This window comes from Pelobates fuscus, chromosome 4 (assembly GCF_036172605.1).
Source record: "Pelobates fuscus isolate aPelFus1 chromosome 4, aPelFus1.pri, whole genome shotgun sequence".
Classification (NCBI taxonomy): Eukaryota; Metazoa; Chordata; class Amphibia; order Anura; family Pelobatidae; genus Pelobates; species Pelobates fuscus.
In genome coordinates, this window is record NC_086320.1 from 352,037,203 (window position 1) to 352,178,792 (window position 141,590).

The window sequence follows — 141,590 nt, forward strand, 5'->3', positions numbered from 1 at the left end:
AGCCTGTAGGAAGTGAGCACGGGAACCATGTCTGGATTACCCTTTTAACTATGTGAGATCCAAGTTCGTGCAACAAAAACAAAGAATATGAGAACTATGAGAATGGACAAAAGCTTAGAGGAAGAAACTATAGCTTCCCAGTTGCGAGGGAATTATTTGTTTCATTGGTATTCTAAACAGATTAAATACTTAGGCATTCGGGTACCTGCTGACCTTACTTTGTTGTACCAATTGAACTTTGCCCCCTTATTGAATCGGCTGCAGGTGGATCTTAATGCACGGTCTATACTACATATATTGTCTTTGGGAGGTGCAGTGCAGTTTAGATGACTCTACCACGTGCATTATACTTGTTTCAAACAATACCTATAAAGATTCTGAGGGCCTGCTTTGCTGCACTGACACCTGCTATAATTGCATTTCTCTGGAAAGCCTAGAAACCTTGGGTTAAAATTTCTTAGCTGTTTTTTCCTAAAGTGTGTGGAGCTAGGATTACCTAGCCTACTTAGTTACTACCAAGCTGCTCACTTGACAAGAATAATTAAATGGCATGTATCCGAGGATACGGTCGGTGATGGAGCTTGAGGGGTCAGGCAGGACAAACCCGAATATGGTATGGCTCGATAGGCAGGGTTCGTTGCACTCTGTTCGCGCATCCATTGAGGCTTTAACCATGTCACCATGTTAATGAGTATAATGAAATAAAGTAATAAAACCCACCAACATTGTATAAATGATCTAAACTGCCTTTACAAAAATTGTGCAGGAAAAAAGATAACATCTTTCTTTTTGTTGCGCAAGAGATGGCCTTACATTTGACTCTAGAATACTTTGGTATACAAAGGAGTTCATGGTCTACTCAATGATTGAAATTTTCCCAAGTCCTGTGGCTGCAAAACAAACCCAAACCATCAAAACTTGACAGTTGGTATGAGGTGTTTGTGCTGGTATAGACAAAGAAAACAGGTTGCATCTTGCTGGTAGAAGTGTGAATAACAGAACTTTTATAAGTGGATATAAAACAAATGTATGATCAAAACCCACACAAATCAGATAAATAACAGTGCAAATCACAAAAAGAATAATATATGGTATGGTATGGCTTCACTTTACCTACAACCCAAGAGAAGCTGAGAGTAAAGGTGGTGGTGTAGGATTTCTGCTTTCACCCCACTGCGCCTTTAATACCCTGCCCACCCCCCTTCCCTTTCTTTCACAAGCTTTGAAATTCACTCAATTCGTCTGTTCAAACCCATGTCTGCTAACATAGCTGTTACCTATTGCCCCCCTGGTTCCCCTAGTCTGTTCCTTGACCATTTCTCTGTTTGGCTTCCCTACTTTCTCTTAAGTAATATCCCTCCCTAAGTCTTGGGGGTTTCAACATTCCCATCAACCTAGCTTCCAAACTCCTTTTATTACCTCCTCCCTTGGCCTGAAAAAGGGACCTGCATTCTCTTGACCTCCAGCAACTCTCAACTGATCTCCATTCCAAACTCTCCTTTATCCCCACTTTCATCCTGTCCCTCTTTGGCTATCTCCTCATATAATGCTACCCTTACCTCCGCCCTGGATGCTGCAGCCCCGCTCCAAAGATGCACCTCAAGGAAGATGCGCCTCCAACCTTGTTTGTAGCATCATACAAATATATTCGGGGCCAGTACAAACCATTATCTGAAAATCTCTTCACAAACAGGACTATACATAGGACACAATGTCACACATTAAGGCTGGAAGAAAGAAGATTTCATCTAAGGCAAAGAAAAGTGTTTTTTTTTACAGTAAGAACTATAATTCTCTGCATGAAGAAGTGGTTTTAGCAGAGTGCATACAGATGTTTAAACAGCAATTGGATGAATACGTCCAAAAACAAAACATACAGGGATATCATTTCTAATTAGTGGGGTAATAGCTGCTTGACCCAAGGAGATATCTGACTGCCATTTTGGGGTCAAGAAGGAAGTTTTTCCTCTTTGTTGCAAAATTGAAAGCACTTCAGACTGGGATTTTTGCCTTCTTTTGAATCAAAAGCAAAAAAAATGTGAGGAAGGCCGAACTTGATAGGCACAAGTCTCTTTTCATCTATGTAATTATGTAACTATGTCACATTTATTGTTACATTTCCTGCCTTTCATAATATTATATAGAGCTGCAGAATTAGTTGGTGCTATATAAATACCAATAACAATAATAATGATGGATTTGGCTAAATCTGATATTTCACACGCCTTAAACTTTGCTTTAAATTACCCAATTTTAATTTGGTTAATTTTAGCCCCCACAGAAAATAAATAAAGGGCAAAGGAAATATACATTACTATAAAAAATTCAGATATGATGATAAGTTGCGTTTCTTTCCATAAATATACTATTGGCCTATATATAGAAAAACAAACAACTGAGAAAGACGGGGAGAGAAGAGAAATAATAAATATTACCATCTCTCCTTTTCAACACTACACAACCTCATCCTCATTTCTTACACTAGCTCCCCTTTCCTTAAAACTTTTATTTTTCTTTTCACATCACCTTTTGCTATAGTGATTGAATTTGTTGTTAAATATAGAAAAATATTTTGAATAAAAATGTGAATTATTCACAGATTCCAAAAGAATTCAATACATTTGATGATTAAGAGTAAAAGTTGAACAATTAATAAAAATAAAATTGGTTTATTGGAAAATAAAGACATGGAGACACCATTGACTGGTTTCTCAGATGCTGTTGTCTCGTGTGCTTGTATTGTGCAGACAATGTTTAATTGAGGGAGTAACACCAAATCTAACATAAAGTAACATAGATATCAGATTAATTACAAAATACTGCTAGTTAGTAAAGCATTAAACTAAATCAACAGTGTTAAATATGTAGCCTATATATAAGGCCCTAAGTAGCTGACTATGACATAGAAGCGTCAATGATGTCATGATGAATGTGGCATACATAGCAGGGTTAATGATGTCATGATGAATGTGGCATACATAGCAGAGTTAATGACATCACAGCAGGGTCAATGACATCACAGCAGGGTTAATGATGCATTAATGAATGTTAGAGACACCTGGGCTCATTTCTTCTCAGCTGCCAAGCAAGGAGAAAGCTTTGAGTAGTTTGAGATACATTGCTTTGTCATATAGCATCTAAAATGGGACGTAAAGTCTACAAAAAGAATGGAAGAAAAGGCAAAAAGAGATCTATGCCTGAAAATAATGAATGTTTAAGGAAAAGACAAATAATTAGCAGTTCAGCAACTTCGCGGGAGAATCCAATGGAGACATCAAGACAACATCAGGTAGCAGACAAAAAAAGTCCACTGATGCCACCCATTGACTTCCTATGCAGACTGCAATTGTTCTGTCAAACTGTTGTTGGAAGAATAAAAACAGGATTTAACTATATTGGTGAAATAGGAAGAAGGGGCAAGAAGAGACCTATCTCTGAACGTTATGAATGTCCTAAAAAAAGAATAAAAAGGAGCTCTCCATCTAAAGAGCAACAAAGGGGAATGCTCCCCAAAAAAGCGAAGAGATCTTTCGATGAGGTCGACAGCACCGAGAACGCTCATCCATGTTCAAAGAGAAAAATGACCAAAGTTAACTGCTCCAAACACTCGAGGGTGACAGCCCCTACATCTCTGGTCAGGTTTTCCTTTCATTGTGAACTTGGAAGAGGAAGCTTTGGACAGGTATATATGGCATTCCTGAATTAGGTTCTATTATCAAGCATAATTATTTATTATAGAAATGGGAAATACAAATAGGGGTTTCATGGATAGTTGCGTATGTAAGATTTATAGTGGTTTCCAGATATGTATTTGCATTTACTATTCTATGTAGCTCATTCAAACATGTTTATTTTATAAAAACACCCTTATAAAGCAGGCTTAATCTAGTATACTGCTAACACTCTGCTTGCCATGACTCACCTCTTATTTATGTCTTTTCCAGGTCCTACTGGCCACAGATGTCATCAGCAAACAAAAGATGGCTGTAAAAATGGTAAAAAAGAGATGCCTCTTAAAACAAGATAAGGAGGCTATTCATGTTGAGCGTCGGGTGCTGGAGGTCGCTAGTGGGAGTCCATTCCTTACCCATGCGTTTTCCACATTCCAAACCAAGGTACTAGAGTGACTTATCATCCAAATTATCCTCTTTGTTGCTAGTTAATAAAGCTAGGCATGCTATAATATTACTAGTCAATCTGTAAACATTACATAATTTGAATGTAGAACTAACCACATGTGCAATCAACTATTTCTTTTTTAATATTTTATATATTTTTATATGTATTTTGTACAAACAGAACAGCATCTGCACACACAATAGCACAATAGCACAATAGTGCAAAAATGACACTTGGCTCAACCTGACTTTATTTTACATGTCATATAAAGTACTAACCTGACCAGATTAGACTTGCACATCCTTAGAGAGAAGTCCCTATCTTAATGATATCAATGAAGACTATTAAAATCAAACTTCCCAGCACATTTAAATATGATAACTTAATAATACAAAAAATCAAAAAAATATATATTGATGAGTCTATTCATATTTGGATTATAACTCTATCACATACGTGTATTCTTTAATACAATAGCTAAGCAGCATTGCCGATTATTATTTTGTAACCGACTGAGGCTTTATTAAGTTTAACATATCATTCTGCATTAAATACATTTTACAATGAAAGTAAATAATCACTCTTTCAATCTCCACACATAGCTAGAAGAATATCCTATCTCCATCAGTGTGCTAAACTGTCTAATCTAATCCTTACCAATCCTTGCCTGTTATCATTTCACAATTATCTCTCCTTGCTACCTGAAAGGGCTGCATTAATTGACACAAGGAATATGTGCATTAAAGGGCTTCGATACTGCCCCATTGATCACAGCTTTTTACTAAGTATTCCTAATCACATTTCTAACCCAATCACCTAGGAAAATAACATGACAGTAAAAATCAACTGTGCCCATATTGTAAACTGTACTTTTTTCCTCAAACAGGACTATCTTATATACGTCTTGGAGTATTTAAGTGGAGGAAATCTATGGAATTTAATATCTGAATATAGTCCACTTATAAGGAGCGCCACAAGGTAAGATGTTAAAACTGGAATATATAATTGGTATGAGAGGTAGAATGAGAGATCAAGACCTCATGTTCAAAAATATATTTATTCCTGGCTAATCATGGCAGCATCACTTATGGGTAGCTCCTCCCTTAGCAGTCACAGGACAGGAATTAATTAGATTAATTAATTAATTAGACTGATAGGTATAAAGAGTCCCTCCTCCCCTTACACCACAGTCTTTTTTCCTGTCCTTAGCAAGTTCTACAGGACTTTTTACTTTTTATTTTATGGCCACCTTCCTGCGTTTGTCGTGGGTTCGTTCCAAATGAAGTTCAGCCTCTCTTCATTTGAAGGACCCAGTAAACAGCCTGCATGAGCAGGACTAACTGGGTCAGGTTCAGAGTAAGTACTGAACTGCTGCGTGGGATGTATATCTAGTGTTTGAGGGAGACACTGTTCTAAGCTTCCTGGGGTTGGTTATCCTTAAAAATTTCCCCTTGTTCTGGAAGTGCCCCTAGTAATTGGGGTTGAAATCCCCCCTTACCTTGCTGGCAGTGCTTTGGGGATCCATACTGCTGTCTGCCTAATGAAGGGTGCTGTTGTGTTCTATTGGGAGTTGTGTTTTCTTGCCTGCACGCCCTGGGTTGCCCCTGAGGGCTTTCTGGGAGTTGCTGTCCTTGTGGGGGCTGTGTTCAGCTCTTCCTCGGCCAGCGTTGCTGTTTTGCCGAGGTGTGCGTTCCAGCCGCGGAATTGCCGAACCCGGAAGTGCCTCGCGCCGGCCGCGAGGCTTGGAACGCATGGCGTGCGTTCCAGCGCTCTGCGCATGCGCGGACCGGGCGCAGAGGTATTTAAACAGGGGAATACTGACACTTGCCTGTCAGCTGTTCGGAACTTCTGATTTTCGGTCTGTATTTCGCCAGTTCTCCTTCTTGCTGTCTTTTGGCTGCCTGGAGTGTGTTTTCTGCCGTTATGAGGTAGGATTGCCAGTTTCCATGGTTATTGCTGGGGGCTTTGGGTTTGCTTTCCAGTTTGCACTTTTGGACTTATTAGGAATGTGTTTCTGATTTGCCTTTGTTCCTTTTATAGTATGGATTCTCCCTCTGCCTCTGCTAGATCCCTCTCTAGAAAACATAGGTGAGCCATTTATTTTGTTCAGGGGGGGGTTGTTAAAAGAGTGCCATGCTGAGCCTGTAATATATGTTATATATGGCTTTATTTCAGCCCCAGCAAACAGTTGGATTCTCCAGCGAGAAAATCCAGAGAAAAGACCAACAGATGCATCAATTGTTCATCACCTGCTCCACCTGGAAGGAACCTCTGCAGGGAATGCTTGTCGGAAGCGGCTAATGTCCCCAGTAAGACTTCACCGCAGGACGACCTTAAGCTTTGGATTTCCCGTGCAATTGCTGAGGGCTTTAAGTCTACCACGGGATGTGGCGGCCCTCCTAAGAGACGCAGAGCGGAACCTCAGTCTTCCAGCTCTGAGGAGGATCCGGACCTGTGGGAGGTCTCTGATGAGGGGGAGGAGGAGGCTGACTATGCCTCCAGGTCTCTGGACTCTAAGTCTGTGGATCGGCTTATTACCCTCCTCAGAGACACTCTTAGCCTCACGGAAGAGAAGTCTGAATTGAGAGAGGCTGACAGGTTCTTTGAGGATTTGAAACCTAATAGACCAACGTTCCCAGTGCATTCCTCTATAAAGGACATGATCCTTCAGGAGTGGAATAAGCCGGAGAGGAAGTCCACCTTGAAAAACAAGTTCGCAAGGACTTATCCTTATTCTACCATGGACTGCTGCCTTTGGAATTCGGTTCCCAAGGTTGATGCCGCAGTGATCCATATGGCTAAAAAGACCACGCTTCCTATAGACTCCATGGCATACTTAAGAGAACCTATGGAAAAGCGTATGGATGGTGACCTAATTAAAGCCTATCTGGCGCTAGGCTCTGCCCTTCATCCGGCAGTGGCGCTGACCACTCTCTCCAGGGCCTTACGAGTTTGGCTCGCTAATTTGGAGGAAGATATTGATCAAGGTGTCCGTAGAGAACATCTCCTGGGAAGTCTCAAGGATTTGTGCCTTGCTACTGAATTTTGCTCTGAAGCCTCCCTGGACATCACTCGCATGATTGCCAAAGGTATGGCCCTATCGGTGGCCTCCAGAAGGGCTTTATGGCTTCATTCCTGGGGGGCGGACTATGCCTCCAAAGCGTCCTTGTGTGGTCTACCGTTCCAAGGGGACCTCCTGTTTGGTAAGATCCTGGAGGATGCCATTCAGAAAGCGGCTGATGGGAAAAAAGCGTTTCTTCCACAAGTCAGCAGAAAGGGTTTTTCCTCCTCCTGGAAAACCAGGCGATTTAAGGATCGGTCCTTTCGGGACAGTAGAAGCTACAAGCCCGGAAGGGAGTATTCCAGGAACTCTTCGTGGAAGTCCTTCTCTCACTCCTCTTCCAATAAGGCTTCCAGAGGTAGAGGTGCCAGGACCTCCGGGAAGACCTTCTGAAGGTCCTCGGGCCCATCCGGGTACGGTGGGTGGAAGACTGCAGTTCTTTTACCCGGTGTGGGCCGCAAATGTCACAGACGAGTGGGTCACCTCAATCATAAAAGAAGGCTACAGGATAGAATTTTCCTCTCGTCCACGTGCTGCCCATTTCAGAAAATCAAAAGTGTCAGAAGGTGTCAAACGAAGGGCCATGAGGACTTGCATTTCCACTCTGTTGGGACAGAAGGTGTTGGAGGAAGTCCCTTCTCACGAAAGATTCCAGGGGATGTATTCCACTGTGTTTTTGGCCCCAAAGCCCCAGGGAAAGTGGCGTCTCATCCTGAACCTAAAAGGAGTGAACGCCTTTCTAGACGTAAGGACATTCAAAATGGAATCCTTACAGACTATCCTAAAGTGCGTAAAAGCAGGAGATTGGATGACCTCCATAGACTTAAAAGACGCCTACTACCAAATCCCTGTAAACAGCAATCACATGCAGTTCCTTCGGTTCTGGGCTTTAGGAAGACATTTCCAATTCCGAGGGCTTCCGTTTGGTCTCAGCTTAGCGCCAAGGACTTTCTCGAAGGTCCTTGTCTCTCTGATTGCCGTCATAAGGATGAGAGGTATCGAGATATTCCATTACCTGGACGACAAACTCATCGTAGGGCCTTCACAAGGAATAGTGGAGCTTCATACATTAATGGCAATGAACATCCTGCAAGATCACGGGTGGCTTCTCAACATAGAAAAAAGCTCCCTGATTCCATCTCAGACCATCGTGTTCCTCGGAGCGGTGATAAATACAATTTCTGCTCATGTGTTTTTGTCTCCAGAGAGGGTCATGAAGTTACAAGACAAAGTCAAGAAGCTCCAGGTTCTAGAAAAGGCCTCGGCAAGGGAAGTCATGAGTCTCCTGGGTTCTTTGACGTCTACGATAGGTTTGGTGAAGTGGGCCCAATGGAAGTTTCGCCCTGTACAGAGTTGTTTTCTTCTCCAGTTCGACAGAGAAAAAACGGATTGGGATCAGGAAATTTCTCTGCCCCTGCCAGTAAGAAGAGAGTTGGACTGGTGGAGGAACGGGAAGAACCTAGCAAAGGGTTTTCCCTTGGAAGAACCTCCGTGGACCGTTATTACGACGGATGCCAGTTCTTCTGGTTGGGGTGCCCACCTCGATTCCTCATGGACTCAAGGGTGGTGGACTCGAGAAGAAAGTCGGCTTCACTCGAACCTAAGAGAACTGCGAGCTGTTTCCAAGGCCATTCAGGTGTTCCTTCCAAAGATCAGGAATTCCTGGGTGTTGATCAAGACGGACAACCAGCGGTGGCCTCTTATGTAAACAACCAGGGAGGCACAAGGAGCAAGCGGCTCTTAAAAGAGCTAGCTCCTCTAATGGTGATGGCCATGACCTATCTCCAGGGACTGAAGGCTATCTATCTCCCAGGCTCGGAGAACGTAGCGGCGGATTTTCTCAGCAGATCAGAAATTCTCCCGGGAGAATGGAAACTTCACCAGTCAGTTTTTGCTTGGATCACCCGTCGGTGGGGCATGCCCCAGATCGACCTGATGGCCTCGTTCAGGAATCGCCAGGTGGAGAATTACTACTCCCTCCACCCAGAGAGTCAGGCACTGGGCCAGGATGCTCTATCTCTTCCTTGGTCGTTCGATCTGGGGTATGCGTTCCCTCCCCTACCCATGATACCCAGGTTCCTGAGAAAAGTTTGGGCAGAAGGGAAAACGGTTATTGCCGTAATCCCGATTTGGCCTCGAAGGCCGTGGTTTCCCCTACTGTCAACGCTGAGCCAGGAACAGCCTCGGCCCCTGCCTATATTGAAGGATCTGCTAACGCAGGGTCCAATATCCCATCCTCATCCGGAACGCCTCAAATTGGGGGTGTGGGTCTTGAAAAAGAAAGACTTCAACAATTAGGCCTTTCAGAAGCAGTGGTCAATACTCTCTTACACTCAAGGAAGGCTTCTACGTCTTCATGCTACCATAGAATCTGGGATGTGTTTCAGGAATGGGCTTCGGCCAAGCGAGTTGACTTCATACGCCCTCGCAACACTGAAATCTTGGAGTTCCTGCAAGAAGGTCTGGATAAGGGTCTTAGCATCAGCACTCTTAAAGTTCAGTCTTCGGCCCTGTCAGCTTTGTGCAACACCTCTTGGTCATCAGACCCATTGATCTCCAGGTTCTTCAAGGCAGCTTTCAAGTTGAGACCACCTTCGAGATCCACTACCCCTCCTTGGGACCTTCCGCTTGTTCTCGACTACCTGACTGAGGATCTATTCGTTCCTCTTGAGAATTTGGATGCTGTCCTCCTAACTTACAAAACATTGTTCTTAGTAGCAATTACTTCCGCTAGGAGAATTTCAGAGATCAAGGCCTTCTCCACCCTGCCTTCTTGTCTCCAGTTCTACCACAATAGGGTGTGCCTGAAACCTAATCCTGCATTTCTGCCTAAAGTGGTCTCTCGTTTCCATCTATCTCAAGAGGTGGTCCTGCCATCCTTCTACCCCAATCCTTCTTCACCAGAGGAGATCAAGTGGCGACGTTTGGATGTCATGAACTGCCTGTCTATGTACCTTGAACGTTCTGCTCCTTACAGGAAAACTCACCAGCTTTTCGTTTTGCCTTCAGGGGCCAGGAGAGGTGAGGCAGCTTCTCTATCTACATTGAAGCGTTGGATTGCTCTTGTAATCAGAAAGGCTTATCTCAATAAAGATCGCTCTCCTCCGCTGAAGATAAAGGCTCATTCAACCAGAGCATTGTCAACTTCATGGGCTAATTGGGCAGAGGTTCCATACGATGACATTTGCAAGGCAGCCACCTGGTCTTCCCCGATGACGTTCATGAAACACTACAAACTTGATGTGGATGCTCCTTCCACCTCATTTGGGAAGAGTGTCTTGTCTACGGTTTCTTTGTCCCGTGGATATTAAATTCAGTCATAGCATAATAATTTGTTCTGTGTGTTTTTATCATAATTTTATTCCCACCCTAATTTTGTGAGCTTGGGTATTACCCATAAGTGATGCTGCCATGATTAGCCAGGAATAGAGAAAATTTATGCCAAACTTACCGTAATTTTCTTTTCCTGGCTATTTCTCATGGCAGCATCAGGGTTCCCGCCCATTTTTTATTTTCAGCTTTATAATTGGACTGTGGTGTAAGGGGAGGAGGGACTCTTTATACCTATCAGTCTAATTAATTAATTAATCTAATTAATTCCTGTCCTGTGACTGCTAAGGGAGGAGCTACCCATAAGTGATGCTGCCATGAGAAATAGCCAGGAAAAGAAAATTACGGTAAGTTTGGCATAAATTTTCTCTATTTGTCACCATTTTCTCCCAATTTCTCATTCTTTAGGTTCATAGCTGCAGAAATAGTTTGTGGGCTGAAGTTTCTCCACAGCAAAGGCATCCTCCACCGGTAAACACTTAAATTCCTTTCCTTAATTCACGTTTTCTGAACACTCTTATTGCTGATGCTTGTTTTCTGTCCCTATTGTTTATTTATGACCTATAAATCCAACTTTATCCTCTCCATGGACAAAGATGGACCTCTTATTAAAAGTGGAGTTCTCATACAACGTAGATGTCCAGCACTCAGTTTCTCACAATCTGTCTCCATTTTTAGCATATCTATATTAGTAATCAGTGCGCCATTAGAGTGGTATAGCTGGAACCCCATATATAGAGCTTGTCTGCATGGCCTGCACCGCTGGTATGTCCAGAGGCCCTCAGGAGATGAATATAAGCAATATGCATTGTATCTCTCTATTCACTCTGTTGTAGAACAGCATTTGGGGAACACTACAACAGATGCCAGGATAGGTACCTATTGGCAGGGGCCTCATCATTACTGTTTCAGCATGCATTACCGTGAATTAGAGAAATAGGAATATCACTGTGACAGTAGTCACCATCACTAGTGGACGAAGATGGACACTTTGTGTAGATCCCCAGATTACTCTTATGTTTATCATGTGCCCATTATAGGTGCAGGGTGTGCACGATGTAAATTGTTAATTATTGAATTTTTTGAGCGCTCTCCTGTTCTGCTGATTCTCTCAACCAGTTAGGTGGATTTGGCTGGGAAGCCTGTACATCGCCATCTGTTGGTTGTAAGTATCCTAAAACTGCGATATGCTGAATAGCAAGGCTTGTTCATTTGCATATTCTGGTAGATTTGTATATTATGAATTCTGTAGGCAGAGGAGATATTTCTTGTTAGTTATTGCCTTCCATAGCCTCTTAAAAATATGTTTATGTGTTGTGAGTTCCTGTATGTTTTTTCCATGTGATTTGTTATTTGTATTACATTGAGTTTGTCACAGCAAATATAATGTTATGCACATATGGGCTAGCCCAGAGTAAAAATTAAGCTGTGAGTTAGTTCCTTTTAGAACTGTGTGACCTGGTTGGTTTACTCAGGGATCTCAGTAACAGAGTTTTCGGACCTGTTGGCTGGGTGCTTGGTCCCTGAATCCCTGGACAAGTTAAAAAGAACTAGGCCAAAGAGCCACAAGTGCCTTTGCAATGGCAGTAGCTGGTCATAGTACAAGCAGAGTTGTAGATACCTGCCGAGGAAAAGAGACGAATGGCAAAGGCAGAGACGATGATATCTGCCTGGAAGGAAAAAGCTGCAGCCTGATCGGGTGAAAGAGTTCCTGAGAGAGCCCAGTCAAGCTTTGGCGGCTGGGTCTGAAGTGTTCCAGAGTCCCCTATGGCAGTGAGGAAGTGGACTTGGCTGAGGCATTCGGTTGGACTATGGGAGGTCTGTCACAATTTTCACCACATATCCCTGCTCCTCTGTCAGACAAAGCCCTGCATGCCTATGGTTTTCGTTTGAATGAGCATTTTCAGTCCTCGTTTTTAACATCTTGCTGTGGTACATCTACGGGATATGTTGGGTAGAATGGGGAAAGACATAGCTTTCATTTAATTTCTCTATTTTTAATTTATATTATTAATATTATTAAAAACTGTCTACACTGATGTTAAGTCTTCTGTATTGAAATCAAACTATAATGAACATCATATGATTCTCTTTGCAGGGATATCAAGCCGGAAAACATTATGTTAGACGGAGAGGGCCATGTAAAAATTGCTGACTTTGGGTTAGCATGGACAAATGTGTTTGGTGAGAGCACAAAGAGTAGCGTAGGTGGAACCATGGGATATGTTGCGCCAGAGGTGAGATACAAACAGTAGAGTTAATGTCTATTTGTCATTACTCTCGTAGTCTCTGATACTATCATGTTTCTTTATGGACAGTATGACACTTTAATTTCTCCTACTGTTTTCTTGGCAGGCATTCTTAGGCAGGAATCTTAGCGCCTCTGTTGACTGGTTTGCTTTTGGTGCGGTTCTGTATGAAATGTTAACAGGCAATTCACCATTTGATGATGGAGTCACAGATGAACGTAAAATTGTAAGATCAGTGGTATATGGCACGCCAAAATATCCAGAATGGCTTACTGCAGAGGAAAAGGATATCTTACAAAAGGTGGGTATGAGCGGGCATTATACAGTTAAATGTTTATTCATCCAATTAACAGTGTTTTCATAAAAGTTGTTTTTTTAATGAAAAAGTAACTTTTTGTGGCATGTTCCCCCCCTCAAAAAAAAAAAAAAAAAAACGATAAGAAAAGGAAAAGAAAAAGGGAAGCAAAATAAACTTACCTGTGATCCGGCACTGAGTTCGATTTCTACCTGCAGCCCAATCCTACTACCTGCATGGGGAGGGATATCCATGAGGACAGGCAAAGGGAGAACTTGGGGAGGGGAGAACATGGGTGGTCTGGAGCGGGGGTCATGCTTTATTGATTGACTATTATTCTGGGCTGGTAAATGATGCTGCCAATGGTGGAGTTACAAGTCTGGTAGCAAAGGACTTTAACTCTGTATGTGCAGCATTTCAAACTGAAACACTGCACATACAGGCTTCAAGGTGATATCATAAGATGAACAAAATATAGTAACAAAGAGAAAGAAACAATAGAAGGTATAGGAGTTGATGTTATCTGAGGGCCTTTCCAGGTAAGATTACTAGAGCCTTTGCCCTTTGTACATGAAGATATATTAGAAAATATATCTGGTACAGAAGTGGTAAATAAACAGGATTTATTCTTTACAAATTCCATGTAAGAAATTATTTGTATCTATATCAAGGACATATGTACTATATAAAAATATGATAAAAATATGCAATTTCTGGAAGTACAGAGGTTGTTGGCAAACTAACACCATATTGGGCACCACCGTAGAATGTCCAAGGACAGGGGCAGCAAGTAAATAATAAAAACCATAATGTCATCTGAAACAAAAACTGAAGAGTGCCCTACTCAAATGCACTTACAATCTAGAATACTATGACCCAACTCTTGTTATGTACACCAGTCATGCTGTTAGTACATGTTCTCTTATTACTCTATTAGAACAACATTTGAACTTTGTTTTATTAATGTCAGTGTTGCACAACAAGACACTACTGCAGCCCGGTGTCTGATATCATACGCTCAACTGTGGTTTAGCATGATAGTATGCAGCCTGATAAATAAACAGACCAGTACTTTATATATCTGTTGGAGGGTATAGAGTACATTGTGTGGAGCTCATTTTAGAACACCAAATACCCATAGGCTAAGGCTGTTTTGGCTTATAAGTATCATCTACACCACATCCAACCAAACATCACTATATACAAATTATAACCGGATTCATATATATGAGCATTGAACTTTTTAAAAAATATAAAGCTTTCTTAACCGTTACTTTTTAGTTGTTCAATATATAACTTTGTTTGTATGTATATGTACATACCAAAAGAGTTGTGGTGGGGAAAAAAGTGTGGATGTACTTCACTAGTAATGCCAAGCCTCCATAGCAAGCCGGTAACCAACCTCGTGCTGATGAGTTGCATTAACAATGAAACAGCTGTCCATGAGTGGTTCACTGGCTTTGCTCCTCTTCCTGAGTTGTGTTTCGAAGCTGTTGTATACAGCAGACACATACTCCAAGGAATCCATGTATGAAGTATTAAAAAATATATCTGGTACGAATTAATAGGCTTGATTCTTTACAATTTATATATATTTATAATTTGTATCTATATTAATGTCATATGAACTATAAAATGATAAAAATAAGCAATTTATATATCTGTTGGAGGGTATATAGAGTAAAAAGTGTGGAGCTCATATTAGAACTCCAAGTAACCCTAGGCTCTGCAGGGACACACAAACACAGTGGAGTAAAATACATTATAGCTAATCCACAGAAACGTGAAATCATTATGAATTATTTCAGTGATGAATAACGCACCTTGCTGCCTTCTGTTTTCAACTGTATTTTTAGCAAATTATATTTTTCAGTTTATTTCCCCCAAAAATATAAATCTTATATTTACTAAACACTTGCTATTATTTCTTTTTTTTAGCTCTTGTGTAAAGATCCGTATTTCAGACTTGGAGTGGCCTCTAAAATTGAGTCACATCCTTTCTTAAGCTCAATTGACTGGAATGAAGTTCAGGCCCGGAGAGCCACCCCCCCACCTGAACTACAAGACGTGAGTATATACATAGCTACGATATATCAGAATGGTAGAAAGGGCCAACAAATTCAGGATACCTTCCTAAACAGCATAACGTGGGACAGGATCGTTTAATAGACTATCAGGGATATTTACTAAAGTGAGAACGTAAGGTGAATTTAAAGTGAGTATAACATTTAGGCCAGAGTAACTGAATGGAACCCATTGCTGATTTAGAAAATTATTTCCAGTCCGGCTACTTTGACTTTAACTTTGTAGTTCAATCCACCTTAAATTCTCACGTCAGAGAATAACCCCGTAAGTCTTACAGGTCACTAAAGAGAGAATTTAAAGTGAATTCATAGTGAAGTTCAAATTTCAGGTCAAAAGTCAGCTGTGATTCCAATTCAGCTACTTTGTCTTTAAATGTGAAATGTACTTTGAATTCTAGCTGTATTGAATAACCATGCAAGTTGACATATATACGACCTCACACATAAACACACACATCCCATACAGGCACACGTTCCAAGAAACACAGACATACGTTGGTGAAGTAAGAGCAGGAATGATCAGCATCCGATCGCTCCCATGTGTCTAATTGCATAAAATCAGGTATTCACATAGTGAAACAGAGCTGCACCTATAGAATCCACCCTTGTCTATGTGCTTATTGTTTTGTACAGTACCTTCTAAACTTGTTTTTTACATTTTTTGGTTTTCAGTTTTGCTTGGATCTTCAGACGAACGGCGCAAAGAAATTCAGTGAACATATAAAATCACCGGGAGACTCTGCATCACAACCCATGCTTTCTGGAGACCAGTGGCTTCTCAGTGACTTTTCTTTTCAGACGTCTTTGCCACTCACCACTCCTACCCCTAGAAAATCTCCATGTAAAAGAAAGAGAGAGTGCATCGTTCCTGATAGCTGTACTAAGCCTCCCTGCAAAAGAAAAAGAGATTGCGTTGTTCCTGATAGCTGTACTAAGCCTCCCTGCAAAAGAAAGAGAGAGTGCATCATTCCTGATAGCTGTACTAAGCCTCCCTGCAAAAGAAAGAGAGAGTGCATTGTTCCTAATAGCTGTACTAAGCCTCCCTGCAAAAGAAAGAGAGAGTGCATCGTTCCTGATAGCTGTACTAAGCCTCCCTGCAAAAGAAACAGAGAGTGCATCGTTCCTGATAGCTGTACTAAGTCTCCATGTAAAAGAAAAAGAGAGTGCATCGTTCCTGATAGCTGTACTAATCCTCCCTGCAAAAGAAACAGAGAGTGCATTGTTCCTGATAGCTGTACTAAGTCTCAATGTAAAAGAAAGAGAGAGGGTGTTGTTCCTGATAGCTATATTAAGTTTCCCTACAAAAGAAAAATAAATTGTTGAGATATAAAAGATAGAATAATTATTTTATTTATTAATAAACGAGAAAACATTAACAAAAGTGTGTTTTGTTGTGATCATTGGTTTGAAATGCTATTACAATCTGTTGTACTCTTAATAAACCTTCACACATCGTGTCTGTCTGGCCATTTACCTGGGGACACTTTACATCTGTCCACTCACCCTAGGAATTTTCCCATTCAGTCAGTCTGCCTATTCCCTCTGAGTCTCCAAGGATTTGCTAATTCAGTCTGAGAATAAATCCATTCAAGGAATGCTGAGATTTCAACATCCCGTCTTTGCTGTCAGGATCGGGACAGGGATCCAACACGCAAAGTACAAACAGGTACAGGGTACGTATACCGGTCCTTAGAATGGCCGGGCTAACGTACAGAGAGTATAGAGAATGGTCAGAGACAAGCCGAGGTCGAGGGAACGAGAAGACAGGTAAGCGAGGAACAAGCCGGGTCAAGGATAACGGAGGTAAACAGAGTAAGGAAACAAGCCGGGTCGAAACCAAAAGGATAACTGAGAAACACCAGAGCACTGTGTGACTAGACAGGCTAGAACCACGACAGGGCAATGAGCAACAGGGCGAAGTATGTTTAAATACCCTGGCTAGAGAGGATAGACACGCCTCCGACGAAACCTGATTAGTCTGTCTCGGACTGAGTGACAGGTCGTTCCGGATTGGCGTGATGACGTCGGCCTCCGGGCACCATGCTACAAAAGGAAGAGACTCCCTCGCGGCCGGCGTTTGTGTGACCGGGTCGACCGCGAGGAACAGAGGAGACATGGCGTCCGGACGGATGAACGTCTAAGTCTCTACCTCTCTCGGAGGTAGAGACTTCAGGTACCCTGACAGTACCCCCCCCCTCAGATACGCCCACCGGGCGGAAAGAACCGGGACGAGATGGAAAGCGAGAGTGATACGCCCTGCGGAGACGAGGAGCATGAACATCCTCCTGAGGTACCCAACTCCTCTCCTCAGGACCGTATCCCTTCCAATCGACCAGATATTGTACTTTCCCCCGGGAGATACGAGAATCAATAATAGAGTTAACCTCATACTCCTCCTGACCCTCCACCTGAACAGGACAAGGAGGGGCTGTTGTGGAGGAGAACCTGTTACAAATGAGAGGTTTCAGCAACGACACATGAAACGAGTTAGGGATGCGTAAGGTATCAGGAAGAGCTAGACGATACGCAACTGGATTGATACGAGACAACACCCTGTAAGGTCCAATATAACGGGGAGTGAACTTCATGGAGGGCACCTTTAAACGGATGTTCCTCGTGCTCAACCATACCCTATCACCCGGAACAAAGAGCGGAGCCGCCCTTCTACGTTTATCAGCATGTTTCTTAACCAGCATAGAATTGTGCGTAAGGATTTGCCGAGTTTGATCCCACAACTTCCTCAAATTAGCAACATGAACATCAACCGACGGCACCCCCTGGGAAGGAGAAGCCGAAGGAAGAATAGACGGGTGAAAGCCATAATTCATGAAGAAGGGGCTTGAATGAGTAGAATCGCAAACGAGATTGTTGTGTGCAAACTCTGCCCAAGGAATCAAACCGACCCAATCATCCTGGTGTTCGGAAACAAAACATCGCAAATATTGTTCAATTTTCTGGTTGGTACGTTCAGCAGCTCCATTAGACTGAGGGTGATAGGCAGAAGAAAAGTTCAATTTGATACCAAGTTGCGAACAGAAGGACCTCCAAAAACGGGAAATAAATTGGGAACCTCTGTCAGACACAATTTGAGAGGGTATCCCATGTAGGCGAAAAATCTCCCTAGCGAATATCTCGGCCAATTCGGGAGAAGATGGAAGTTTAGGCAGAGGAATGAAGTGTGCCATCTTAGTGAATCTGTCAACCACGGTGAGGATAACAGTCTGTTTTTTAGAGATAGGTAGATCGACAATAAAGTCCATGGCCAAGCAGGACCACGGCTTCTCTGGAACTTCTAAGGGGTGCAGGAATCCACAAGGAAGCGTATGAGGTTGTTTGGTCTTAGTACAAACCTCACATGCAGCGATGAAATCTTTAGTATCCCTACGTAAAGCAGGCCACCAGAAATCCTTAGAGATCAACGCAAAAGTCTTGCGAATACCAGGATGTCCCGCCATCTTGCTGTTATGGAAACACTGCAACAGTTCCAGTTGAAGAGCAGGAGGAACGAAATGTCGACCCACAGGAGTCTGTCTAGGTGCTAAATGTTGTAGCTTAATGATCTCGGCCAGTAACGGAGAATGAATCCTGAGATTCGTATTAGCAACAATATTGCATTTCGGAACTATAGAGGAAAGGACCGGCTCAGGTACAGTAGAAGGTTCATACTGGCGAGATAAGGCATCGGCTTTAGAATTTTTTGAACCAGGTCTATAAGTCAGCACATAGTTGAAGTGAGTCAGGAATAAGGACCAACGAGCCTGCCTAGAGGACAGGCGCTTAGCCTCCCCAATGTAGGACAAGTTCTTGTGGTCCGTCAGGATAGTAATAGGGTGTAAGGTTCCCTCTAATAAATGTCTCCATTCCTTTAAGGCTTTAATGACTGCTAAGAGTTCTCTGTCGCCGATGTCATATCTGCTCTCAGGGCCCGAAAGTTTCTTAGAAAAAAAACCACATGGGTGCAATGGTTTATCTACCCCCAATCTTTGTGACAGAACCGCCCCTACTCCTGTCTCAGAGGCATCGACCTCGAGCAGGAACGGTAAGGTCGTATCCGGATGGACTAGTATTGGAGCAGAAGCAAAAAGTTCTTTGAGACTCTTGAAAGCAGCTAGAGCATCAGTAGACCATGTCTTAGTATCCGCCCCTTGTTTGGTCATATTGGTGATGGGCGCAATAATAGACGAGTAGCCCTTAATGAAGCGTCTATAATAATTAGAGAAGCCAATAAATCTCTGAATAGCTTTGAGTCCCTGAGGCAATGGCCAATCTAAAATAGACTGGAGTTTGTCAGGATCCATCTTAAAGCCCTCCCCAGAAATCACGTATCCAAGAAAGTCTATCTGGGTCTGGTCAAAACTGCATTTCTCAAGTTTACAGTACAAACCATGTTGTAAAAGTTTGTGTAATACCTGTCTGACTTGTCGATGGTGGGTCTCAATCTCTTTAGAGTGTATGAGTATGTCATCCAGGTAGACAATAACACAATCATGTTGAAATTCCCTAAGAACTTCGTTAATCAAATCTTGGAAAACTGCAGGTGCGTTACAGAGACCAAAAGGCATGACCGTATACTCATAATGACCATAGCGGGTATTAAACGCTGTCTTCCACTCATGGCCTTGCTGAATTCTCACCAAGTTGTACGCCCCTCTGAGGTCCAACTTGGTGAAAATCTTAGAGCCCTTTAACCGATCAAAGAGTTCTGTAATCAAGGGGATAGGATAGGCATTCCTGATGGTTATTTTATTCAACCCTCGATAATCGATACAAGGTCTGAGTGACCCATCCTTCTTCTTAACAAAAAAGAACCCAGCCCCGGCAGGAGATGAGGATCTCCTGATAAATCCCTTGTCTAAATTCTCCTGAATATACTCCTCTAAAACAGCATTCTCTTTAGTGGACAGAGGGTATACATTGCCCCTAGGAGGCATGGTACCAGGTAATAGGTTAATTTTACAATCAAAGGACCTGTGTGGAGGTAGAGTATCAGCGTTCTTTTTATCGAATACTGCCTTTAAGTCCATGTACAAAGGAGGTATCTGTCTCTCTTTAGGCTGGGTAGTAGTGTCAGGTGTGTAAATTACAGCCAAAGGGGATACCTTCTGTAAACACCTCTCCTGACAACCCTGACCCCACGAGAGTATCTCCCCTAACTCCCAATCGATAGTAGGGTTATGTCTCTTTAACCATGGATACCCCAGGACTATGGGAACGGAAGGGGACGAAATAAGCATAAGAGATATACTCTCCTCGTGTAAGATACCAACAGACAGGCTCATGGATATAGTCTCACGAGTAATAACAGGCTCGAGTAGTGGTCTACCATCAATGGCCTCAACGGCCAAGGGGGTCTCTCTTAACTGGGAAGGAATAGTGTGCTTAGTGGCAAAGGCTTGATCGATAAAATTCTCAGCAGCGCCGGAATCTATCAATGCCACGGTCTTAAGTACTTCCTTCTTCCATGTTAAAGAAACTGGTAGTAAAAGCCTGTGATTTTTGTAATTATGCGTAGAGGACAAAATAGAAACACCCAAGGCCTGTCCTCTAGAGAAACTTAGGTGCGGGCGTTTCCCGAGCGAACAGGACAATTCAGGCGTAAATGACCTCTGACTCCACAATACATACACAATCCCTCCCTTCTCCTGTACAGTCTCTCCTCTTCTGAGAGATGAGTATTGCCTATCTGCATAGGTTCAGGAATTAGTGAGGTATTGGACTCAGGACTTAGAAATGCGGGTGCTAATTTAAAGGCAGGTCTTAGGTTCCTCTCCCGAGTGTTCTGTCTTTCTCTTATACGTTCATCAATACGAGAAATGAACGAAATTAAGTCCTCTAAATTCTCTGGTAGCTCCCTAGTAGCAATTTCGTCAAGGATAACATCTGATAACCCGTTCAAGAATACATCCATATAAGCCTGTTCATTCCACTTAACTTCTGACGCCAGAGACCTGAACTCTAGTGCATAATCCACTAATGTTCGGTTCTCCTGTCTCAGGCGCAACAGTAATCTGGCTGCATTGACCTTTCTACCAGGGGGGTCAAAAGTTCTTCTAAAAGCAGCTACAAAGGCAGTATAATTGTATACCAACGGGTTATCGTTCTCCCATAATGGGTTAGCCCATCTCAGAGCTTTCTCAATGAGTAAGGTGATAATAAACCCAACCTTTGCCCTATCGGTAGGATAGGAGCGAGGTTGCAATTCAAAGTGAATGCTGATCTGGTTTAAAAAACCAAGACACTTCTCAGGTGACCCACCATAACGTACAGGTGGAGTAACACGGGGAGAGGCACCTACAGTAGCTACCTCTAGGCCTGAACCTACAGAGGAAATAGGAGTAGGACGCGTCTCTTCTGGAGGATTATTAGCACGAGACAACAATGCCTGTAGTGCTAAGGCCATTTGGTCCATTCTGTGTTCCATGGCGTCAAACCTGGAATCAGAGGAACCAACCTGACTGTTTGTACCTGCAGGATCCATTGGCCCTGTCGTAATGTCAGGATCGGGACAGGGATCCAACACGCAAAGTACAAACAGGTACAGGGTACGTATACCGGTCCTTAGAATGGCCGGGCTAACGTACAGAGAGTATAGAGAATGGTCAGAGACAAGCCGAGGTCGAGGGAACGAGAAGACAGGTAAGCGAGGAACAAGCCGGGTCAAGGATAACGGAGGTAAACAGAGTAAGGAAACAAGCCGGGTCGAAACCAAAAGGATAACTGAGAAACACCAGAGCACTGTGTGACTAGACAGGCTAGAACCACGACAGGGCAATGAGCAACAGGGCAAAGTATGTTTAAATACCCTGGCTAGAGAGGATAGACACGCCTCCGACGAAACCTGATTAGTCTGTCTCGGACTGAGTGACAGGTCGTTCCGGATTGGCGTGATGACGTCGGCCTCCGGGCACCATGCTACAAAAGGAAGAGACTCCCTCGCGGCCGGCGTTTGTGTGACCGGGTCGACCGCGAGGAACAGAGGAGACATGGCGTCCGGACGGATGAACGTCTAAGTCTCTACCTCTCTCGGAGGTAGAGACTTCAGGTACCCTGACATTTGCCCCCACATATCTCTGTAATTTGCGCTTTCATCTCTCAAGGCCTAAGAACCTGTGCAACTCTCCTGGAGCCAAGCAAATCTGTCTGTCCAGTCTTTTTTAGTAGCCACAGAAGATGCCAGGCGCCGCACAAACGTTAAGGTGCGCGGAATTCCCGAGGACATTCCTAACGGAGAGCTCCTGCACCTTATGAGAAGGTTGGTGGAATCCCTCTTACAGCCCAAGCAAGCGAAAACCATAACCTTTGAGGGTTTTTTTCGCATACCGAAGCCGAGAGGAGCCCCAGCATTAGCGTCTAGGGACGTAGTGGTTCGCTTCCACTCCCTCAGAGACAAAATGCTGCTACTTACGTCACTGAAAGGCGCCTCACCCTATGTCTTAGAAAACTTGACACTCTCGTTTTATGCAGACCTCACCGGGGACACCATGATGTGGAGAAAGTCCTTGCAACCCCTCACAAGCCAACTTAGAGCCCTGGACATTAACTACCGTTGGAGATCACCGCGAATACTCCAAATACAAAGGGGTGCATTACTTACCAGGTGCAAACCCTGCAACAAGCAGTTGACCTACTGGACACCCTAGGACTCCCAAGAGACTCTCTCACACCACCCGCAGCGAGGGGGGGCTCCGCGACGCAGCACCCGCGGAACCTGACTCGGACCAAGCAGGCAACTTCAATCAAGACAAGAGACATTTCAGCAGCCCCCACATGCAGCATGGAACCAGCCTAATGGGCATCAGACTGTTGCCACCACACAATTTTACACCTTCAAAGGCAGCCGACTCAATGGTGTTTAGCGCCATACTACCTGGCTAAATACCTATGTTCATTTTTATGTTGTTTCCGTTTGGGCATTAGGATCCCACAATACTTTAATGTACGTTTTGTTTTTTACTTAATCCTCCTGACAGGTGGAATTAGCCCGCGTACAATCCGGCCCCTAACCCCCGCCTCTGTACCACTACAGCACCCAAGGGAATCACCAGAGGCGTACCACTTCACCAGTGCTAGGTGCCCACTCACGCACGGAATTGCATAGCCTAGACTAGAATACCGGATAGGGCACGAGCATCCTTTTCTAACATATAGTCTCTTACGCGCGACCGCTCTTTAAGCGGCCATACATATTACCAACCCTCACGACGCCCACTCAATTATAATGGGTCTATTGGCCTCATAGTGAGGGCTCCCGAACACACATCAGAGCATTGACGTAGATGAGCCCCATCATAGGGGATACTCCCCTCACACATATGGGTCAGGCCCACACACGCTGGAACAATCCTGCGAGATATCCCCGGTTACTATCCACATAGACACTCAGGCACACTAGCCAGACATCTCTCCTAGGCTATTTAACTTTTGCTACTAAGGGCTGGAGCTTAGCTGCTTGTCAAAACTGCAATAACTAAAATGTGCGATCACTCATACTAACGTGTACGTATTGTCATTTGTATATGCTGTTGTGGCAAATTGTTGAAAATTTGTACCCACCCGCACAATAAAAATAAAGAATTAAAAAAAAAAAAAAGAAAGAGAGAGAGAGAGAGTGCATCGTTCCTGATTGCTATACTATGCCTCCATTTAAAAGAAACAGAGTGCATTGTTCCTGATAGCTATATTAAGTCTCCATGTAAAAGAAAAAGAGAGTGCATCGTTCCTGATAGCTATACTAAGTCTCCCTGCAAAATAAACAGAGAGTGCATTGTTCCTGATAGCTGTACTAAGCCTCCCTGCAAAAGAAACAGAGAGTGCATCGTTCCTGATAGCTGTACTAAGTCTGCATGTAAAAGAAAAAGAGAGTGCATCGTTCCTGAAAGCTGTACTAAGTCTCCATGTAAAAGAAAAAGAGAGTGCATCGTTCCTGATAACTGTACTAAGTCTCCCTGCAAAAGAAACAGAGAGTGCATCGTTCCTGATAGCTGTACTAAGTCTCAATGTAAAAGAAAGAGAGAGGGCGTTGTTCCTGATAGCTATATTAAGTTTCCCTGCAAAAGAAAAATAAATTGTTGAGATACAAAAGATAGAATAATTACTTTATTTATTAATAAACGAGAAAACATTAACAAAAGTGTGTTTTGTTGTGATCATTGGTTTGAAATGCTATTACAATCTGTTGTACTCTTAATAAACCTTCACGCATCTTGTCTGTCTGGCCATTTACCTGGGGACACTTTACATCTGTCCACTCACCCTAGGAATCTTCCCATTCAGTCAGTCTGCCTATTCCCTCTGAGTCTCCAAGGATTTGCTAATTCAGTCTGAGAATAAATCCATTCAAGGAATGCTGAGATTTCAACATCCCGTCTTTGCCCCCACATATCTCTGTAATTTGCGCTTTCATCTCTCAAGGCCTAAGAACCTGTGTAACTCTCCTGGAGCCAAGCATTTCTGTCTGTCCAGTCTTTTTTAGTAGCCACAGAAGATGCCAGGCGCCGCACAAACGTTAAGGTGCGCGGAATTCCCGAGGACATTCCTAACGGAGAGCTCCTGCACCTTATGAGAAGGTTGGTGGAATCCCTCTTACAGCCCAAGCAAGCGAAAACCATAACCTTTGAAGGTTTTTTTCGCATACAGAAGCCGAGAGGAGCCCCAGCATTAGCGTCTAGGGACGTAGTGGTTCGCTTCCACTCCCTCAGAGACAAAATGCTGCTACTTACGTCACTGAAAGGCGCCTCACCCTATGTCTTAGAAAACTTGACACTCTCGTTTTATGCAGACCTCACCGGGGACACCATGATGTGGAGAAAGTCCTTGCAACCCCTCACAAGCCAACTTAGAGCCCTGGACATTAACTACCGTTGGAGATCACCGCGAATACTCCAAATAATAAAGGGGTGCATTACTTACCAGGTGCAAACCCTGCAACAAGCAGTTGACCTACTGGACACCCTAGGACTCCCAAGAGACTCTCTCACACCACCCGCAGCGAGGGGGGGCTCCGCGACGCAGCACCCGCGGAACCTGACTCGGACCAAGCAGGCAACTGCAATCAAGACAAGAGACATTTCAGCAGCCCCCACATGCAGCATGGAACCAGCCTAATGGGCATCAGACTGTTGCCACCACACAAGTTTACACCTTCAAAGGCAGCCGACTCAATGGTGTTTAGCGCCATACTACCTGGCTAAATACCTATGTTCATTTTTATGTTGTTTCCGTTTGGGCATTAGGATCCCACAATACTTTAATGTACGTTTTGTTTTTTACTTAATCCTCCTGACAGGTGGAATTAGCCCGCGGACAATCCGGCCCCTAACCCCCGCCTCTGTACCACTACAGCACCCAAGGGAATCACCAGAGGCGTACCACTTCACCAGTGCTAGGTGCCCACTCACGCACGGAATTGCATAGCCTAGACTAGAATACCGGATAGGGCACGAGCATCCTTTTCTAACATATAGTCTCTTACGCGCGACCGCTCTTTAAGCGGCCATACATATTACCAACCCTCACGACGCCCACTCAATTATAATGGGTATATTGGCCTCATAGCGAGGGCTCCCGAACACACATCAGAGCATTGACGTAGATGAGCCCCATCATAGGGGATACTCCCCTCACACATATGGGTCAGGCCCACACACGCTGGAACAATCCTGCGAGATATCCCCGGTTACTATCCACATAGACACTCAGGCACACCAGCCAGACATCTCTCCTAGGCTATTTAACTTTTGCTACTAAGGGCTGGAGCTTAGCTGCTTGTCAAAACTGCAATAACTAAAATGTGCGATCACTCATACTAACGTGTACGTATTGTCATTTGTATATGCTGTTGTGGCAAATTGTTGAAATTTTGTACCCACCCGCACAATAAAAATAAAGAATTAAAAAAGAAAAAAAAAAAAGAAAGAGAGAGAGAGAGAGAGAGTGCATCGTTCCTGATTGCTATACTATGCCTCCATTTAAAAGAAACAGAGTGCATTGTTCCTGATGGCTATATTAAGTCTCCATGTAAAAGAAAAAGAGAGTGCATCGTTCCTGATAGCTATACTAAGTCTCCCTGCAAAATAAACAGAGAGTGCATTGTTCCTGATAGCTGTACTAAGCCTCCCTGCAAAAGAAACAAAGAGTGCATCGTTCCTGATAGCTGTACTAAGTCTGCATGTAAAAGAAAAAGAGAGTGCATCGTTCCTGAAAGCTGTACTAAGTCTCCATGTAAAAGAAAAAGAGAGTGCATCGTTCCTGATAACTGTACTAAGTCTCCCTGCAAAAGAAACAGAGAGTGCATCGTTCCTGATAGCTGTACTAAGTCTCAATGTAAAAGAAAGAGAGAGGGCGTTGTTCCTGATAGCTATATTAAGTTTCCCTGCAAAAGAAAAATAAATTGTTGAGATATAAAAGATAGAATAATTACTTTATTTATTAATAAACGAGAAAACATTAACAAAAGTGTGTTTTGTTGTGATCATTGGTTTGAAATGCTATTACAATCTGTTGTACTCTTAATAAACCTTCACGCATCGTGTCTGTCTGGCCATTTACCTGGGGACACTTTACATCTGTCCACTCACCCTAGGAATCTTCCCATTCAGTCAGTCTGCCTATTCCCTCTGAGTCTCCAAGGATTTGCTAATTCAGTCTGAGAATAAATCCATTCAAGGAATGCTGAGATTTCAACATCCCGTCTTTGCCCCCACATATCTCTGTAATTTGCGCTTTCATCTCTCAAGGCCTAAGAACCTGTGCAACTCTCCTGGAGCCAAGCAAATCTGTCTGTCCAGTATTTTTTAGTAGCCACAGAAGATGCCAGGCGCCGCACAAACGTTAAGGTGCGCGGAATTCCCGAGGACATTCCTAACGGAGAGCTCCTGCACCTTATGAGAAGGTTGGTGGAATCCCTCTTACAGCCCAAGCAAGCGAAAACCATAACCTTTGAGGTTTTTTTTCGCATACCGAAGCCGAGAGGAGCCCCAGCATTAGCGTCTAGGGACGTAGTGGTTCGCTTCCACTCCCTCAGAGACAAAATGCTGCTACTTACGTCACTGAAAGGCGCCTCACCCTATGTCTTAGAAAACTTGACACTCTCGTTTTATGCAGACCTCACCGGGGACACCATGATGTGGAGAAAGTCCTTGCAACCCCTCACAAGCCAACTTAGAGCCCTGGACATTAACTACCGTTGGAGATCACCGCGAATACTCCAAATACAAAGGGGTGCATTACTTACCAGGTGCAAACCCTGCAACAAGCAGTTGACCTACTGGACACCCTAGGACTCCCAAGAGACTCTCTCACACCACCCGCAGCGAGGGGGGGCTCCGCGACGCAGCACCCGCGGAACCTGACTCGGACCAAGCAGGCAACTGCAATCAAGACAAGAGACATTTCAGCAGCCCCCACATGCAGCATGGAACCAGCCTAATGGGCATCAGACTGTTGCCACCACACAAGTTTACACCTTCAAAGGCAGCCGACTCAATGGTGTTTAGCGCCATACTACCTGGCTAAATACCTATGTTCATTTTTATGTTGTTTCCGTTTGGGCATTAGGATCCCACAATACTTTAATGTACGTTTTGTTTTTTACTTAATCCTCCTGACAGGTGGAATTAGCCCGCGGACAATCCGGCCCCTAACCCCCGCCTCTGTACCACTACAGCACCCAAGGGAATCACCAGAGGTGTACCACTTCACCAGTGCTAGGTGCCCACTCACGCACGGAATTGCATAGCCTAGACTAGAATACCGGATAGGGCACGAGCATCCTTTTCTAACATATAGTCTCTTACGCGCGACCGCTCTTTAAGCGGCCATACATATTACCAACCCTCACGACGCCCACTCAATTATAATGGGTATATTGGCCTCATAGCGAGGGCTCCCGAACACACATCAGAGCATTGACGTAGATGAGCCCCATCATAGGGGATACTCCCCTCACACATATGGGTCAGGCCCACACACGCTGGAACAATCTTACGAGATATCCCCGGTTACTATCCACATAGACACTCAGGCACACCAGCCAGACATCTCTCCTAGGCTATTTAACTTTTGCTACTAAGGGCTGGAGCTTAGCTGCTTGTCAAAACTGCAATAACTAAAATGTGCGATCACTCATACTAACGTGTACGTATTGTCATTTGTATATGCTGTTGTGGCAAATTGTTGAAATTTTGTACCCACCCGCACAATAAAAATAAAGAATAAAAAAAAAAAAAAAGAAAGAGAGAGAGAGAGAGTGCATCATTCCTGATTGCTATACTATGCCTCCATTTAAAAGAAACAGAGTGCATTGTTCCTGATAGCTATATTAAGTCTCCATGTAAAAGAAAAAGAGAGTGCATCGTTCCTGATAGCTATACTAAGTCTCCCTGCAAAATAAACAGAGAGTGCATTGTTCCTGATAGCTGTACTAAGCCTCCCTGCAAAAGAAACAGAGAGTGCATCGTTCCTGATAGCTGTACTAAGTCTGCATGTAAAAGAAAAAGAGAGTGCATCGTTCCTGAAAGCTGTACTAAGTCTCCCTGCAAAAGAAACAGAGAGTGCATCGTTCCTGATAGCTGTACTAAGTCTCAATGTAAAAGAAAGAGAGAGGGCGTTGTTCCTGATAGCTATATTAAGTTTCCCTGCAAAAGAAAAATAAATTGTTGAGATATAAAAGATAGAATAATTACTTTATTTATTAATAAACGAGAAAACATTAACAAAAGTGTGTTTTGTTGTGATCATTGGTTTGAAATGCTATTACAATCTGTTGTACTCTTAATAAACCTTCACGCATCGTGTCTGTCTGGCCATTTACCTGGGGACACTTTACATCTGTCCACTCACCCTAGGAATCTTCCCATTCAGTCAGTCTGCCTATTCCCTCTGAGTCTCCAAGGATTTGCTAATTCAGTCTGAGAATAAATCCATTCAAGGAATGCTGAGATTTCAACATCCCGTCTTTGCCCCCACATATCTCTGTAATTTGCGCTTTCATCTCTCAAGGCCTAAGAACCTGTGCAACTCTCCTGGAGCCAAGCAAATCTGTCTGTCCAGTCTTTTTTAGTAGCCACAGAAGATGCCAGGCGCCGCACAAACGTTAAGGTGCGCGGAATTCCTGAGGACATTCCTAACGGAGAGCTCCTGCACCTTATGAGAAGGTTGGTGGAATCCCTCTTACAGCCCAAGCAAGCGAAAACCATAACCTTTGAGGTTTTTTTTCGCATACCGAAGCCGAGAGGAGCCCCAGCATTAGCGTCTAGGGACGTAGTGGTTCGCTTCCACTCCCTCAGAGACAAAATGCTGCTACTTACGTCACTGAAAGGCGCCTCACCCTATGTCTTAGAAAACTTGACACTCTCGTTTTATGCAGACCTCACCGGGGACACCATGATGTGGAGAAAGTCCTTGCAACCCCTCACAAGCCAACTTAGAGCCCTGGACATTAACTACCGTTGGAGATCACCGCGAATACTCCAAATACAAAGGGGTGCATTACTTACCAGGTGCAAACCCTGCAACAAGCAGTTGACCTACTGGACACCCTAGGACTCCCAAGAGACTCTCTCACACCACCCGCAGCGAGGGGGGGCTCCGCGACGCAGCACCCGCGGAACCTGACTCGGACCAAGCAGGCAACTGCAATCAAGACAAGAGACATTTCAGCAGCCCCCACATGCAGCATGGAACCAGCCTAATGGGCATCAGACTGTTGCCACCACACAAGTTTACACCTTCAAAGGCAGCCGACTCAATGGTGTTTAGCGCCATACTACCTGGCTAAATACCTATGTTCATTTTTATGTTGTTTCCGTTTGGGCATTAGGATCCCACAATACTTTAATGTACGTTTTGTTTTTTACTTAATCCTCCTGACAGGTGGAATTAGCCCGCGGACAATCCGGCCCCTAACCCCCGCCTCTGTACCACTACAGCACCCAAGGGAATCACCAGAGGCGTACCACTTCACCAGTGCTAGGTGCCCACTCACGCACGGAATTGCATAGCCTAGACTAGAATACCGGATAGGGCACGAGCATCCTTTTCTAACATATAGTCTCTTACGCGCGACCGCTCTTTAAGCGGCCATACATATTACCAACCCTCACGACGCCCACTCAATTATAATGGGTATATTGGCCTCATAGCGAGGGCTCCCGAACACACATCAGAGCATTGACGTAGATGAGCCCCATCATAGGGGATACTCCCCTCACACATATGGGTCAGGCCCACACACGCTGGAACAATCCTGCGAGATATCCCCGGTTACTATCCACATAGACACTCAGGCACACCAGCCAGACATCTCTCCTAGGCTATTTAACTTTTGCTACTAAGGGCTGGAGCTTAGCTGCTTGTCAAAACTGCAATAACTAAAATGTGCGATCACTCATACTAACGTGTACGTATTGTCATTTGTATATGCTGTTGTGGCAAATTGTTGAAATTTTGTACCCACCCGCACAATAAAAATAAAGAATTAAAAAAGAAAAAAAAAAAAAGAAAGAGAGAGAGAGAGAGAGAGTGCATCGTTCCTGATTGCTATACTATGCCTCCATTTAAAAGAAACAGAGTGCATTGTTCCTGATGGCTATATTAAGTCTCCATGTAAAAGAAAAAGAGAGTGCATCGTTCCTGATAGCTATACTAAGTCTCCCTGCAAAATAAACAGAGAGTGCATTGTTCCTGATAGCTGTACTAAGCCTCCCTGCAAAAGAAACAGAGAGTGCATCGTTCCTGATAGCTGTACTAAGTCTGCATGTAAAAGAAAAAGAGAGTGCATCGTTCCTGAAAGCTGTACTAAGTCTCCATGTAAAAGAAAAAGAGAGTGCATCGTTCCTGATAACTGTACTAAGTCTCCCTGCAAAAGAAACAGAGAGTGCATCGTTCCTGATAGCTGTACTAAGTCTCAATGTAAAAGAAAGAGAGAGGGCGTTGTTCCTGATAGCTATATTAAGTTTCCCTGCAAAAGAAAAATAAATTGTTGAGATATAAAAGATAGAATAATTACTTTATTTATTAATAAACGAGAAAACATTAACAAAAGTGTGTTTTGTTGTGATCATTGGTTTGAAATGCTATTACAATCTGTTGTACTCTTAATAAACCTTCACGCATCGTGTCTGTCTGGCCATTTACCTGGGGACACTTTACATCTGTCCACTCACCCTAGGAATCTTCCCATTCAGTCAGTCTGCCTATTCCCTCTGAGTCTCCAAGGATTTGCTAATTCAGTCTGAGAATAAATCCATTCAAGGAATGCTGAGATTTCAACATCCCGTCTTTGCCCCCACATATCTCTGTAATTTGCGCTTTCATCTCTCAAGGCCTAAGAACCTGTGCAACTCTCCTGGAGCCAAGCAAATCTGTCTGTCCAGTATTTTTTAGTAGCCACAGAAGATGCCAGGCGCCGCACAAACGTTAAGGTGCGCGGAATTCCCGAGGACATTCCTAACGGAGAGCTCCTGCACCTTATGAGAAGGTTGGTGGAATCCCTCTTACAGCCCAAGCAAGCGAAAACCATAACCTTTGAGGTTTTTTTTCGCATTCCGAAGCCGAGAGGAGCCCCAGCATTAGCGTCTAGGGACGTAGTGGTTCGCTTCCACTCCCTCAGAGACAAAATGCTGCTACTTACGTCACTGAAAGGCGCCTCACCCTATGTCTTAGAAAACTTGACACTCTCGTTTTATGCAGACCTCACCGGGGACACCATGATGTGGAGAAAGTCCTTGCAACCCCTCACAAGCCAACTTAGAGCCCTGGACATTAACTACCGTTGGAGATCACCGCGAATACTCCAAATACAAAGGGGTGCATTACTTACCAGGTGCAAACCCTGCAACAAGCAGTTGACCTACTGGACACCCTAGGACTCCCAAGAGACTCTCTCACACCACCCGCAGCGAGGGGGGGCTCCGCGACGCAGCACCCGCGGAACCTGACTCGGACCAAGCAGGCAACTGCAATCAAGACAAGAGACATTTCAGCAGCCCCCACATGCAGCATGGAACCAGCCTAATGGGCATCAGACTGTTGCCACCACACAAGTTTACACCTTCAAAGGCAGCCGACTCAATGGTGTTTAGCGCCATACTACCTGGCTAAATACCTATGTTCATTTTTATGTTGTTTCCGTTTGGGCATTAGGATCCCACAATACTTTAATGTACGTTTTGTTTTTTACTTAATCCTCCTGACAGGTGGAATTAGCCCGCGGACAATCCGGCCCCTAACCCCCGCCTCTGTACCACTACAGCACCCAAGGGAATCACCAGAGGCGTACCACTTCACCAGTGCTAGGTGCCCACTCACGCACGGAATTGCATAGCCTAGACTAGAATACCGGATAGGGCACGAGCATCCTTTTCTAACATATAGTCTCTTACGCGCGACCGCTCTTTAAGCGGCCATACATATTACCAACCCTCACGACGCCCACTCAATTATAATGGGTATATTGGCCTCATAGCGAGGGCTCCCGAACACACATCAGAGCATTGACGTAGATGAGCCCCATCATAGGGGATACTCCCCTCACACATATGGGTCAGGCCCACACACGCTGGAACAATCCTGCGAGATATCCCCGGTTACTATCCACATAGACACTCAGGCACACCAGCCAGACATCTCTCCTAGGCTATTTAACTTTTGCTACTAAGGGCTGGAGCTTAGCTGCTTGTCAAAACTGCAATAACTAAAATGTGCGATCACTCATACTAACGTGTACGTATTGTCATTTGTATATGCTGTTGTGGCAAATTGTTGAAATTTTGTACCCACCCGCACAATAAAAATAAAGAATTAAAAAAAAAAAAAAAGAAAGAGAGAGAGAGAGAGTGCATCATTCCTGATTGCTATACTATGCCTCCATTTAAAAGAAACAGAGTGCATTGTTCCTGATAGCTATATTAAGTCTCCATGTAAAAGAAAAAGAGAGTGCATCGTTCCTGATAGCTATACTAAGTCTCCCTGCAAAATAAACAGAGAGTGCATTGTTCCTGATAGCTGTACTAAGCCTCCCTGCAAAAGAAACAGAGAGTGCATCGTTCCTGATAGCTGTACTAAGTCTGCATGTAAAAGAAAAAGAGAGTGCATCGTTCCTGAAAGCTGTACTAAGTCTCCCTGCAAAAGAAACAGAGAGTGCATCGTTCCTGATAGCTGTACTAAGTCTCAATGTAAAAGAAAGAGAGAGGGCGTTGTTCCTGATAGCTATATTAAGTTTCCCTGCAAAAGAAAAATAAATTGTTGAGATATAAAAGATAGAATAATTACTTTATTTATTAATAAACGAGAAAACATTAACAAAAGTGTGTTTTGTTGTGATCATTGGTTTGAAATGCTATTACAATCTGTTGTACTCTTAATAAACCTTCACGCATCGTGTCTGTCTGGCCATTTACCTGGGGACACTTTACATCTGTCCACTCACCCTAGGAATCTTCCCATTCAGTCAGTCTGCCTATTCCCTCTGAGTCTCCAAGGATTTGCTAATTCAGTCTGAGAATAAATCCATTCAAGGAATGCTGAGATTTCAACATCCCGTCTTTGCCCCCACATATCTCTGTAATTTGCGCTTTCATCTCTCAAGGCCTAAGAACCTGTGCAACTCTCCTGGAGCCAAGCAAATCTGTCTGTCCAGTCTTTTTTAGTAGCCACAGAAGATGCCAGGCGCCGCACAAACGTTAAGGTGCGCGGAATTCCTGAGGACATTCCTAACGGAGAGATCCTGCACCTTATGAGAAGGTTGGTGGAATCCCTCTTACAGCCCAAGCAAGCGAAAACCATAACCTTTGAGGTTTTTTTTCGCATACCGAAGCCGAGAGGAGCCCCAGCATTAGCGTCTAGGGACGTAGTGGTTCGCTTCCACTCCCTCAGAGACAAAATGCTGCTACTTACGTCACTGAAAGGCGCCTCACCCTATGTCTTAGAAAACTTGACACTCTCGTTTTATGCAGACCTCACCGGGGACACCATGATGTGGAGAAAGTCCTTGCAACCCCTCACAAGCCAACTTAGAGCCCTGGACATTAACTACCGTTGGAGATCACCGCAAATACTCCAAATACAAAGGGGTGCATTACTTACCAGGTGCAAACCCTGCAACAAGCAGTTGACCTACTGGACACCCTAGGACTCCCAAGAGACTCTCTCACACCACCCGCAGCGAGGGGGGGCTCCGCGACGCAGCACCCGCGGAACCTGACTCGGACCAAGCAGGCAACTGCAATCAAGACAAGAGACATTTCAGCAGCCCCCACATGCAGCATGGAACCAGCCTAATGGGCATCAGACTGTTGCCACCACACAAGTTTACACCTTCAAAGGCAGCCGACTCAATGGTGTTTAGCGCCATACTACCTGGCTAAATACCTATGTTCATTTTTATGTTGTTTCCGTTTGGGCATTAGGATCCCACAATACTTTAATGTACGTTTTGTTTTTTACTTAATCCTCCTGACAGGTGGAATTAGCCCGCGGACAATCCGGCCCCTAACCCCCGCCTCTGTACCACTACAGCACCCAAGGGAATCACCAGAGGCGTACCACTTCACCAGTGCTAGGTGCCCACTCACGCACGGAATTGCATAGCCTAGACTAGAATACCGGATAGGGCACGAGCATCCTTTTCTAACATATAGTCTCTTACGCGCGACCGCTCTTTAAGCGGCCATACATATTACCAACCCTCACGACGCCCACTCAATTATAATGGGTATATTGGCCTCATAGCGAGGGCTCCCGAACACACATCAGAGCATTGACGTAGATGAGCCCCATCATAGGGGATTCTCCCCTCACACATATGGGTCAGGCCCACACACGCTGGAACAATCCTGCGAGATATCACCGGTTACTATCCACATAGACACTCAGGCACACCAGCCAGACATCTCTCCTAGGCTATTTAACTTTTGCTACTAAGGGCTGGAGCTTAGCTGCTTGTCAAAACTGCAATAACTAAAATGTGCGATCACTCATACTAACGTGTACGTATTGTCATTTGTATATGCTGTTGTGGCAAATTGTTGAAATTTTGTACCCACCCGCACAATAAAAATAAAGAATTAAAAAAAAAAAAAAGAAAGAGAGAGAGAGAGAGTGCATCGTTCCTGATTGCTATACTATGCCTCCATTTAAAAGAAACAGAGTGCATTGTTCCTGATAGCTATATTAAGTCTCCATGTAAAAGAAAAAGAGAGTGCATCGTTCCTGATAGCTATACTAAGTCTCCCTGCAAAATAAACAGAGAGTGCATTGTTCCTGATAGCTGTACTAAGCCTCCCTGCAAAAGAAACAGAGAGTGCATCGATCCTGATAGCTGTACTAAGCCTCCCTGCAAAAGAAACAGAGAGTGCATCGTTCCTGATAGCTGTACTAAGTCTGCATGTAAAAGAAAAAGAGAGTGCATCGTTCCTGAAAGCTGTACTAAGTCTCCATGTAAAAGAAAAAGAGAGTGCATCGTTCCTGATAACTGTACTAAGTCTCCCTGCAAAAGAAACAGAGAGTGCATCGTTCCTGATAGCTGTACTAAGTCTCAATGTAAAAGAAAGAGAGAGGGCGTTGTTCCTGATAGCTATATTAAGTTTCCCTGCAAAAGAAAAATAAATTGTTGAGATATAAAAGATAGAATAATTACTTTATTTATTAATAAACGAGAAAACATTAACAAAAGTGTGTTTTGTTGTGATCATTGGTTTGAAATGCTATTACAATCTGTTGTACTCTTAATAAACCTTCACGCATCGTGTCTGTCTGGCCATTTACCTGGGGACACTTTACATCTGTCCACTCACCCTAGGAATCTTCCCATTCAGTCAGTCTGCCTATTCCCTCTGAGTCTCCAAGGATTTGCTAATTCAGTCTGAGAATAAATCCATTCAAGGAATGCTGAGATTTCAACATCCCGTCTTTGCCCCCACATATCTCTGTAATTTGCGCTTTCATCTCTCAAGGCCTAAGAACCTGTGCAACTCTCCTGGAGCCAAGCAAATCTGTCTGTCCAGTCTTTTTTAGTAGCCACAGAAGATGCCAGGCGCCGCACAAACGTTAAGGTGCGCGGAATTCCCGAGGACATTCCTAACGAAAAGCTCCGGCACCTTATGAGAAGGTTGGTGGAATCCCTCTTACAGCCCAAGCAAGCGAAAACCATAACCGTTGAGGTTTTTTTTCGCATACCGAAGCCGAGAGGAGCCCCAGCATTAGCGTCTAGGGACGTAGTGGTTCGCTTCCACTCCCTCAGAGACAAAATGCTGCTACTTACGTCACTGAAAGGCGCCTCACCCTATCTCTTTGTAAACTTGACACTCTAGTTTTATGCAGACCTCACCGGGGACACCATGATGTGGAGAAAGTCCTTGCAACCCCTCACAAGCCAACTTAGAGCCCTGGACATTAACTACCGTTGGAGATCACCGCGAATACTCCAAATACAAAGGGGTGCATTACTTACCAGGTGCAAACCCTGCAACAAGCAGTTGACCTACTGGACACCCTAGGACTCCCAAGAGACTCTCTCACACCACCCGCAGCGAGGGGGGGCTCCGCGACGCAGCACCCGCGGAACCTGACTCGGACCAAGCAGGCAACTGCAATCAAGACAAGAGACATTTCAGCAGCCCCCACATGCAGCATGGAACCAGCCTAATGGGCATCAGACTGTTGCCACCACACAAGTTTACACCTTCAAAGGCAGCCGACTCAATGGTGTTTAGCGCCATACTACCTGGCTAAATACCTATGTTCATTTTTATGTTGTTTCCGTTTGGGCATTAGGATCCCACAATACTTTAATGTACGTTTTATTTTTTACTTAATCCTCCTGACAGGTGGAATTAGCCCGCGGACAATCCACTACAGCACCCAAGGGAATCACCAGAGGCGTACCACTTCACCAGTGCTAGGTGCCCACTCACGCACGGAATTGCATAGTCTAGACTAGAATACCGGATAGGGCACAAGCATACTTTTCTAACATATAGTCTCTAACGCGCGACCATGCGCGCGACCGCTCTTTAAGCGGCCATACATATTACCAACCCTCACGATGCCCACTCAATTATAATGGGTCTATTGGCCTCATAGCGAGGGCTCCCGAACACACATCAGAGCAATGACGTAGATGAGCCCCATCATAGGGGATACTCCCCTCACACATATGGGTCAGGCCCACACACGCTGGAACAATCCTGCAAGATATCCACGGTTACTATCCACATAGACACTCAGGCACACCAGCCAGGCATCTCTCCTAGGCTATTTAACTTTTGCTACTAAGGGCTGGAGCTTAGCTGCTTGTCAAAACTGTAATAACTAAAATGTGCGATCACTCATACTAACGTGTACGTATTGTCATTTGTATATGCTGTTGTGGCAAATTGTTGAAATTTTGTACCCACCCGCACAATAAAAATAAAGAATTAAAAAAAAAAAAAAAGAGAGAGAGAGAGAGAGTGCATTGTTCCTGATTGCTATACTATGCCTCCATGTAAAAGAAACAGAGTGCATTGTTCCTGATAGCTATACTAAGTCTCCCTGCAAAAGAAACAGAGAGTGCATTGTTCCTGATAGCTGTACTAAGCCTCCCTGCAAAATAAACAGAGAGTGCATCGTTCCTGATAGCTGTACTAAAGAGAGTGCATTGTTCCTGATAGCTGTACTAAGCCTCCCTGCAAAAGAAACAGAGAGTGCATCGTTCCTGATAGCTGTACTAATTCTCAATGTAAAAGAAAGAGAGAGGGCGTTGTTCCTGATAGCTATATTAAGTTTCCCTACAAAAGAAAAATAAATTGTTGAGATATAAAAGATAGAATAATTATTTTATTTATTAATAAACGAGAAAACATTAACAAAAGTGTGTTTTGTTGTGATCATTGGTTTTGAAATTTATTACAATCTGTTGTACTCTTAATAAACCTTCACACATCGTGTCTGTCTGGCCATTTACCTGGGGACACTGTACATCTGTCCACTCACCCTAGGAATCTTCCCATTCAGTCAGTCTGCCTATTCCCTCTGAGTCTCCAAGGATTTGCTAATTCAGTCTGAGAATAAATCCATTCAAGGAATGCGGAGATTTCAACATCCCGTCTTTGCCCCCACATATCTCTGTAATTTGCCCTTTCATCTCTCAAGGCCTAAGAACCTGTGCAACTCTCCTGGAGCCAAGCAAATCTGTCTGTCCAGTCTTTTTAAGTAGCCACTTAGTCACAAACACTGGCCACAGTTAGCATTCATATTTGTTTGTGTGTTAAAAATGCAAAAAACAATTATGAACGCTAACTTTAGCCAGTGTTTGTGACTAAGTGGCTGCTAAAAAAAGGCTGTACATACCCCATTTACAATACCTTGGGTAATCTTCTTTTGCAAATGGTATGCCATCATGGGGGTAATTCTCATTCCTGGGCTACCATAAGCTCTCAAAGGCAACATAACCAATATCTGCAAATTTCAATGAAAAAAAACCAAAAGTAAAATCAAGCCTTATATTTGACCCTGTAACTTTCAAAAACACTATAAAACCTCTACATGTGGGATACTGTTATACTCGGGAGACTTTGCTGAACACAAATATTAGTGTTTCAGAACAGTAAAACCTATCACAGCAATAATATCATCAGTGAAAGTGCCGTTTGTGTGTGAAAAATGAAAAAAACTTCACTTTCACTGACAATATCATCGTTGTGATTTGTTTTACTGTTTTGAAACACTAATATTTGTGCTCAGCGAAGTCTCCCGAGAAAAACAGCACCCCCCATGCACAGGTTTTAGGGTGTCATAGAAAGTTACAGGGTTAAACACAGTGCTAGCAAATTCAATTCTCTGGACTTTTGCAATCAATAAAATGACATAATTATGTAAAAATATTACATAAATATGCACATATAATTTAAATATATATACATATTTATATATTTGAAGTCCACGTGTATATTTATGAAATTATTTATGTGATTATGTATATGGACATATGTATATTTCGTATTATTTTTATTTAGTTATATATACATATATATCATTTCATTTTAAGTATATTTTGATATAATAATATATATTAATATTAAAATACTGTTAGAATAAAATTACACACACATATATATATATATATATATATATATATATATATATATCAATTTTTTTAAATTAGAAATAATTTTTACATTTTTTTATTTACTTATTTATATTTTATAATAATATATATACATGTATTGTATCTATATATATATGTATATATCTTATATAATGATTTTTTTTTACACAGATTGCTTTTTTATTTTATTTGACACATGTCAGTCCCCTTCAGCACAGACAGACCCCTGCAGGCAGATACACAGGCACCTATTGCGGCTGCGGGATCCTAATTTGCCGTGGGGAGACTGTCTGGGCAGACAGGCAGACCTCCCCGGACCGGGAGAAACACAGATCACCGCCGGGGGAACAGCAGTGATCAGGTAAGTACCTAATACCGTTATGACGGTTCAGGACTGTAGAATATTGCATATTCTGTATATTCCTATTCAAATACATATTAAGGTGTGGCTGTATAATGGGTTAAACAGAACAGATGGTGTTTCCTATTCTGTACCATGAGGTCTCTGGAATTTGCTGTATAAGAGATTTGGGGTGGTCTTTATATGGAGAATTTCCTTATATGGCTATTCTAAACTACATGTTATGACGTAATTTGGGCTATAAAGGGCAGAGGACAAAGGACCACGCTCTCTTGCCTTTCCTGCTACGATCCGATGTCCTGAATTGCTGATACAAAGACGACTCTGTAACTCCATTAAGACATACCATCTGTTAAGTATATTATGATTTGCTATTGAAGTAGAATAAATACTTATTTTTATATAAAGAACGTCAGATTGCGTATTAATACTTTTCAATAATATAGACATATATTATTGTGGCGAGCATTTGGCCCAAGACTATATATATATATATATATATATATATATATATATATATATATATATATATATATATATAAAAGACTTACTAAACTAAATAAACACACAGGCAGTTATTACAAGGACCGTCACCGGTCCTCAAGGGAATGTTTCCGATGACGGTCCTGAACCGCCATCAGTCCCTAAGGGGTTAAAGAGACACTCCTGTAGCGGAGCTCCTATATTCTGACCGAGTACCTTTACCAAGTCAGCTTCCTCACTGCCACCAGGGGATTCTGGAGCACTTTAGACCCAGTCTTCAAAGCTTAACTGGGGACCAGCCAAGAGGTCAGAAAACACTGTTACTGGAATTCTTGAAGAAACCAAAGAGAACACACAGTCCCCAATGGAACTAACACACACTACTTTATTTAGCCTTAGTGACTTGTCCTAAAAAATGTGGTGAAATATATAAATATAAACAAAAATGTATACCTTAAAGAGCAAGAAACATAATAATGCCTCAAATATAGAACACATTTACAACTTTCCAAACTATGAAAAAAAACAGCGATATACAGGTGCAACTGTATTTTTAATTTCCTAATTTTCATATTGTAATTATACAAATCAATGCATTTTCCAGTTTCACCATCAGAAAGCAAGGGAAAGTCATCACAAGTCTGAAAATAAAAAATCCCTTTACAACAACAGTGGCAAACCCAAAGCAGGGGAGAAAGCAGCTCGAAACCCCCCTGTACATGCCTTCCTATCACGAACGTGTGATAACCCAACATGCAGTATGTAAACCCACAGAAAACCCAAACACGTATTACCGAACCTTAGAATGGTCGGGTTTAACGTAGGTAAGAAAGAGCTGTCAAAGAATAGCCAGAAGTCAGGATACCAGAAATCAGGAAGTCAAAATACAAGCAGAGTCAGGGAACCAGAAAACAGGAAAGTCAAAAGCCAAACTGAATCAGTACACAGAAAATACAATATAAACACACAGAGAACTAAATAGCACTAAGGGGAACTCAAGGAACCACAATAGGGCAAGGAACAAAGCAAAAGGCGCCCCTTTTATAACAGAGCATCTTTTGCTTTAAGACCACGCCCCCAATACGTTCTGGGCCGGTATTATTGACACAGGGTTGTATGTGCCGCGTCATGAAAATGGGCGTGATTCCAGCGTGGGACATGCCGAACACCACGAGTGGAGCCAGCATCGGATCCTAAACCACGTGGGCGCGAAGGAATAAGGCCCATTCCAGGCCAAGGCCACAGTCAGTGGAAAGGATGGTAACCTGCAGTCCTCCCCAAGTGCAAAGGTAATGGAAATTACAACTCCAGACCCATAAAGCACGTCAGCTTGTTGAAGTGCTTTATGTGCGAATAGTATGTCCTCTTTTTTTCATTTTACAAAAAGTGCATTTTTCAATGAGAACTGCAGAAAACCAGTTCTGTTACTTCCTGGTTTGGTTAGCTCATTGGAGCTAAATTCAAGAGGCAGGCAATTGCACAGATCCCCTGCCTTGGAAAGACTTTACATTGTGCTGCATTGGAAGTATGTGATTGGACAGCCACAGAAAGTCTGGGCGGGTTTAGAAAGCAAAGGTTTGCAAATGCTGCAGACAAGAGATCTGTAGTTCTCGCAAGCTGATTTTAGAAATATTACAAATGAAAAAAAAATGCAAAATTAAATGTATGCAATGTATGTTTCATTGGGGGTATAACTACTAACGCGGAACCTCCTCGATAGCAGGAACTATTTCAACCGTAGGACTTTCTTTGTGGGACAACGTGAAACAAAAGTTGTGGAATCCTTGTTGGGTAGCTTTCATCTGTTCAGAGTTACTCACTTCCTGCTGCAGAGAACCAGCATCGCATTGTTGAAGGTTCTGCACTGCCATGTTCCCACTGCCGGTGGCCATCTTTGGTAGGTTCTTTCAGATTAGGCTATAGGCACTCTAGTAAACTCAGGTAATCTCTTAAACCACTCCATGTGGGGACCAGAATTACCCCCACAGATCCAAAGGGGTGGATGAATAGGGCACTAAAATGTCGTCACAGGAGCTCAGTTTGCACCAGGATGTGAGATCGGCCGCCTCTCTCGTTCACGCCACGCACTGTGCATCACTGTATACAGTGAATAGCTTCGTCAATCAGTTGTCAACTATTAGGTAGAACCACTCCAATCTCTGTAAGAGTGCTAAACAAAGCGGAAAATAGCAATACAGATAGGTTGGCAAGGAGCTCTTTTACAACATGTCTGTTCAGCATTTATTATTTAAAATGTATTATTTAAACATACTCCATGTTTAATGGCCAGTAAATGATTAGAAGCAGGAGCAATTATTTTCCTAAAACCAAACATATAATTAATCATAATGTAAATCACACACATGCTGGGTGTCCTCATTCCTCGTCCAAACTGACAATTATGTAAGAGTTATTCACTAAGCTCTGCAATGTCCCTGCATAATTTTTTTCCAAATTAGCAATTTGAACCTAGATTTTGCCAATTCAGAATCCAATCAACAACTTGTTGCGTGCGTATGTTTTACACACACATGCAATATATCACCATAGGCTTGATATGGTAAAATAGGTTTATTTAACCTACATACATATATTTATTGAGTGTGCCCTCACCACAAATTTCCTATTTTGTCTTGATAGCTACCAGACACTCAGCATCTCAGGGCTATCTGAGGCTTGTCTAGTATTTCAACATATACATCTAGTGGCTACCAGGAACCCTAGTGATAAATATCCCTATAAATCTCCCCTTATAAATAGCACAGACTACCCACATAGATCACTATCCGTCAAAAACTATATTTAAAGAAGCTCTGTAGCGTTTGGATATCTGCCCCTGCAAACTTTTGTTTTAAATCACTTTTTAGCCCTCAGCACGTCAGTCACGACATGGCCGCCCCACCTCATTTGCTGAGAGCATCCATCTTGACAATATCAGACAATCCAATGATTCCCCATTGGGCACATGTGAGTGGGTGGAGCTCAAGGCCCATCCAGCTGTGATAGGGCCACACTACTGACTAGCCTGTCAGTCTTGTAGCTGGCTCCTCCCTCTCCTGCTGACTGAGCTAAGAGTAAGCTGCAGAGCAGCCAATCAGAGCGCTTGTAGGAATGAGGCTTGTATGGGCATGCTGCTGGAAACTGCAGGGGGGGAGAGACATACAGCTGTCACATGGTACGTTAGAGAAATAATTACTACTACATATTCTTTACATTATAAGGCTCGCTCACCTGCTGTTATCTACACTGTCATCATGATGAGCCTGAATCTGGCTGAGATTAATGAGAGTTGCAAGCCAAATGAGATGCACCGGATGAAGAGTTACCTTAAATTAAAATATGATGGGAATGACAAGTTATGTAAATATATGGAATTAAGAGTGTAGGACTACAGAGCCCCCAGTAATGTACAGCGTGTACTGGGATATTACAGAGCCCCCAGTAATGTACAGCGTGTACTGGGATATTACAGAGCTCCCAGTAATGTGCAGTGTGTACTGGGATATTACAGAGCCCCCAGTAATGTGCAGTGTGTACTGGGATATTACAGAGCCCCCAGTAATGTGCCTCGTGTACTGGGATATTACAGAGCCCCCAGTAATGTGCAGTGTGTACTGGGATATTACAGAGCCCCCCAGTAATGTGCAATGTGTACTGGGATATTACAGAGCCCCCAGTAATGTGCAGTGTGTACTGGCATATTACAGAGCCCCCAGTAATGTGCAGTGTGTACTGGGATATTACAGAGCCCCCAGTAATGTGCAGTGTGTACTGGGATATTACAGAGCCCCCAGTAATGTGCAGTGTGTACTGGGATATTACAGAGCCCCCAGTAATGTGCAGTGTGTACTGGGATATTACAGAGCCCCCAGTAATGTGCAGTGTGTACTGGGATATTACAGAGCCCCCAGTAATGTGCAGTGTGTACTGGGATATTACAGAGCCCCCAGTAATGTGCAGTGTGTATTGGGATATTAGAGAGCCCCCAGTAATGTGCAGTGTGTGCTGGGATAATACAGAGCCCCAGTAATGTGCCTCGTGTACTGGGATATTACAGAGCCCCCAGTAATGTGCAGTGTGTACTGGGATATTACACAGCCCCCAGTAATGTGCAGTGTGTACTGGGATATTACAGAGCCCCCAGTAATGTGCAGTGTGTACTGGGATATTACACAGCCCCCAGTAATGTGCAGTGTGTACTGGGATATTACACAGCCCCCAGTAATGTGCAGTGTGTACTGGGATATTACACAGCCCCCAGTAATGTGCAGCGTGTACTGGGATATTACAGAGCCCCCCAGTAATGTGCAATGTGTACTGGGATATTACAGAGCCCCCAGTAATGTGCCTCGTGTACTGGGATATTACAGAGCCCCCAGTAATGTGCTGTGTGTACCGAGATATTACAGAGCCCCCAGTAATGTGCAGTGTGTACTGGGATATTACAGAGCCCCCCAGTAATGTGCAGTGTGTATTGGCATATTACAGAGCCCTCAGTAATGTGCAGTGTGTACTGGGATATTACAGAGCCCTCAGTAATGTGCAGCGTGTACTGGGATATTACAGAGCCCCCAGTAATGTGCAGTGTGTGCTGGGATATTACAGAGCCCCAAAGTAATGTGCAGTGTGTACTGGGATATTACAGAGCCCCCAGTAATGTGCAGCGTGTTACTCCATCATATAGCTACAATAGACACATTCAGGCTCTTCCTAAAAGGGAGATACAGAAAATGTTTATCAGTGTGCAGTGCATGCTGACAATAGACATAAATAAGCACATACCGTATTTATCGGCGTATAACACGCACTTTTTTCCCCTGAAAATAGGGGAAAAATCGTGGGTGCGTGTTTCCCTGCAGAAAAGTGCAAATAACTCTGTATGTGCAGTGTTTAACCCCTAAACCAAACTTCTGGAATAAAAGGGAATCATGACATGTCACACATGTCATGTGTCCTTAAAGGACCACTCTAGGCACCCAGACCACTTCAGCTTAATGAAGTGGTCTGGGTGCCAGGTCCAGCTAGGGTTAACTAATTGTTTTATAAACATAGCAGTTTCAGAGAAACTGCTATGTTTATCAATTAGTTAAGCCTTCCCCCTAATCCTCTAGTGGCTGTCTCACTGACAGCCGCTAGAGGCGCTTGCGTGATTCTCACTGTGAAAATCACAGTGAGAGCACGCAAGCGTCCATAGGAAAGCATTATGAATGCTTTCCTATGTGACCGGCTGAATGCGCGCGCAGCTCTTGCCGCGCGTGCGCATTCAGCCGTCGGGGAGGAACAGAGGCGGAGAGAAGGAGGAGAGCTCCCCGCCCAGCGCTGGAAAAAGGTAAGTTTTTACCCCTTTCCCCTTTCCAGAGCCGGGCGGGAGTGGATCCCTGAGGGTGAGGGCACCCTCAGGGCACTCTAGTGCCAGGAAAACGAGTATGCTTTCCTGGCACTAGAGTGGTCCTTTAAGGCGTTAAGGACACATGACATGTGTGACATGTCATGATTCCCTTTTATTCCAGAAGTTTGGTCCTTAAGGGGTTAAAGCAGAAATACTGCTCATCCAGATTCCTAAAAAGCAGAGGCATTCATTGATGTTGGAATAACCCTTTTTTGGGCTGAACTGCAGCCTTTGTCAAACCCACTGTTATATGTATGAAAAACAAACAAAAAAACTTTTAGATGTTTTAAGTGAACAACTTGAAATTTTTCTTTTCTGTCCAAGTGTATATAGCAAGTAATTCATTCTTAGTAAAAAATAAACTTTTACATTTATAAAATAAACAATTTGTTGTAAAATAAATGACAAATTGCAATATGTCAGGTGATATTTATCAACATGTTAATGGCTGCCAATGAGCTTTTAATTATGTTGAATCGTTCTCTTACCATCGCTAATTTTCTCTGCACCAATCACAAAACCAGTATAAAAAAGAAATAATTACGTTATTAGTAACTGGGAGTTAGATATACGTTGGGAAATGTTACATTCTTATTGTGATGTAATTCCAGTAAAATACAAGTTTAGCAGGCTAAGATTGCCACAAGGCATATGTATGTATATGTGTTTGTAGTATCAGTTGGTTAATTACACGTAGCTAAGATACTGTCATCACTGTACTGACCAGGTGCAGGAATGTAAGAACTGGAATTACGCGTCCCTCTCCTTTGTATCAGATGAGCCACGTGGTTAGACCGGATGGATGAGTTTAGACTCTATTCATTAAATAGGTTAAGGGTATGTGTGGGTGTAGTTAATTGTGGGAGGAGCTACAGTGCTATATAAGGAATGTACTCTATGTATTCAGTACTCAGACTTTGCTGTATTTTGGTGACGCTAGTCCCTCTGAGTCCCGATCGGTGATCCAATAAAGAATCTCTTCCTTCCTGAAGAAACCTGTGTCCATCTCTCTGTGCTTGGCTTCCGTCAGTTTCTCCGGTATCATTTGGTGCATTGGCCGGGAAGCTCATCGTTCAACGGTAGCTGAGAGGCAGAGGCGTGAGACGGTCTATCTTTGCCCACGTTCTCTACGGCTGCACCCCTGAACTTCTGCGTGGACCTCCCTTCGTCTCGGCGCCACTGGTCTGTTGTCCAGGAGATCATCGGCCTCTACGTGAGAAGTGCTGGGGTGTCCCCGTCGATGAGTGTGAACTCAGGTTCAGGAACGAGGAGGTAAGATAACTGCTGTTTTAGACGGCAGGACCCGCTAGGGGTATACCGATTGTGCGGTAGGCCCAAAGGGGTTTTTGAATCTGTATCTGCCCCCTCTGTCGGAGGGAAGGAGCGAAGGCGCACCGCTCGATCGAACGCTCTTTAGTCAGACCGTTTGATTTGGTTAGTCAGGCGGGGTCCTGGTGTAAGATAGCCCTAGCCGGACACCGGTGTCTTGTCTAGACTAGCGTTCTAGGGTGTATATTACGTTCGCTAGGTCGGAGGGACCGGGAGACTAAGCGGCGCCTGTGTAAATTCGGTTCGCTAGTTCTCATCCTATCTGGGCTAAGTGGGAAGGCGTGTAAATTTGGAACCCACTAGACTTTTGATAGTACGACTAAGAGGCGCCTGTGTAAATTCGGATCTCTAGCTCGTTGTATAGTGCGACTAAGAGGCGCCTGTGTAAATTCGGATCTCTAGCTCGCTATGTATATGTGGTGATTGGGCAGTGTGGCTAACCAAAACGGGTGTATATAGTTTTAGGTAGTCCATTCAAGGTACTGGCCAATAGTTTAGTTGGGAATTGTAAATGTGTTAACGATTGTTTTAGTAAAGTGTATATCTTGTTAGATAGCGCGAGCTCAGCCGTCTAGCGAGAGTGTTAATAGTGTGTTGCTGTATTATAGTGCACGGTACCATAACCCTGTATATTTACTGACATTATATAATAAGTACTAATCATTGTCGTCCATTGCATGTTTAACACCATAACCACTAATAATTGTATTGTGACCTTAACTTGTGCTTTGACCTATGCTAACCGTACTGTAACCGCTATTTGTAAAAGACGATGTTACTGGGGTGTGTTATAGACGGGTAATTCGTATATAGAGAATTATAGCGTGGGTGACTGTGTAGTTACGCCAAAGGGCATAATATTGATTATATAGTGACTGGTGTAGCAGCTGTGTGTGTACGGGAATTCCCTGAGTGTTTATTGTTATTGTGTACGTTTCACTTGGTAACCGTACCACGTGGTGCTGTTGCCAGAGGAAACGGGTGTGACTGTTGAATAGTACGCGTGTATAGTAATCGTTGTCGACGACGTTCCACTGTTAAATATGGGTGCGTCGCAGTCAACGATTACGGATCCCTTAGGATGTATGGTTAAGAATTTTAAAAAGGGATTCAAAGTTTGTGATTTTGGGGTTAAGATGTCCCCTGTACGTTTGGTCACTTTGTGCACTAGGGAGTGGCCTACTTTGGTTGCGGCATGGCCGCCACGTGGCAGTTTGGATCCAACTCTGGTACAGCGCTTACACGTGGCTGTATCAGGTAGGCCTGAACTTTACGGCCAGTTTCCTTATATTGATTGTTGGAGACAGGCCGTAAATGACTCGCCAAAATGGCTCCGGACATGCCACGAGGAACAGTGTCGCCTCATGGTAGCTAGGACTTGTTCGTCCACTAGGGCTGGTGTTAGGCCCATTTTGGACACGCCCCCTGAGTCCGAGATCCCTTTGCCGCCCCCTTACTTTCCGGTAAGAGGAAGTGACGCAAATACAGGAAGTCCTGTAACCCTTCCCTCATTACCCTCATCCACTTCCGCTTCCTCCTCCAGTACAGGATCCACCCCCCCTCGTACTAAATCTCCCCTTCCGGAACCAGAACCCACCCCCATTAGAAACGAATATCCTGATTTGGCGCCACTTCAGACTTCCGGTCAAGCTTCATCTAGCTCGGCCCGAAGTGTTCTATTTACCACCTTTTCCCAAAACCAACCTCCCACATCCCCATACCCTATATCTCCCCGACCGGAACCCATGACTGACGCTTCCCTACGTAGCCCCATCCAAACCCGACAGTTGACTGGTGCCCAACAATTAAAGCACTATCAGATGCCTCTTCGCTTAAATCCCGGGTCAGCTTATATCGATGCCGCAGGTCAAATGGCACACGCTGACCCTGTCTTCGTATATGTCCCTTTCACCACTACCGACCTTTTAAACTGGAAGACCCATAATTCCTCGTATACTGAGAAACCACAAGCCATGACTGATCTGTTCACCTCAATAGTACAGACACATAATCCGACATGGGCTGATTGCCAGCAGTTATTAATGACTTTATTTAACAATGAGGAAAGGACAAGAATAAATCAAGCAGCCATTAAAGCATTAGAGGATAGAGCCCGTGCTTTGAACCAAGCTAATCCAGCAGCATGGGCCGCAACACATTATCCCAACACTGATCCCGATTGGAACGTAAATGGTGCTGATATGGTTCAACTCAGAGCCTATAGAGACGCTATAATTGCTGGCATGAAAGCCGGAGGAAAGAAAGCCATTAACATGTCGAAGACAGTTGAGGTGATCCAGAAAAGCGATGAAGCGCCCAGTGTCTTTTATGACCGATTATTGGAGGCGTACCGCTTGTACACCCCCTTTAATCCGGAAGACGCAGACAATTCCCGAATGGTTAACTCCGCCTTTGTCAGCCAAGCTTACGGAGATATTAAGCGCAAGCTACAAAAGTTAGAAGGGTTTGCAGGTATGTCAATCTCCCAACTAATGGAGGTAGCTAATAAGGTCTATATGAATAGGGAAACAGAAAGCAAGAAAGAGGAGGAGCGCAAGATGCGTAAAAAGGCTGATATGCTAGCGGTAGCGATCGCAGGCGTAGATAAACGGGGCCCAGATAGAGGCAATAATAGATGGAGTAGGGAGCCTTTGAGTAGGGATCAGTGTGCGTATTGCAAGGAAGAAGGGCATTGGAGGAACGAATGTCCGCAAAGAGAGCAGTACGAGAGAGACCAACCCAGGGCAGGCTACGGAAACTTTAGAGGCAGAGCGAGAGGTAGAGGAGGTCCCGGAGGGAGTAATGGTTATAGAGGGAGTAATGGGAACAGAGGAAGTGTTAGGGAAGACAGGTATATTCCAGCAGCGCAAAGGTCTCGCGATAGAGAAGGTAGGGACTTTGTAGGATTGGCTGACACGGTCATGGAGGACTATTGATACCGACCGGGCTCCATCCCCCTTGGTCGAGCGGAGCCTATGGTCGATGTATCAATAGGGGGGAAAAGGAGTGCGTTCATGATCGACACTGGTGCTGAACATTCAGTGGTGACTAATCTAGTTGCTCCTCCATCTGGAAGGACTATTACTGTGATAGGAGCAACTGGAAGAAGTGCTGAAAGACCGGTTCTTAAAAGTCGACTCTGTACATTGGGAGGCCACGTAGTAAAACACCAATTCCTTTATATGCCTGAATGTCCAGTCCAATTGCTGGGACGTGATATGCTATCCAAATTACAAGCGCAGATTACGTTCCTACCAGATGGAACAACATCTTTAAAGTTTAATGGACCTTCAGGTATTATGACTTTATCCGTACCAAAGGAAGAAGAGTGGCGACTTTATACAGTGTTGACTAGCCAAAACCCTAGGAGTGATGAGACATTGTTTAACATACCAGGAGTTTGGGCAGAGAACAACCCACCAGGACTGGCCCGCAATATTCCACCAATAAAAATTGAACTGAAACATGGGGTTTATCCAGTGAGCCTAAGACAATATCACATTCCGCAGAAGGCTAAGAAGAACATCCAATCCTATCTGGATAAGTTCATACGGTATGGTATCCTAAAATTCTGTACTTCCCCCTGGAACACCCCATTGCTGCCTGTTCAAAAGCCCGGCACAGATGAGTATCGACCTGTGCAGGACTTAAGAGCAGTCAATGATGCGGTTGTTAGCATACATCCAGTTGTACCCAATCCATATAACCTGCTTGCTTTAATTCCGGGCGGGGCTACTTACTTCACAGTTTTAGACCTCAAAGATGCCTTCTTTTGCCTCCGAATTGCCGCAGAAAGTCAATGTATTTTCGCTTTCCAATGGGAGAACGCTGTAACGGGCTCAAAACGCCAAATGACTTGGACAAGACTGCCCCAAGGGTTTAAAAATTCACCTACCCTATTTGGTTCAGCCCTAAGTCAAGATCTATTGGATTTCGAGTCCATCCCAGGAGAGTGTGTATTGTTACAATATGTAGATGACTTGTTGATAGCAGCAGTTACAAAAGAAATCTGTCAGCAAGCAACGCACGATCTACTACACATTCTCTGGAAGGCAGGATACAAGGTGTCTAGAAAGAAGGCTCAGTTGTGTTTGCCAACTGTCAAGTATCTAGGATTCCATATCTCTGAAGGTCAAAGAATTATGGGGCCAGAGAGAAAAGAAGCTGTCTGCCAAATACCAATACCCAAGAATAGAAGACAAGTGCGAGAATTCTTGGGGGCAGCAGGCTTCTGTAGGATATGGATTCCCAGTTATGCGATACTAGCAAAACCTCTGTACGCAGCTATCAAAGGTACAGAGCACGACCCCTTCTTATGGACCCAAGAACAGCAAACGGCATTTGAAGATGTGAAGAAGGCTTTGATGAGTGCCCCAGCATTAGGTCTACCTGATCACACACGACCATTCTACTTATATGTACACGAGCAAAGAAGAATGGCTGTGGGAGTATTGACACAGTACTTGGGATCATGGCAAAGACCTGTTGCCTACATGTCTAAGCAACTGGATGCAGTGGCCAGCGGACTTCCACCTTGTCTAAGAGCCGTAGCTGCAGCCGCCCTGCTAGTAGCTGAAGCCGATAAACTCACTCTGGGTCAAGAACTTTATGTACGAGTCCCACATGCAGTACAGACGTTGTTGGATTACAAAGGAAATCATTGGTTTAGTAACAGCCGTATGACCAAGTATCAAGCAATGTTGTGTGAAAACCCAAGAGTGCATTTAGAGACTGTAAACACCTTAAATCCAGCTACCCTTTTGCCACAACCTACTGAAAGTCAACATGATTGTCTGGAAGTAATGGATGAAGTATTCTCAAGTAGACCAGATCTTCGTGATTTTCCCATCCAGAACCCCGATGTTCAATATTACACCGACGGCAGTAGTTATGTGAAAGAAGGGATCCGCTATGCAGGATATGCAGTGACAACAATAGACAAGGTGATAGAAGCTCGGCCACTGGCGAAAGGAACATCAGCACAAAAGGCAGAATTAATAGCACTAACACGAGCGTTACAATTGGCTGAAGGTTTAAGAGTAAATATCTATACGGACTCTAAGTATGCGTTTTTAACCACTCATGCCCACGGAGCTTTGTATAAAGAAAGAGGACTACTGAATTCAGAAGGCAAAGAAATCAAGTACGCAGCTGAAATCCTACAACTATTGGAAGCAGTGTGGGAGCCGAAAGAAGTCGGTATCATACATTGTCGAGCGCATCTGAGAGGAGATGGTGATGTAACCAAGGGAAATCGGATGGCAGATAGTGCAGCTAAGCGTGCTGCTGAATCAGGAAGACAGGAGTATGTGGGGCATATAGCTGCTCTTATACCAACTCCACTGTCCCAATGGACTCCAGTTTATACAGCTCAAGAAGAGGAGTGGTTAAAGACTGAACCGGGAAAGTATCTGGAGAACAAGTGGTATCAGCTAGAAGATGGAAGAATAGTTACACCAGCATCGCTAGCGGTAGAAATTGTCCAAAATTATCACAACGGGACACATTCTGGGAGAGACAGTACTGAAGAATCTCTTAGAAAACATTTCTACATACCAAGATTGTCCAACTTGACTCAGGCCATTGTACGCAGATGTGTAACGTGTGCTAAGAATAATGCAAGACAAGGACCAGTAAAGCCACCAGGAGTTCAGTTTATGGGGGGACTCCCCATGTCCGATCTACAAATAGACTTTACAGTGATGCTTAAATCGGGTGGACATCGTTACCTGCTGGTAATTGTGTGCACCTATTCAGGCTGGGTAGAAGCATGTCCTACTCGTACAGAGAAAGCAGGAGAAGTTGTGAGATTCCTGCTACGAGAAATAATACCCCGATATGGACTACCCTGTTCTATAGGATCGGACAATGGTCCAGCTTTTGTTCACCAGTGCCTACAACAACTGACTCATATGCTTGGTATAAAGTGGAGGCTTCATACTGCATATAGACCCCAGAGTTCTGGTAAGGTAGAGAGAATGAATAGAACTATAAAGAACCAGTTGGCTAAAATGTGTCAGGAAACCCAACTTAAGTGGAACGTTCTCTTACCCATAGCTTTATTGCGAATCCGCAGTACCCCTACCAGAAGGATGGGCCTCTCTCCTTTTGAAATCATGTATGGGCGACCACCTCCCGTACTTGGTAACTTAAGGGGGGACTTGAGTCAGTTGGGAGAAGGAATTACCCGGCAGCAGGTTGTAGAGTTGGGTAAGACTATGGAGGAGGTACAGAAATGGGTACAAGATAGATTACCTGTGAATATTTATCCCCCTGTTCATAGTTATCATCCAGGAGATCAAGTGTGGATTAAAGAGTGGAATAATGTACCGTTAGGGCCCAAGTGGAGAGGTCCTTATGTTGTTCTTTTGTCTACCCCTACAGCAATAAAAGTAGCAGAAGTGACTCCGTGGATACATCACTCCAGGGTTAAACCAGCAGCAGTCGATTCTTGGCAAGTTACAGCAGATCCAGAGAATCCCTGCAAGATCCGGTTAAAACGCACTACTCAGTCGGAGTAACGAGGAATTATTGTGGATTACAAATTTTATTGTTACAGGTGTGAGTGAGAAGGCCATAATAAAGCCTGTCCGCTTACCATCACATAGTGTATAAGCCAGGAAAGTCTCGAAGGGACACCTGTGAAGATGAGCAGAACTCCATTCCCTGCAGCCCCTCACATCCTGGAAGCTGAGGCGCCATCGCACGGACGAAGACTGAGGATGACGGCGAAAGATGTGCTTTTGATAGTGTTTATTTATATGTGTTTTTATATTCAGGAAGGTAGAGGTACCGACACTCCTAGCTGTGAGGTATGCATTAAGACTACGAGAACAGGTAACCATATATCCCAAACCCTAATTTGGCATTCACAATACGAGTGTAAAGGAGATGTATCGAGATGTAGATACTTAAATATAGACTATAGTGTGTGCCATTTAGGAGTAGGAGAACCTAAGTGCTTCAGTCCGGAGTATCAACCTCGTACAATTTGGTTGACTCTCAGGAATGGAGATCCTCAGGGGACCCTAATTAATAAAACGGTGTTAGAATCCGTACATTCTTCGGGTGTTCTGCTATTTGATGCGTGTAAAGCGATATCGAGTGGTAGAAAGCCGTGGAATGTATGTGGGGATCTTAGATGGGAGAGGACGTATGGGTCTAACGATAAATATATTTGTCCCAGTAGCAAAAATAAATATGTAAGTCCTAGATGCCCAAATAGAGATTATAACTTTTGCCCATATTGGTCTTGTGTGGGGTGGGCAACTTGGGGACAGACAGTAGACAAAGACATGATAGTGACTAAGTTGCCGACTAGCCCTTATTGTAAGTCTATGGAATGCAACCCAGTCCATATACTCATTAATAACCCCAACAAGTTCTTAGATAAGTATGGAAATTTATTTGGGTTTCAAATATACGGGACGGGTTTAGATCCTGGGACATTATTGTTTATAGGAATAGAGACTGATACGGTATCCTCCCAGACTCATCAAGTATACCATTCCTTTTACGAAGAGATGAGTATAGATAATAAGATCCCCCATAATGCTAAAAACCTGTTCATCGATTTAGCTGAAAGTATTGCCGGTAGTCTTAATGTTACCAACTGCTATGTGTGTGGAGGTACTAACATGGGAGACCAATGGCCTTGGGAAGCAAAGGAGGTAATGTCCGGTTCTGAGGCAGTTGACCAATTAATATCTACACAAGCCGATTATCATATGAGTGTTAGAGGTAAATCTGAGTGGAGATTAAAGACCTCCATCATAGGTTATGTTTGCATAGCAAGGAAAGGAATAATGTATAATACTTCTGTAGGAGAATTAACTTGTCTAGGGCAAAAAGCTTATGATGATGATACAAAGAATACAACTTGGTGGTCGGCTTCAAATGTCTCAGAACCATCTAACCCGTTTGCTAGATATGCCAATTTAAAGGATGTGTGGTTTGATCTATCCATCACATCTACTTGGAGAGCCCCAGCAAATTTGTACTGGATCTGTGGTAAGAAAGCCTATTCGGAGCTGCCACAGGACTGGGAAGGGGCATGTGTGTTGGGTATGCTCAAACCATCCTTCTTCTTGTTACCGATTGAAACAGGTGAGACTTTAGGTGTTAAAGTGTATGATGTGAATCATAGGAAGAAAAGGGGACCCATAGAGATAGGCGCCTGGGAAGATGATGAATGGCCTCCCCAGCGTATTATAGATTACTATGGGCCAGCCACGTGGGCTGAGGATGGTACCTTTGGTTATAGAACCCCTATTTATATGCTCAACCGTATTATAAGATTACAGGCGGTGGTTGAGATTATCACAAATGAGACATCACAAGCGCTCAATCTTCTAGCGAAGCATAACACCAGGATGAGGACAGCAGTCTACCAAAATAGATTAGCCTTGGATTACCTTTTGGCAGTAGAGGGAGGTGTATGTGGGAAGTTTAACCTAAGTAATTGCTGTCTTCAAATAGATGACGAAGGGCAAGCAATAGCTGAGCTTACTAGCCATATGGTTAAACTAGCGCATGTGCCTACTCAGGTATGGAAAGGGTACAATCCAAGTAGTTGGTTTGGTAGCTGGTATGAGTGGTTTGGAGGGCTTAAGGCAGTGGTAGGTGGAGTCCTACTGATTTTACTGTTGTGTCTACTCCTACCGTGTCTTATACCCTTAGTAGTTAGGTCTGTGCAAAGCCTGATAGGAAGTATAGCAGAGAGGAAGGCTGCTGCACAGATAATGGCGATATATAAGTATAAGGCTCTAGATCAGGGAGAACCAATGCAAGAAGATGAATGTTGAAGATTCACATCATAAGATAAGTCTGGTCTGGTTCATGGTAACCTGAGGTATATGCAAACCAAGGTTAAGTGATGCCTCAAGTAATTGTGAAATATCAGAGGCATCAAAGGGGGGAATGTGATGTAATTCCAGTAAAATACAAGTTTAGCAGGCTAAGATTGCCACAAGGCATATGTATGTATATGTGTTTGTAGTATCAGTTGGTTAATTACACGTAGCTAAGATACTGTCATCACTGTACTGACCAGGTGCAGGAATGTAAGAACTGGAATTACGCGTCCCTCTCCTTTGTATCAGATGAGCCACGTGGTTAGACCGGATGGATGAGTTTAGACTCTATTCATTAAATAGGTTAAGGGTATGTGTGGGTGTAGTTAATTGTGGGAGGAGCTACAGTGCTATATAAGGAATGTACTCTATGTATTCAGTACTCAGACTTTGCTGTATTTTGGTGACGCTAGTCCCTCTGAGTCCCGATCGGTGATCCAATAAAGAATCTCTTCCTTCCTGAAGAAACCTGTGTCCATCTCTCTGTGCTTGGCTTCCGTCAGTTTCTCCGGTATCATTATGACCTAGTGAGAGGAAGGATAATAAAATATAGTAAACCAAAAAAAAATCATAAAAGGTTAATTAAAAAAAAAACATTAACAATTTATATAACAGTATTTACTGTCCTTTTATTGTAAGTTCTGGTTTAGTTTCTTGTTAAAAATTACAAAGCGTATGGAATATGGAAATTGTGAATAAGTTGAACACCATCCATCACAGCTCCTGGGATATACATAATAACACAGCTGTCTGTTTTTTGTTTGTTTGTTTTATTAAGTAGTTTACATCTTATGCAGAGTTAATTCTCCTTTACATTGTGAATCTTAACATTTTTTTTTTTAAAACCATTTCCATTTACCATACAGATAACAGACTAAAAGAACTGAATAAAGAACATAGTCCGAGTAAATCCCTGTAAAACAAGCCCTTTACTGGCCTAAACTTTACTTAAAATGATCATTAATGATTTTGCGCAATCACATGATACGATTAAAATGTTTACTTTTACCCTATTTTGATAGGACATTATTAAAAAGTCAACATTTTAAAAGTGAGTCAAATCTCAGATGCTCCTTAAAACATGTTGATTCCCAGGGCCTAGCTATCAAAATATTTCCTCAAATATATACAAGATCATTTAATATTGCTAACTTTACATTTTAGGTAACAAGGCAATTGCGTAAATATGCAAAAAAGTGACCTTCTTATTCAATACTATGCTATGTTATAGTTAAAGGTATTACACAAAAAGGTATGAAACTATGGGCAATCAGGATCTGAATAGAACCGATTTTGTAAGTCACTATTCATATTATTGTACATTTTCCTCTGATAGTTCTCAGAAAAATGTATACAGTTTGCATTCTTTATGGTGCCAGGACTTGTTTGATGACTAGATTTCTTTGCCATTTTTCTGTCACAGCATTTATCGTCAACATTCCCAAAGAAAGTTAAAAAAAACTGGCAGAAAAATCAAGCCGTGGAGCATTCCAAACCCAATAACAAGAAATATGATCTTAAAAAATGTTCTAAAGGGGGGCGTGGCCTGACTCCGCATGGAAGCAGTCGCATAATCTGAGTGCTCCGCCATTCCGTGGACTAACACAGCGTGTAACACAGCATTACACCACCAACAACACGACTGAAAAGCCGAGGAGAGCTCAGGGGAAGTCATGTCGACTAAATCAACGAAAAAAATGAAGCAGAGAACCCTCCACTCGCACCTCACAACGGGTCGCAGTGACAGCCAAGATGGCGCCGACGACCGCAGCCCCACAGCTATAGACTGCGAACCGGGTGAGAGTCAAGACCCAACGGACCCCCCCTGTACCCAACCGGCCACGGATGCCTCCGTGAGCCACATGCTGCAGTCCCTGCAGTCCAATCTCCGCTCCGATTTCTCTAAAATGGCGGCGGACGTCAGGGCAGACATCCAGGCCCTAGGGGACAGGACGGCGCATTTAGAGGAGGCGACAGAAGGGCTAAGGGAAGCCCACAACGACTTAGCAGAAGCACACACTGCACTGCAGCAAAAGGTACAATACTTAGAAGGGAAAATAGCAGACAATGAGGACAGAGACAGAAGAAACAACATAAGACTGAGGGGGGTGCCTGAAGAAGTAGGCCCACAAGACCTGCCTAAATTTGTACAGGACATGTTTAAGGCACTCATCCCAGAGTTAGAGGCCTCAGACCTCCGGCTAGACCGCACGCACAGACTGCCTAAGCCTAAACACCTGCCTTCCTCCACACCAAGGGACGTAATCACCAGAGTCCACTACTTTACAGTGAAAGACCAACTCATGCAGGCCTCCAGGAAGCACCCTCCGCTGCCTCAACAGTTTGCAGACATCAAGTTGTTCATTGATCTATCAGCAGCGACTATGTTCAAGAGAAGAGCATTTGCACCAATAACCCTTGCTTTACGATCGGCTAACATCCCTTACAAATGGGGATTCCCTACGAAATTGCTACTTAAAAGGAATGGAACCGACAAGATAATCTCCACGCCACGTGACGGCGCGAGACTACTCAAAGAATGGGACATTCCTGTACCACCACCACCGGGCATCTCCAGATCCCCGACGACATCGCCACCCCGAAAGCAGACAAAAGGCCACAACTCGCTCCCTTGGCACAACATGAACATTCCAGAAATATACCAGCGACAAGACGACAACTTGGGGCGCACCGTTCCTGCCCATCGTTGATAAACCACAGATATGTATAGGTTAACAGAGGCTACACACGCAAATACCCCCTGTGCACCCTCATACCTGTCTTCACTTTCATGGTGTCGTACAGCCGAGAGTCCACACGAGGCGGCTGATCATATATGATTGTTACAACTATTAGTTATATATTGTTATAATATTGAATATTTCGCTTTCTTTAAGAATTGAGATTTCTGATACAGAGTGTTACCAGTGGAGCACACCCACTAATTTGAGTTATCTTTATTTTAGCTTTTCCCCACGTGTGCACACCCCATTAGTAACGCAACGACAGCGCCCACGGTACCCCACAAGGCTTAAGTACTAAGCCACTTTATTACCCGTCAGCAGATTTCTGCACTAGCCACCTGGCTATCGGGCTTGTATATAGTTCACGTTTTTCTGTCATATAGTGCTACCTAACCCTCCCCCCCCCCCCCCCCACCAGTGTCGCCCACACACTCCGACGACGCTGTCAAAAAGCTCAGGTAGACAACGAGCCTAGAGTTACCACTGGTGACATGTCCCTCAAGGTACTTTCTCTTAATGTAAAAGGGCTAAATACACCCAATAAGAGGAGATTGGCACTGCTAGAGGCCAAAAATCAGAAGGCGCATGTCGCTTTCTTTCAAGAAACCCACTTTAAATGGGGATCTCGCCCCAGATTCAATTCACCCTGGTTTCCTATAGACCATCACTCCTGCTATTCCACAAAAAAGAGGGGAGTGTCCATTTTAATTAGCAAACAAACCACTTTTGAACTGATCCGAAAAATCACTGATAAAAAAGGTAGATACCTGATAATACAATGCCATCTCAACAACAACCCCTTCACCTTAATGAACATATATGGGCCTAACGATAACCAAGAGGAGTTTATGTCAAGAATGTTTGCATTATTGAATCTGTATAAATTTGGGGAGGTAATACTTGGAGGCGACACCAATTTTCTTCTAGATAGCTTTAGAGACTCATCAGCCTCGAAAACAGTGGCAACGACCACCTCCAAGAGGCGGCTCACACAGTCACGTAACATTCAAGAAGCAACACATGACTTTGTAGACCCTTGGCGAATCACACACCCCACTGAAACAGATTACACCTGCTACACTGCGGTACATAACAGCTACTCCAGGATAGACAGGTTCTTAATAAAGACCACCTCCCTCACAAAAATACTGGACACAGAAATTGGAGACATCAAGTGGTCAGACCACGCTCCTATCACATTAACACTCAAAGAGAGATTCCCTAATAGCGGCCAAACATCTTGGAGGCTAGACAACAAATTGCTAACACAGCCACACATAGTCAAACAAATAACAACAGACCTCAAGAACTATTTTACAGACAACGATCAACAGGACATTAACTCAGACTACGTCTGGCTAGCTCATAAAGCGGTCATTAGAGGAAGCTTTATCAAGCACGCTAGCCACACCAAAAAAGTACGCCAAGCGCAATACTTGACTATAGTCAATGAGATTAAAACTCTCACACACGAGAACAAACAATCACCCAATAACACACTACAGAGAAAACTATTGGCACTCCAATCCCAGTTGAGGGATATTGAATTGGCTAAAACTACCTACCTCTTACAAAAATCAAAACACAAATTCTTCGCAGCAGGGAACAGGGCGGGAGCCAAATTAGCAGCACAAATAAAACAAAAAACTGTCGCCTCCAGAATTGCCTACCTACAAGATAGCAACAACCACAAAATCATTGACCCACAGGGGATAGTAAATGCCTTTGCAAAGTACTATGGTCAACTATATAACCTTCAACACGAAGGAACAACTATAGTCCCGACAAAAACAGACATAGACAGCTTCCTATCGGACCTACACCTACCCTCACTGACCCCAACCGCAATAGAGGCCTTGTAGAAGCCTATATCACTGGACGAAATCTCGGCAGTGATCAAGGCGTTGCCCACAGGCAAGTCACCAGGACCTGACGGACTCACAAATACGTACTATAAGCTGTTTGCAGCTGTCCTCTCACCTCATCTGCTAAAATTATATAGGCAGAGTAGCAACAAAGGTGCCTTACCAGAAGAAACTCTCCTGGCCCACATCTCCACACTCCCTAAACCCGGGAAGCCACCTACACAGTGCAAAAATTTCAGACCCATATCATTGCTGAATGGAGACGCCAAAATATACGCCAAAATACTTAGCAATAGAATAGCCCCCTTCCTCACGCAACTAGTGCATAACGACCAATCAGGGTTCGTCCGCGGCCGGCAAGGCTCGGATAACACCCGACGCATTCTAAACACGTTGGCATGTATGGATAGGAGCAACACAGAGGGCCTTCTCCTTGCGCTGGACGCGGAGAAGGCCTTCGATCGCCTTAATTGGACATACATGTCTAGAGTCTTAGAAGAATATGGGTTCCCACCAGAAATGATCACAAGTATCAATGCACTGTATAGCACGCCAGCTGCCAAGGTTTCTAGTGGAGGCTTCATCTCGGACAAATTCCATATCACCAATGGGACACGCCAGGGCTGCCCTCTATCCCCCCTCCTATATATCCTGTCACTAGAACCTTTGGCCCAAAAGATCCGCAGTCATCAAAACATCAAAGGAATACATGTACTAGGCCAGGAACACAAATTGGCTCTATTCGCCGATGATGTCCTAGTGACGTTAACAGACCCGGAACATTCACTGCCCCACCTGGTACATACCCTTAGAGACTTTGGCCTGGTTTCCCACTATAAATTAAATCAGGACAAGACCCAGGCATTACCAGTTAACCTGCCTTCAGGCCGCATAACAGCTCTAAAAGACAAGCACCAATTTGATTGGAGGTCATCCTCTCTTACATATTTGGGGGTTAAAATTGCGCCTTCGGTTGACAAAACTGCCCGCTTAAATTTTTCAACTCTCCCCAACATGTGCAAAACGGAGACACTGAAATGGAAACATACACATATCTCTTGGTTGGGAAGGATTAACGCCTTCAAAATGACCATATTGCCCAAGGTCCTATACATCTTTCGCATGCTTCCCCTAAAGATAGCACAACCCATACTCAAGACCCTACAAAAAACATGTAATGCCTTTATATGGGACAATAAAAGACCTAGGATCCCTGCCAAACTCCTGTACACACAAGTCAAACAAGGGGGTGTGGGGTTACCGAATATAGCCCAATACTACAAAGCGTCGGCGCTAACAGCCGGGATCCTACTACACTCCCCTAAAGGAGAGTTGAGCTGGGTAGATATGGAGAACAAACAGGTTCAGGGAGGGAACATGGTTGACACCCTGTGGACACCCAAACACCTGAGAACCCCCGGACTAGCCCTGTACCCAACCACCACTCTCACACTCAGCATCTGGGACACGTTCATGTCCTCGCTAGGATGTAAAACCTTGTATCACGTCAGGGCACCACTATCGGCTTTAAAAGCCACTTCACCGCACCTACCTCTAACTAGGTGGGTTAAAGCTGGTATCACCAACATACAACACTTGCTGGAGGACAGGGAGGTTATACAGTTCGCTGACATACAAGCGAAATGGCACCTACCACCGGAGGAACTATTCACATTCCTCAGACTTAAAGGTACCATACTGACTCATGTACAAAAACACGACGATACCCGTGAGAAAATCCCTTCAACAGAGGGAATTATAGAAAGATGCTGGGCCGTACCAGGCAAACCCAAGTCTATCTCCCTCTGCTATAAAATGTGGGAAGAAGTGGTCCCCCGTCAAACTCCCCAGTGTAAAAAGCAATGGGAGGAAGATTGCTCCCTCAATTTATCCACTGAGGATTGGGTTCAGGCCCTCAATGGTCTCTCTAAACTCACTAAATGCTACACACACATTGAAGCACATAGAAAACTGCTCTACGGAGTGTTATTTTGGGGCGTGGCTTGGCAGCCGACGAACATGGCCGCTTAAACTTTCCCTCTCCGCCCGGGTCCCGACTTACCAGCACGATTACCCGCTACGCTGCCGACATGGGGAGATCTAACAGGGCCCCACAGACCGGGAAGACCCCAGAGCCGAAGAAGGGGCAGCTCACCTCGTCCCTGCGCCAGTTCCTGGTGACCCCCGCGGACCTCGCGACGCAGCCGCATGGCGCCGACAGCTCAATGGCGTCGGAAGATTCCGCGCCCTCATCGCCGGCATCCGACCTGCACACGGGAGGTCAGGAAAAACCCCCATGGTTGGACCTCCTAAGAGCTCTGCCCACCAAAGAAGACCTCCGCTTGGCCACCTCGGAGCTGGGAACTAACATAAGGCAAGACATCCAGGCACTGAGGGCTGACATACAAGGCCTGCAAGACCGTGTGAGCCACGTGGAGGCAGCCTGTGACAGCCTGAGAGAGGCTCAGACCACACTAGCTGAGGCTGCAGAAACCTCATCTGAACAGGTACGTGGCATGGCCCTGCATATTGAGGACTTGGACAACAGGGGGCGCCGCAATAACCTAAGGCTGCGCGGCCTCCCTGAGACTGAGGACTCCCCCCAGCAGTTGCAGGACTGGCTCCTGGAAATATTTAATGAGATCCTAGGCCGTGACCACCAGGCACCTATAGAATTTGTAAGAGCTCATAGAGCCCTCCGCCCTAAGGGCCCGCCGGATAGCCCACCCAGGGATGTAATTTGCTGCCTGGCGAATTTTGCCTTAAAGGAGACTATCCTTAAACACGCACGAGGCCAGCAAACGCTCACCTACCGGAATCAAGACCTGCAACTCTTTCCAGATTTATCGCCGGCTACTCTGACCTACCGACGCGCTCTGAAACCACTCACGAGAGTATTGGTGGCACAACAGATCCGGTACAGATGGCAGATGCCCACAGGACTACTTGTCCACACGCCAAGAGGCCCATTCCTGGTCCGCACACACAGCGACTACATAGCACTGGGCACGGAGCTCCAACTGCCCGCCATCAACATGAGATGGCCTGACCCATTGGACATCTATACCACAGCAAGAAACCCCTATCCGAGACCGGCGCTGCCGCAACGCACTCGAGGGGGACGCCAGGAGGCCACTAGGCCTACAGGTACCGCCCGTTAGAGGGCATGACTTTTCCCCCTTTCCCCCCACGCTGCACCCGCCAGGCCGCCTTGCACCGGTTTGGCCCTCTATAAGGCACAAATAGCCCCGCTACAGGACTTGGACACTATCCCCAATTACAAACTTGGCCAACCCACGGATTGGACACTCCATAATGGCACTCTGCCCCTACACCCCTCAGCGCAGCACCCCCTGCCGGGCTGCATGAACAGAGGCTGGGCCACATTCCACCTACAGCCCTCACTTACAAAAGTGTCACCATGGACATGAGGGCCCCGGCTACCCCGTTGGGAAGGGGTGGGTTGGGGGACGTGACCCAAGGGACTGTGGTACCTGGAAGTGCTCACAAAGGCTGGCACTGGCCCACTGGGAGCGCCTACTGCGCTGTGTCTCGTATGGCACCCACGCATGTACATGCTGAAACTGTCCGCTGCATTGTATTTACCCCCACATGTGCTAGCGCATGCTATAGTTATTGGCGGCATGGTACATCCCACATATACCCGCACGCACAGGTTACAATCACCCTCTACGCTGCAAACCACTGCACATACGCCCGCACACACTACAACCGCCCACTGCAGGGCACGTAACATGGCATAGGCGCCCACACATACCAAAACTGTCTACTGCATTGTACCGGCCGCTATATACACGCCTGCGCACGCTCCAGATGCTCCTAGGTGGGTGTATAACCCTGCACACACGCCCGCGCACGCTAACATTGTCAATTGCATGGTATATCTTGTTTAGGAGCTAAGAGCTGGTCCCCCTATTTATAGGGTTTCTTTTGACTCGCTTCTGTACTATCTCTAATTGCTTTACTTCTATATCATTCGGTGCATACGCCTGCTTATGCTAGAATGGCTTACTACGTTGCACGGACCACTGGGTATATGTGCCTACACATGCTACCAGTACCCCCTGGTCCGTAAATCACCCTACATACACTTCTGTGCATGTTACAATTGTCCACGGTACTGTGTATAACATGGTCTATGCCCCTGCACATACTAAACTTGTCCACTATCTACACCACAGATTAGGCACGTACGCAAGTCCAAAATGTCTATTGGCTAGTTTGCAACACAGGTGTCAGAATATACTACTCTAGGGTACAGCTGTATATTTACCATTGTATTAACACCTGCACACGCTGACCCCAGGACGATACAACCCACTTCCAAAAAGATGGGGGAACCCAGAAGGGGACACAGTGACCGGGCTACCCTCAGGGGGGACACTGGCTTTCCATACCGCTTCTGGGGATGGAGGGATGGTGCCACGGGGCTACACTGGTGCACATGGGGGGGCGGGTTGGGGGGAGGGGGGGGGGGGTTGTCAACATCCTAGGCGTATGAGCTGTCGAAGGGGGGTCCGGCCCTGGGTCGGCTCGTACACCTTCCCTTCAGCCTAGACAAGGTCGGGACCCGGGGGTGAGTTCCCGCAGACACACAAAAGTACCAACGAGAGGTCACAGTTCCGGCTGGAACCTGACCATACTCTGGGGGACTCACACCGGGGACACGACAGAAGTGTTCCCAGGTTTGGGTTACAGTTGTTAGTGTTTGCTGCGATCCGCAGCCACCTCTGTTGGCTGGTCGATAAGGCGCCTTCCACGCCCCGTGAGGTCGGTGTCATCTGTATAGGGAGGCTGTCCCCCGCTCCGGTCCCCGGGCCAGGGATTTCTACCCCCCTGACACCGGTGCCTCTGCTCCATTATTAGGGCGGCCCCCTCTGTGCCCCACCATACAGGGGTACCCACCACCCTGCTCCGCTCTGCCTGCCCCAGACCGAGCTCTACCTACCTGGGCCCTCACCTGCCCCCACAGACCGGGGCGTATCAGACACTCGTGGGACTTGACAATATGGCTACACCCGCACCCAAATACGCACCGGCCCCACTTAACTTCCTATCCCTGAATGCAAAGGGCCTAAACTCCCCCGAAAAAAGGTCACACGCACTACGCCTCTGCCAAAAAACCAGAGCCCATGTGGTCTATTTCCAAGAAACCCACTTTAAAACTGACTCTGCTCCGAAACTCTGTAACCACATATACACCCAAGGCTTCTACAGCAATAACCCAGACGGGAAATCTAAGGGCACAGCAATACTCCTACACAAATCCATACCCTTCATAACCGACGCGACCATGACGGATAACTCGGGCAGATACGTATTTGTTAGGGGTAAAATCCTGGACGAAACCTATACGTTTGCCAACATCTATGCCCCAAACACGCGACAGGACAAATTCCTTCGGGTCACACTCCGGGCCCTCCACGACTTCGCGACAGGCTGTCTGGTCCTGGGAGGGGACTTCAACATCGCCTTACACCCGACGATGGACGCATCCAGGGGCCACTCATCGACACCCCCCCACACACTGCTCAAAATTCGTACACTTCTCCACCATTACAGACTTACAGATTGCTGGAGGGCGACCCACCCGACGGCTAGGGACTACACTTTCTACTCGACCCCGAATGACTGTTACACACGCATCGACTACTTCTTCCTTCCATATTACTATCTACCCAGATTGCGGGACTCCGCCATAGGGGGGACAATGTGGTCCGACCACGCACCACTCACGATTCAACTCACATCGCCACTACACAAACCCAAAACCACGACATGGCGGCTCCACGAAAATCTTCTATCCAACCCGCAGGTGGCCCAAGACGTACAACAAGCCCTGACGAATTACTTCGCCGAGAACCTACCACAAGACACGTCCCCCCTCTTGACATGGGAGGCCCACAAGTGTGTGATTAGAGGGATCCTTATCTCACACTCCTCTGCCCTGAAAAAGGCACGGGAACATACGATCCGAGAACTAACCGCCAAGATAGGGACCCTAACACAAGCCCATAAACGGACACTAGACAACACGCTTCTCCAGGAACTCACAACAGCCCGTGAAGAACTAGCACGGGTCCTGCGGCAATCGTACACTAGGGCCCTCCAACGCACTAAATCTCTTTTCCACATGGAAGGAGACAAGTGCGGCAGGTTGCTAGCCAGAATGATGAATAAAAAACGGTCCATGACATATATTGCACGAATGCGCGACGCCACAGGCCAATTGCACCACATGCCAGACCAAATCGCGACAGCTGTAACCCGTTTCTACACGGACCTTTACGCGATCCCTCCCCACGCCCCTCGAGCAGACCCGAAACTGGGAAAGACCCGCATGAACGCATACCTCACTAAATACACTAAGACAAAACTCTCCCCAGACGCAGCGGAGGCCCTGGAGGCGCCCCTGACGGAGGGGGAACTGGCCATGGCCATCAAAACCTCAAAGATAGGAAAAAGCCCGGGCCCAGATGGCCTCCCCCTCAAATACTATAAAACCTTCCTGGACACACTGTCCCCCCAATATGTCTCGGCCTTCAACTCCATAACAGAGGGAAATGCCATCCCCCAGCAAACACTGGCGGCCAACATTGTCCTATTGCCAAAGGAGGGGGGGGATTCCGAACGGTGTACGGGCTACCGACCGATATCGCTACTTAACTGCGACCTACGCCTGTTCGCTAAAATACTAGCTAGGAGGTTGACCCCACACATACCAGACTTAATCTCTCCCGACCAAGTAGGATTCGTCCCCCACAGGGAAGCCAGGGATAATACGGTCCGGGCCCTTTCTCTGATCCACCACGCGCAGCGCACTCCGGAGAGCCTTCTCCTCCTCTCTACGGATGCGGAGAAGGCCTTCGACAGGGTGGCGTGGGACTACCTATTCTCGGTACTGAAACACGTCGGCCTGGGGACCCATATGCGCCAGTGGATAGAATCTCTTTACTCTTCCCCCACGGCCAGGGTGTGCATAAACGGGGTCTATACAGATGCATTCCCGGTTAGGAACGGAACTAGGCAGGGCTGCCCCCTATCGCCACTCTTATGCATCCTGGCCCTGGAGCCGTTCCTACAAGCAGTAAGGGACAACCCAGATATCTCGGGGGTGACGGTGGGGGCAGACCACCACAAAATCGCAGCATACGCGGATGATATGCTTTTCTTCATCACTAACCCAGAAATCTCCCTCCCAAACCTCATGGCTGAGTTTAAGACATACGGCCAAATCGCCAACCTCAAGATTAATTATGCTAAATCCTCTATCCTCAACATTGGCTCCCCCAGGGGGAGGGCAGACCAAATCCGACGAAACTTCCCCTTCCAATGGCAAGACACCGCGATTAAATACCTGGGCGTGAGGCTCACGGCCGACCTCTCCAAACTTTACCATACTAACTTCACCCCACTGCTGGGAACCATACGGAAGAATCTGACAGAATGGGCCACACCTCACTTTTCCTGGCTTGGCAGGGTTGCCATCGCCAAAATGAACATTCTCCCACGGGTACTGTACCTATTTCAGACAATACCAATCTCACTTCCTACCACCTTCTTCTCAGCACTCCGAACCCTCCTCATTAAATTTATCTGGAAAGGCACTAAACCCAGACTCAAGTACACACAACTCACACTCCCCAAAACGGCAGGTGGCCTGGCAGTTCCTGACCTCAAACTGTATTACCAAGCATGCCACATGCAACGGGCCCTGGAATGGGCAAAGGAGGGAATCAGCAAACCCTGGAAGGCCATCGAAACACATCACGCAGGCAGGCCCCTCGCGGCCCTTCTGTGGTTGGACCCCTCGATTGGTAGGCGGTCAGTGCACCAACAACCCTTCATCGCCGCCACTCTAACCTTATGGCACTCACAAGCGAGGAAACTACGCCTCTCCTCCTTCCCATCCCCACTGCTACCTTTGGTATACAACCCGGACTTTGAACCGGGGGCAAGACCAGGAAACCTCCGCTGCGTCCTCCCACAAAACTTACCCAGACTCCGAGACATGACGGCCAATGGGAAAATCTTGCCCCTACAGACGCTAACGGGCACACCTACCCACCCCTTCATGACGACATTCAGATACACCCAAATTAAGAACTACATCACCGCCATACCACAACACCCCGACGTATACAGGGACCTTACACCATTCGAACAGTTGTGCCAGGACCCGGAGCCCTTGCCCCATAGCGTATCCTTCCTTTACTCTATGCTACAACGACAACAGGGACACCCCCCACCCCCTTTCATGTCCAAATGGGAGACCGCCATAGCAGAAATACTCACCGAGACCCAGTGGCACAAGATCTGTGACCTAGTACACCACTGCGCAATAGCTAGCAAAACACAGGAAACGGCCTACAAGGTCCTCACACAATGGTACCTGACACCAGAACGTTTACAGAGAATGCACTTAGACACGGACGGCCTATGTTGGAGGTGCAGGAGAGGGGTTGGATCCTTCCTCCACATATGGTGGGAATGCTCACTCATAGTACCGTTCTGGGAGAAAATAGCTGCCATAGTGGCCCTGTTCACGGACAACGCCCCACCCTTCCAGCCCGCCCCGTATCTCCTACACCACACGACAACCCCCACGCCACGATACAAACGCTCCCTGACCATCCGAATTCTTAATGTCGCAAAGCACCTAATTCCTTTACACTGGAAAAAAGACACAACCCCACCGCTCTCCCTGTGGTTTACTAGAATGGAGGAGTTACGAGTGACAGAGGAAAGCTGGTATTCAGCCCAAGACCGAATGCAGACATACTTAGACACATGGGCACCCTGGTTGACACGGGTGGGTACAGAGGCATTTCGGACTGTGCATTTACAAATGGGGGGAGGAACTGACGATCCCCAGGAGGAGACACTAGGAGACTAACGGGATAATCCACACTCGGCTCAAAACTCAGTACTTCCTTCCCACACCCTATCCCACCCACCCCACCCCATGTCCGGTCCAGGCGGAGCGAGGGATCGGGGGCCCGGGGAGCTGGGCGGGGACCAGCCCCACGGGGGCGTAAGTGGGGCTACGACGCCCGATGGGGTGCGGCTTTATGCGGTACCCAAAACAGCCTACGGCCTCACGGGGGTAGGGGGTGGAAGTGCGCCAGTATCCGTGTACTTTTGAACTAGCTATAAATGATATCTTAGAATGCTAAATGCTAGTTGCTCGTACTTTCTGCAACTTGTTTGCTCTATCAGAACATATATAGAATGCACCATATTTAGGTACTGTGGCCGAAAACAAGTGCCTGTGACTCAGACAGGGTACAGGCCAGTAGAAGTTCTGAACGGTTCTTGTTTCGTTGTATTGGGGGTTTGTTTATCCACTCATTCGGCTCCCCACTCGGTATCCAGACTAATGGATGATTATGCTGCCCCTTCCCCCGAAAATCCATTCATACAAATACAAATACTTTAGTCTAGTATTAAACAATAGTATCCGTGATCCTGCCTCCCAGGTATTTAAGCCTTCGTTCCATATACAAACGGAACGGCACTAGGCCTACAATCCAGAGCGCACTGCGTAGACCTAGAACCTGTATGTTTAACCCTCGATTCATTCACTCTCTCTTAGTAATTACGATGGGGATATAAATATGCCGAATTAGACTTTTGTTCAAAGCCATACGGCTGGTTTCAATTGTTTATCTGCTTATATGTAAACCGACAGCTGGACCTGCGCGTCCATGCAATTTCAGGTGATTCGAGAGACCTGCGAGTCTCACATTGTTCATTGTGGAAAATACCTAAAATGATGATATGCTTTCAATAAAAACATATTTACAAAAAAAAAAAAAAAGAAAACTGCTCTACAGATGGTATATGACGCCACTGAGACTACACAAAATTTACCCTACTGTGCTGCCAACGTGTTGGAGGTGCTCCAAGGAGATTGGAACATTTTTCCATATATGGTGGTCGTGCCCAGTGATTCAGCCCCTCTGGACAGAAGTCCGGAGTTTGCTGGAGTCGCTGGGCGTAGGGAGCCTAACTCCGAATCCCCAAATGTACCTCCTGCTTATATTCCCGACCAGGATTCCTAGGGAACACAAGCAAATAAGTGCTCTCATACTATTGGCTGCTAGGAATCTTATAGCAACTAACTGGAAATCACAAGCCTGCCCATCCAAGTCTCAGTTATGGGACAAGATCCAACAGTATCAGATCTATGAGAGCATAACAGCGCACCAAAGTGCAGACACACAACGGTTCGAAACCGCATGGCAACCATGGCGGACAATGTATGCTAGAGTATTGAACAAACCAAACCCATAACGAATGCTCAGAGGTACGATTGATAACAATACCGACGGACCCCAACGGTCGTCTGGGATGTCCCCAACACACGTTTGAACCGAGGGCTACCCAGGTGGTTGGGGGTGACAAATCCGACAGATAACTTATCAGGTTAATACCAATGTACATGGCCATACCATGAGATGTATAGACACCGACCCACCACTGTTTAACCCTACCTATCCCTCTACCCCTCTTTGCCTTGTAGGCCTTCGCTTCCCTACTACCACCCCACTGTGTCATCCCAAATTGTATAGCAATGCATAATTTGTATCTTATTTTTGTATAACACGTTCGCATATTGTATAACTTGCTGAGATATGTAACCTCGTACCCCCCCTCTCTTTTCTGTACCCCGTAACTTGCAAAACAATAAAAAGTTATATGAAAAAAAAAAAAATGTTCTAAAGATGTAACTCTCAGATGTTGAAAGTACAATCACTCCCAAGATAGACCTCCCTGCAAAATGGGATAACCAAGGGACTGCAAAGCATCGATAATTCGGTCATTTGCATTTGGTTTCTTGTTGGAAACATAAGCGTATGAAATATGAGCTGAGAAGTCAACTGAGAACCCGATACAAATAACAAGGTTGATCATTGATATGCAATCTAAATTTATTCCCCAGAAAGTCATAAAACCAGTGACACCAACTATGAAAGAAGCAATTGCAAAAGTCACCCACAGTGCACAGAGTGGATTTGGAATTAAAAGTAACAATATAACAAACATAACGGCGGCAGCCACAAGGATATTTTGAATAGTGTTTTGCATAATGACCGTGTACTGGTCAAAGTATATAAATGCTGAGTGATATACCAATAATGGAATATTGCAGTCCTTCGCAATGTCTCGGAGCTGGTTTAACATATTTTTTTCATCAACTGCAGTGGTTACATTAACAGTTTGGATGAAAAAACGTGATGCCTGAACGACATCTGACTGAATCTGAATATCTTGTTAAAAATCTGGGGAAGATCGAAATAATATGTGCAGATTACTCATAAAAGAAACACGATGATCAATGTTAAATCTTAATTGATCTGCAATAGTAACGTATACATTAAGCCATGACTCAGAAAATGTTTTGCTAACATAGGAATTGTTTGTCTTCAGTGACCGCAACCATAACTCTCGGACCATATTCTGAAAAGTATTCTCTCTTTTTCATAAAATGGAGCTACATAAGAATTGTCAGGGGCTAAATTACTCAGGTTAATTCCTTCCTTTACTTGAAAACATCCATAATTTCTAATGGCTAGATATCCACCATAGAGTATCACCACAATACCTTTGGTCCAAATGTTTGTAAGGAATGGTCCATAATATCTATAAAAGAAGCTGGTAGCAGGGTGTTCTCTCTCTTTACCCGTGGTTTGGTCATATGCTCCCCCAACACAGCATGCTCTGTATAGAACAGAACTTTCATTGTTCACACTTTTTTCTACCTTTGTGCAAGCTAACCAATGTCTATTGCTCTCTTCTCGCCTGCCATTGTGAGCCAAAAATGCCCCAAAACATGTGATATTATAGATGAAGCAAAATAATATGGCAGTTCCAGTATAAATACAAAAAGACTGGACCGATCCAAATGTTGTCATAATTCCTATGTAGAAAGCAAGAACATCAGTTAAAGTAGTTATAGTTATGGAGACTGCTGCTTCTGCATATGTGTTACCCATTCTTTCTTCAAGTGTACTCTTAACGTTTGTTTGAATCCAACTGGAAATCATTATGAACATATCATCCACTCCAACCCCTAGACAAAAAAAAATACATTTTTAAAAATATGATACATATGGTAAAGGTATAACTTTACACTTCAGTTGCAGATTCATGAGGCATATTAGGGCAAATGAACCCCCAAGAAGACGAAGAACTTATGCCTGGCTGGTAATATGGCAAAGGTTGGTTGCAGGAACCGCACTCACTCCCAACGGCCACGGGTGCTCTGGAACAGGACCAGCAATCCCAACACGATAAGGCAATAAGAAAAATTCACAGGCACTCCAAATGTGAAAGCCGTAGGCAGATTTTTTGCAACAAAATGCACAGCAACGTTTCGACCTAACAAGCTTGACAAAGACCTCTTGTTAGGTCGACACGTTGCTGTGCATTTTGTTGCAATAAATCTGCCTGCGGCTTTCACATTTAGAGTGCCTGTGAATTTTTCTTATTGGCTGGTAATATGAGCTGACTCAACTTCCATCTCCCATACCTAAAGCAATATGGTATTATTGTGATTAGGAATAATTATAATTGTATAAACATGTTTCTTTTGTATAATGGCACATGCAATCTGAGATGCATTTTGGCTTTCACAGTCACAAATATTAAGAATAAACAGATTTAAAGGGGCAGCATCTCCTTAATGGTGCTCTCTATACATTTCTTAATCATGATGTCATGCACTTACCTAGAATAAGGAATGGGGCATTGGGGACACCACACAGTAAGAGCAAGCCAAAACTGCTCAGAACGGCTAACCCTGATGAAATTACTCCAAATGCAGCAACACATACTTTGCTTCTTACACAGTCAAGTCTATAAAAAGGAGACATCAAACAATATACAGTGTGTTAAAGGTGTTTTTAAACCATTCAGTTGAGGACAAAAGGCATACATTTCTTACAAGAAAATACAAACGGAGGGCAAGGAGTCTGTTTACCTTCTTCATACATCCCAACATTGGTAAGTGTGGATGCAGAACTGGTGGTGGCGGTGCCACAAGAGGGATGTTGATGAAGCGCTCAGCTGCCCTGAAATGGGACAGGCCTATAAGGATAGGGGAGTTATGCCGGCCTGGTGAGCATGCATGCAAGGCTGACAGACAGTCTCTTAGATGAACTCACTTAAGGCAGGCTATTAATGAAATCTAATTTTCTCAATGCCCTGAAGTTCACTGCTTGAAGATCTTTATATTCCTCTGTTTGATCAGACAGGGAACTGGAGTGGAGGAGGTGGGAACTGAGCCTTATATACAGCCACTCTGGCCACTTTCTGTGTGCTACTCAGAACTCCCTGTCCGATCAGGAACTCCACCTCCAGGAATATGCTGTCCTCATGAACAGGAAGACCCTCTGAGCAGGCTCAGTCCACTGTCTGGTTTTTCTGAGCCTTTGACTAAGGTTAACTGGTCCACAGCTCCTGTTCCTGACCCAGAACCAGATCGTGCACTTGTTCCTGCAATGCATACCTGGTCCTACCCTGCTCCCAGCATTAATGGATCTTCTGGCTACTTGAACTTGGCTTGGTTTACCCATTATTTACTTTTTTTCTGCCTACCCTGACATTGGACCATATCACAATTTTTTTCTGCTCCTCTTGAACACCTCTCTTAGATTTTGTTTACTTGATAAAGCCGCAATGCCACCACAGATCTCCTAGGATCCTACCCTTACTTCCAGCTTTCCCTAAAGTAGTGCTTGTAAGGGTGTATTGTTTGCTGCTTTTGGGTTCTAGCTCCTAAACTGCTTTCCATGTCAGTGACACATAAAATAATTAAGGAGGTGGTTGAGAGACAATCAAGGGAAAAGAGGGTTAAAAACATGCAGGGGGTAAGAAGGGAATTAGGAGTAACAAAGGATATGGGGGAGTTAAGACACACTATGTATAAGAGTGGGTTAAGAGATGTACAAAGTGTTAAGAGGGGGATAGAAGACACACACAAGAGGAGTCAGGAGATACACACAAGATGATATGGATGGTGCAGAGAAACACAACAGGAGTAGACTGATACACACAAAAATCCCTTCTCGGGTGTCAAATAACCTTGGTACGACTCTGGTCTTTGTTGCTCCCAAGGCTGGCAAGAGGATTTACCCATTTCTTAATTGACATTGTAGGTAAGTCTCAATATAAAATAGTAAGTACGGGTATGGGGGGTCATTCAGCATGAGAGGGCTAGTAAATTTGGGCTGGAGGACAAGTAAAAAAAATTGTATTTTTTGGTATGGTGCACAGATGTTAGGATGTATATGAGGTACCCAGTGCTCTTCTATAAAGAGCATTGTATTGGACCACACCATGGGAGGAGGAGAGGTAAGCAGCAAAGAGAGAGCCCTAGAACTAGAGAAAAGTAAGTAAAGCTTTCTTTAAAAAAAAAACAAAAAAAAACACTTTTACTGTCTATCGGGGGGAGGAGTAGGGGGAGACCTGAATACTCTTTAGTTTTCCGTTAAGGTTATATTTATCCCTTTTTGTTTTAACTTTTTTGCTGTGCCCCCTACATATAAAACAAAAAGTTAAAAGTCACAAAATACTTGTCTCATGTGACTAGTGATCTCCTAAGGGAGCAAGGCCCCAGAGACCCAATAAAAAAAAAAGAATCTGTTAAAATTTCAGTTTGATACATTGAATTTTGCATGTTCCTATTTTGGCCATATAGTCATTTTTAAAACCCAAGAAACTGCAAGCTGGAGAAATAACTAAACTCATTTGTTTCTTCTGTAGTTACACATAATCAGTGAAATAAAAAATAACAAAAACCACAGTCTCACAAGACAACAATTTGCACTCTCTAAAGCTTATTAATGGAATATGCTTTCAGAAAACTATAGTTACCTGAGGCATGATATAATCGAAAACGTTATAGTGACAAAATATGTGATGGAATATAAAGAGATCACGGATGTTGTGGAGCCTTCAAATTCTTGCTGCCTGGACACTAAGGTGAAATAGGAAACCTGGTTTAAAAAAAATAAACAAATGTATATAAAGGGTTATTTGCCTATTTTTCCATTATACACTGCAGCATATACGTTCAAATATTTATATAGCCTTTGATTTAATTTTTCAGCTCACAATTTCACTTTTAAAAATGATTTTATATTTTGAAAAATTATTTTTATAATATTTTGACATTTTATTTATATATATTTTTTTATATTTTAATATTTTGAAAAAATAATTTTGATAGTTTATCCAAAGAATATTAAATGATTTGAAAATCTTATCCAAAATATGAAATTGATAGCAAAGGCATAGATTATACAGAAATTTTACTTGTCCAAGAGCTGTTCCTGGGGAGGTTGTGGAACAGGTGCTCTGCAGATAGGCAGGGCGTGCAGGGCTCAGCTCCAACCCCTCAGGTAGATCCCACCTCTCTTGTTAGACCCCACCCCCCAGTGGGGTTGGGGGCATGGCCAAATGAGATCAGTTGGCTATACCTGGGTGGGTGGAGCCTATCTATAGGGCACCTGGACAGTCCGCATCCACCCAGGATCGGCTCTGACGAGTCTTTATTTTACAGTCCATGCATGTAGGGGTAACGAATTTTTGTACAGCATGTATATAAAGAAAGGGTGCTAAAGGTATCTAACCCACTATAAGTGGTATTCGTCACAGTTATATGCTGAATACCCGCACTCCTGTTATCAATATATATAAAAAATTATCTTTACATGATCAATGTATCTAAAAAATTATGTCAATCTATATACACCAGTAATAGTATAATCCATAAATGAAAAAAAAATCAATATAGATGTAATGCATTCATTTACATAGTATCAACAATAATCATACAAGTAAATTATATGTATATACACTGCTCACTTATATACACTGCTCACTTAAACAACACAATGTAACTCCAAGTCAATCACACTTCTGTGAAATCAAACTGTCCACTTAGGAAGCAACACTGAGTGACAATCAATTTCACATGCTGTTGTGCAAATGGGATAGACAACAGGTGGAAATTATAGGCAATTAGCAAGACACCCCCAATAGAGGAGTGATTCTGCAGGTGGTGACCACAGACCACTTCTCAGTTCCTAGGTTCCTGGCCGATGTTTTGGTCACTTTTGAATGCTGGCGGTGCTTTCATTCTAGTGGTAGCATGAGACGGAGTCTACAACCCACACAAGTGGCTCAGGTAGTGCAGCTCATCCAGGATGGCACATCAATGCGAGTTGTGGCAAGAAGGTTTGCTGTGTCTGTCAGCGTAGTGTCCAGAGCATGGAGGCGCTACCAGGAGACCGGCCAGTACATCAGGAGATGTGGAGGAGGCCATAGGAGGGCAATAACCCAGCAGCAGGACCGCTACCTCCGCCTTTGTGCAAGGAGGAATAGGAGTAGCACTGCCAGAGCCATGCAAAATGACCTCCAGCAGGCCACAAATGTGCATGTGTCTGCTCAAACGGTCAGAAACAGACTCCATGAGGGTGGTATGAGGGCCTGATGTCCACAGGTGGGGCTTGTGCTTACAGCCCAACACCGTGCAGGACGTTTGGCATTTGCCAGAGAACACCAAGATTGGCAAATTCGCCACTGGCGCCCTGTGCTCTTCACAGATGAAAGCAGGTTCACACTGAGCACATGTGACAGATGTGACAGAGTATGGAGACACCGTTGAGAACGTTCTGCTGCCTGCAACATTCTCCAGCATGACCGCTTTGGCAGTGCGTCAGTAAGGGTGGCATTTCTTTTGGGGGCCGCACACCAGCCTGGAACGCACGCCGCCGGTGAACGACTTTAAGAGGAATTATTACGGGTATAAGAAGCTCTTCTATCAAAAGATACAACATATATCCCTGAAGAAGTCCCCGATACTATTTGGACGAAACGCATTGGATATTGGCCTCTTTGTTATATTTATTTTTTATGTACTTCTTTTTTCCTGCGGCCAAAGTTGGAATTTTTCCCAGGTGCCAGTTTCCACCACGCTGCGGTTTAGTTCCACTTGGAGTGGAGATATGCCTGTTTACATCCTTCTGTTTGTAAGTGCAATCAAACAAATATATTTTGTATTTTTCTTACATACTTCACCATGTATGGTTCTTTTTATCCATTCCTTTGAAGACATCCATATTACTTGAATCTACTATCAAGTTTACATTATCACATATACCCCAGGGGGGTGAGAGGCCTGATTTCTGTTTTTGTTTGTGAGTTTGCAACTAGCACCACATTTCTCACTATTATTATACTGTGTTACGCTATGATTTGTATTTTTATTATTCTAGATTCACTATTATTCTTATATAGAATACTTCAGCTCTGTTTTTTATTCTCCAGGTTGTAGCTCAATTTTGTATGCTTATTGGATGTGGTTCCCACTTTTCTGTTTCACTGTTTACTATTTTGGGTGTTAGTGAGGTACACCTGGGACCCCTTCAATTTAGCAGATTAATTATTTTGTTCTTAGTGTGTATACTATTGTTCTATCACTTTGGAAGTTTGACATCGCCTGTAGCAGAAAATCTGGGTCTGTATGCAGGACCACTCTATCCAGATAAGACACAGTATAGTGCTCTTCCGGAGAAAAGGCTTGAATTTCAGAAACCCTTCTGCCTAAAGGGACTGCAAAAATAATGAGGCATTTAAGGGTAAGCGGTTGATTCGTAGTTTCTTGTAAAATTTCAAATGGTGGAAGAGTCAAAGTCTTTAAAACCAAAGGTAGATCCCAAGGTGGAGAAATGAATCTAATAGGAGGCTTCACTTTCTTGATGGCTGTAAGAAAACGGGTTACCATGCTATGCAATGCCCACCTAGTTCCAGTAAGGGCAGATAAGGCTGAAATCTGTAAATGTAAGGAACTTAGATGAGACATTTATCCAAATCTGTTTTAAAGAAGTTCAGAATATTGGAGACTATAGGAGAAAAACAAGAATCTTGTACTATTTAGCCATTCCAAAAATACAGTCCAGATGTGAAAATATGCAGAAGAGGTAGATTTTCAACAAGGTGTTAATTACTGACAGGAAGAAATCCTTAATAGCCAGGCTCCTCCATTTAGTTTCCACTCCGTCAAATGAAGGTTGTTTGGAGATATGCGTACTGTTGGCCATTGAATTAGAAGGTTCTGGATCTTTGGAAGTTTCTATGGGTGGAGCGATTGCCAGGGACTTGAGTAGTGGAAACCAAGGTCTGTGAGGCCAGAATGGGATTATCGCTATAACCTGAAGACGTTTCAGCTTGATTTTCTTTGAGGTTTTCCAGATGAGAGGAAATGGAGGAAAGACATAAGCTAGACTGAAAGACCACCTGTTGGACAGGGCATCTGTAACCAAAGACTTGGAATGGAAGGTTCAGGAGAAGAAAGTTGGAAGTTGAGAATTTGATGTAGTTATCATTGGATCCACCTCTGGAGTGCTCTAACATTATATATCGTTTGGAGGAAGATCTGAGGATTCAATTGCCATTTCGTTGGGATCTACATAATGACGACTGAGGAAACTGCCCTCAAATTTTCTTCGGTTGGAACATACACAGCTACCAGCCCCAATATCATCTTCTGGGCCCATAACATAATGGGTTCTAGCTCCAGAAGGATGGCTTTGCTTCAGATACCTCTTTGTTTGTTTATATAGGGCAGTCATGATTACTATATGACCCAGCACGTAGAATTGTGTTACACAGATGACTAATAGGTAACATATTACCGGGCCTTAGAATGGCCGGACTAATGTACCAAAGAATAGTCAGGGTGCTAGCTGAGGTTAGGGGACACAGATAGGGACACATCAATAAAGGAAAGCCAGAGGTCAGGGATACCAGAAATACAGGGAAGTCAAAATCAAAGTAAAAAAAAACAGAAGAAACTTGAATCAGGAATGCGCTCTCGGATAACCACTAGGGAAACCACGACAGGGCAATGAGGAAAGGTAATTCTAGGTTTTTATACCTGCTTTATCTTTCCGATTGGCCGGGATCGCTCTTTGACCCCAAAACGTGCGCGCGCGGTGCGTGTGTGACGTCATGTGCCCGCCAACGTTGTCATTCACGTGAGCGGACGTGGGGGTATAATTGGCCGTGGATCCGCAACGGCCGACGTCCATTAACATGTCGCAAGTGTTAGTCATGCAGACGCACGGCCGCTGATCGCAAGGTGAGGAAGAATATGTTACAGGCAGTCCGTTTGTCTATTCTAATCTTCACCCGTTTCCCCCTCAGAACTTTTTGAAAAGTAACTGCGCGTAGTTCCAAAAGGTTGTCCGGAAGGTGGGAGGCTTTTTGTTTCCATTTTCATAGTGTATTCCACTGTAGGCTCTGCCCACTTTGTATAAATAGGCTTATCTGCAAATTTAGGCCCTCTAGAAACTTACACAACAGATTTGTGCTAATGCACATGCTCAGGAGGGAATAAAGGACACCAGAATCTAAATTAAATAATTGCATTAAAATTTGAGCTTTAGGAAACACGAATAGCTATCGAATGCACATTCATTCGGACCCCAATATTCACTGTATTTGAATTATTCATGCCTATTACATTTGCATCTTTGAACTCAGAGAATCGAATTTGCCTTTGGAAACCGAATGCGCAAAGGAGCAAGGTGAATTCTGCCAAACGGAAGTAGAAATCATAAAAGTTCGCCAAACAGGATGGCGAATTGGTGTGAAATGCGGCAGAACATAAAGCTGGAAGCAGGAAAGAGGTAATTAACTAGAATGTAATAATGATAAAATAAGGTCCCCCATATAAATTAAATATTGGAATGTATCTAGAATTAAAAAGAGTACATTTCTACATCGTTTTTAACATGAACCAAGCTAAATTTAAGAAAAAAAAATATTCTTCTAAATATCTTATAAATACACTCCAAAATGCTCCACATTTTATACCGCTACCCAAAGGATCATAGCAGAATTATGTTCCCAAATTGCTTAGGTATCACTTAAAACAATGCTACCCATAAGATCACAGCAAATATTTAATTTCCAATGCTGAATGTGTACTACTTAATGCACTGGATTTTACGGGGTTTCTGTAACTAAGGATATTCTTTCCCTCAGGAGCTGTTTCTTAAACGGGCTACATACTGGGGGCTTACAAGAGAGAAAAGCTTAACTCTCCTGGGTTTTGCTAAATAAAAATTAGCCGAGTTAAACTAAAATAAAAATGTATATAGGTAATGTTTTGAACTGATGCCTTCTCCACAACCAAGAGGACAGGAAAAAAGACTAGAGACTTAGAGAGGGTATGTCCTATTTATAATTTATTTCCTGTCCTAAATAGCCAAGTTGGGGGAGCTAACCCTAATGTTATGCTGCCACGGATTAGCCGGAAATATGAACATAAAATGTAAAATAAAAAATGCAACAAATGTTTCTAAAGTGATACAAAAATGTATGAAGTCCTCAAAAAAATCTAATCCTTTTTTTGGAACTAAATGCATTTTTAGGCAAACTAAAAGAATGAGGTAACCAGGAACACAGCATAAAACACTATTAATTTAGTTTTATAAATCCATACTAATTTAATAGTAAGCAAACTATCTTCTCACTAGAAGACAGCTTACTAAATCAGTTTGTATTTGATCACTTTTGTTGCATATTTTTCGGCGATGGTGATTTTTGTCGGTTACTTCTACTTAAATGTCATTTTAAAAAAAATTGTCAACAAACATTTACAATTCATTATGCGCCTCTATTAATTTGACATTACTATTTGTTAATTTGACATTACAGAAGTACATCATCAATGATCATTGTAAAATTTTAAATATTTACTCTAGCAAAGTTGTGCAAATATGTAATATAAATTTCAGATAATATAATTGTATGCATCACAAATATACAGATAATAAAAAAAATATTCCGTGCATGTGTGTACCATATTTATTTATTTTTTTTAAGGACAACTGTTACCTCAAAACTATGTTTTAATATAAAAATCATTCCACCAACTTCTGAAAAGAAATAGATTTTTTCTAAAAGAAGTATATGTAGAACAAAAAAAAAAACCTAATTCCTACCTCTGTCTAGCATATATCTGTGCAGAAGGTGAAGCAGGGAAGACTATAGAGACTGTCGGTTTTCAAATACAGTCTCACCCAAGGTTCATGTATATGGCTAAATGATCCTGTGATATACCAAAGATAAGAATACATTTTTTATAATTTTTTTTACATATACTTCATTGAAAAAAATAAATCTATTTCCTTTAAAAACCTCAAGGATTATTTTATGAAAAACAGTATTTATGTGACAGTTGTTCCTTAAGATAATGGTGTTTCTAAATTCTTATTTCCAAAAATAACCTTACCTGTACATCTTTTAGATGTAATGCTTTTAGTTCATTAGGAATGGATGTGATGAAGTGGTCGATCCATAGCAAGCTGTTATCTCTGTCTTGATCACTGTCCTCTCTCAGCTAATAAACTAATCTCATTGCAATGGCTCTCTGTACAATGTGTTCTGGGCTCAGTGTTACTCCTCCAAGATACGTCCCCAGAAATGTCGTATTCTGGAACATTGGATAGGTCACGTTGATGGTCTCTATCTTGTTGGGGTTACCTTGTACTGCAGCTAACAGCGGGTTAGATGGGAGACATTGATCGCCAGACCTCTGCACACAGCTGGTGAAATTTGAAGTTAATATCATGTCCTGCCTCTGGCATTGTAATAGCCAAAGTTCTCACCTTCTCATCCAACATCAGGAGCTCCACAAATGTGTTTGCATTCATGATATTATTAGATAAGGTGACTGCAATCAAGGAGACAAAAGATCCCTCTGTATAAAGCCGCTGAGCTGAAAATTGCCCAGTGTCATTGACTGGAAAATGCCTTTTTATAAAATCTTGCTCTGATTTAGCAGGACCCCTGATGGGTGTAAACTGATCTTCTATATTGCTAGTTTCTCTTTGTGGTAAAAAATAAAAAAACGTGGGCGGGGCCTGACAGCCAATATGGCCAGTCGCACATCCTAAGAGCTCCTGCTATAACTAGCATAAGTGAATCGAAACCGAGAGACAGGAACATGTTAGCAGCACAGGGTGACCGGGAACAAACAAGGAGCACCAAGCTAAACAAACCGGTACCTGTCCGGCACCAGTGCGACGCTGAGAAACCTCTACCGGTCATGCGGCCTAAATCAGAGCGAAGCCTGAGGCCCAGAGAAAGGCGGCCAACCCCCCGGCACGGGACAAGCTCGCAAAAGAGAACCCGCTACAGCCCTACAGGTAAGAGAACCTCGATGGGGCACATACCCCACTACGCGAGCAAAGCCACTAGACAAGGCATCGGGTGAAAATCAACGGACTGATCCACACAGAGGCCCACGGCCTACGACCCTGTTTGAGACGCAGGGATCATTACCTCACGCAGACTCTCACTAAAAGGACTCTGTGCTTCTCCTAGTCATTTTCTTTGCAGATTACACCGGCTACTGCTGATTCCCCTGGCACTAAAGAGAGGAACATAGAAAAGTATCCCCTTTGCATTGCTCTCATGTGTAAGCTTACACATAACGTTACAACATACAAATGTGCATTGTCTTTTCCTATTGTTAGATGTACCAGTTCACTCTTTATTACTAAGCAAAATGTGCTAGCATGTCTATACAGTTTCTTCTTGTATCTTAGTAACTAGCATGTACAGCACCCACTAGGCAGCAACTCAGTTAGATTGCTACTAAATAGTCGCTCAACCTACTTGTTTGTTAATTGTTAAATGTACACGCACAAGTTACACCAGCATGTTTTATGTCAAGCACTCACATACTCATTCATGTCTATGTATTCCACACCAACCACGAATGCTACTGTACTCAAACCCAAACGTGAACCTAAACTACTGTTCTAGAGATCATATAACTATTATAAAAATGTGCCTGTATATCAAATGCCATAACATGCTATACCAATGGTCACCTATTCTACCGGACGTCACTTTTGTGGCACACGCCGGCTGCTTTGTTCATTCTGTGCACAACCAAAATAAAGAATAAAAAAAAAAAAAAGCTCCTAGCCCAGCAGACATAACAAAAGGAATCAACAGAAACCACCAGGGGTATCTAGCAATGAGCTTCCCAAGTTGGTAGAACCCACGAGAGAGTGGTCTCTCAATACAGTCTGTGTGACAGCGAGCCATTCTCCATTCCACATTACCAGCTTCGTTATACAAGTAGATTCTTGAGATTTAGATATTTTTGTAAGGCAATTGTTATTATTGTTATTAACCAGTTCCACAGCATATTAGACTGAACCCACCCATAGGGCAGTCCAGAATGAAAATGCCAGCAAAATCTCTCTGCGTGAGAGATACAGAAACCCTGGACAATCGATTCTGCATTCTTTGGGCCTCGTCAGCCATGTATAGCCTGTAGGAAGTGAGCACGGGAACCATGTCTGGATTACCCTTTTAACTATGTGAGATCCAAGTTCGTGCAACAAAAACAAAGAATATGAGAACTATGAGAATGGACAAAAGCTTAGAGGAAGAAACTATAGCTTCCCAGGTGCGAGGGAATTATTTGTTTCATTGGTATTCTAAACAGATTAAATACTTAGGCATTCGGGTACCTGCTGACCTTACTTTGTTGTACCAATTGAACTTTGCCCCCTTATTGAATCGGCTGCAGGTGGATCTTAATGCACGGTCTATACTACATATATTGTCTTTGGGAGGTGCAGTGCAGTTTAGATGACTCTACCACGTGCATTATACTTGTTTCAAACAATACCTATAAAGATTCTGAGGGCCTGCTTTGCTGCACTGACACCTGCTATAATTGCATTTATCTGGAAAGCCTAGAAACCTTGGGTTAAAATTTCTTAGCTGTTTTTTCCTAAAGTGTGTGGAGCTAGGATTACCTAGCCTACTTAGTTACTACCAAGCTGCTCACTTGACAAGAATAATTAAATGGCATGCATCCGAGGATACGGTCGGTGATGGAGCTTGAGGGGTCAGGCAGGACAAACCCGAATATGGTATGGCTCGATAGGCAGGGTTCGTTGCACTCTGTTCGCGCATCCATTGAGGCTTTAACCATGTCACCATGTTAATGAGTATAATGAAATAAAGTAATAAAACCCACCAACATTGGATAAATGATCTAAACTGCCTTTACAAAAATTGTGCAGGAAAAAAGATAACATCTTTCTTTTTGTTGCGCAAGAGATGGCCTTACATTTGACTCTAGAATACTTTGGTATACAAAGGAGTTCATGGTCTACTCAATGATTGAAATTTTCCCAAGTCCTGTGGCTGCAAAACAAACCCAAACCATCAAAACTTGACAGTTGGTATGAGGTGTTTGTGCTGGTATAGACAAAGAAAACAGGTTGCATCTTGCGGGTAGAAGTGCGAATAACAGAACTTTTATAAGTGGATATAAAACAAATGTATGATCAAAACCCACACAAATCAGATAAATAACAGTGCAAATCACAAAAAGAATAATATATGGTATGGTATGGCTTCACTTTACCTACAACCCAAGAGAAGCTGAGAGTAAAGGTGGTGGTGTAGGATTTCTGCTTTCACCCCACTGCGCCTTTAATACCCTGCCCACCCCCCTTCCCTTTCTTTCACAAGCTTTGAAATTCACTCAATTCGTCTGTTCAAACCCATGTCTGCTAACATAGCTGTTACCTATTGCCCCCCTGGTTCCCCTAGTCTGTTCCTTGACCATTTCTCTGTTTGGCTTCCCTACTTTCTCTTAAGTAATATCCCTCCCTAAGTCTTGGGGGTTTCAACATTCCCATCAACCTAGCTTCCAAACTCCTTTTTATTACCTCCTCCCTTGGCCTGAAAAAGGGACCTGAATTCTCTTGACCTCCAGCAACTCTCAACTGATCTCCATTCCAAACTCTCCTTTATCCCCACTTTCATCCTGTCCCTCTTTGGCTATCTCCTCATATAATGCTACCCTTACCTCCGCCCTGGATGCTGCAGCCCCGCTCCAAAGATGCACCTCAAGGAAGATGCGCCTCCAACCTTGTTTGTAGCATCATACAAATATATTCGGGGCCAGTACAAACCATTATCTGAAAATCTCTTCACAAACAGGACTATACATAGGACACAATGTCACGCATTAAGGCTGGAAGAAAGGAGATTTCATCTAAGGCAAAGAAAAGTGTTTTTTTTTACAGTAAGAACTATAATTCTCTGCATGAAGAAGTGGTTTTAGCAGAGTGCATACAGATGTTTAAACAGCAATTGGATGAATACGTCCAAAAACAAAACATACAGGGATATCATTTCTAATTAGTGGGGTAATAGCTGCTTGACCCAAGGAGATATCTGACTGCCATTTTGGGGTCAAGAAGGAAGTTTTTCCTCTTTGTTGCAAAGTTGAAAGCACTTCAGACTGGGTTTTTTGCCTTCTTTTGAATCAAAAGCAAAAAAAATGTGAGGAAGGCCGAACTTGATAGGCACAAGTCTCTTTTCATCTATGTAATTATGTAACTATGTCACATTTATTGTTACATTTCCTGCCTTTCATAATATTATATAGAGCTGCAGAATTAGTTGGTGCTATATAAATACCAATAACAATAATAATGATGGATTTGGCTAAATCTGATATTTCACACGCCTTAAACTTTGCTTTAAATTACCCAATTTTAATTTGGTTAATTTTAGCCCCCACAGAAAATAAATAAAGGGCAAAGGAAATATACATTACTATAAAAAATTCAGATATGATGATAAGTTGCGCTTCTTTCCATAAATATACTATTGGCCTATATATAGAAAAACAAACAACTGAGAAAGACGGGGAGAGAAGAGAAATAATAAATATTACCATCTCTCCTTTTCAACACTACACAACCTCATCCTCATTTCTTACACTAGCTCCCCTTTCCTTAAAACTTTTATTTTTCTTTTCACATCACCTTTTGCTATAGTGATTGAATTTGTTGTTAAATATAGAAAAATATTTTGAATAAAAATGTGAATTATTCACAGATTCCAAAAGAATTCAATACATTTGATGATTAAGAGTAAAAGTTGAACAATTAATAAAAATAAAATTGGTTTATTGGAAAATAAAGACATGGAGACACCATTGACTGGTTTCTCAGATGCTGTTGTCTCGTGTGCTTGTATTGTGCAGACAATGTTTAATTGAGGGAGTAACACCAAATCTAACATAAAGTAACATAGATATCAGATTAATTACAAAATACTGCTAGTTAGTAAAGCATTAAACTAAATCAACAGTGTTAAAAATGTAGCCTATATATAAGGCCCTAAGTAGCTGACTATGACATAGAAGCGTCAATGATGTCATGATGAATGTGGCATACATAGCAGGGTTAATGATGTCATGATGAATGTGGCATACATAGGAGAGTTAATGACATCACAGCAGGGTCAATGACATCACAGCAGAGTTAATGATGCATTAATGAATGTTAGAGACACCTGGGCTCATTTCTTCTCAGCTGCCAAGCAAGGAGAAAGCTTTGAGTAGTTTGAGATACATTGCTTTGTCATATAGCATCTAAAATGGGACGTAAAGTCTACAAAAAGAATGGACGAAAAGGCAAAAAGAGATCTATGCCTGAAAATAATGAATGTTTAAGGAAAAGACAAATAATTAGCAGTTCAGCTACTTCGCGGGAGAATCCAATGGAGACATCAAGACAACATCAGGTAGCAGACAAAAAAAGTCCACTGATGCCACCCATTGACTTCCTATGCAGACTGCAATTGTTCTGTCAAACTGTTGTTGGAAGAATAAAAACAGGATTTAACTATATTGGTGAAATAGGAAGAAAGGGCAAGAAGAGACCTATCTCTGAACGTTATGAATGCCCTAAAAAAAGAATAAAAATGAGCTCTCCATCTAAAGAGCAACAAAGGGGAATGCTCCCCAAAAAAGCAAAGAGATCTTTCGATGAGGTCGACAGCACCGAGAACGCTCATCCATGTTCAAAGAGAAAAATGACCAAAGTTAACTGCTCCAAACACTCGAGGGTGACAGCCCCGACATCTCTGGACAGGTTTTCCTTTCATTGTGAACTTGGAAGAGGAAGCTTTGGACAGGTATATATGGCATTCCTGAATTAGGTTCTATTATCAAGCATAGTTATTTATTATAGAAATGGGAAATACAAATAGGGGTTTCATGGATAGTTACGTATGTAAGATTTATAGTGGTTTCCAGATATGTATTTGCATTTACTATTCTATGTAGCTCATTCAAACATGTTTATTTTATAAAAACACCCTTATAAAGCAGGCTTAATCTAGTATACTGCTAACACTCTGCTTGCCATGACTCACCTCTTATTTATGTCTTTTCCAGGTCCTACTGGCCACAGATGTCATCAGCAAACAAAAGATGGCTGTAAAAATGGTAAAAAAGAGATGCCTCTTAAAACAAGATAAGGAGGCTATTCATGTTGAGCGTCGGGTGCTGGAGGTCGCTAGTGGGAGTCCATTCCTTACCCATGCGTTTTCCACATTCCAAACCAAGGTACTAGAGTGACTTATCATCCAAATTATCCTCTTTGTTGCTAGTTAATAAAGCTAGGCATGCTACAATATTACTAGTCATTCTGTAAACATTACATAATTTGAATGTAGAACTAACCACATGTGCAATCAACTATTTCTTTTTTAATATTTTATATATTTTTATATGTATTTTGTACAAACAGAACAGCATCTGCACACACAATAGCACAATCAGGGCCGGACTGGGCATTAAAAGCAGCCCTGGAAAAAAATTTTTTACCAGCCCCATAATGCGTCGCGCCAGCATAGTGTGCAGATACAGAGTTAGAAAAGAGAACTTAAAATTAAAAATTATTACTCCAACGTAAAAAAAAGCACTCATATGGTTCAAAATAAACAAAAGTGCTGATTTATTTTAAGCAGATGTGCCTTTGCATGTAATCAATGTTTCAGTCCAACTACCATGACATATTAAGGAAAGCTTGGTAATGGGACTGAAATGGTGAATGTATGTTGGGCACAACTGTAAAAAATTGACGTTATCTTGTTTACTTTGAAGTCCTGTGGGTGCGCTCTTCACTTTTAAATATGTTATTGTGCTGGAGTGTGCACCTACCTAGCAACAAGACTGGGCCAATATCTGCTCATTACATATGGTACATATTAATGACATTTCTCTGTGTATTATGCATATATAAATGTACATTAATATATGTGTAAATATAATAGACATAATTATATATATATATATATATATATATATATATATATATATATATATATATAATACACACATTAATATACATGTCATATACCAGTGGAGGATCCAGAGCCTGATCCCGGGAGGGGCACTTGTAGATTATTTAAAGAAAAAATCCATGCACAATAACCACTACTGCTCTGTGTAGTGGTTATGGTGCAAGGAGTGCCGGTGTTCTATCACTCTGCTATACCTAGTCAGATTTCTATAACCTTGTCACTTCCGGGGAGGGGAAGCAGCTGGATCCTGTGCTGCACATGCGTGCTAGCACTCCTGCTACTCCTCCACAGCCAGGTCCTGGAAGGTAAGTAAAACTAGTGTTACACTTTCATTATAGTTAGTGCATTCACTAAGCTTAGGCACACAGGACATTTAGGGTTAAGTGAGGGTTCAAATTAGGGTTAGGTAAGTGCTTCTAACCTCTCTCACTCTCTATTCTTACCCTAACCCTTGGGGTAAGGGTTAAAATAGAGTGTGAGAAATCCCTATTTAGTGATATTCCCCTATTGTAAAATTTCACTAAATGTGAACAAGTCCCTAATCCTAACTCTAATTTGAACCCTAACATTACCCCTAAATGTCCCATGTCCTAAGCTTAGTGAATGCACTAACTATAATGAAAGTGTTAAACTAGTTTTACTTACCTTCCAGGACCTGGCTGTGGAGGAGTAGCAGGAGTGCTAGCACGCATGTGCAGCACAGGATCCAGCTGCTTCCCCTCCCCGGAAGTGACGATGGTATAGAAATCTGACAGGTATAGCAGAATGATAGAACACCGGGACCCCCTCACAGAGTAAGTAGTCAAACCGTTTAAGAACAGTTTGACAACTTACCTGGGGTTTGCTGGGATATGGGGCTGTAGTAGGGTATAGGAGCAGTGGTACAATGTGTGAGGGGTGCAGTGTGTGTGAAAGGTTCAGTGTATGTGTGTGGGGGGGGGGGGGTGTAGTGTGTGAATGCGTAGCGTGTGTGGGGAAATGTGTGTATGGGGGGTCTGTGAATGTGTGTGTGTGCATGGGGGCAGTGTGTATGGAGGCACTGTGTGTGTGTATGATGCAATGTGTGAATGTGTATGGTGTGTGTGTGTGGGGGCAGTGTGTGTATGGGGGGCAGTGTGTGAATGTGTATGGTGTGTGTGTGTGTGTTGGGGCAGTGTGTATATGGGGGGCAGTGTGTGAATGTGTATGGTGTGTGTGTGGGGGCAGTGTGTCTATGGGGCTAGAGTTCACTCTCAACACTGCGACCACCAGGAACTCGTGGTGAGAGTGAACTCTAGCCCATAGCTCCAGGGCTAGAGTCCACTCTCGTGAGAGCCGGAGCAGTGCCGTGGTAACCGCGGCAACGCGTTGTGCTCGTGCGAGAAGGACGCAGAGGAGCTGCAGGCTGACCTCCCGGGTCCTTTCTCCCTCCCCTGCCGGCTCCACCCTTTCCCTTTGTCTCTCTCTCCCCCACATCTCTCTTCCTCTCTGTCTCTCTCTCCCCCTGTCTCTTTTTCCTCCCTCCACCATCTCTCTATCCCCCCTCTGTCTCTTTCCCCCATCCTTTCACTGTGCCCCTCTGTTTTATTTGCCCCCTCCCCTTGTGTCTCTTTATTTCCCCCCTCCCATTGTGTCTCTTTATTTCCCCCCTCCCCTTGTGTCTCTTTATTTCCCCCCTCCCATTGTGTCTCTTTATTTCCCCCTCCCCTTGTGTCTCTTTATTTCCCCCTCCCCTTGTGTCTCTTTATTTCCCCCTTGTGTCTCTTTATTTCCCCCCTCCCCTTGTGTCTCTTTATTCCCCCCCACTTGTCTCTTTATTCCCCTCCTCCCCTTGTGTCTCTTTATTTCCCCCTCCCCTTGTGTCTCTTTATTTCCCCCCTCCCCTTGTGTCTCTTTATTTCCCCCCTCCCCTTGTGTCTCTTTATTCCCCCCCACTTGTCTCTTTATTCCCCTCCTCCCCTTGTGTCTCTTTATTTCCCCCTCCCCTTGTGTCTCTTTATTTCCCCCCTCCCCTTGTGTCTCTTTATTTTCCCCCTCCCCTTGTCTCTTTATTTCCCCCCCCCTTGTCTCTTTATTTCCCCCCTCCCCTTGTCTTTATTTCCCCCCTCCCCTTGTGTCTCTTTATTTCCCCCCTCCCCTTGTGTCTCTTTATTTCCCCCCTCCCCTTGTGTCTCTTTATCCCCCCTTGTGTCTCTTTATCCCCCCTTGTGTCTCTTTATCCCCCCCTTGTGTCTCTTTATTCCCCCCTTGTGTCTCTTTATCCCCCCCTTGTGTCTCTTTATCCCCCCCTTGTGTCTCTTTATCCCGCCCCCCTTGTGTCTCTTCATCCCCCCTTGAGTCTCTTTATTCCCCCCCTTGTGTCTCTTTATCCCCCCCTTGTGTCTCTTTATTCCCCCCCTTGTGTCTCTTTATTCCCCCCCTTGTGTCTCTTTATTCCCCCCCTTGTGTCTCTTCCCCCCCCCCCCTTGTGTCTCTTTATTCCCCCCCCCTTGTGTCTCTTTATTCCCCCCCCTTGTGTCTCTTTATTCCCCCCCCCCTTGTGTCTCTTTATCCCCCCCCTTGTGTCTCTTTATTTCCCCCCTCCCCTTGTGTCTCTTTATTTCCCCCCTCCCTTCCCTTCCACTCCCCTCCCATTTACCTGATTGAGTGGGGCTGGGGCCGGACGCATTCCGCGCTGGAGCCGCCGGACCGGTTGGCAGCCTCGCCGGTCCGGCGGCACTGCTTTCACTAATGCAGACACGCTGGGGGCTGATGGAGGAGGGAGGAGCATGTCTCTGTACCATGCTCCCTCGCGGTTCCCACAATTCCCAGCACAGGAACCGCGAGGGAGCATGGTACAGAGACAGGGCCGGACTGGGAACTAAAAGCAGCCCTGGAAAAAAATTCTATACCAGCCCAATAATGCGTCGCGCCAGCATAGTGTGCTGATATAGAGGGTGAAAAAATAACTTAAAATTGAAAACTATTACTCCAGCGAAAGAACGCATATAGGGCTTCAAAATAAACAAAGGAGCGCTTTTATTTTAAGCAGACATTCATTTGCATGTAATCAATGTTTCTGTACAACTAATTTAGCCTATTAAGGACATTTTAGTACTGAGATTGAAATGGTGAATGTATGCGGTTGCACAACTGAAAAGAAAAATTAAGTTATCTTGCTCATTTTGAAGTCCTATGGGTACGCTCTTCACTTTGAATATGTTATTGTGCATGAGTATGCAACTAGCAACAAGACTGGGCCAATACGTGCTCATTACAAATATGTATATATTAATGACATTTATATGTGTATTATGCATATATAAATGTATATTAATATACATACATGTATATTACACACATCAATATACATGCATATATATATATATGTGTGTGTATTACTGTCAGGATCACATCAATTACGTCTATTACTTTTACCTTGTTTAGTGTATCGTCTCCTTTTAGTCTCTTACAGCGACCCTTGTGTTTCTTTTACTTCATCCCAGTCCCTGTGTGTTTCTTTTTACCCTTCTCCAGCCTCTGTATGTCTCTTTCCCCCAGCCCCTTTGTCTCTTTCTCCCTTTCCAAATCTCATCTGTGTGTCTCTTTCTAACTCCAGACTCTGTGTGCCTCTTTCTCTTCTCCCAGCCACTCTGTGTCTCTTTTCCCCCAGCCCAGTGTTTCCTCCCACAAATCTTGTGTTACTTTGTTCCCCTTCCCTTCTGTATGTCTTTGTTCCCCCAACAAACCTTCTGTGTCTCTGTCTCCACTCTCCTCCATGTGTCTGTCTTCCCACTCTCCTCCCTGTGTCTCTCTTCCCAGTCTCCACCCGTGTCTCTCTCTCTTACCCCTCTGTCTCTTTGCCCCCTTCCCCTGTCTCTATTACCCCTCTGTCTCTTTGTCCCTCCATCCCCTGTGTCTCTCTATTACCCCTCTGTATCTTTTTACCCCCTTCCCTGGTGTCTCTCTATTACCCCTCTGTCTCTGTGTCCCCCATTCCCCTGTGTCTCTCTATTACTCTTTGTCCCCCCATCTCCTGTGTCTCTCTATTACTCCTCTCTTTGACCCCCCATATCCTGTGTCTCTCTATTACCCCTCTCTTTGTCCACCCATCCCTGTGTCTCTCCATTACCCCTCTCTTCCCCCATTCCCTGTGTCTCTCTATTACCCCTCTCTTTGTCCCCCTTCCCCCATGTCTCACCATTACCCCTCTCTTTGTCCCCTCTTCCCCTGTGTCTCTCCATTACCCCTCTCTTTGTCCCCCTTCCCATGTCTCTCCATTATCCCTCTCTTTGTCCCCCTTCCCCTGTCTCTCCATTACCCCTCTCTTTGTCCCCCTTCCCATGTCTCTCCATTACCCCTCTCTTTGTCCCCCTTACCATGTCTCTCCATTACCCCTCTCTTTGTCCCCCCTTCCCCTGTCTCTCCATTACCCCTATCTTTGTCCCCCTTCCCCTGTCTCTCCATTACCCCTCTCTTTGTCCCCCTTCCCCTGTCTCTCCATTACCCCTCTCTTTGTCCCCCTTCCCCTGTCTCTCCATTACCCCTCTCTTTGTCCCCCTTCCCCTGTCTCTCCATTACCCCTCTCTTTGTCCCCCTTCCCCTGTCTCTCCATTACCCCTCTCTTTGTCCCCCTTCCCCTGTCTCTCCATTACCCCTCTCTTTGTCCCCCTTCCCCTGTCTCTCCATTACCCCTCTCTTTGTTCCCCTTCCCCTGTCTCTCCATTACCCCTCTCTTTGTCCCCCCCTTTCCCTGAGTTTTTACTTCTCTGTTTGTGTCCCTGCTGTCTGCCCATTGTCACAGGAGGACTGAGGGAGGGGGCGGAGCTAACTACCAAGCTCCCTCGCGGTTCCCATAATTCCTAGCACAGCCACATCATAGAGTAATCCCTACTCTATGATGTGGCTGTGCTAGGAATTATGGGAACCGCGAGGGAGCTTGGTAGTTAGCTCCGCCCCCTCCCTCAGTCCTCCTGTGCTGACAGCTATGCTGCTGTCAGTATCAGTGAGTGTGCTGCTGCATCGCTTAGGCGGCCGCCCGGCACACTCACTGATACTGACAGCAGCATAGCTGTCAGCAGAGGAGATGGGGCCGCCGGCCGCAAGGTAAGTATACACCCTCAGAGTGTGCCGCCGGACTGGCCACCCGGCGGCACCCACATGCGGCCAGCGGCCGCGATATTCTTAAAAACGGCTGCAGGGCTCCCTCTCTATAGGGAGTAAGAGCTCTGCAGCCCCCAGGTGCCGCGGCCCACCGGGAAATTTCCCGGTATCCCGGTGGGCCAGTCCGGCCCTGAGCACAATAGCACAATAGTGCAAAAATGACACTTGGCTCAACCTGACTTTATTTTACATGTCATATAAAGTACTAACCTGACCAGATTAGACTTGCACATCCTTAGAGAGAAGTCCCTATCTTAATGATATCAATGAAGACTATTAAAATCAAACTTCCCAGCACATTTAAATATGATAACTTAATAATACAAAAAATCAAAAAAATATATATTGATGAGTCTATTCATATTTGGATTATAACTCTATCACATTCGTGTATTCTTTAATACAATAGCTAAGCAGCATTGCCGATTATTATTTTGTAACCGACTGAGGCTTTATTAAGTTTAACATATGATTCTGCATTAAATACATTTTACATTGAAAGTAAATAATCACTCTTTCAATCTCCACACATAGCTAGAAGAATATCCTATCTCCATCAGTGTGCTAAACTGTCTAATCTAATCCTTACCAATCCTTGCCTGTTATCATTTCACAATTATCTCTCCTTGCTACCTGAAAGGGCTGCATTAATTGACACAAGGAATATGTGCATTAAAGGGCTTCGATACTGCCCCATTGATCACAGCTTTTTACTAAGTATTCCTAATCACATTTCTAACCCAATCACCTAGGAAAATAACATGACAGTAAAAATCAACTGTGCCCATATTGTAAACTGTACCTTTTTTCCTCAAACAGGACTATCTTATATACGTCTTGGAGTATTTAAGTGGAGGAAATCTATGGAATTTAATATCTGAATATAGTCCACTTATAAGGAGCGCCACAAGGTAAGATGTTAAAACTGGAATATATCATTGGTATGAGAGGTAGAATGAGAGATCAAGACCTCATGTTCAAAAATATATTTATTTGTCACCATTTTCTCCCAATTTCTCATTCTTTAGGTTCATAGCTGCAGAAATAGTTTGTGGGCTGAAGTTTCTCCACAGCAAAGGCATCCTCCACCGGTAAACACTTAAATTCCTTTCCTTAATTCACGTTTTCTGAACACTCTTATTGCTGCTGCTAGTTTTCTGTCCCTATTGTTTATTTATGACCTATAAATCCAACTTTATCCTCTCCATGGACAAAGATGGACCTCTTATTAAAAGTGGAGTTCTCATACAACGTAGATGTCCAGCACTCAGTTTCTCACAATCTGTCTCCATTTTTAGCATATCTATATTAGTAATCAGTGCGCCATTAGAGTGGTATAGCTGGAACCCCATATATAGAGCTTGTCTGCATGGCCTGCACCGCTCCAGAGGCCCTCAGGAGATGAATATAAGCAATATGCATTGTATCTCTCTATTCACTCTGTTGTAGAACAGCATTTGGGGAACACTACAACAGATGCCAGGATAGGTACCTATTGGCAGGGGCCTCATCATTACTGTTTCAGCATGCATTACCGTGAATTAGAGAAATAGGAATATCACTGTGACAGTAGTCACCATCACTAGTGGACGAAGATGGACACTTTATGTAGATCCCCAGATTACTCTTATGTTTATCAAGTGCCCATTATAGGTGCAGGGTGTGCACGATGTAAATTGTTAATTATTGAATTTTTTGAGCGCTCTCCTGTTCTGCTGATTCTCTCAACCAGTTAGGTAGATTTGGCTGGGAAGCCTGTACATGGCCATCTGTTGGTTGTAAGTATCCTAAAACTGCGATATGCTGAATAGCAAGGCTTGTTCATTTGCATATTCTGGTAGATTTGTATATTATGAATTCTGTAGGCAGAGGAGATATTTCTTGTTAGTTATTGCCTTCCATAGCCTCTTAAAAATATGTTTATGTGTTGTGAGTTCCTGTATGTTTTTTCCATGTGATTTGTTATTTGTATTACATTGAGTTTGTCACAGCAAATATAATGTTATGCACATATGGGCTAGCCCAGAGTAAAAATTAAGCTGTGAGTTAGTTCCTTTTAGAACTGTGTGACCTGGTTGATTTACTCAGGGATCTCAGTAACAGAGTTTTCGGACCTGTTGGCTGGGTGCTTGGTCCCTGAATCCCTGGACAAGTTAAAAAGAACTAGGCCAAAGAGCCACAAGTGCCTTTGCAATGGCAGTAGCTGGTCATAGTACAAGCAGAGTTGTAGATACCTGCCGAGGAAAAGAGACGAATGGCAAAGGCAGAGACGATGATATCTGCCTGGAAGGAAAAAGCTGCAGCCTGATCGGGTGAAAGAGATCCTGAGAGAGCCCAGTCAAGCTTTGGCGGCTGGGTCTGAAGTGTTCCAGAGTCCCTTATGGCAGTGAGGAAGTGGACTTGGCTGAGGCACTCGGTTGGACTATGGGAGGTCTGTCACAATTTTCACCACATATCCCTGCTCCTCCGTCAGACAAAGCCCTGCATGCCTATGGTTTTCGTTTGAATGAGCATTTTCAGTCCTCGTTTTTAACATCTTGCTGTGGTACATCTACGGGATATGTTGGGTAGAATGGGGAAAGACATAGCTTTCATTTAATTTCTCTATTTTTAATTTATATTATTAATATTATTAAAAACTGTCTACACTGATGTTAAGTCTTCTGTATTGAAATCAAACTATAATGAACATCATATGATTCTCTTTGCAGGGATATCAAGCCAGAAAACATTATGTTAGACGGAGAGGGCCATGTAAAAATTGCTGACTTTGGGTTAGCATGGACAAATGTGTTTGGTGAGAGCACAAAGAGTAGCGTAGGTGGAACCATGGGATATGTTGCACCAGAGGTGAGATACAAACAGTAGAGTTAATGTCTATTTGTCATTACTCTCGTAGTCTCTGATACTATCATGTTTCTTTATGGACAGTATGACACTTTAATTTCTCCTACTGTTTTCTTGGCAGGCATTCTTAGGCATGAATCTTAGCGCCTCTGTTGACTGGTTTGCTTTTGGTGTGGTTCTGTATGAAATGTTAACAGGCAATTCACCATTTGATGATGGAGTCACAGATGAACGTAAAATTGTAAGATCAGTGGTATATGGCACGCCAAAATATCCAGAATGGCTGACTGCAGAGGAAAAGGATATCTTACAAAAGGTGGGTATGAGCGGGCATTATACAGTTAAATGTTTATTCATCCAATTAACAGTGTTTTCATAAAAGTTGTTTTTTTAATGAAAAAGTAACTTTTTGTGGCATGTCCCCCCCCTCAAAAAAAAAAAATAAAACGATAAGAAAAGGAAAAGAAAAAGGGAAGCAAAATAAACTTACCTGTGATCCGGCACTGAGTTCGATTTCTACCTGCAGCCCAATCCTACTACCTGCATGGGGAGGGATATCCATGAGGACAGGCAAAGGAGAACTTGGGGAGGGGAGAACATGGGTGGTCTGGAGCGGGGATCATGCTTTATTGATTGACTATTATTCTGGGCTGGTAAATGATGCTGCCAATGGTGGAGTTACAAGTCTGGTAGCAAAGGACTTTAACTCTGTATGTGCAGCATTTCAAACTGAAACACTGCACATACAGGCTTCAAGGTGATATCATAAGATGAACAAAATATAGTAACAAAGAGAAAGAAACAATAGAAGGTATAGGAGTTGATGTTATCTGAGGGCCTTTCCAGGTAAGATTACTAGAGCCTTTGCCCTTTGTACATGAAGATATATTAGAAAATATATCTGGTACAGAAGTGGTAAATAAACAGGATTTATTCTTTACAAATTCCATGTAAGAAATTATTTGTATCTATATCAAGGACATATGTACTACATAAAAAATATGATAAAAATATGCAATTTCTGGAAGTACAGAGGTTGTTGGCAAACTAACACCATATTGGGCACCACCGTAGAATGTCCCAGGACAGGGGCAGCAAGTAAATAATAAAAACCATAATGTCATCTGAAACAAAAACTGAAGAGTGCCCTACTCAAATGCACTTACAATCTAGAATACTATGACCCAACTCTTGTTATGTACACCAGTCATGCTGTTAGTACATGTTCTCTTATTACTCTATTAGAACAACATTTGAACTTTGTTTTATTAATGTCAGTGTTGCACAACAAGACACTACTGCAGCCCGGTGTCTGATACCATACGCTCAACTGTGGTTTAGCATGATAGTATGCAGCCTGATAAATAAACAGACCAGTACTTTATATATCTGTTGGAGGGTATAGAGTACATTGTGTGGAGATCATTTTAGAACACCAAATACCCATACGCTAAGGCTGTTTTGGCTTATAAGTATCATCTACACCACATCCAACCAAACATCACTATATACAAATTATAACCGGATTCATATATATGAGCATTGAACTTTTTAAAAAATATAAAGCTTTCTTAACCGTTACTTTTTAGTTGTTCAATATATAACTTTGTTTGTATGTATATGTACATACCAAAAGAGTTGTGGTGGGGAAAAAAGTGTGGATGTACTTCACTAGTAATGCCAAGCCTCCATAGCAAGCCAGTAACCAACCTCATGCTGATGAGTTGCATTAACAATGAAACAGCTGTCCATGAGTGGTTCACTGGCTTTGCTCCTCTTCCTGAGTTGTGTTTCGAAGCTGTTGTATACAGCAGACACATACTCCAAGGAATCCATGTATGAAGTATTAAAAAATATATCTGGTACGAATTAATAGGCTTTATTCTTTACAATTTATATATATTTATAATTTGTATCTATATTAATGTCATATGAACTATAAAATGATAAAAATAAGCAATTTATATATCTGTTGGAGGGTATATAGAGTAAAAAGTGTGGAGCTCATTTTAGAACTCCAAGTAACCCTAGGCTCTGCAGGGACACACAAACACAGTGGAGTAAAATACATTATAGCTAATCCACAGAAACGTGAAATCATTATGAATTATTTCAGTGATGAATAACGCACCTTGCTGCCTTCTGTTTTGAACTGTATTTTTAGCAAATTATATTTTTCAGTTTATTTCCCCCAAAAATATAAATCTTATATTTACTAAACACTTGCTATTATTTCTTTTTTTAGCTCTTGTGTAAAGATCCGTATTTCAGACTTGGAGTGGCCTCTAAAATTGAGTCACATCCTTTCTTAAGCTCAATTGACTGGAATGAAGTTCAGGCCCGGAGAGCCACCCCCCCACCTGAACTACAAGACGTGAGTATATACATAGCTACGATATATCAGAATGGTAGAAAGGGCCAACAAATTCAGGATACCTTCCTAAACAGCATAACGTGGGACAGGATCGTTTAATAGACTATCAGGGATATTTACTAAAGTGAGAACGTAAGGTGAATTTAAAGTGAGTATAACATTTAGGCCAGAGTAACTGAATGGAACCCATTGCTGATTTAGAAAATTATTTCCAGTCCGGCTACTTTGACTTTAACTTTGTAGTTCAATCCACCTTAAATTCTCACGTCAGAGAATAACCCCGTAAGTCTTACAGGTCACTAAAGAGAGAATTTAAAGTGAATTCATAGTGAAGTTCAAATTTCAGGTCAAAAGTCAGCTGTGATTCCAATTCAGCTACTTTGTCCTTAAATGTGAAATGTACTTTGAATTCTAGCTGTATTGAATAACCATGCAAGTTGACATATATACGACCTCACACATAAACACACACATCCCATACAGGCACACGTTCCAAGAAACACAGACATACGTTGGTGAAGTAAGAGCAGGAATGATCAGCATTCGATCGCTCCCATGTGTCTAATTGCATAAAATCAGGTATTCACATAGTGAAACAGAGCTTAACCTATAGAATCCACCCTTGTCTATGTGCTTATTGTTTTGTACAGTACCTTCTAAACTTGGTTTTTACATTTATTGGTTTTCAGTTTTGCTTGGATCTTCAGACGAACGGCGCAAAGAAATTCAGTGAACATATAAAATCACCGGGAGACTCTGCATCACAACCCATGCTTTCTGGAGACCAGTGGCTTCTCAGTAACTTTTCTTTTCAGACGTCTTTAACCCCTTAAGGACAGAGCTTCAGAAGCTTGACTTACGCTTAATGACACAAGCAATTTTTGCATTTTCTTGCTGTTTGCGTTCAACTGCAATTTGCATCTCTCTCATTTATTGCACCGACACATATTATATACTGTTTTTTAAAGGACAGAAAGGGCTTTAATTTGATATAACATATATATATATAAATGCTTACTTATTATAAAAAAAATACAGAAAAATGCAAAAAAAAGAAAAATATTGTTTTTTTTTTACAGTTTTTGCAATCATAATGTGTGCATAATTAGTGCAGGTTAAGGAAAGTAATTAAAAATAAATTCATTTATTTGTTCTGATTTACAGAATATATAATGTGTCTGGGATTTTAAGTTTTTTTTGGTAGTTACAGGTCACAAAGCACAAGGAGTAAAATAAAATTTTAATGTGGAGCGATTTTAGAATTTGGTATGTTTGTCTTGTAAGCCTAATAGCCATAAAATAAAACAAAATTGCCACACAAAAGTATATATTTATATAAAGTAGACATCACAGGCTATTTACCTAAGGTTGTTTTGACACTTTCTACGTAGCCATTTTACCGCCAACCTCTGCTAAATATTGGAGTAAAATTGTGTTTTTTGGGGGTTTTCGCACACAAACGTATAACAAAGAACGTCTCATGTGTATTTTGTAAAGTTGGTGTGTGCTATTCCTGTACAAAGTTTTATTATGTGTTCAGTTACTTCTGCTGAGTACAACGGTACCCCCATTGTATGTCTTTGGCACTATTTCGTGAAGCTACAGTGCCATATAGGAGACCTGTCCTTTTCAGTATTCACAGTAGAATTTTGAGAGACGGATTTAATGAGCCTATGCTTCCATTTGGGGTATTATAACAGTTTGACTGTTCAAAAACCCCCACAAAGGCCTACCATTTGTAAAAGTAGACACTCCACGGTATCTCATAAGGTGCATATTGTGCCTTAACATGCCCCCATTTTTTTACCATTACATGCCAAAGTATGTGGTAAAACATAATTTTGTGCATTTTTTACATACGGATTGCATTTTTGCTGGGCATTTTGTATATTTCATATGTGCCACTAAGTTCAAACCCCCCAAATTATGCTCAGCTAAGTCTTCTGAGTAAAAGGACACCCCCATTGTATGTCTATGGCACTATTTCGTGAAGCTACAGTGCCATACAGGAGACCTGTCCTTTTCAGTATTCACAGTAGAATTTTGAGAGACGGATTTAATGAGCCTATGCTTCCATTTGGGGTATTATAACAGTTTGACTGTTCAAAAAAAAAAACCACAAAGGCCTACCATTTGTAAAAGTAGACACTCCAGGGTATATCATAAGGTGCATATTGTGCCTTAGCATGCCCCCATTTATTCACCAATATATGCCAAAGTATGTGGTAAAAAATAATTTTGTGCATTTTTTGACATACGGATTGCATTTTTGCTGGGCATTTGGTATATTTCATATGTGCCACTAAGTTCAAAACCTTCAAATTATGCTCAGCTAAGTCTTCTGAGTAAAAAGACATCCCCAATGAATGTCTTTGGCACTATTTTGTGAAGCTACAGTGGCATATTGGAGACCATATCAGTTTTTACAGAACTTTGAATTTTGACGCTGGACCTATGTGCAATTTCCAAGCATCTTCGTAAGTTTTAAATTCAAACTACCCCACAAAGGCCTACCATTTCTTAAAGTAGACACCCCAGGGTATTTCAAAAGGCATATTTTGAACCTTAGCGTGGGATAATTTTTCCGCTAGCTTGTACCAGGTGTAGTGGTAATAAGCGTTTTTTCTGCCTTTTTGACACACAAAGTGAGTTTGCACAGTATATTTTGCAAACCTTATGTGTACCACCACTCTATAATACTTCATATGTTGCTCAGCTATGTCGGCTGAGTTCAAAAATACCCCCGTATGTACCTTTGCCAGGTATATGTGGACATCGGAGGGGCACATTTGGGACACAGCCATTCCATTTTTTTTCAAACTTTACATTTTTACGCTGTGCCCATGTCCCATTTTAGAGTATTTTACCAGGCTATATAATCCAAATACTCCATAAAGCCATACCATTTCTTAAAGAAGACATCCCAGGGTATTTCAAAAGGCATATTTTGAAAATTAGTGTGGGATAATTTTTCCGCTAGCTTGTACCAGGTGTAGTGGTAATAAGCGTTTTTTCTGCCTTTTTGACACACAAAGTGAGTTTGCACAGTATATTTTGCAAACATTTTGTGTACCACCACTCTATAATACTTTATATGTTGCTCAGCTATGTCGGCTGAGTACAAAAATACCCCCGTATGTACCTTTGCCAGGTATATGTGGACATCGGAGGGGCACATTTGGGACACAGCCATTCCATTTTTTTCAAACTTTAAATTTTTACGCTGTGCCCATGTCCCATTTTAGAGTATTTTACCAGGCTATATAATCCAAATACCCCATAAAGCCATACCATTTCTTAAAGAAGACATCCCAGGGTATTTCAAAAGGCATATTTTGAACCTTAGCGTGGGATCATTTTTCCGCTAGCTTGTACCAGGTGTAGTGGTAATGAGCGTTATCAAATGTATTTTTTTACTTTTTAAAACTTTTTTTACTTTTTAAAACTATTTTTTAAACTTTTGTTTTGCTTATTCATTTTTTTAAAGTTTCCTAAACTTTCGTAAAACTTTTTTTTACAGATTTAACATTTTTCTAAGCTTTTTCTTTTACCGTTAACCCCTAACTAGCAGTAAGCAGCACTAACAGTAAATTCCCCATTTTCCCATAACTCCCACCCACCCCAGCTAGCAAAATATTGAATTATACAATATTTAAATTAGTTAATTAAATTAATTTACCCCCTGAGGGTTAAAAAATAAATAAAAGTTAATCGTCAGGGGTTAAAAAAAAATTAGATCACAGTATAATACTGTGATCTGTATTTTGATCACTGTAGGCAGTGATAGACTGGCAGGCAAGGGGTTAATTTTTATTTGGACTGGGTAAAGGGTTTATTTTTTTTTTATTTTTTACTTAAACGTTATTAAAACTTTTTTTTACTTAATTTTTTAACTTTTAAAAGCTTATTTTAAAACTTTTTTTAACGTTAACCCCTAGTTAGCCTAACACTAAATCCCCCAATTCCCCACTAACTTCCACCCTCCCCAGCTAGCTAAATTTATAATTTTAAAATATTTAAATTAATTAATAAAATAAATTTAACCCCTGAGGGTTAAAAAAAAAAAGAATTAACCCTCAGGGGTTAAAAAAAAAATCAGATCATATTAAAATGTAATCCCTGCCAATTGATCACTGTAGTCAGTGATCAATTGGCAGGGAAGGGGTTAATTTTTTATTAATATGGGTAAAGGGGGGGTGGGATTTTAATTTAACTTTTTTTTTTAACAGCAGGGGGCAGGATCACTGAAGATCCGTCTCCCTGCACTTCACACTGAACCCGGAAGTGCAGGGAGGCGGAGGTGAGTATAGAGAGCACATGTGCCCGCTCTGGCATGCTGTCAGAGCGGGCACATGTACTCTGACAGCCCGATCCGGTGCTCCCGGTCTGCCTCTAATGCAGAGGCAGACCGGAGCACCATTAACCCCACGATCGCCGCGATTGCGGCGATCTGGGGTTAATTTTACCGCGTGACGGACGAGGTCCGTCACCCGTCGTTAAGGGCATCCCCAGGATGACGGACCTCGTCCGTCACCCGTCGTGAAGGGGTTAACACTCACCACTCCTACCCCTAGAAAATCTCCATGTAAAAGAAAGAGAGAGTGCATCGTTCCTGATAGCTGTACTAAGCCTCCCTGCAAAAGAAAAAGAGATTGCGTTGTTCCTGATAGCTGTACTAAGCCTCCCTGCAAAAGAAAGAGAGAGTGCATCATTCCTGATAGCTGTACTAAGCCTCCCTGTAAAAGAAAGAGAGAGTGCATTGTTCCTAATAGCTGTACTAAGCCTCCCTGCAAAAGAAAGAGAGAGTGCATCGTTCCTAATAGCTATACTAAGTCTCCCTGCAAAAGAAACAGAGAGTGCATTGTTCCTGATAGCTGTACTAAGCCTCCCTGCAAAAGAAACAGAGAGTGCATCGTTCCTGATAGCTGTACTAAGTCTCCATGTAAAAGAAAAAGAGAGTGCATCGTTCCTGATAGCTGTACTAAGCCTCCCTGCAAAAGAAACAGAGAGTGCATCGTTCCTGATAGCTGTACTAAGCCTCCATGTAAAAGAAACAGAGTGCATCGTTCCTGATAGCTATACTAAGTGTCCCTGCAAAAGAAACAGAGAGTGCATCGTTCCTGATAGCTGTACTAAGCCTCCCTGCAAAAGAAACAGAGAGTGCATCGTTCCTGATAGCTGTACTAAGTCTCCATGTAAAAGAAAAAGAGAGTGCATCGTTCCTGATAGCTGTACTAAGCCTCCCTGCAAAAGAAACAGAGAGTGCATCGTTCCTGATAGCTGTACTAGGCCTCCATGTAAAAGAAACAAAGAGTGCATTGTTCCTGATAGCTGTACTAAGCCTCCCTGCAAAAGAAACAGAGAGTGCATCGTTCCTGATAGCTGTACTAAGTCTCAATGTAAAAGAAAGAGAGAGGGCGTTGTTCCTGATAGCTATATTAAGTTTCCCTGCAAAAGAAAAATAAATTGTTGAGATATAAAAGATAGAATAATTATTTTATTTATTAATAAACGAGAAAACATTAACAAAAGTGTGTTTTGTTGTGATCATTGGTTTGAAATGCTATTACAATCTGTTGTACTCTTAATAAACCTTCACACATCGTGTCTGTCTGGCCATTTACCTGGGGACACTTTACATCTGTCCACTCACCCTAGGAATCTTCCCATTCAGTCAGTCTGCCTATTCCCTCTGAGTCTCCAAGGATTTGCTTATTCAGTCTGAGAATAAATCCATTCAAGGAATGCTGAGATTTCAACATCCCGTCTTTGCCCCCACATATCTCTGTAATTTGCGCTTTCATCTCTCAAGGCCTAAGAACCTGTGCAACTCTCCTGGAGCCAAGCAAATCTGTCTGTCCAGTCTTTTTTAGTAGCCACTTAGTCACAAACACTGGCCACAGTTAGCATTCATATTTGTTTGTGTGTTAAAAATGCAAAAAACAATTATGAACGCTACCTTTAGCCAGTGTTTGTGATTAAGTGGCTGCTAAAAAAAGGCTGTACATACCCCATTTACAATGCCTTGGGTAATCTTCTTTTGCAAATGGTATGCCATCATGGGGGTAATTCTCATTCCTGGGCTACCATAAGCTCTCAAAGGCAACATAACCAATATCTGCAAATTTCAATGAAAAAAAACCAAAAGTAAAATCAAGCCTTATATTTGACCCTGTAACTTTCAAAAACACTATAAAACCTCTACATGTGGGATACTGTTATACTCGGGAGACTTTGCTGAACACAAATATTAGTGTTTCAGAACAGTAAAACCTATCACAGCAATAATATCATCAGTGAAAGTGCCGTTTGTGTGTGAAAAACTGACAATATCATCGTTGTGATTTGTTTTACTGTTTTGAAACACTAATATTTGTGCTCAGCGAAGTCTCCCGAGAAAAACAGCACCCCCCATGCACAGGTTTTAGGGTGTCATAGAAAGTTACAGGGTTAAACACAGTGCTAGCAAATTAAATTCTCTGGACTTTTGCAATCAATAAAATGACATAATTATGTAAAAATATTACATAAATATGCACATATAATTTAAATATATATACATATTTATATATATGAAGTCCACGTGTATATTTATGAAATTATTTATGTGATTATGTATATGGACATATGTATATTTCGTATTATTTTTATTTATTTATATATACATATATATCATTTCATTTTAAGTATATTTTGTAATACTGTTAGAATAAAATTACACACACACACACATATATATATTTTTTTTAAATTAGAAATTATTTTTACATTTTTTTATTTACTTATTTATATTTTATAATAATAAATATACATGTATTGTATCTATATATAATATGTATCTTATATAATGATTTTTTTTTACACAGATTGCTTTTTTATTTTATTTTACACATGTCAGTCCCCTTCAGCACAGACAGACCCCTTCAGGCAGATACACAGGCACCTATTGCGGCTGGGGGATCCTAATTTGCCGTGGGGAGACTGTCTGGGCAGACAGGCAGTCCCCCCCAGACCGGGAGAAACACCGATCACCGCCGGGGGAACAGCAGTGATCAGGTAAGTACCTAATACCGTTATGACGGTTCAGGACCGTCACCGGTCCTCAAGGGAATGTTTCCGATGACGGTCCTGAACCGCCATCAGTCCCTAAGGGGTTAAAGAGACACTCCTGTAGTGGAGCTCCTATATTCTGACCGAGTACCTTTACCAAGTCAGCTTCCTCACTGCCACCAGGGGATTCTGGAGCACTTTAGGCCCAGTCTTCAAAGCTTAACTGGGGACCAGCCAAGAGGTCAGAAAACACTGTTACTGGAATTCTTGAAGAAACCAAAGAGAACACACAGTCCCCAATGGAACTAACACACACTACTTTATTTAGCCTTAGTGACTTGTCCTAAAAAATGTGGTGAAATATATAAATATAAACAAATATGTATACCTTAAAGAGCAAGAAACATAATAATGCCTCAAAAATAGAACACATTTACAACTTTCCAAACTATGAAAAAAAACAGCGATATACAGGTGCAACTGTATTTTTAATTTCCTAATTTTCATATTGTAATTATACAAATCAATGCATTTTCCAGTTTCACCATCAGAAAGCAAGGGAAAATCATCACAAGTCTGAAAATAAAAAATCCCTTTACAACAACAGTGGCAAACCCAAAGCAGGGGAGAAAGCAGCTCGAAACCCCCCTGTACATGCCTTCCTATCACGAATGTGTGATAACCCAACACGCAGTATGTAAACACACAGAAAACCCAAACACGTATTACCGAACCTTAGAATGGTCGGGTTTAACGTAGGTAAGAAAGAGCAGTCAAAGAATAGCCAGAAGTCAGGATACCAGAAATCAGGAGGTCAAAATACAAGCAGGGTCAGGGAACCAGAAAACAGGAAAGTCAAAAGCCAAACTGAATCAGTACACAGAAAATACAATATAAACACACAGATAACTAAATAGCACTAAGGGGAACTCAAGGAACCACAATAGGGCAAGGAACAAAGCAAAAGGCGCCCCTTTTATAACAGAGCATCTTTTGCTTTAAGACCACGCCCCCAATACGTTCTGGGACGGTATTATTGACACAGGGTCGTATGTGCCGCGTCATGAAAATGGGCGTGATTCACAGTCAGTGGAAAGGATGGTAACCTGCAGTCCTCCCCAAGTGCAAAGGTAATGGAAATTACAACTCCAGACCCCTAAAGCACGTCAGCTTGTTGAAGTGCTTCATGTGCGAATAGTATGTCCTCTTTTTTTCGTTTTACAAAAAGTGCATTTTTCATTGAGAACTGCAGAAAACCAGTTCTGTTACTTCCTGGTTTGGTTAGCTCATTGGAGCTAAATTCAAGAGGCAGGCAATTGCACAGATCCCCTGCCTTGGAAAGACTTTACATTGTGCTGCATTGGAAGTATGTGATTGGACAGCCACAGAAAGTCTGGGCGGTTTAGAAAGCAAAGGTTTGCAAATGCCGCAGACAAGAGATCTGTAGTTCTCGCAAGCTGATTTTAGAAATATTACAAATGAAAAAAAAAAGCAAAATTAAATGTATGCAATGTATGTTTCATTGGGGGTATAACTACTAACGCGGAACCTCCTCGATAGCAGGAACTATTTCAACCGTAGGACTTTCTTTTTGGGACAACGTGAAACAAAAGTTGTGGAATCCTTGTTGGGTAGCTTTCATCTGTTCAGAGTTACTCACTTCCTGCTGCAGAGAACCAGCATCGCATTGTTGAAGGTTCTGCACTGCCATGTTCCCACGGCTGGCGGCCATCTTAGGTAGGTTCTTTCAGATTAGGCTATAGGCACTCTAGTAAACTCAGGTAATCTCTTAAACCACTCCATGTGGGGACCAGAATTACCCCCACAGATCCAAAGGGGTGGATGAATAGGGCACTAAAATGTCGTCACAGGAGCTCAGTTTGCACCAGGATGTGAGATCGGCCGCCTCTCTCGTTCACGCCACGCACTGTGCATCACTGTATACAGTGAATAGCTTCGTCAGTCAGTTGTCAACTATTAAGTAGAACCACTCCAATCTCTGTAAGAGGGCTAAACAAAGCGGAAAATAGCAATACAGATAGGTTGGCAAGGAGCTCTTTTACAACATGTCTGTTCAGCATTTATTATTTAAAATGTATTATTTAAACATACTCCATGTTTAATGACCAGTAAATGATTAGAAGCAGGAGCAATTATTTTCCTAAAACCAAACATATAATTCATCATAATGTAAATCACACACATGCTGGGTGTCCTCATTCCTCGTCCAAACTGACAATTATGTAAGAGTTATTCACTAAGCTCTGCAATGTCCCTGCATAATTTTTTTCAAAATTAGCAATTTGAACCTGGATTTTGCCATTCAGGCATGTAATTCACTACAATTCAGAATCCAATCAACAACTTGTTGCGTGCGTATGTTTTACACACACATGCAATATATCACCATAGGCTTGATATGGTAAAATAGGTTTATTTAACCTACATACATATATTTATTGAGTGTGCCCTCACCACAAATTTCCTATTTTGTCTTGATAGCTACCAGACACTCAGCATCTCAGGGCTATCTGAGGCTTGTCTAGTATTTAAACATATACATCTAGTGGCTACCAGGAACCCTAGTGATAAATATCCCTATAAATCTCCCCTTATAAATAGCACAGACTACCCACATAGATCACTATCCGGCGAAAACTATATTTAAAGAAGCTCTGTAGCGTTTGGATATCTGCCCCTGCAAACTTTTGTTTTAAATCACTTTTTAGCCCTCAGCACGTCAGTCACGACATGGCCGCCCCACCTCATTTGCTGAGAGCATCCATCTTGACAATATCAGACAATCCAATGATTCCCCATTGGGCACATGTGAGTGGGTGGAGCTCAAGGCCCATCCAGCTGTGATAGGGCCACACTACTGACTAGCCTGTCAGTCTTGTAGCTGGCTCCTCCCTCTCCTGCTGACTGAGCTCAGAGTAAGCTGCAGAGCAGCCAATCAGAGCGCTTGTAGGAATGAGGCTTGTATGGGCATGCTGCTGGAAACTGCAGGGGGGGAGAGACATACAGCTGTCACATGGTACGTTAGAGAAATAATTACTACTACATATTCTTTACATTATAAGGCTCGCTCACCTGCTGTTATCTACACTGTCATCATGATGAGCCTGAATCTGGCTGAGATTAATGAGAGTTGCAAGCCAAATGAGATGCACCGGATGAAGAGTTACCTTAAATTAAAATATGATGGGAATGACAAGTTATGTAAATATATGGAATTAAGAGTGTAGGACTACAGAGCCCCCAGTAATGTACAGCGTGTACTGGGATATTACAGAGCCCCCAGTAATGTACAGCGTGTACTGGGATATTACAGAGCTCCCAGTAATGTGCAGTGTGTACTGGGATATTACAGAGCCCCCAGTAATGTGCAGTGTGTACTGGGATATTACAGAGCCCCCAGTAATGTGCCTCGTGTACTGGGATATTACAGAGCCCCCAGTAATGTGCAGTGTGTACTGGGATATTACAGAGCCCCCCAGTAATGTGCAGTGTGTACTGGGATATTACAGAGCCCCCAGTAATGTGCAGTGTGTACTGGGATATTACAGAGCCCCCAGTAATGTGCAGTGTGTACTGGGATATTACAGAGCCCCCAGTAATGTGCAGTGTGTACTGGGATATTACAGAGCCCCCAGTAATGTGCAGTGTGTACTGGGATATTACAGAGCCCCCAGTAATGTGCAGTGTGTACTGGGATATTACAGAGCCCCCAGTAATGTGCAGTGTGTACTGGGATATTACAGAGCCCCCAGTAATGTGCAGTGTGTACTGGGATATTACAGAGCCCCCAGTAATGTACAGCGTGTACTGGGATATTACAGAGCTCCCAGTAATGTGCAGTGTGTACTGGGATATTACAGAGCCCCCAGTAATGTGCAGTGTGTACTGGGATATTACAGAGCCCCCAGTAATGTGCCTCGTGTACTGGGATATTACAGAGCCCCCAGTAATGTGCAGTGTGTACTGGGATATTACAGAGCCCCCCAGTAATGTGCAGTGTGTACTGGGATATTACAGAGCCCCCAGTAATGTGCAGTGTGTACTGGGATATTACAGAGCCCCCAGTAATGTGCAGTGTGTACTGGGATATTACAGAGCCCCCAGTAATGTGCAGTGTGTACTGGGATATTACAGAGCCCCCAGTAATGTGCAGTGTGTACTGGGATATTACAGAGCCCCCAGTAATGTGCAGTGTGTACTGGGATATTACAGAGCCCCCAGTAATGTGCAGTGTGTACTGGGATATTACAGAGCCCCCAGTAATGTGCAGTGTGTACTGGGATATTACAGAGCCCCCAGTAATGTACAGTGTGTACTGGGATATTACAGAGCCCCCAGTAATGTGCAGTGTGTATTGGGATATTAGAGAGCCCCCAGTAATGTGCAGTGTGTGCTGGGATATTACAGAGCCCCCAGTAATGTGCCTCGTGTACTGGGATATTACAGAGCCCCCAGTAATGTGCAGTGTGTACTGGGATATTACACAGCCCCCAGTAATGTACAGTGTGTACTGGGATATTACAGAGCCCCCAGTAATGTGCAGCGTGTACTGGGATATTACAGAGCCCCCAGTAATGTGCAGTGTGTACTGGGATATTACAGAGCCCCCAGTAATGTGCAGTGTGTGCTGGGATATTACAGAGCCCCCAGTAATGTGCAGTGTGTACTGGGATATTACAGAGCCCCCAGTAATGTGCAGTGTGTACTGGGATATTACAGAGCCCCCAGTAATGTGCAGTGTGTATTGTCATATTACAGAGCCCTCAGTAATGTGCCTCGTGTACTGGGATATTACAGAGCCCCCAGTAATGTGCTGTGTGTACCGAGATATTACAGAGCCCCCAGTAATGTGCAGTGTGTACTGGGATATTACAGAGCCCCCCAGTAATGTGCAGTGTGTATTGGCATATTACAGAGCCCTCAGTAATGTGCAGTGTGTACTGGGATATTACAGAGCCCTCAGTAATGTGCAGCGTGTACTGGGATATTACAGAGCCCCCAGTAATGTGCAGTGTGTGCTGGGATATTACAGAGCCCCCCAGTAATGTGCAGTGTGTACTGGGATATTACAGAGCCCCCAGTAATGTGCAGCGTGTACTAGGATATGGCAGAGCCCCCAGTAAAGTGCAGTGTATATAATGAAGCTGAGACTGGTGTATGTTACACATATATGTACATACATAAAACATATTTTACTCCATCATCAGAGTTCACAACTGCCAAAGTCACTTGTGAGGAGTGTGTAATTAGCTCCCTGCAGAAAAGTGCAAATAACTCTGTATGTGCAGTGTTTAACCCCTAAACCAAACTTCTGGAATAAAAGGGAATCATGACATGTCACACATGTCATGTGTCCTTAAGGCGTTAAGGACACATTGATACCGGAGAAACTGACGGAAGCGAAGCACAGAGAGATGGACACAGGTTTCTTCAGGAAGGAAGAGATTCTTTATTGGATCACCGATCGGGACTCAGAGGGACTAACGTCACCAAAATACCACAAGTTCTGAGCCCCGGACAATAGTGCAGGCTCCTTATATAGGCACATAACTCCTCCCATATTAAGCTCCACCCGCACATTCTCTTGACCAATCAATACAAATAAGAATTAACTTCCTGCTTGACCGCATGGCTTGTCCAGCACAATGGAGGAGGGGAATACTACATCCTGTATTCTTGCACATGCTCCGTACACTACTGATCGTATCTTGCCTCGTGCAACCAACTGATCGATACGTCAGCATATGCACGTACACATGCCACGTGGTAATCTCGGCCTACTAAATTTATTTTTACCGAGATTCCACCACATTCCCCCCTTTGATGCCTCTTGATATTTCACAATTACTTGAGGCATCACTTAACCTTGGTTTGCATACACCGCAAGTTACCTTGAACCAGACCAGACTTATCTTATGATGTGAATCTTAAACACTCATCTTCCTGCATTGGTTCTCCCTGATCTAGAGCCTCATATTTATAAATTGCCATTATCTGTGCAGCAGCCTTCCTTTCTGCTATATTTTCTATCAGGCTTTGCACAGACCTAACTACTAAGGGTATAAGACACGGCAGGAGTAGACACAACATTAAAATCAGTAGGACTCCACCTACCACTGCCTTAAGCCCTCCAAACCACTCATACCAGCTACCAAACCAACTACTTGGATTGTACCCTTTCCATACCTGAGTAGGCACATGCGCTAGTTTAACCATATGGCTAGTAAGCTCAGCTATTGCTTGCCCTTCGTCATCTATTTGAAGACAGCAATTGCTCAGGTTAAACTTCCCACATACACCTCCCTCTACTGCCAAAAGGTAATCCAAGGCTAATCTATTTTGGTAGACTGCTGTCCTCATCCTGGTATTATGCTTCGCTAGAAGATTGAGCGCTTGTGATGTCTCGTTAGTAATAATCTCAACCACCGCCTGTAATCTTATAATACGGTTGAGCATATAAATAGGGGTTCTATAACCAAAGGTACCATCTTCTGCCCACGTGGCTGGCCCATAATAATCTATAATACGCTGGGGAGGCCATTCATTATCTTCCCAGGCGCCTATCTCTATGGGTCCCCTTTTCTTTCTATGATTCACATCATACACTTTAACACCTAAAGTCTCACCTGTTTCAATAGGTAACAAGAAGAAGGATGGTTTGAGCATACCCAACACACATGCCCCTTCCCAGTCCTGTGGCAACTCCGAATAGGCTTTCTTACCACAGATCCAGTACAAATTTGCTGGGGCTCTCCAGGTAGATGTGATGGATAAATCAAACCACACATCCTTTAAATTGGCGTATCTAGCAAACGGGTTAGATGGTTCTGAGACATTTGAAGCCGACCACCAAGTTGTATTCTTTGTATCATCATCATAAGCTTTTTGCCCTAGACAAGTTAATTCTCCCACAGAAGTATTATACATTATTCCTTTCCTTGCTATGCAAACATAACCTATGATGGAGGTCTTTAATCTCCACTCAGATTTACCTCTAACACTCATATGATAATCGGCTTGTGTAGATATTAATTGGTCAACTGCCTCAGAACCGGACATTACCTCCTTTGCTTCCCAAGGCCATTGGTCTCCCATGTTAGTACCTCCACACACATAGCAGTTGGTAACATTAAGACTACCGGCAATACTTTCAGCTAAATCAATGAACAGGTTTTTAGCATTATGGGGGATCTTATTATCTATACTCATCTCTTCATAAAAGGAATGGTATACTTGATGAGTTTGGGAGGATACCGTATCAGTCTCTATCCCTATAAACAATACTGTCCCAGGATCTAAACCCGTCCCATATATTTGAAACCCAAATAAATTACCATATTTGTCTAAGAACTTGTCGGGGTTATTTATAAGTATATGGACTGGATTGCATTCCATAGACTTACAATATGGGCTGGTAGGCAACTTAGTCACTATCATGTCTTTGTCTACTGTCTGTCCCCAAGTTGCCCACCCCACACAAGACCAATATGGGCAAAAGTTATAATCTCTATTTGGGCATCTAGGACTCACATATTTATTTTTACAACTGGGACAAATATATTTATCATTAGACCCATACGTCCTCTCCCATCTAAGATCCCCACATACATTCCACGGCTTTCTACCACTTGATATCGCTTTACACGCATCAAATAGCAGAGCACCCGAAGAATGTACAGATTCTAACACCGTCTTATTAATTAGGGTCCCCTGAGGATCTCCATTCCTGAGAGTCAACCAAATTATACGAGGTTGATACTCCGGACTGAAGCACTTAGGTTCTCCTACTCCTAAATGGCACACACTATATTCTATATTAAGGTATCTACATCTTGATACATCTCCTTTACACTCGTATTGTGAATGCCAAATTAGGGTTTGGGAAATATGGTTACCTGTTCTTGTAGTCTTAATGCATACCTCACAGCTAGGAGTGTCGGTACCTCTACCTTCCTGAATATAAAAATACACATAAATAAACATTATCAAAAACACATCTTTCGCCGTCATCCTCAGTCTTCGTCCGTGCGAAGGCACCTCAGCTTCCAGGATGTAAGGGCTGCAGGGAATGGAGTTCTGCTCGTCTTCACAGGAGTCCCTTCGAGACTTTCCCTGGCTTATATACTATACGTCGGTGGGCGGACAGGCTTTATTATGGCCCTCTCACTCACGCACCAAATCCCTGAAACAATAAAATTTTGTAATCCACACAAGTTCCTCGTTACTCCGACTGAGTCGTGCGTTTTAACCGGATCTTGCAGGGATTCTCTGGATCTGCTGTAACTTGCCAAGAATCGACTGCTGCTGGTTTAACCCTGGAGTGATGTATCCACGGAGTCACTTCGGCTACTTTTATCGCTGTAGGGGTAGACAAAAGAACAACATAAGGACCTCTCCACTTGGGCCCTAACGGTACATTATTCCACTCTTTAATCCACACTTGGTCTCCTGGATGGTAACTATGAACAGGGGGATAAATATTCACAGGTAATCTATCTTGTACCCATTTCTGTACCTCCTCCATAGTCTTACCCAACTCTACAACCTGCTGCCGGGTAATTCCTTCTCCCAACTGACTCAAGTCCCCTCTTAAGTTACCAAGTACGGGAGGTGGTCGCCCATACATGATTTCAAAAGGAGAGAGGCCCATCCTTCTGGTAGGGGTACTGCGGATTCGCAATAGAGCTATGGGTAAGAGAACGTTCCACTTAAGTTGGGTTTCCTGACACATTTTAGCCAACTGATTCTTAATAGTTCTATTCATTCTCTCTACCTTACCAGAACTCTGGGGTCTATATGCTGTATGAAGCCTCCATTTTATACCAAGCATATGAGTCAGTTGTTGTAGGCACTGATGAACAAAAGCTGGACCATTGTCCGATCCTATAGAGCAGGGTAGTCCATATCGGGGTATTATTTCTCGTAGCAGGAATCTCACAACTTCTCCTGCTTTCTCTGTACGAGTAGGACATGCTTCTACCCAGCCTGAATAGGTGCACACAATTACCAACAGGTAACGATGTCCACCCGATTTAGGCATCACTGTATAGTCAATTTGTAAATCGGACATGGGGAGTCCCCCCATAAACTGGACTCCTGGTGGCTTTACTGGTCCTTGTCTTGCATTATTTTTAGCACACGTTACACATCTTCGTACAATGGCCTGAGTCAAGTTGGACAATCTTGGTATGTAGAAATGTTTTCTGAGAGATTCTTCTGTGCTGTCTCTCCCAGAATGTGTCCCGTTGTGATAATTTTGGACAATTTCTACCGCTAGTGATGCTGGTATGACTATTCTTCCATCTTCTAGCTGATACCACTTGTTCTCCAAATACTTTCCTGGTTCAGTCTTTAACCACTCCTCTTCTTGAGCTGTATAAACTGGAGTCCATTGAGACAGTGGAGTTGGTATAAGGGCAGCTATATGCCCCACATATTCCTGTCTTCCTGATTCAGCGGCACGCTTAGCTGCACTATCTGCCATCCGATTTCCCTTGGTTACATCACCATCTCCTCTCAGATGCGCTCGACAATGTATGATACCGACTTCTTTCGGCTCCCACACTGCTTCCAATAGTTGTAGGATTTCAGCTGCGTACTTGATTTCTTTGCCTTCTGAATTCAATAGTCCTCTTTCTTTATACAAAGCTCCGTGGGCATGAGTGGTTAAAAACGCATATTTGGAGTCCGTGTAGATGTTCACTCTTAAACCTTCAGCCAATTGTAACGCTCGTGTCAGTGCTATCAATTCTGCCTTTTGTGCTGATGTTCCTTTCGCCAGTGGCCGAGCTTCTATCACCTTGTCTATTGTTGTTACTGCATATCCTGCATAGCGGATCCCTTCTTTCACATAACTACTGACGTCGGTATAATATTGAACATCGGGGTTCTGGATGGGAAAATCACGAAGATCTGGTCTACTTGAGAATACTTCATCCATTACTTCCAAACAATCATGTTGACTTTCAGTAGGTTGTGGCAAAAGGGTAGCTGGATTTAAGGTGTTTACAGTCTCTAAATGCACTCTTGGGTTTTCACACAACATTGCTTGATACTTAGTCATACGGCTGTTACTAAACCAATGATTTCCTTTGTAATCCAACAACGTCTGTACTGCATGTGGGACTCGTACATAAAGTTCTTGACCCAGAGTGAGTTTATCGGCTTCAGCTACTAGCAGGGCGGCTGCAGCTACGGCTCTTAGACAAGGTGGAAGTCCGCTGGCCACTGCATCCAATTGCTTAGACATGTAGGCAACAGGTCTTTGCCATGATCCCAAGTACTGTGTCAATACTCCCACAGTCATTCTTCTTTGCTCATGTACATACAGGTAGAATGGTCGTGTGTGATCAGGTAGACCTAATGCTGGGGCACTCATCAAAGCCTTCTTCACATCTTCAAATGCCGTTTGCTGTTCTTGAGTCCATAAGAAGGGGTCGTGCTCTGTACCTTTGATAGCTGCATACAGAGGTTTTGCCAGTATCGCGTAGCTGGGAATCCATATCCTACAGAAGCCTGCTGCCCCCAAGAATTCTCGCACTTGTCTTCTATTCTTGGGTATCGGTATTTGGCACACAGCTTCTTTTCTCTCTGGCCCCATAATTCTTTGACCTTCAGAGATATGGAATCCCAGATATTTGACAGTTGGCAAACACAACTGAGCCTTCTTTCTAGACACCTTGTATCCTGCCTTCCAGAGAATGTGTAGTAGATCGTGCGTTGCTTGCTGACAGATTTCCTTTGTAACTGCTGCTATCAACAAGTCATCTACATACTGTAACAATACACACTCTCCTGGGATGGACTCGAAATCCAGTAGATCTTGACTTAGAGCTGAACCAAATAGGGTAGGTGAATTTTTAAACCCTTGGGGCAGTCTTGTCCAGGTCATTTGGCGTTTTGAGCCCGTTACAGCATTTTCCCATTGGAAAGCGAAAATACATTGACTTTCTGCGGCAATTCGGAGACAAAAGAAGGCATCTTTGAGGTCTAAGACTGTAAAGTAAGTAGCCCCGCCCGGAATTAAAGCAAGCAGGTTATATGGATTGGGTACAACTGGATGTATACTAACAACCGCATCATTGACTGCTCTCAAGTCCTGCACAGGTCGATACTCATCTGTACCGGGCTTTTGAACAGGCAGCAATGGGGTGTTCCAGGGGGAAGTACAGAATTTTAGGATACCATACCGTATGAACTTATCCAGATAAGATTGGATGTTCTTCTTAGCCTTCTGCGGGATGTGATATTGTCTTAGGCTCACTGGATAAACCCCAAGTTTTAGTTCAATTTTAATAGGTGGACTATTGCGGGCCAGTCCTGGTGGGTTGTTCTCTGCCCAAACTCCTGGTATGTTGAATAAGGACTCATCACTCCTAGGGTTTTGGCTAGTCAACGCTGTATAAAGTCGCCACTCTTCTTCCTTTGGTACGGATAATGTCATAATACCTGAAGGTCCATTAAACTTTAAGGATGTTGTTCCATTTGGTAGGAACGTAACCTGCGCTTGTAATTTAGATAGCATATCACGTCCCAGCAATTGGACTGGACATTCAGGCATATAAAGGAATTGATGTTTTACTACGTGGCCTCCCAATGTACAGAGTCGACTTTTAAGAACCGGTTTTTCAGCACTTCTTCCAGTTGCTCCTATTACAGTAATAGTCCTTCCAGATGGAGGAGCAACTAGATTAGTCACCACTGAATGTTCAGCACCAGTGTCGATCATGAACGCACTCCTTTTTCCCCCTATTGATACATCGACCATAGGCTCCGCTCGACCAAGGGGGATGGAGCCCGGTCGGTATCAATAGTCCTCCATGACCGTGTCAGCCAATCCTACAAAGTCCCTGCCTTCTCTATCGCGGGACCTTTGCGCTGCTGGGAAATACCTATCTTCCCTAACACTTCCTCTGTTCCCATTGCTCCCTCTATTTCCATTACTCCCTCCGGGGCCTCCTCTACCTCTCGCTCTGCCTCTAAAGTTTCCATAACCTGCCCTGGGTTGGTCTCTCTCGTACTGCTCTCTTTGTGGACACTCGTTCCTCCAATGCCCTTCTTCCTTGCAATACGCGCACTGATTCCTACTCAAAGGCTCCCTATTCCATCTACTATCGCCTCTATCTGGGCCCCGTCTATCTACGCCTGCGATCGCTACCGCTAGCATGTCTGCCTTTCTACGCATCTTGCGCTCTTCCTCTTTCTTACTTTCTGTTTCCCTGTTCATATACACCTTATTCGCTACCTCCATTAGTTGGGTAATGGACATACCTGCAAACCCTTCTAACTTCTGTAGCTTGCGCTTAATATCTCCGTAAGCTTGGCTGACAAAGGCGGAGTTCACCATTCGGGAATTATCTGCGTCTTCCGGATTAAAGGGGGTATACAAGCGGTATGCCTCCAATAATCGGTCATAAAAGACACTGGGCGCTTCATCACTTTTCTGAATCACCTCAACTGTCTTCGACATATTAATGGCTTTCTTTCCTCCGGCTTTCATGCCAGCAATTATAGCGTCTCTATAGGCTCTGAGTTGAACCATATCAGCACCATTTACATTCCAATCGGGATCGGTGTTGGGATAATGTGTTGCGGCCCATGCTGATGGATTGGCTTGATTCAAAGTACGGGCTTTATCCTCTAGCGCTTTAATGGCCGCTTGATTAATTCTTGTCCTTTCCTCATTGTTAAACAAAGTCATTAATAACTGCTGGCAATCAGCCCATGTCGGGTTATGTGTCTGTACTATTGAGGTGAACAGATCAGTCATAGCTTGTGGTTTCTCAGTATACGAGGAATTGTGGGTCTTCCAATTTAAGAGATCGGTTGTCGTGAACGGGACATATACGAAGACTGGGTCAGCATGTGCCATTTGACCTGCGGCATCGATATAAGCTGACCCGGGATTCAGACGAAGAGGCATCTGATAATGTTTTAATTGTTGGGTACCGGTCAGTTGTCGGGTTAGTATGGGGCTACGTAGAGGGGCGTCAGTTAGAGGTTCCGGTCGGGGGGTATTAGAACATGGGGATATGGGAGCTTGGTTTTGGGAAAAGGTAGTAAATAAAACACTTCGAGCCGAGCTAGAAGAAGCTTGACCGGAAGTCTGAAGTGGCACCAAATCAGGATATTTGGATTTAATGGGGGTTGGCTCTGGTTCCGGAAGGGGAGATTTAGTACGAGAGGGGGTGGATTCTGTACTGGAGGAGGAAGCGGAAGTGGATGAGGGCAATGAGGGAAGGGGTGCAGGACTTCCTGCATTTGCGTCACTTCCTCTTAACGGAAAGTAAGGGGGCGGCAAAGGGATCTCGGACTCAGGGGGCGTGTCCAAAATGGGCCTAACACCAGTCCTAGTGGACAAACAAGTCCTAGCCACCATGAGGCGACATTGCTCCTCGTGGCATGTCTGAATCCATTTTGGCGAGTCATTTACGGCCTGTCTCCAACAATCAATATAAGGAAACTGCCCGTAAAGTTCAGGCCTACCTGATACAGCCACGTGTAAGCGCTGTACCAGAGTTGGATCCAAACTGCCACGTGGCGGCCATGCCGCAACCAAAGTAGGCCACTCCCTAGTACACAAAGTGACCAAACGTACAGGAGACATTTTAACCCCAAAACCACAAGTTTTGAATCCCTTTTTAAAATTCTTCACCATACAACCTAAGGGATCCGGAATCGTTGACTGCGACGCGCCCATACTTATCAATGGAACGTCGTTGACAACGAATACTATGCACGCGTACTATTCAACAGTCACACCCGTTTCCTCTGGCAACAGCACCACGTGGTACAGTTACCAAGTGAAACGTATACAATAACACAATAAACACTCAGGGAATTCCCGTACACACACAGCTGTTACACCAGTCACTAGATAATCAATATTATGCCCTTTGGCGAAACTATACAGTCACCCACGCTATAATTCTCTATATACGAATTACCCGTCTATAACACACCCCAGTAACATCGTCTTTTACAAATAGCGGTTACAGTACGGTTAGCATAGGTCAAAGCACAATTTAAGGTCACAATACAATTATTAGTGGTTATGGTGTTAAACATGCAATGGACGACAATGATTAGTACTTATATACAGTGTCAGTAAATATACAGGGTTATGGTACCGTGCACTATAATACAGCAACACACTATTAACACTCTCGCTAGACGGCTGAGCTCACGCTATCTAACAAGATATACACTTTACTAACAATCTTTAACACATTTACAATTCCCAACTAAACTATTGGCCAGTACCTTGAATGGACTACTTAAAACTATGTACACCCGTTTTGGTTAGCCACACTGCCCAAGCACCACATATAGCGAGCTAGAGGACCGAATTTACACAGGCGCCTCTTAGTCGATTTCTATCAAAAATCTAGTGGGTTCCAAATTTACACGCCTTCCCACTTAGCCAAGATAGGTTGAGAGCTAGCGAACCGAATTTACACAGGCGCCGCTTAGTCTCCCGGTCCCTCCGACCTAGCGAACGTAATATACACCCTAGAACGCTAGTCTAGACAAGACACCGGTGTCCGGCTAGGGCTATTTACACAGGACCCCGCCTGACTAACCAAATCAAACGGTCTGACTAAAGAGCGTTCGATTGAGCGGTGCGCCTTCGCTCCTTCCCTCCGACAGAGGGGGCAGATTCCATACACAAATAACCCCTTATGGGCCTACCGCACAATCGGTATACCCCTAGTGGGTCTGCCGTCTAAAACAGCAGTTGTCTTACCTCCTCGTTCCTGAACCTGAGTTCACACTCATCGACGGGGACACCCCAGCACTTCTCACGTAGAGGCCGATGATCTCCTGGACAACAGACCAGTGGCGCCGAGACGAAGGGAGGTCCACGCAGAAGTTCAGGGGTGCAGCCGTAGAGAACGTGGGCAAAGATAGACCGTCTCATGCCTCTGCCTCTCAGCTACCGTTGAACGATGAGCTTCCCGGCCAATGCACCAAATGATACCGGAGAAACTGACGGAAGCGAAGCACAGAGAGATGGACACAGGTTTCTTCAGGAAGGAAGAGATTCTTTATTGGATCACCGATCGGGACTCAGAGGGACTAACGTCACCAAAATACCACAAGTTCTGAGCCCCGGACAATAGTGCAGGCTCCTTATATAGGCACATAACTCCTCCCATATTAAGCTCCACCCGCACATTCTCTTGACCAATCAATACAAATAAGAATTAACTTCCTGCTTGACCGCATGGCTTGTCCAGCACAATGGAGGAGGGGAATACTACATCCTGTATTCTTGCACATGCTCCGTACACTACTGATCGTATCTTGCCTCGTGCAACCAACTGATCGATACGTCAGCATATGCACGTACACATGCCACGTGATAATCTCGGCCTACTAAATTTATTTTTACCGAGATTCCACCACAACATGACATGTGTGACATGTCATGATTCCCTTTTATTCCAGAAGTTTGGTCCTTAAGGGGTTAAAGCAGAAATACTGCTCATCCAGATTTCTAAAAAGCAGAGGCATTCATTGATGTTGGAATAACCCTTTTTTGGGCTGAACTGCAGCCTTTGTCAAACCCACTGTTATATGTATGAAAAACAAACAAAAAACGTTTAGATATTTTAAGTGAACAACTTGAATTTTTTTTTTCTGTCCAAGTGTATATAGCAAGTAATCCATTCTTAGTAAAAATAAACTTTTCCATTTATAAAATAAACAATTTGTTATAAAATAAATGACAAATTGCAATATGTCAGGTGATATTTATCAACATGTTAATGGCTGCCAATGAGCTTTTAACCCTTTAAGGACGGAGGACGGTTCAGGACCGTCATCGGCATTTTTGCGTTGCCGACCGGTGACGGTCCTGAACCGTCCTAACCGTCCAATGTACTTACCCGATCGCCGTCGTTCCCCCGGCGGCGATCGGCGGTGCTCCCGGTGTGGGGAGACTGCCTGCAGCCCAGACAGTCTCCCCATGGCGGTTTAGGACCCCTGTGGCCATGTGATCGCCCAACAGGGCGACCACATGGTCACAATAGGTGTCCTAGTCTCTGCCTGCAGGGGGACTGTCTGTGCTGACAGGCAGTCTCCCTGCATGTGCAAAATCAGTGTAAAATCCAAAAAAAAATTTAAGTTATAGTTAATAAAAAAAAAATATATTATTATATATGTGTATATATATGATATATAGACATATATTATACCTATATAATATATGTCTATATATCATATATACAATGTCATGATAAGTGTATTTTTATATTAATATGTACATATATTAATATAAAAATACACTTATAATTAATTTACACACGTATATATATAATATATAATAACTATATATATTGTATATATATATATTATTATAAAATACGAATAATAAATAATTTAAATTACATTTAAAAAATTAAAAATAATAATAAAAATTAAAAAAAATTATATATCTATACGAAATTTTATTCTAACTGTATTTTGATATTAATATATATATATTTATATCAAAATACACTTAGAATGAAATTGTATATATATCTATGTATATGTAAATAAATAAAAAGAATGCGAACTATTCATATGTCCATATACAAAATTACATAAATAATTATATAAATATACACGTAGACTTCAAATATATAAATATGCATATATATTTAAATTCTACGTGCGTATTTATGTAATATTTTTTACATAATTAAGTTATTTTATTGATTGCAATTTAAGGGACCTGCCTGCCAACCCAGGCCGAAAGTACAGAGAATTTAATTTGCTATCACTGTATTTTACCCTGTAACGTTCTACGACACCCTAAAACCTGTACATGGGGGGTACTGTTTTACTCGGGAGACTTCGCTGAACACAAATATTAGTGATTCAAAACAGTAAAACATATCACAGCGATGATATTGTCAGTGAAAGTGACTTTTTTTGCATTTTTCACACACAAACAGCACTTTTACTGATGATATAATTGTTGTGATACATTTTCCAGTTTTTAAACACTAATATTTGTGTTCAGCAAATTCTCCTGAGTAGAACAGGACCCCCCATGTACAGGTTTTATAGCGTTTTTGAAAGTTACAGGTCAAATATATGGGTCAAATATTTTTACATTGAAAATGGCCAGGTTGGTTACGTTGCCTTTGAGAGCGTATGGTAGCCCAGGAATGAGAATTACCCCCATGATGGCATACCATTTGCAAAAGAAGACAACCCAAGGTATTGCAAATGGGGTATGTCCAGTCTTTTTTAGTAACCACTTAGTCACAAACACTGGCCAAAATTAGCGTTCAATTTAGTTTTTTACTTTTTTCACACACAAACAAATATGAACGCTAACTTTGGCCAGTGTTTGCGACTAAGTGGCTACTAAAAAAGTCTGGACATACCCCATATTGAATACCCTGGGTTGTCTACTTTTAAAAAAATATGTACATGTGGGGTGTTATTCAGCGATTTATGACAGATAATAGTGTTACAATGTCACTATTGATACATTTTAAAAATGTATGTTTTGAAACCGCAATATCCTACTTGTACTTATAGCCCTATCACATGCAAAAAAATAGCAAAAAGCATGTAAACACTGGGTATTTTTGAACTCAGGACAACATTTTGAATCTATTTAGCAGTTTTTTTCATTCGCTTTTGTAGATAAGTAAAAGATTTTTCACATAAAATTCAAAAAACGTGTATTTTTTTCAATTTTTCATCATATTTTTTCATTTTTTAAAAATTAAATTACATGAGATTATATAAATAATGGTATGTAAAGAAAGCCCCTTTTGTCCTGAAAAAAACAATATATAATTTGTATGGGAACAGTAAATGAGAGAGCGCAAAATTACAGCTAAACACAAACACCACAAAAGTGTCAAAAAGATGCCTGGTCGCAAATGTACAACATCGCAAAAAAAGTCCGGTCCTTAAGGGGTTAATTATGTTGAATCGTTCTCTTACCATCGCTAATTTTCTCTGCACCAATCACAAAACCAGTATAAAAAAGAAATAATTACGTTATTAGTAACTGGGAGTTAGATATACGTTGGGAAATGTTACATTCTTATGACCTAGTGAGAGGAAGGATAACAAAATATAGTAAACCAAAAAAAATCATAAAAGGTTAATTAAAAAAAAACATTAACAATTTATATAACAGTATTTACTGTCCTTTTATTGTAAGTTCTGGTTTAGTTTCTTGTTAAAAATTACAAAGTGTATGGAATATGGAAATTGTGAATAAGTTGAACACCATCCATCACAGCTCCTGGGATATACATAATAACACAGCTGTCTGTTTTTTTGTTTGTTTGTTTTATTAAGTAGTTTACATCTTATGCAGAGTTAATTCTCCTTTACATTGTGAATCTTAACATATTTTTTTTTAAATCATTTCCATTTACCATACAGATAACAGACTAAAAGAACTGAATAAAGAACATAGTCCGAGTAAATCCCTGTAAAACAAGCCCTTTACTGGCCTAATCTTTACTTAAAATGATCATTAATGATTTTGCGCAATCACATGATACGATTAAAATGTTTACTTTTACCCTATTTTGATAGGACATTATTAAAAAGTCAACATTTTAAAAGTGAGTCAAATCTCAGATGCTCCTTAAAACATGTTGATTCCCAGGGCCTAGCTATCAAAATATTTCCTCAAATATATACAAGATCATTTAATATTGCTAACATAACATTTTAGGTAACAAGGCAATTGCGTAAATATGCAAAAAAGTGACCTTCTTATTCAATACTATGCTATGTTATAGTTAAAGGTATTAAACAAAAAGGTATGAAACTATGGGAAATCAGGATCTGAATAGAACCGATTTTGTAGGTCACTATTCATATTATTGTACATTTTCCTCTGATAGTTCTCAGAAAAATGTATACAGTTTGCATTCTTTATGGTGCCAGGACTTGTTTGATGACTAGATTTCTTTGCCATTTTTCTGTCACAACATTTATCGTCAACATTCCCAAAGAAAGTTAAAAAAACTGGCAGAAAAATCAAGCCGTGGAGCATTCCAAACCCAATAACAAGAAATATGATCTTAAAAAATGTTCTAAAGATGTAACTCTCAGATGTTGAAAGTACAATCACTCCCAAGATAGTCGATAGACCTCCCTGCAAAATGGGATAACCGAGGGACTGCAAAGCATCGATAATTCGGTCATTTGCATTCGGTTTCTTGTTGGAAACATAAGCGTATGAAATATGAGCTGAGAAGTCAACTGAGAACCCGATACAAATAACAAGGTTGATCATTGATATGCAATCTAAATTTATTCCCCAGAAAGTCATAAAACCAGTGACGCCAACTATGATAGAAGCAATTGCAAAAGTCAAAGGTGTTCTCTCTCTTTACCCGTGGTTTGGTCATATGCTCCCCCAACACAGCATGCTCTGTATAGAACAGAACTTTCATTGTTCACACTTTTTTCTACCTTTGTGCAAGCTAACCAATGTCTATTGCTCTCTTCTCGCCTGCCATTGTGAGCCAAAAATGCCCCAAAACATGTGATATTATAGATGAAGCAAAATAATATGACAGTTCCAGTATAAATACAAAAAGACTGGACCGATCCAAATGTTGTCATAATTCCTATGTAGAAAGCAAGAACATCAGTTAAAGTAGTTATAGTTATGGAGACTGCTGCTTCTGCATATGTGTTGCCCATTCTTTCTTCAAGTGTACTCTTAACGTTTGTTTGAATCCAACTGGAAATCATTATGAACATATCATCCACTCCAACCCCTAGACAAAAAAAAATACATTTTTAAAAATATGATACATATGGTAAAGGTATAACTTTACACTTCAGTTGCAGATTCATGAGGCATATTAGGGCAAATGAACCCCCAAGAAGACGAAGAACTTATGCCTGGCTGGTAATATGGCAAAGGTTGGTTGCAGGAACCGCACTCACTCCCAACGGCCACGGGTGCTCTGGAACAGGACCAGCAATCCCAACACGATAAGGCAATAAGAAAAATTCACAGGCACTCCAAATGTGAAAGCCGTAGGCAGATTTTTTGCAACAAAATGCACAGCAACGTTTCGACCTAACAAGCTTGACAAAGACCTCTTGTTAGGTCGACACGTTGCTGTGCATTTTGTTGCAATAAATCTGCCTGCGGCTTTCACATTTAGAGTGCCTGTGAACTTTTTCTTATTGGCTGGTAATATGAGCTGACTCAACTTCCATCTCCCATACCTAAAGCAATATGGTATTATTGTGATTAGGAATAATTATAATTGTATAAACATGTTTCTTTTGTATAATGGCACATGCAATCTGAGATGCATTTTGGCTTTCACAGTCACAAATATTAAGAATAAACAGATTTAAAGGGGCAGCATCTCCTTAATGGTACTCTCTATGCATTTCTTTTTTTTTTTTTCCTTTATTTTATTGTGCATAAACAATACAAGTAGACAGGCAATGCCACAACAGCTGTTGCTTGCGTTCAGGACAACATTGAGAAACATTTGCTTGGCATATCTAAACAGTGCACATTTTATGTTTTGTTGTAAGATCGTCAAGGGTAAGGACAACATGTCAGTTATCTGGCAGAGTAGAAGACAAGCTATTCGGACAAACATACTGACTTTTTATGAGTTGAAAGGGTCACAGGCTTAGTTAAGGTTCGTCGTATGCAAGTTAAAAATAAAAAAGAAAAGAGAAACATAATCAACGAGAAATCATTATTAAACGTAGGATAAACGGTCTAGGTATCTGCTTCCAGAAGGTACATTTATACGCCTGTTATAAGCAATTGTAAAACTTAACATTAGAAATGCCAGTGAGGATAAACTATTGAAAGACAATACAAGACAGCCTTGTGTGTCAGTTGAGCAATAAGTGGGCTCAGAGTCTATGGGCAAGACATCAGCCGATTCCACAGTCCTGGCTCAGTGCGACTCCGGCACCGCTGTCAGGCAAAGAGGTCAGGTGGGCTCCGTTGGCTTGTCGGTGGCAGGGTAATGTAGCTCTGTATAAGGGTTCCGCATCTCTGCGGGGCAGCGTGCTCCCCCAGATCCAGATTTGTGTGGGGGCCTGCGTCTGAGTCCCTTGTAGGGTCCAGTCTGTTCCTCGTTCAGGGTAAACAGAGTGTCTGGGTGGTGCACGCCATTTCCTGCTGGTGATCCTCTGCTTTTGTGAGCTATGCGTAGGGGCAGATTGTTGAATGCCCGTTCCAGCGGTCCCCCGACCGCATGCTTTCATAGCTTGGGGGCCCCTTTTTCATCGTGCTGGTTGGGTGGCGAGCTCCCGTGGGGGAGAGACGCCCGGGGGTGATGGTCCTGAGATGGGCTGCTGCTTGGGGAGAGGTCGGCACTTTGCTGGTCCAGCATTGTGGTACTGTGGCTTTCGTCGGGCCGCCCATCTCCTCCTTCCCGCCTTTCGTGCCGTTACATGGCCTTGTTTGGGAGCTGCGGGCCGCTGCTCGGTACCTCGTGTGACTTTTGCCCGAGGAGCCCCCTCACTGGTGTCCCCGTGGTGGGCGAGCTTTTCCCAGAAGGCAGCGAATAAGCGATCCAGTCGCTCAGCTAGTGAGGGACGTGAAGAGCCGGGAGTGGGTTGACGCGTGGCATCCGCCATATTGAGTATGCTGGGCCTATGGTGCAGGTGAGCCAGCACTTGTGCTCTGGTTTGCCCCGCGGTCTGTGGTTGCCGGGATGTCCCTCACCGGCGGGGGGGGGAGGGGTTATGCTTTGTGGGCTACCGGGTGTGCACGCTGCAGTCAGCAAAGGGATCGGCCGCCTCCCCTGCGCCGTCTGTGCACTCCTCCTGTAGGCCTTAGGTCTTTCTCTTGGGTAATGCCGCCGGTCGCCGTCTTGTATTCTGCAGCTGGGTGATGCCGTGCCAGCCTCCCGTTTTTGGTGCTTGTGGGCAGTCGATTTTGGAGGGCTATTCCCCCGATTTGCGCTTTAATAGAGGTTTTGGCACGGAGCTCGCTTGATGTGCGACCGGTCGGCTTGGCTGCTAGACTCCGCCCCCCCCTCTATGCATTTCTTAATCATGATGTCATGCACTTACCTAGAATAAGGAATGGGGCATTGGGGACACCACACAGTAAGAGCAAGCCAAAACTGCTCAGAACGGCTAACCCTGATGAAATTACTCCAAATGCAGCAACCCATACTTTGCTTCTTACACAGTCAAGTCTATAAAAAGGAGACATCAAACAATATACAGTGTGTTAAAGGTGTTTTTAAACCATTCAGTTGAGGACAAAAGGCATACATTTCTTACAAGAAAATACAAGGAGTCTGTTTACCTTCTTCATACATCCCAACATTGGTAAGTGTGGATGCAGAACTGGTGGTGGCGGTGCCACAAGAGGGATGTTGATGAAGCGCTCAGCTGCCCTGAAATGGGACAGGCCTATCAGGATAGGGGAGTTATGCCGGCCTGGTGAGCATGCATGCAAGGCTGACAGACAGTCTCTTAGATGAACTCACTTAAGGCAGGCTATTAATGAAATCTAATTTTCTCAATGCCCTGAAGTTCACTGCTTGAAGATCTTTATATTCCTCTGTTTGATCAGACAGGGAACTGGAGTGGAGAAGGTGGGAACTGAGCCTTATATACAGCCACTCTGGCCACTTTCTGTGTGCTACTCAGAACTCCCTGTCCGATCAGGAACTCCACCTCCAGGAATATGCTGTCCTCATGAACAGGAAGACCCTCTGAGCAGGCTCAGTCCACTGTCTGGTTATTCTGAACCTTTGACTAAGGTTAACTGGTCCACAGTTCCTGTTCCTGACCCAGAACCAGATCGTGCACTTGTTCCTGCAATGCATACCTGGTCCTACCCTGCTCCCAGCATTAATGGATCTTCTGGCTACTTGAACTTGGCTTGGTTTACCCATTATTTACTTTTTTTTCTGCCTACCCTGACATTGGACCATATCACAATTTTTTTCTGCTCCTCTTGAACAACTCTATTGGATTTTGTTTACTTGATAAAGCCGCAATGCCACCACAGATCTCCTAGGATCCTACCCTTACTTCCAGCTTTCCCTAAAGTAGTGCTTGTAAGGGTGTATTGTTTGCTGCTTTTGGGTTCTAGCTCCTAAACTGCTTTCCATGTCAGTGACACATAAAATAATTAAGGAGGTGGTTGAGAGACAATCAAGGGAAAAGAGGGTTAAAAACATGCAGGGGGTAAGAAGGGAATCAGGAGTAACAAAGGATATGGGGGAGTTAAGACACACTATGTATAACAGTGGGTTAAGAGATGTACAAAGTGTTAAGAGGGGGATAGAAGACACACACAAGAGGAGTCAGGAGATACACACAAGAGGATATGGATGGTGCAGAGAAACACAACAGGAGTAGACTGATACACACAAAAATCCCTTCTCGGGTGTCAAATAACCTTGGTACGACTCTGGTCTTTGTTGCTCCCAAGGCTGGCAAGAGGATTTACCCATTTCTTAATTGACATTGTAGGTAAGTCTCAATATAAAATAGTAAGTACGGGTATGGGGGGTCATTCAGCATGAGAGGGCTAGTAAATTTGGGCTGGAGGACAAGTAAAAATTTTTTTATTTTTTGGTATGGTGCACAGATGTTAGGATGTATATGAGGTACCCAGTGCTCTTCTATAAAGAGCATTGTATTGGACCACACCATGGGAGGAGGAGAGGTAAGCAGCAAAGAGAGAGCCCTAGAACTAGAGAAAAGTAAGTAAAGCTTTATTTAAAAAAAAAAACCCCAAAAAAAACACTTTTACTGTCTATCGGGGGGAGGAGTAGGGGGAGACCTGAATACTCTTTAGTTTTCCGTTAAGGTTATATTTATCCCTTTTTGTTTTAACTTTTTTGCTGTGCCCCCTACATATAAAACAAAAAGTTAAAAGTCACAAAATACTTGTCTCATGTGACTAGTGATCTGCAAAAGGGAGCAAGGCCCCAGAGACCCAATAAAAAAAAAAGAATCTGTTAAAATTTCAGTTTGATACAATGAATTTTGCATGTTCCTATTTTGGCCATATAGTCATTTTTAAAACCCAAGAAACTGCAAGCTGGAGAAATAACTAAACTCATTTGTTTCTTCTGTAGTTACACATAATCAGTGAAATAAAAAACAACAAAAACCACAGTCTCACAAGACAACAATTTGCACTCTCTAAAGCTTATTAATGGAATATGCTTTCAGAAAACTATAGTTACCTGAGGCATGATATAATCGAAAACGTTATAGTGACAAAATATGTGATGGAATATAAAGAGATCACGGATGTTGTGGAGCCTTCAAATTCTTGCTGCCTGGACACTAAGGTGAAATAGGAAACCTGGTTTAAAAAAAATAAACAAATATATATAAAGGGTTATTTGCCTATTTTTCCATTATACACTGCAGCATATACGTTCAAATATTTATATAGCCTTTGATTTAATTTTTCAGCTCACAATTTCACTTTTAAAAATGATTTTATATTTTGAAAAATTATTTTTATAATATTTTGACATTTTATTTATATATATTTTTTTATATTTTAATATTTTGAAAAAATAATTTTGATAGTTTATCCAAAGAATATTAAATGATTTGAAAATCTTATCCAAAATATGAAATTGATAGCAAAGGCATAGATTATACAGAAATTTTACTTGTCCAAGAGCTGTTCCTGGGGAGGTTGTGGAACAGGTGCTCTGCAGATAGGCAGGGCGTGCAGGGCTCAGCTCCAACCCCTCAGGTAGATCCCACCTCTCTTGTTAGACCCCACCCCCCAGTGGGGTTGGGGGCATGGCCAAATGAGATCAGTTGGCTATACCTGGGTGGGTGGAGCCTATCTATAGGGCACCTGGACAGTCCGCATCCACCCAGGATCGGCTCTGACGAGTCTTTATTTTACAGTCCATGCATGTAGGGGTAACGAATTTTTGTACAGCATGTATATAAAGAAAGGGTGCTAAAGGTATCTAACCCACTATAAGTGGTATTCGTCACAGTTATATGCTGAATACCCGCACTCCTGTTATCAATATATATAAAAAATTATCTTTACATGATCAATGTATCTAAAAAATTATGTCAATCTATATACACCAGTAATAGTATAATCCATAAATTAAAAAAAATCAATATAGATGTAATGCATTCATTTACATAGTATCAACAATAATCATACAAGTAAATTATATGTATATACACTGCTCACTTATATACACTGCTCACTTAAACAACACAATGTAACTCCAAGTCAATCACACTTCTGTGAAATCAAACTGTCCACTTAGGAAGCAACACTGAGTGACAATCAATTTCACATGCTGTTGTGCAAATGGGATAGACAACAGGTGGAAATTATAGGCAATTAGCAAGACACCCCCAATAGAGGAGTGATTCTGCAGGTGGTGACCACAGACCACTTCTCAGTTCCTAGCTTCCTGGCCGATGTTTTGGTCACTTTTGAATGCTGGCGGTGCTTTCATTCTAGTGGTAGCATGAGACGGAGTCTACAACCCACACAAGTGGCTCAGGTAGTGCAGCTCATCCAGGATGGCACATCAATGCGAGTTGTGGCAAGAAGGTTTGCTGTGTCTGTCAGCGTAGTGTCCAGAGCATGGAGGCGCTACCAGGAGACCGGCCAGTACATCAGGAGATGTGGAGGAGGCCATAGGAGGGCAATAACCCAGCAGCAGGACCGCTACCTCCGCCTTTGTGCAAGGAGGAATAGGAGTAGCACTGCCAGAGCCATGCAAAATGACCTCCAGCAGGCCACAAATGTGCATGTGTCTGCTCAAACGGTCAGAAACAGACTCCATGAGGGTGGTATGAGGGCCTGATGTCCACAGGTGGGGCTTGTGCTTACAGCCCAACACCGTGCAGGACGTTTGGCATTTGCCAGAGAACACCAAGATTGGCAAATTCGCCACTGGCGCCCTGTGCTCTTCACAGATGAAAGCAGGTTCACACTGAGCACATGTGACAGATGTGACAGAGTATGGAGACACCGTTGAGAACGTTCTGCTGCCTGCAACATTCTCCAGCATGACCGCTTTGGCAGTGCGTCAGTAAGGGTGGCATTTCTTTTGGGGGCCGCACACCAGCCTGGAACGCACGCCGCCGGTGAACGACTTTAAGAGGAATTATTACGGGTATAAGAAGCTCTTCTATCAAAAGATACAACATATATCCCTGAAGAAGTCCCCGATACTATTTGGACGAAACGCATTGGATATTGGCCTCTTTGTTATATTTATTTTTTATGTACTTCTTTTTTCCTGCGGCCAAAGTTGGAATTTTTCCCAGGTGCCAGTTTCCACCACGCTGCGGTTTAGTTCCACTTGGAGTGGAGATATGCCTGTTTACATCCTTCTGTTTGTAAGTGCAATCAAACAAATATATTTTGTATTTTTCTTACATACTTCACCATGTATGGTTCTTTTTATCCATTCCTTTGAAGACATCCATATTACTTGAATCTACTATCAAGTTTACATTATCACATATACCCCAGGGGGGTGAGAGGCCTGATTTCTGTTTTTGTTTGTGAGTTTGCAACTAGCACCACATTTCTCACTATTATTATACTGTGTTACGCTATGATTTGTATTTTTATTATTCTAGATTCACTATTATTCTTATATAGAATACTTCAGCTCTGTTTTTTATTCTCCAGGTTGTAGCTCAATTTTGTATGCTTATTGGATGTGGTTCCCACTTTTCTGTTTCACTGTTTACTATTTTGGGTGTTAGTGAGGTACACCTGGGACCCCTTCAATTTAGCAGATTAATTATTTTGTTCTTAGTGTGTATACTATTGTTCTATCACTTTGGAAGTTTGACATCGCCTGTAGCAGAAAATCTGGGTCTGTATGCAGGACCACTCTATCCAGATAAGACACAGTATAGTGCTCTTCCGGAGAAAAGGCTTGAATTTCAGAAACCCTTCTGCCTAAAGGGACTGCAAAAATAATGAGGCATTTAAGGGTAAGCGGTTGATTCGTAGTTTCTTGTAAAATTTCAAATGGTGGAAGAGTCAAAGTCTTTAAAACCAAAGGTAGATCCCAAGGTGGAGAAATGAATCTAATAGGAGGCTTCACTTTCTTGATGGCTGTAAGAAAACGGGTTACCATGCTATGCAATGCCCACCTAGTTCCAGTAAGGGCAGATAAGGCTGAAATCTGTAAATGTAAGGAACTTAGATGAGACATTTATCCAAATCTGTTTTAAAGAAGTTCAGAATATTGGAGACTATAGGAGAAAAACAAGAATCTTGTACTATTTAGCCATTCCAAAAATACAGTCCAGATGTGAAAATATGTAGAAGAGGTAGATTTTCAACAAGGTGTTAATTACTGACAGGAAGAAATCCTTAATAGCCAGGCTCCTCCATTTAGTTTCCACTCCGTCAAATGAAGGTTGTTTGGAGATATGCGTACTGTTGGCCATTGAATTAGAAGGTTCTGGATCTTTGGAAGTTTCTATGGGTGGAGCGATTGCCAGGGACTTGAGTAGTGGAAACCAAGGTCTGTGAGGCCAGAATGGGATTATCGCTATAACCTGAAGACGTTTCAGCTTGATTTTCTTTGAGGTTTTCCAGATGAGAGGAAATGGAGGAAAGACATAAGCTAGACTGAAAGACCACCTGTTGGACAGGGCATCTGTGACCAAAGACTTGGAATGGAAGGTTCAGGAGAAGAAAGTTGGAAGTTGAGAATTTGATGTAGTTATCATTGGATCCACCTCTGGAGTGCTCTAACATTATATATCGTTTGGAGGAAGATCTGAGGATTCAATTGCCATTTCGTTGGGATCTACATAATGACGACTGAGGAAACTGCCCTCAAATTTTCTTCGGTTGGAACATACACAGCTACCAGCCCCAATATCATCTTCTGGGCCCATAACATAATGGGTTCTAGCTCCAGAAGGATGGCTTTGCTTCAGATACCTCTTTGTTTGTTTATATAGGGCATTCATGATTACTATATGACCCAGCACGTAGAATTGTGTTACACAGATGACTAATAGGTAACATATTACCGGGCCTTAGAATGGCCGGACTAATGTACCAAAGAATAGTCAGGGTGCTAGCTGAGGTTAGGGGACACAGATAGGGACACATCAATAAAGGAAAGCCAGAGGTCAGGGATACCAGAAATACAGGGAAGTCAAAATCAAAGTAAAAAAAAACAGAAGAAACTTGAATCAGGAATGCGCTCTCGGATAACCACTAGGGAAACCACGACAGGGCAATGAGGAAAGGTAATTCTAGGTTTTTATACCTGCTTTATCTTTCCGATTGGCCGGGATCGCTCTTTGACCCCAAAACGTGCGCGCGCGGTGCGTGTGTGACGTCATGTGCCCGCCAACGTTGTCATTCACGTGAGCGGACGTGGGGGTATAATTGGCCGTGGATCCGCAACGGCCGACGTCCATTAACATGTCGCAAGTGTTAGTCATGCAGACGCACGGCCGCTGATCGCAAGGTGAGGAAGAATATGTTACAGGCAGTCCGTTTGTCTATTCTAATCTTCACCCGTTTCCCCCTCAGAACTTTTTGAAAAGTAACTGCGCGTAGTTCCAAAAGGTTGTCCGGAAGGTGGGAGGCTTTTTGTTTCCATTTTCATAGTGTATTCCACTGTAGGCTCTGCCCACTTTGTATAAATAGGCTTATCTGCAAATTTAGGCCCTCTAGAAACTTACACAACAGATTTGTGCTAATGCACATGCTCAGGAGGGAATAAAGGACACCAGAATCTAAATTAAATAATTGCATTAAAATTTGAGCTTTAGGAAACACGAATAGCTATCGAATGCACATTCATTCAGACCCCAATATTCACTGTATTTGAATTATTCATGCCTATTACATTTGCATCTTTGAATTCAGAGAATCGAATTTGCATTTGGAAACCGAATGCGCAAAGGAGCAAGGTGAATTCTGCCAAACGGAAGTAGAAATCATAAAAGTTCGCCAAACAGGATGGCGAATTGGTGTGAAATGCGGCAGAACATAAAGCTGGAAGCAGGAAAGAGGTAATTAACTAGAATGTAATAATGATAAAATAAGGTCCCCCATATAAATTAAATATTGGAATGTATCTAGAATTAAAAAGAGTACATTTCTACATCGTTTTTAACATGAACCAAGCTAAATTTAAGAAAAAAAAAATATTCTTCTAAATATCTTATAAATACACTCCAAAATGCTCCACATTTTATACCGCTACCCAAAGGATCATAGCAGAATTATGTTCCCAAATTGCTTAGGTATCACTTAAAACAATGCTACCCATAAGATCACAGCAAATATTTAATTTCCAATGCTGAATGTGTACTACTTAATGCACTGGATTTTACGGGGTTTCTGTAACTAAGGATATTCTTTCCCTCAGGAGCTGTTTCTTAAACGGGCTACATACTGGGGGCTTACAAGAGAGAAAAGCTTAACTCTCCTGGGTTTTGCTAAATAAAAATTAGCCGAGTTAAACTAAAATAAAAATGTATATAGGTAATGTTTTGAACTGATGCCTTCTCCACAACCAAGAGGACAGGAAAAAAGACTAGAGACTTAGAGAGGGTATGTCCTATTTATAATTTATTTCCTGTCCTAAATAGCCAAGTTGGGGGAGCTAACCCTAATGTTATGCTGCCACGGATTAGCCGGAAATATGAACATAAAATGTAAAATAAAAAATGCAACAAATGTTTCTAAAGTGATACAAAAATGTATGAAGTCCTCAAAAAAATCTAATCCTTTTTTTTGGAACTAAATGCATTTTTAGGCAAACTAAAAGAATGAGGTAACCAGGAACACAGCATAAAACACTATTAATTTAGTTTAATAAATCCATACTAATTTAATAGTAAGCAAACTATCTTCTCACTAGAAGACAGCTTACTAAATCAGTTTGTATTTGATCACTTTTGTTGCATATTTTTCGGCGATGGTGATTTTTGTCGGTTACTTCTACTTAAATGTCATTTTTTTAAAAATTGTCAACAAACATTTACAATTCATTATGCGCCTCTATTAATTTGACATTACTATTTGTTAATTTGACATTACAGAAGTACATCATCAATGATCATTGTAAAATTTTAAATATTTACTCTAGCAAAGTTGTGCAAATATGTAATATAAATTTCAGATAATATAATTGTATGCATCACAAATATACAGATAATAAAAAAAATATTCCGTGCATGTGTGTACCATATTTATTTATTTTTTTTAAGGACAACTGTTACCTCAAAACTATGTTTTAATATAAAAATCATTCCACCAACTTCTGAAAAGAAATAGATTTTTTCTAAAAGAAGTATATGTAGAACAAAAAAAAAAACCTAATTCCTACCTCTGTCTAGCATATATCTGTGCAGAAGGTGAAGCAGGGAAGACTATAGAGACTGTCGGTTTTCAAATACAGTCTCACCCAAGGTTCATGTATATGGCTAAATGATCCTGTGATATACCAAAGATAAGAATACATTTTTTATAATTTTTTTTACATATACTTCATTGAAAAAAATAAATCTATTTCCTTTAAAAACCTCAAGGATTATTTTATGAAAAACAGTATTTATGTGACAGTTGTTCCTTAAGATAATGGTGTTTCTAAATTCTTATTTCCAAAAATAACCTTACCTGCACATCTTTTAGATTTAATGCTTTTAGTTCATTAGGAATGGATGTGATGAAGTGGTCGATCCATAGCAAGCTGTTATCTCTGTCTTGATCACTGTCCTCTCTCAGCTAATAAACTAATCTCATTGCAATGGCTCTCTGTACAATGTGTTCTGGGCTCAGTGTTACTCCTCCAAGATACGTCCCCAGAAATGTCGTATTCTGGAACATTGGATAGGTCACGTTGATGGTCTCTATCTTGTTGGGGTTACCTTGTACTGCAGCTAACAGCGGGTTAGATGGGAGACATTGATCGCCAGACCTCTGCACACAGCTGGTGAAATTTGAAGTTAATATCATGTCCTGCCTCTGGCATTGTAATAGCCAAAGTTCTCACCTTCTCATCCAACATCAGGAGTTCAACAAATGTGTTTGCATTCATGATATTATTAGATAAGGTGACTGCAATCAAGGAGACAAAAGATCCCTCTGTATAAAGCCGCTGAGCTGAAAATTGGCCAGTGTCATTGACTGGAAAATGCCTTTTTATAAAATCTTGCTCTGATTTAGCAGGAGCCCTGATGGGTGTAAACTGATCTTCTATATTGCTAGTTTCTCTTTGTGGTAAAAAATAAAAAAACGGGGGCGGGGCCTGACAGCCAATATGGCCAGTCGCACATCCTAAGAGCTCCTGCTATAACTAGCATAAGTGAATCGAAACCGAGAGACAGGAACATGTTAGCAGCACAGGGTGACCGGGAACAAACAAGGAGCACCAAGCTAAACAAACCGGTACCTGTCCGGCACCAGTGCGACGCTGAGAAACCTCTACCGGTCATGCGGCCTAAATCAGAGCGAAGCCTGAGGCCTGGGGAAGGCGGCCGACCCCCCGGCACGGGACAAGCTTGCAAAAGAGAACCCGCTACAGCCCTACAGGTAAGAGAACCTCGATGGGGCACATACCCCACTACGCGAGCAAAGCCACTAGACAAGGCATCGGGTGAAAATCAACAGACTGATCCACACAGAGGCCCACGGCCTACGACCCTGTTCGAGACGCAGAGATCATTACCTCACGCAGACTCTCACTAAAAGGACTCTGTGCTTCTCCTAGTCATTTTCTTTGCAGATTACACCGGCTACTGCTGATTCCCCTGGCACTAAAGAGAGGAACATAGAAAAGTATCCCCTTTGCATTGCTCTCATGTGTAAGCTTACACATAACGTTACGACATACAAATGTGCATTGTCTTTTCCTATTGTTAGATGTACCAGTTCACTCTTTATTACTAAGCAAAATGTGCTAGCATGTCTATACAGTTTCTTCTTGTATCTTAGTAACTAGCATGTACAGCACCCACTAGGCAGCAACTCAGTTAGATTGCTACTAAATAGTCGCTCAACCTACTTGTTTGTTAATTGTTAAATGTACACGCACAAGTTACACCAGCATGTTTTATGTCAAGCACTCACATACTCATTCATGTCTATGTATTCCACACCAACCACGAATGCTACTGTACTCAAACCCAAACGTGAACCTAAACTACTGTTCTAGAGATCATATAACTATTATAAAAATGTGCCTGTATATCAAATGCCATAACATGCTATACCAATGTTCACCTATTCTACCGGACGTCGCTGTTGTGGCACACGCCGGCTGCTTTGTTCATTCTGTGCACAACCAAAATAAAGAATAAAAAAAAAAGCTCCTAGCCCAGCAGACATAACAAAAGGAATCAACAGAAACCACCAGGGGTATCTAGCAATGAGCTTCCCAAGTTGGTAGAACCCATGAGAGAGTGGTCTCTCAATACAGTCTGTGTGACAGCCAGCCATTCTCCATTCCACATTACCAGCTTCGTTATACAAGTAGACTGTTTTATTTTAGATTATGTGTCTTGAATTAAACAAGCAACTCAAGCGACATAAAGTTGACTGATTGGCGGCATATGAATTTATGACATGAAATAAAGATAAACAGACTTATAAAGTAGTTTATCGTCAAAGAAACTAACCAAAATAAATAATATGTCATCATGGCAGTGGCCAGAAAAACTTTGATTAACCTTTACTATTAGCTGAGATGACTAAATAAAAATATGAAGCCATTTACGTCAGAAATATTTGTTGTTGCTACCCCAAGTATTAAATAATACTGTAGAGAACACAATTCAATTAGTAGAAAAGTACCCCACTCTTACAAAAAGGTTGCATATGGAAAAACACATGATAATTAAGTGTTGTGCTCTTTTTTGGCGTTTTATGCTTAATGGTAAGGTTAATTATGTAAAAATTTAGAAAGAAGTAAAAGAAAGGGGAGTTAGGTGGTGCCTCTTGCAGATCCCAGGTAAGTTGTCAAACTGTTCTTAAATGGTTTGACTACTTACTCTGGGATGGGATCCTGGCACTACGGGCGCCATAACTACTACACTAAGCTGTAGTGGTTATTGTGCCTGGATTATTTCTTTAAATAATCTACAAGTGCCCCTCCCGAGATCAAGCTCTGGATCCGCCACTGGCCCAAACATATCTTTTGTTGCTAAAGACTGGAAATCCAGAATTTGTTTTCCAGAACCTTCCCTTGACCTTAGCTTATCAGGGCTATGCTGTTTCCACCAGAGACATTATAACAAACTTATGTGGAAACAAAAAGCCTTTTAGACTCTGTTTTAGCAGAAAGGCTAAATCTCCCTTTAGATTCAGACCGAGTACTTGCAAAAATAGCCAAAATGTCCAATAAGAAATATAGGATATCTCACATAAAATAATCTTTCAAATTTCATCCACAATGCATTATCATTGTACTCTGCCATCCCAGATGAAGATATACTGAAAACTGACCTTCTAAAAAGAGTAGGCTTAACATGTTTAATTAATGTACTATAAGACAAAAAAAATAGAGTTTACTTTTCCCACCTAATCAGGTTCAAATTAGTTTAACACATACTTCATCTGTTAACCTCCCTGTTAAATGAAATGTATCTTAACATTCACCCATTAACCCCTTAAAGACCAAACTTCTGGAATAAAAGGGAATCATGACATGTCACACATGTCATGTGTCCTTAAGGGGTTAAAATAGATTGGGGAGTCTAGAACCATCCTGATCCCTAACCTGGCAATTATACAGACCTAATAGAATTGTAGAGGACAATAACTCTAATGAATCTAGATATTAAAATACCAACAAATATCATAGCAAACAGATTGCAAACTCTAACATCATTCATTATATACTCAACTCGTGGGATCAGAATGGCATATCGACATTTGTATCATCTCAGGACTCATCCAAGCAGAGACCATCATTGCTGGTAAGCCTTGAAGCACACAAGGCTTTTAACCCATTGCTTTGGCCACATGTATTCAGATTCTTGAGATTTAGATATTTTTGTAAGGCAATTGTTATTATTGTTATTAACCAGTTTCACAGCATATTAGACTGAACCCACCCATAGGGCAGTCCAGAATGAAAATGCCAGCAAAATCTCTCTGCGTGAGAGATACAGAAACCCTGGACAATAGATTCTGCATTCTTTGGACCTCGTCAGCCATGTATAGCCTGTAGGAAGTGAGCACGGGAACCATGTCTGGATTACCCTTTTAACTATGTGAGATCCAAGTTCGTGCAACAAAAACAAAGAATATGAGAACTATGAGAATGGACAAAAGCTTAGAGGAAGAAACTATAGCTTCCCAGTTGCGAGGGAATTATTTGTTTCATTGGTATTCTAAACAGATTAAATACTTAGGCATTCGGGTACCTGCTGACCTTACTTTGTTGTACCAATTGAACTTTGCCCCCTTATTGAATCGGCTGCAGGTGGATCTTAATGCACGGTCTATACTACATATATTGTCTTTGGGAGGTGCAGTGCAGTTTAGATGACTCTACCACGTGCATTATACTTGTTTCAAACAATACCTATAAAGATTCTGAGGGCCTGCTTTGCTGCACTGACACCTGCTATAATTGCATTTCTCTGGAAAGCCTAGAAACCTTGGGTTAAAATTTCTTAGCTGTTTTTTCCTAAAGTGTGTGGAGCTAGGATTACCTAGCCTACTTAGTTACTACCAAGCTGCTCACTTGACAAGAATAATTAAATGGCATGTATCCGAGGATACGGTCGGTGATGGAGCTTGAGGGGTCAGGCAGGACAAACCCGAATATGGTATGGCTCGATAGGCAGGGTTCGTTGCACTCTGTTCGCGCATCCATTGAGGCTTTAACCATGTCACCATGTTAATGAGTATAATGAAATAAAGTAATAAAACCCACCAACATTGTATAAATGATCTAAACTGCCTTTACAAAAATTGTGCAGGAAAAAAGATAACATCTTTCTTTTTGTTGCGCAAGAGATGGCCTTACATTTGACTCTAGAATACTTTGGTATACAAAGGAGTTCATGGTCTACTCAATGATTGAAATTTTCCCAAGTCCTGTGGCTGCAAAACAAACCCAAACCATCAAAACTTGACAGTTGGTATGAGGTGTTTGTGCTGGTATAGACAAAGAAAACAGGTTGCATCTTGCTGGTAGAAGTGTGAATAACAGAACTTTTATAAGTGGATATAAAACAAATGTATGATCAAAACCCACACAAATCAGATAAATAACAGTGCAAATCACAAAAAGAATAATATATGGTATGGTATGGCTTCACTTTACCTACAACCCAAGAGAAGCTGAGAGTAAAGGTGGTGGTGTAGGATTTCTGCTTTCACCCCACTGCGCCTTTAATACCCTGCCCACCCCCCTTCCCTTTCTTTCACAAGCTTTGAAATTCACTCAATTCGTCTGTTCAAACCCATGTCTGCTAACATAGCTGTTACCTATTGCCCCCCTGGTTCCCCTAGTCTGTTCCTTGACCATTTCTCTGTTTGGCTTCCCTACTTTCTCTTAAGTAATATCCCTCCCTAAGTCTTGGGGGTTTCAACATTCCCATCAACCTAGCTTCCAAACTCCTTTTATTACCTCCTCCCTTGGCCTGAAAAAGGGACCTGCATTCTCTTGACCTCCAGCAACTCTCAACTGATCTCCATTCCAAACTCTCCTTTATCCCCACTTTCATCCTGTCCCTCTTTGGCTAT

At 42.9% G+C, this 141,590-nt stretch overlaps 2 protein-coding genes and 2 pseudogenes across 2 annotated transcripts; 2 read left to right on the plus strand and 2 right to left on the minus strand.

Moving 5' to 3' along the window:
• Positions 1-3,142: 3,142 nt before the first annotated feature.
• LOC134609478 (protein kinase C delta type-like) lies at positions 3,143-40,833 on the plus strand. Its single transcript, XM_063453148.1, has 8 exons — positions 3,143-3,682; positions 3,945-4,115; positions 5,006-5,097; positions 10,919-10,981; positions 12,609-12,747; positions 12,866-13,060; positions 14,993-15,121; positions 40,672-40,833. The coding sequence occupies exons 1-8, from the start codon at positions 3,143-3,145 to the stop codon at positions 40,831-40,833; spliced, it is 1,491 nt and encodes a 496-aa protein (XP_063309218.1).
• A 16,064-nt stretch (positions 40,834-56,897) lies between these two features.
• LOC134609479 (patched domain-containing protein 3-like) lies at positions 56,898-83,403 on the minus strand (annotated as a pseudogene).
• Positions 83,404-86,772: 3,369 nt separating this feature from the next.
• LOC134609481 (protein kinase C delta type-like) lies at positions 86,773-99,660 on the plus strand. Its single transcript, XM_063453149.1, has 8 exons — positions 86,773-87,312; positions 87,575-87,745; positions 94,426-94,517; positions 94,635-94,697; positions 96,318-96,456; positions 96,575-96,769; positions 98,699-98,827; positions 99,517-99,660. Exons 1-8 carry the CDS (start codon positions 86,773-86,775, stop codon positions 99,658-99,660), a joined length of 1,473 nt encoding a protein of 490 aa, XP_063309219.1.
• Positions 99,661-125,242: 25,582 nt separating this feature from the next.
• Positions 125,243-138,332, minus strand: LOC134609482 (patched domain-containing protein 3-like; annotated as a pseudogene).
• Between the last annotated feature and the right edge of the window lie 3,258 nt (positions 138,333-141,590).

What these genes read in the sequence shown, in the direction of transcription:
- LOC134609481 (XM_063453149.1), top strand. Translation starts at nt 86,773, where the DNA reads ATGGGACGTAAAGTCTACAAAAAGAATGGACGAAAAGGCAAAAAGAGA. An exon ending in CTTATAAGGAGCGCCACAAG is followed by an intron (nt 94,518 to 94,634) that starts GTAAGATGTTAA and finishes CTCATTCTTTAG; the next exon opens with GTTCATAGCTGCAGAAATAG. An exon ending in AAAAGGATATCTTACAAAAG is followed by an intron (nt 96,770 to 98,698) that starts GTGGGTATGAGC and finishes TTCTTTTTTTAG; the next exon opens with CTCTTGTGTAAAGATCCGTA.
- LOC134609478 (XM_063453148.1), top strand. Translation starts at nt 3,143, where the DNA reads ATGGGACGTAAAGTCTACAAAAAGAATGGAAGAAAAGGCAAAAAGAGA. An exon ending in GAAGAGGAAGCTTTGGACAG is followed by an intron (nt 3,683 to 3,944) that starts GTATATATGGCA and finishes TGTCTTTTCCAG; the next exon opens with GTCCTACTGGCCACAGATGT. An exon ending in AAAAGGATATCTTACAAAAG is followed by an intron (nt 13,061 to 14,992) that starts GTGGGTATGAGC and finishes TCTTTTTTTTAG; the next exon opens with CTCTTGTGTAAAGATCCGTA.